The sequence below is a fragment of the Arachis stenosperma genome, chromosome 7 (genome assembly GCF_014773155.1).
Source record: "Arachis stenosperma cultivar V10309 chromosome 7, arast.V10309.gnm1.PFL2, whole genome shotgun sequence".
Classification (NCBI taxonomy): Eukaryota; Viridiplantae; Streptophyta; class Magnoliopsida; order Fabales; family Fabaceae; genus Arachis; species Arachis stenosperma.
Window position 1 is genome coordinate 83,648,768 of NC_080383.1, and position 144,179 is coordinate 83,792,946.

The window sequence follows — 144,179 nt, forward strand, 5'->3', positions numbered from 1 at the left end:
TGAGCAAAATTGCTCATACTGCTGCCTTGAGCTATCATCAAACAATCATATTAAAATTAATTTTTTCATATGCAACATTCACATCAATTGTTATTAAAAATTGATTTAGTAAAAAAAGGAAGGGATTAGGACTTTAGGTCTGATAAGAATAATAAATAATTTATTCAACATGTTTATGTGTGCCTTAGTATATAATAATTATCCTGTTATAGAAGTCTTTGAATGGTGTACTTTCACTCCTCATGATTAGAATAAAATCTCTGTTGCTTCTTTTGGATAAATGTTCACACCTCAGTTTAAACTATACTAATAAAATGTGTGCTAGATACTGATTCTGTTTGAGATTGGAAATACACATTAATTTATTGATTTAGTTTCATTATGAAAATGCATTTTTTCTTGATATGCATCAAATGTCTACACAAAATATTTGTAATCTCCTCCTTTGATGAAGGGTCATTCCCAGCATTATTTTTTAAATTAAAGCGGTTATTATAAAGAAATTCTAAGTCTATGTATAGTAAGTGTTTTAGAACAAAAAAATAGAGATACAACGAAGAGAAAGGCAAGATTAAAGAAGTATGTCTTTGTTTCTTTTCTTACAGCTTCCAACTTTTGGGTAGACACAAAGTTAGTCAAATTGTCTTGAAAAAAAAATATTTTACTTAAATATGCATCTGTTTTTTTTTCCAAACAAAATTGTATCTCTCAAATCTTAAAAAATTATGACACTAACCAAACTTATTTGCATATAAACATATTAGGCTACAGTTTGATCTTACACATTTAGGAACTAAATCTGTCATACATTGTTACTTAAAATATTTGAACACTGTGTGTACATGTATGAGAGGATTCATAATGTGCATGGAATGATATTCATTTATCAAAACTAACCTTCCATATTTTTTTCTGTCCTTTACTTCTTTTAGTGATCTTGGCCATTTATTTATGTTAATCATACATACTTTCTTCCCAATATCATATGAAGGGTCTCGTATATATTGGAGAAACGCAATTAATCTGTTGAAAGTATGCTTATCAACATTATTGAGTATAATTTATGACTTCATTTTTTTTCTGGAAGGCTATAAATGCAGCAAATTATAGGCAAGTGTTTATGTCATTGAGTGACGAGGTAATGTTAGAAATTGAAAAAAGAAGAAAGCACATCTCTCTAACTCATACTTTTAGTGATGGAAGTAGAAATAAGAGATGAGAAAAACTGAAAATAGAGAGAAAAATGACAGTTGGAAATTTGAAGTGAGGTGGAGTGTGGACATATCCTCAGTAATAGTGGTCTTCGGAGAAGACCCTAGTTTCTAATGTTAATTCTGCTATGATTAGAAGTATGAAGTATAAACCCTTCAAAACTCGTGAAGACCTTGTTAAGTTAGATCCTTACTTTCAATAGAGTTTAAATTTGATGCATTGTTAATGTGAAACTCATTTACATCAAAATCTAATGTTATATTGAAATTTTATTTAATGAATTAACATTTGCATGTGATGCATGTGCTGAATAGATGGGATTACTTGACATATAGGAGGACAAAATCATATCAATTTCGTTTTCCCTTTCTTTCTAAAGTCCATTATTACATGTTTTTTTTCTTTTTTATTTTTTCAAGATATAATTACATATGTACTTTGTCTGCTGATAAGTTGATTTGCTAGTATTTCCAGGTTTTCTGTCTATTAGTTCTCATTACTGATATGCTGGTTTATGCTATTTACTTGTCTCCAATGGATAAGATTTTGAATAAATAAGATGTTAGTTCTCATTACGTGAGCTAGCTACTTTTAAAGAGCTTCTTCGTTCGCAGGTAAGCCAATGAACATAATGTTACACCTTTTTTTAGAGGTTTCATGTAGCGATCAAAACTCCCTTATGCTAGGTGTATGTTATCATGAATGCAACGATTTTTGGTCTTTTATTTACTAGCTTAGATCTATTTAGGGGTGTGTGTGTGTGATTAAAACTCCCTTATACTAGGTGTATTTTATTATGAATGCAATTATTTTTGGTCTTTTATTTACTAGCTTAGATCTATTTAGGGGTGTGAGTGTCTCTCTCTTAGATATCACAGCAAAAACTTAAATAAAAATTCCTCTAAAAATTTAAAAAATAAATGAAACTTAAATGCTTACACAAAGACAAAATAAGAGTGTTTTGTTTGAAAAAATAAATTAAAGTAGAGATTTGAGAATTCATTCTTTGTTTCTCAAGATATAATCTCTGTATGTAGACTCATCGTTCATGTATTATCTCAGGAACAATGAATGTCCTGCTTGCCGAAAAAATTGTGCCAATCGTCGTTCTTTGAGAGATGATCCGAAATATAATGTCCTTTATTGTTGTTTTATATCCAGATAATGAGAAGTATGAGGTAAAAAATGAAGAATTTAGCAGTACTTTCTTTGGATTTTTGTTATGCATTGAGTTTTGAAATTATGTTTATATAGATGTTTTGTTGATGTGTTAAGTTAGCATGTTATCTTTCTTTTGCTGATTGTTGCTATGTAGATAAAATTCACAATCTTTTATTGTATGTAGGTATTTCACCTGTAAAACAGGGGGTTATTTCAAAGTGCTTTGATTGTCAGAATATATTTTTTTATAATTTTATAGAGCAGATTGTGGCAGTTTCAAACTATCATAATTTTTTTTTTAAACCAGCGGGCAGAATAGCGACGGTTAAAAACCGCCAAATTTTTTTTTAAAAAAACCTATTTACCAAATAGCGGCGGTTCTGCAACCGCCGCAAAATCAATTATTTGTTGCGGTTGTACCAGTGATTTTGGAAAACCGTCGCAAAATTAAATTTCTACCCCCTAATAGGCAACGTTTGTGAAACCGCCGCAAATCTCTAAAAGAATCATCGCTATTCGACGTGTCTCTTGTAGTGTAATTAGAGATTCATTTAGATGTTGCTTGTCTCAATTCGTTAATTCTCGTGACCTGAAAATAATATTCACTCACCATGATATTACTTAAATAATTTGGTGCACATGTCAATATTCAAGCACATTAATTTTTCTCTTATCATGGTCATTTTAAAATTTTAGACATATAAAATAATAAAAAACTTATAATAGATCGATTAATAATAAAATAAAAATAAAGTGATGTTAACTTTAATTCACCGATGACACAAAATTTAGCATATATTTTTCTAATAATTTAACCATCGATTTCTTTGAGTAATAATTATAGTTTATATACATGGGAGACATAAAAATATATAAAATTAACAATATATTATTTTTTTTATTATTTTATGTGAAAAAAATTTTATTTGATAAGGTATAATAAATGGAATTGAGATGAGATGGATTAAAAAAATATGAAAAATTTAATATTAAAAAAGAAGGTTATATTTGTCTAATTAAAGACTAATTTTATTCACATTTTAAAATTTTAAAAATAAAAATAATTTATATATATTTTTTATTATTAATTTTTTTTTATACATTTTTGACATGTCACTTGAGACATGAGAACTAATATATCATTATCTAACTAATAGAATAGCTAATTTAACTTACAATATATAATTGTTTCTTTTAAGAATTAAGTTGAGATATTTGATCTTTCAAAATACCATATTGATCTTAATGTAATATTTTAAAAATTATTTTGACTATTATCCTTAAAACTTTCTTAATTGATATTATCAGGTGCAATTAACTACATAGATTAAATGATGCTGTTGTGACTTATCATATATCATGTCTATAATAAAATTGTTAATACGTAGATCTCCTTTGACCACCTCATATATAATTTTTTGGATTTTTTTTATTGTTTGTCACCTAACCACTTTCTGTCTCATCTGATCCATCTTCCTAATTGGGTGCTCTGCTAATCTATTTCTACCCACGTGATCATACCACTTGAGACGAGACTCTACCATCTTTTTTACAAAAGTGTTATTTTAATTTTTTTCTCTTATATCTTCATTCTTTATTTTATCCACACGCAGGAAAGGAGCTAGAAGAAATATTAGATAGAACCAAATATTTTCACAATAAAATAAGACTAAAATAAAAAGTTTAGGTGTTATACTAAAATTTGTATATAATTTATATGAAAAAATTAAAATTTAGAGGGCATTACCTCCATCCTTATTACTAAGGGGCTTCGCCCTGTCTTTGACAACTTGGCGGTTGTTCGGTCTCCGCTTTTGGAGGCGGGCGCCCTCTAAGTTGACCACCCTACCCACTAATGGACTATGAGGGGGGGGGGGAAGGCAGGCAAACGGGAACCGACCGAGAATCCGAACCGCTTGACTGACTGACCCCTTCATACATACTCGGTTCATTTGGGTCGGGGATGGATGAAATAATCAAATAAGTGAAAAAAATCGCGCAAGCAAAGCCGGAAAATGGACCGCAGCGCAAAGACTAGGACTCGTGTCAACACATGTGTATAATCACTCATCTATATCAATATCTTTATTTTTACCACACTTAACTTATGTTCATACTTATTTTTTGTGGCTCAATATGTTGTTCTATATAACATCACCAGTCTAGTGACAGTACAATAATTTTTTTTTAAGTTTTAAAAATATATTTTATTGTATAGAAAATTAAATACATTCTGTCACTTTGACCAGCCTATTTAATATTGAATAGTTAAAACTTTACTCATAGGGACCATTTGAATATTGATCATTTGGATTTAAAAAATACAATTTTTTATTACTTAAATTAAAAATATTATTATTTTCAAACATATGAAAAAGTTAAAAAATTGCAAATATGCATAACTAATAGTATTTTGCAACTAAAAATGTTATGTGTACATTAAAATCAGTTATTAAATTTAACTATTATGTATTTGTGTATAAATATATAGATTATTTAACTCATTTTTAATATATATTTTATACTAAAACTAATTTTAAAAGTAAAATGCATTTCATAGAAAAAACTTAATTGCAACTATTCGCATTTCGCTTGAAGAACTTCGGAAAATTGAGTTAATTCATTTTGAATTTGTTTCAGTTATATTGCATAGGAAACTAATTATGGAAAATGTGTTGATTTTTTTTGGCACAAGTTCAACTTATTTGGTAACTTTTACTTTTGTGTATGTCGGAAAATAATTAATTTTTTATTTAATATGCGCATTTTTTCAATTATTATGTTTTTTATATAAGTGAATGATAAATTGCATAACAACAACATTTAAATAGTTTATAGGCATGTGATCGATCACCATATTTTGCCGGAACCAAAATCTTAAATCCAAATGATTTTTTTGGGTCCATTTCAAAATTCTAAATATAAAAAAATAGTCATTGAATAATTGATTTAAAATTTAAACTAATATATGAAAAAGTTTAATCATGATTTTTTTTTTCGCAATCACATCCATGATATATCTAAAATGCTTGAAAGCATTTAGGTTCTTATTTCATCAAAATTTATTTAAAAGATAAAGTACCAAAATATCAATGAATGAACCTACTCAACTCCAAACTTCTTTCTCATCTCCACAATTAAACCATACATCTTCTCTTGATCAGGAATTGACTTGGAAACACTCTCTTTTTGAAGGCACCTATTGGCCCAAGCAAAAAGCTTTGGGAACTCATCTTCAATCTTGAATTTCCCATAAATCTCCCTAATTTTAAATCCAGTTATGATTGGAAGAAGTGCTACATCCAAAAAACCAAGTTCTTCACCTCCAAAATAATGCTTGCATTGTCTCCTAGTTGTTCTTCCAACAATTTTAGGTTTTCTTTGAATTCGTTTGTGGCAACCTCCAGCTCTTCTCTTTTTGAGGTCAATAGGCTCATTGACTTGTTCAATATCTATTTGATACAATGAAAAAAGATACCAAGCTAGTCATATATTATTATTATTATAATTAACAAGCATTATATATGAATATGATAAAGGAAAAAGAAAGAAAGATGCTAATAACCTTAATCAAATATAATTTTCGGGTTAATATAATAACCACCATTTTGTTATGAAAACAAACTTGTTCATACTTAATCCCTTTACCAATATATCACTCTTAATGAATTTGTAAACTATTGATTAGGTGTATTATAATATTATATAGTAATTAGATGCTGGAATCAGTTATATAATAATTAAACATCGTCAGTATTGCGTAGTGATAATACCATGATCATGATATATTATTAAAAAAAATCAAGTAAGTTCGGCACTAATCAGCTCACAAAAGGCACGTACTTGTGTCTCCAAACTCGAGGAGCATTTAAATTTATAAATTACCTAAAAAAATTGATAACGCAAAATGACATGTCAAAAGAAAGACATATCAATAAAACCACCAATATATTTGTGTATAAATATATGTATAGTTTAATTTATTTTTAATGTGTATTTATATTTTAATATATATTTTATACTAATAGCTGATTTTGGTGGATAATTTTAGTATACATGTAACATTACTCGAAAAATAATTACTTTTAAAACGGATTGAAAAGATAAGTTCTGAAAATGAGGTTTGATATGAATAATTAAAATCATTTATATGTTTTTAGAATTATTATAAAAATTCCTTTCAAATAAACAATAATTAACTTTTTTTTTTGTTACCCACATTATTCCTCAAATCAACGGGTCTAGTTGACCAAGGACCACTGACTTTCAAATAAACAATAACTTTTAATTTTAAGCTGAATAACATAAAGGCATACCATTTTGTCAGAAAAATCAGCCCAAAACTTAGCATGAGCCTTTTGATAAGGGTCAGAAGGAAGCAAGGATGGTTTATCATTCCAAACTTGATCAATATACTCAACAATAATAAGAGACTCGCAAATAGGTTTTCCATTGTGGATGAGAACCGGAACCTTCTTATGAACCGGGTTCATTTGTAGCAATAGAGTGCTCTTATTACTCAAGTCTTCATCTTTGATCTCACATATCACACCCTTCAAAGCCAATGCAATCCTCACCCTCATGCAATAAGGGCTAGGCCAGCGATCTAGTAGAACCACCTCATCTGCCATAGCTATGTCAAATTGTCAAGAGAGAATTTCAAGGAACCAAATTATATATAAGAAGAGAATTGGAGTAATTGATTTTTGTATCAGGCTATGATGTGTTGATTTTATAGGGGAGTTTATTATTGTGGGTGTGACAACATAATCATTGATCCAATCTTTTCTTTTACTAGACTAACTGCCATATATGAAAAGTGTATTATTTTTAATTTTTTTTAAGGTACTATGTATATATAATAGCTATTGTTCTAATCTCATTATGACTGGAATTAAGAGATCTTATCACAATTGTCATATCCAAGATTTGAAAATTTTCTTCTTATCATAGTGCAACATGTTGGTGCTAAATACCGCTATTTGAAAGACATTAATTTTGTGAACTTAATAAAATCATGCCTATATGCTGGAAATGATCAAATGTTATCATATACACTATATATAGCTATTTAGAAATAAGTCATTAAATGATTCGGATTGTGACTTCATAAATATTGAAAACAGTAAAATAGAAATAAATCAACTTCTTTTATATTTATTTATAATATATTAAAAAAGAGATCAATCTCTTCTTCCGATAGACTTTAAGTCGATATATATCAAGCATTTTAATATTTTACCATGTCAGCATTTGTGATACTATCTCTTTTCTTTAATTAATTAATTTTTATACTGAAAATGGATTTTTCTAAAACCAATTAGGCAGAGATGTCATGTTTTCATGGTTCTTTTTTCTTTCAAAATATAGTATATTGTTATCATCTAATAATATTATATCATTGTTATATCATTTTATAACAGATTGTATTTTTACGACAAATGTAAGAATCTGATTTTTTCTAATATATATTTTTTTTTGAATTTTTTGCTATTAAAATTTACGAAATTCGAGAATTATAGTTTATCTCGATCTGTTTAACTTTAAAATAATATTTTAGATAAGAGTGCTACACATCCAAGTATTTTTTTCATCCAAATTCATCTAAATAGGTCCAACACCAACAAAAATCACTATCATTAAAAGAGCGTGATTACACGCGCTGCTGCTTCTTCTTCTTCTCCTTCTTCTCAGGCTCGTTTCTTCTTCTTTTTCTTCTTCTTCTTCTCATACTCGTTTACGCATAGAGCTTCTTCTTCTTCGCCTTTCTCATTCTCCTCCTTCTTTTTTGCATTCTTTTTTCTTCATATGTTTTCTCCTTATCGTCATTCTTTTGTTGTTGTTATTGCTGTGTTTTTTTTCTTTTTTTCCTTCTCTCTCTAGTGAAGAAGCAGTAGAAGGTGAGGAGGAAGAGTTTTGAATTGTGCAGAACAGAAATGAAACGAAATTATATTCAGAAATAAATTGAAATTATATTTAGAATGAACCAAAAATTAAATTCAGAATGTAAACTCATTTCAAAATAAGCATAGACTAAATGCACCTTATTTAAATTCATAATAAATCAAAATCACTTAATGATTACGACACACAAACTCAATTCGAAAACAAACACACAAATAAAATTGAATCATGAACAAAAACACATCCAAATCCATCAAGTGATTTTGTAGTATTATGTGTTTCTTCTTCTTTATTTGATTAGATGAACAAGACAAGAAAAGAAGAACATGATGAGAAGATTTGAAAAATTTTTTCTTCTTACATCTTCTTTTTTGTTTGATTTTTTTCTCTTTTTCATGGTTTTATTCTTCTCAAGATAGTGAAACAAGAAGAATCATAACAAAATAATTCACTAAGAAATGAACCGAAATTATATTCAGAAATAAGTTGAAATTATATTTAGAATGAACTGAAATTACTTAATGATTTCAATTCATTTTAAATATAATTTCAATTCATTTCTAAATATAATTTCGGTTCATTTCTGCAGAATTCAGAACTCTTCCTCCTCACTTTCTACTGCTTCTTCACCAAGGAGAGAAGGAAGAAAAGAAAAAAATACAGCAGCAACAACAACAAAAGAATGACGATAAAGAAAAAACACGTGAAAATAGAAGACAAAGAAGAAGAAAAAGACACTCCGTGTACATACGCAAATTTGAAATAAAAAGAAGCGCATGCCTCTAAATTATTTGAATAAACTCGGATGCTAAAATTTTTTGGATGTAGAGAATAATTCTATTTTAGAAATATTTTGGAGTTGAGATAATATAAGATACCCCATTATTCATACCAATATGATTATCTGCTTCATTTGATACAGTAAAAATAAGTGATAAAAAAATTATCGCTTTTAATAATTATTCTTTAAGAATTCATCGTAATAATATTTTTTTTTCACTCGTATATTCATCCTCTTTTTTTCATTAATTATCCACCACATGTTAATTCATTATATGGTGAATTAATTCGGAGGTAAGAATGATTAAGTCATCAAAGTGACATCAAACAACATTCAATTTCACCAAAATTTCACACAAATTCGGTCACATGTCTCTAATTTATCCATCACATGTTGAAATATTATTCTTGGCCAGCAAGTAAGAAAAAGGAATTTTTCTCTCCCTTTCTTCTTGTGATTCCTATTATTTTTATAGAGTTTCCTCGCTCTTATTGCTTTAAGTTTTATTTTATCCAAAGGGATAGGTATTGTATTTGAGTTTTATATTGAATTCATTTGTATAGCATTTATTATTATTAATAATTGTGTGCTTTTAATTACTAAAATAATTTTCTGGTATTTTCTTATAAACTGAAACGCGATATCGACCTAAAGGCTCAATATTAAATAGTAAATAAGGAGAACAAGTTAGTAACTCCTTACTTTTGGTACGATCATGACGTGCTAAAGGTTAGGGTGTTACGATAGACAACACCGTTGACTGAAGCACAACTGGGATGCAATCTATGCACATAAGCTGGACATAGAATTGATATATCCCAATATCAAGCTCGTGTACAATGTTAGTGTGCATGCAAGGTTATCTTCCTCTTCAATGAAGATATGGATGATACCATACTCAAGACAGTCAGGATAATAAACAAAGGAGTATATACATAAGCATAGTAAGCATAGTGATGCTTCATTGGGTCTTTTATCATTCTAGATTTTTTGCTAATAGGATTCCAAATTAGCAAATAACTAACCTGACCCATTGAAGAATAACGAATGCAAAAAGCTCCATTTTTCACACCAACTATGTGAAACTACCCCTCATATGTGAGAGTGAAAAGCAAGTGATGTCTAGAGATCTCACATGTAATAGCATTCATTTTAAGAGCCCAATCAACTGAGGTTGTAGTAAAAGTTGATCGTGAAAAGTGAGCATAAATTGAGCAACTATTATTTTTTCACCTCTGTAAAAGCTCGGTCAAAAAATTATATGAGTTCATCTTGTCCCTCCAGCGACGACATGTTTGGCGTGCACTTAAAAAAGTGAAAGGCTGAGAAACCTTGAAGATAGCTAGGATAATTTCATCAGGTAATTCTAGAAGCTTTAGTGTTGTTGGCAGAACATCACTCATGGTGCTAATTAGGGGAGCGAAGTTGATGCAAAATTTTAACACATAAATGAAAAGGAAAAAAGAAGAGAAAATTGACATCATACCTGTTATTACAATGCCATCTTTTAAATTTTTGCTATATAATGGAGGAAGGTCCGAAAAAAAAAATAATTTCAGAGAGTGAGATATGAAAAACTTATTTTTAATATAATAATAAATATCATCGATAACAAATCTTTTTTTTTATTTTTTGAATAATATTTAATTGTATATCTTCAATGAAAGAGAAAGCCATCAAATTCTAAATCTATCAGGAGGTGTTAATGCAACTTGTTGATTGAAGTGTAGTGTAAATAAATTATACTAAGTAAAGAGATTTGGATTAATGATTGTAGATCCTCTGTCTTAGCACTTTCTATAGCAAGTCAAGTACTTGATTTGTCTATTTATTAGTATGCATTCACTTGACTGATTGATTGATTCAGCAACAAAGTATATAAAAATATTCAATAGAGAATAGACTAAGATAAGTAAGTAATTAGATAGAGGAAAAAAAGAACTACAGTTAGTTTCAGAGGAAGAATCTAGTTGCATATTGCAAATTAATAGTGATGATGACCTATATAAAAAATCAAAATAGGATAGAGTAACATAAATAAGTAGTTGGACGGAGGAAAAAAAAGTTCATACAATTAGCTTGTTTAATAAAAGGTGAAACATCTATTATAAGCAAGAAAATAATTCAAAATGTTAGTTTCTCAATCATGACTGAGCTTATTGAGCATTTTTTTACATTAGCAATTCGACATAACTAAACTTTCAGTGAATACCACAAAAAAGCACTGAAATCTCTTTTATCTCACATTAACCACTGTTAACTTTTATTTTAATTATTTTATGTGGTAAATTTGTTAATTTTTATAGTGGAAGAATATCGGTGTATTACACATTTAAAATTAGGTAACAGTGAACATTTTTTTATACAAAATAAAAGAAGTCTAAGTTGAAAAACAATTCATATGCAATAAACTTGAATATTTTTTGTTTTAAGATTCTGATTAAACTGTTTGTAAGAAACAATATTTCATTTACAACATGGATATGTAGCCAGTGATAACTCTGATGTGATATTTTTATTATTATATATTATATTATATTATATTATATATATTATTATATATGGCAATCTTTATTAAAATATGAAATTTAAAAGTATGATTGTGCTGTGAAATTGTTTCTGCATTTGGAGAGATAATAAATAGCAGATGTGAAAAAGTTTAGTTAACATCTGTAGTTTCATATTTAGTTTCAAAATCAAATATCTAATTTTATTGAAACCAGTTGTGTTACACAATAGAAATCGGTTGTGTTACAATTTAATTAGTTAAATCAATAATAGAGAGTAGTTTTATTAAATATATGCTTCTTTATATAATAAGAACTGCGAAACTACATTTTATTTTTTTTAGGATAGGATTTGAATCTTTATTCATTGATTTTTTTTCTAAGACCTTACAATTTATATTATTTAATTTAAGAGATGTTAAGAGTACTTATCGTACAGTGTAGTTGGTAAAATCAATTCATTTGATTAATAAGAGTCTGAAATTTTTATATTGTTACTCATTATGATTGAATAAAAAATAAAAAAAAAAACTACATGAGATTACATGTATCTAAATTTAATTATGAAAGCAATTCTAATATTAATGTATAGGATTAAAGGATAACAGTGCATATAACTGTGCACCATTTGCCTTGGGAACTAACAAAATTAAAAACACAAAAATGAAAAAAGAAAAATAAAAAGCAAATCTACATTACATTGCTCACATAAGAAACAGGAGAAGGAAACTACAGCATTAGATAACGTTAACTGGAAGAACTGCATCATGATTTATATGAACAGATTTAATTACTACAGCAATTAGAAAATCTACAACATTAATGATCCTGCGTTCGTGAATTTTTGGATTTACAGCTCCCATTTCGATATATGTTGTCCTAACATGATTTGGCTCCATAAGTGGTGGAGTTATCTCTTTTAGCACGATAAGTTCTTTGCCAGCAAACAAATGAGGCCATACTGGGAATTCATGTCCATGGCCTGACATTACTTAGTTCTACGACTATGTTCCATGTGAATTTTTAATCATCCATATGCTCCACTTATATGAACCCATTTCAGTATGCATGCCTACGTAGCAAGGTGATCATTTATCAGTAACAACTTTTGACGGATAAATTTGACTCGTGCAGGTATGACAATATATTCGAATTCTTTTGTTAGAATGGAATAAGTTACAATACACAGGGACTTAGTTTCTCCATGATTATTCCAGCTCAATAAATAGATAGAGCCATCGGATGCAACATATCCGGGATCAATTTCCTGCACATATGGGGGCAACACAAATTGGTATCCCACCGGTTACTTGCTGAGGAATACGAAGTCAACCTACAACGTGCATCTAAGAGTTTGTTCTTGTATATATTGATCCAAACATAATTTACAGAATGTGGGACATAAACAAATGCATAGGTAAAACTACATAAATTACAACGATGCTGGATGACGTCAGGAATGCTACTTACATGTCCAGAGTTTGGATTCCAAACAAAAAAATTAGTTGGACTATCCTTCGTTGAGTAACGAATTGCCATATTCCTATTCTCACAGTAAGTTATTTCAAATTGGCCTTGGTTGTTTCTTACAAATGGAACATTAATAGCTTCTATGATTTCAGTTTGTACATTTATTTTGAAAAGTCAAGTTGCACCTAATTTTCGTCCTCTAGAAGAGACTAAAACATAAATAGAACCACACCTTCTTTTGGTATGTTCCAAATGTGCTAGGATAAAATTTGTGGTAAGCAAGTTGTTCTTCTAAAAGGTAGAAAGACTACTACCACGACCAATGCTTCTAGAATCGGCTCTAGCAAAAATTTTGAAAATAACATCATTTGACAAAAGTGATAAGCTTTGTGTTTGTAAAGAAGTAGTAGACATTTTTAACTCTTATACCAGATTTAAGAGGCTGAGAAGAGAAGAATTGGTTAAATAACTTTTTATAACGGCTGAAGACACTTCGTTTGATACATGTAATAAATAAATATAAGTACTTTTATTAAGCAAATTCACATTTTAATATAATTACCTGATATGACCAGTAAGATCGGTTACGAGTTATAGCTCGGTAACGTACCAGCCGAGCATTCGTAATAATCGGCATTTATTTCCGTAACGTTGGATATACAATTAATGCTCTTCCCAAGCGTTACATCTCGGAGAAACAACCCGAACAAGTATAAAAACAAGAGACCAGAATAAGGAAGGTACGCAATCTCTCTAAGAAATCTCTCCACACATATTCTCTTACTGACTTGAGCGTCGGAGTGCCTTTGCAGGTACCCACCCCTCCTGTTCTCCCTTCGTTGAAGAGGTTCGGATCGCATTTCAGGAGTTCACCGACCTCATCAGAAGGACGACCTATATCTCGGCTCAAGCCGGTAAGAACATTGGCGCTAGAAGGAGGGCCTAATTTGAAAAATCATTCGTGATAAGCCCTAAAGATCCTTACACATTCCATGGCTGACGTTCCCCCGCCCACCCCATCCGAGCTTTTGAGGATGGTGACCGAGCTTCAACAGGCGAACCAACGAATGGCGGAGGACAATCAGAGAATGCAAAACCAAATTGCACAATTAGTACAAGCCCGCTTGGAACATCATGATAATAATCACGAGAATAACAAACGAACTCATGTTTCCGAGACACCGCAAACTAACAATGAAGGAGATCATCGCGATGAAGAGGCTCAGCCTGATAATGAGGATGAACAACCTGATAATTCAGCGGGACCATTCACGGCAGATATAATGAACTTCCAACTTCCCAGACAATTCACCCTTCCGTCAACCCTAACCCCATATGATGGATTGGGCGATCCGAAGCAGCATGTCAAGAAATTCCGATCTATCATGATTGTTAACGGTGCATCTGATCCAATTCTTTGTCGATGTTTTCCATCTTTTTTAGACGGTCCTGCGCTTGACTGGTTTTGTTCTTTGCCTGCAGATTCGATATCTCGTTTTCAGGAGTTAGCTGCCCAATTCGAAGATCATTTTGCACCATCCGCAATATACCTCCATGACTCCGACTATTTGACGACTATTAAACAGGGACCACAAGAAAGCCTGAAGGATTACATCACCCGCTTTACGAAGATAGCCATGAGGATTCCGAATCTTCACCCAGAAGTTCATCTCCACGCCATTAAAAGCGGCCTTCGCCCCGGTAAATTTCAGGAAACTATCACTGTAACAAAGCCCAAAACTTTAGCCGAGTTTCGCGAAAAGGCCAAAGGTCAGATCGATGTTGAAGAACTCAGGCTGGCGAGGAGAACAGAAAAATCAGCCACAAACAAGGACGATGATAAAAACCGAGACAGCAAAAAACCATTCAAGCCGGTCCCTCGTTATGACTCATACACTCAGTTCAACACGAAAAGGGATGATATTATCAAGGAGATTCTCAATTCTAAACTAATAAAGCCTCCTCGCAAAGCCGGCAATTATCCAGAGACAAAAGGCCTCGACAAATCCAAGTACTGCACTTTTCATCAAAAGCACGGACACACAACTGACGAATGCATCATTGCTAAAGATCTCCTCGAACGACTAGCAAGGCAGGGGCACCTCGACAAATTTATTTCAGGGCATATCCAGAAGAGCACTATTCCCGCCCCTGACACGTCAACAGCGGGCACATCCTCCAAAGGGAAGGAAAAAGCACCGGCCCAACCTAGAGGGGTAATAAACTGCATTTCAGGGGGCTACGCAGGAGGCGGCCACACAAGCTCGGCCCGAAAACGCACGTACCGAACCATGTTGGCAGTAACAGATGGCCCAAACAACCCTCAGCCATTGACGAACGTCCCGGAAGTGACTTTTCGACCGGCCGACTTTAACGGTGTCAATAGCAACCTAGATGATCCAGTCGTTATCTCCATCCAGTTGGGAGACCTGATAGTAAGGAAGGTTTTACTCGACCCAGGAAGCAGTGCAGACGTCTTATTCTACACGACCTTCGAAAAAATGAAGCTGAGCAATAATATACTACAGCCATACCTGGGAGACCTGGTCGGATTTTCCGGAGAACGAGTTCCTGTACTGGGATCAGTGTGGTTACAAACCACACTTGGTGAGCAGCCATTACATAAGACACAGGATATTCAGTATCTTGTAGTCGATTGTTTTAGCCCTTATAATGTCATTCTGGGCAGACCTTTTTTAAATAAATTTGCTGCAATCGTATCTACTATTCACCTTTGTGTCAAGTTTCCTGTGCAGGACAATCTTATAGCTACGATTCACGGCGACCTCCAGGAAGCTCGCCAATGCTATAATATGAGCTTAAAGCCACTCAAAAAAATCGGACGATCACAAGTCAATTCCATTAAGTCAGAGCCGATAACATCAGCCGAGTTAGACCCCCGAGCTGACTTTGAAGATCGGCCTATGCCAAACGAAGAGTTGACAAAGATAACTCTAGGTAACGATCCGATGAAGTTCACTTTTGTCGGCACTTCCATGAGTTCAGAAGACAAGAAAAGCCTTGAAAATTTCCTACGAGAAAATGCCGACCTATTTGCATGGACGTCTGCCGACATGCTAGGAATAGATCCGTCTGTTATAACACACAAATTGGCATTAGATCCAGCAGCCCGGCCGATCTCCCAGAAAAAAAGAAACCTCGGCACCGAAAAGCGAGAAGCGTCAGTTGCCGAGGTAAAGAAACTAATAGATGCCAACTTCATCAGGGAAATCAGATTCACAACATGGCTGACCAATGTGGTTATGGTAAGAAAAAATAATGGTAAGTGGCGCATGTGCGTCGATTTTACTGATTTAAATAGAGCATGTCCCAAGGATGCTTACCCTTTACCTTGTATTGATACTCTGGTTGATAACTCTTGTGGTTACGGCACTTTAAGTTTTATGGATGCATATTCTGGTTATAACCAGATCCTTATGCACCCGAAAGATCAAGAAAAAACGGCTTTCATAACCGAGAATGGTAATTACTGCTATAACGTTATGCCTTTTGGTTTAAAGAATGCAGGGGCGACATATCAACGGTTAATGAATAAGATCTTCGAGCAGCAAATAGGTCGAAACATAGAGGTTTATGTTGACGACATGGTCGCCAAAACCAAACTCGGAGACTCTCACATCCAAGACCTGGCCGAAATATTCGGCCAAATACGGCGATACAATATGAGGTTAAATCCAGAGAAGTGCGCCTTCGGAGTTCGGGAAGGGAAATTCCTCGGATTCATCCTCACTAGCCGAGGAATTGAAGCAAATCCAGAAAAGTGTCGCGCAATACTTGACATGCACACTCCATCCACAATTAAGGAAGTTCAAAGGCTAACAGGACGATTAGCCGCTTTATCTAGATTTTTACCATGTTTGGCACCTAAATCTTCGAACTTTTTCCAGTGTTTAAAAAAGAACGCAAAACATTTTGAATGGAATCAAGATTGTGAAATAGCTTTCAAGGGCTTAAAAGAATTTCTTTCAAAACCCCCTATCCTACAAAAACCAAAGCATGGTGAGCCATTATATATATATTTGTCTATTACTGATGTTGCCATTAGCTCTGCTCTTGTAACAGAAACAGATAAGAAGCAACAGCCAGTCTACTTTGTGAGCAAGACCTTACAGAATGCCGAGCTTCGTTATCCAAAGTTGGAAAAGCTCGCCTTAGCTTTAGTATTCTCATCAAGACGCCTCCGATCATATTTCCAGAGCCACACGATCATCGTCAGAACTGAACAGCCTTTACGGCAGGTTCTTTCAAAGCCCGAGCTGGCAGGAAGGCTAATCAAATGGGCTATTGAGTTGTCAGAATTTGACATTCAGTACCAGCCGAGAGGGTCGATCAAGTCCCAATACTTAGTCGACTTTGTTGCTGAGCTCACCGAACCAAGCTCCGACGTGTCAAGTTCGAGGTGGACCTTGTTTGTAGACGGAGCTTCCAACCCTCAAGGTGCTGGCGCTGGAATACTACTCGAAAGCTCGGATGGCATAGTTCTCGAGCATTCCCTCAGATTCTCATTCAAGGCCAGCAATAACCAATCTGAATACGAGGCCCTCATAGCAGGACTCAGGTTAGCCACGGATTTACATATCGCTAATTTAAAAGTTTACTGCGATTCATTGTTAGTAGTTCAACAAGTAAACCACAGTTTTCAAACAAAGGACCCGATCTTATTGAAATACCTAGATATTGTCCAACAACTACTCAAAAATTTTTCAAAAATCGACATTACTCACATACCTAGAGAGCAGAACCACAGGGCAGATATTTTGTCAAAATTAGCAACCACACAAGCGCACACCGCCACTCTTTTACAGTCAACTCTAGATAGGCCAAGCATCGATGCATTCACTGTTTTAAGCATAACTCATAATGATAATTGGCAACACCCTTATATCCAATATCTTCGTTCTGGTCTCATTCCAGAGGAGGTCGAAAATAAAAACAAGTTCAGAAGGCAGGCCTCCTATTATACATTGTTAAATGATAATCTTTATAGGCGAGGATTCTCTCGACCTTTGTTAAAATGTTTGAACAGGGTAGACGCCGACCTTGTCTTATCCGAGGCCCACGAGGGCATCTGTGGAATACACTCTGGAGCTCGAAGCCTATCACAGAAAATTCTTCGAGCAGGTTTTTATTGGCCGACGATCCAGGAGGATAGCAAACGCAAAGTACGAACCTGCGATAATTGTCAGAAGCATGCGCCGATCATTCACCTACCAGCAGAGCATCTTCATCATTCGACGGTGAGCTGGCCATTTGATAAATGGGGAATTGATATTCTAGGTCCATTCCCCACTGCTCCAAGACAGGTAAAATATTTGGTAGTTGCGATTGATTATTTTTCCAAATGGATAGAAGCGCAACCTTTGGCAAAAATCACATCGGCACAAATGATAAACTTCGTTTGGAAAAGCATAATCTGCAAATTTGGTATACCTAGCCACATTACAACTGACAATGGTCGTCAGTTTATCGACCAAAGTTTTAAGAATTTTTTGCAGAATCTGAAAATAAAACAACACTTCTCCTCTGTCGAACATCCGCAATCCAACGGGTTAGCAGAAGCCGCCAATAAGGTCGTCCTCCAGGCTTTACGCAAAAAGCTTGACACTGCAAAAGGCCTATGGGCTGAGCTCGTCCCAGAAGTATTATGGGCGTATAATACTACAGCTCATTCGGCAACAAAGGAAACCCCATTCCGTTTGGTCTATGGGTCCGAAGCTATGATTCCTATGGAAGTATCACAAGGCTCGATGCGGACATTAGCAGAAGAACATAATCAAGCTAGGCAAGCCGAGCTTGACTTAATCGAAGAAGTCCGAGAAACAGCAGCAATTAGACACCAAGCATTACAGCAACAACTTAGCCGACGATATGGGCAGAAGGTGAATCAAAGATCCTTCAGTAAGGATGATTTAGTACTCAGGAAGACAGAGCAAGCTCGCCGACCTCCCTCCCATGGAAAACTCGCAGCAACATGGGACGGCCCATACAGAATATATGAAGTTCTCGGGAGAGGAGCATACAAGTTAGAAGAATTAGATGGCACCAAGCTCCCCAATACATGGAACGTCAGCTCCCTGAAGCGATATTACAGCTAAGCAGCGCGCCAGTACTCTTTTTCCTACCATAAGAATTTTTCCCAAAGGGTTTTTTTACTTGTGGAGGTTTTAATGAGGCTGGCTTACCTTGAAAACTTAATTTCACAGGTACTGCTGTTCATAAAATGTAACTTTCATTTTATTTCATATGAATTCCTTCAACAGATTAATTCATTACCCGAAAGGGAACTTACTACAGAAAAACGACTAAAACCCCCCCAAGGGAGAAACCGACCATATATAAAGTCGCATTACTAAAGTACGAATGCGCAAATAACATAATTACAACTGTCATTCATGCCAACTAAGGGCAACAGAATACATGATTAGGAAAACAGACAATCCTAATCAAATCGGTTCTCAAATAAAAAGTCCTTATGTTCAAAAACATCAAAATTAAACAAAAGCCAAATTATCACTTTGCGCAGATTCAAGCGTACAACAAAAAACAAAACTACTCAAAGAAAATTTTCAGCTACCCAAATTTTCATCTCCTTCCTCGTCAACCTCCTCATCATCAACAAGATCCCCATCCCGAATTACCTTACCGGGATCCATAGCAGAGAAATCTCCTTCAGGAAACAGAAATTTTGCCTGATTAACAGCTCATTGAAAACCCTCAGCGAAGGCATCCAAAATATCCCCTTCCTTACGAGTCTCAAGCTCTTTCATTTTTGCCGACACTTCGATAATCTGATCACTCAAATTCGTCAAGTCACTCTCCTTCTTTTTTAACAAACCGGAAATCTCTTCGTGACATTCTTTTTCCACTTTCAAGTCGGTTTCAACCTCGGACAACTTCTTTTTCAAATCACTCAAACTTGTTTCCTTCAGCAGAAGTTGCTCCTTTAACTCGGCAACTTGAGACGCCTCACCAACCAACTTCCTATGTTTTTTCTCCTGACTTCGTCCAATGCTAGCCAAACGAAATCCTAGCACCTAACAAACACAACATCAGTGTTCCAAAAAAAAAAACAAAAAAACAAAGCAAAGAGAACATGAAACCTGTAAAAACTGATCCACTCCTATATCTCCAGCCTCCTCTACTCGCTTAGTATCTGTCGTGGCCTGAACGACCTCATCGGCCACAACACTGAAAGGGAACTTTCTGCTCCACACTGAAGAACTCTCCCCTTCCCCCTCAAACGCATGAAGCTTTTCCTGTTTCACCAAAAAGTTTGATAAATCTTCAAGCGGGACACTCCCACCCTTCCCTTGTACATCTTCTAACAAAGCCGATTCAGACTTCCTCTTCTTAAAAACAATCGGTTTCTTCCTCGGAAAGGGCTGATTAACTTCGGCACCCCCATCAACCTTCTCTTGAGTGGACGAAGATCCTTCAAAATTTTTGGTCTTGAACCTGGACCTCAGGCTAGATGCCGTTACACCAGGAAAACTGCCAGCTGTAACATCAAAACATTAATCGGTCAATCCATTAGAAATAGTAAAGCCAACAAACAATCTTTTCAACTTCTTACCAAAATATTTTATAACAGCAGTCTTATCTTCCTCCCAGGGAAGCAGATCAGAAACCGAGATTAAACCACCTTTATCAACCATCTCCATCAGAAACGAAATTATACATTCATTCCGACTGTTTATGAGGTCAAGACCCAATATATGTTGCGGATGACAACACTAGTATAGGGGAAATTTTTCCCCCAAATGTTCATCAATATAAAACGGGAATTCCTCATCAGCGGACTTTACTTTCAGAAACATTTCTTTGAAATCTTTAAAAGATGATTTATAAAGCTTGAAAACAGAAAAGCCCGGTGTACTATTCAGATTAATCCACAAACCTTTCCATACCCCTTTAGCTTGGAACAAACAGAAAAACAGTTCTACGTCAGCTTCAATTTCAAGAAAATCCATTAGAGCTTGGAAACATCTGATAAAAGCCCACCCATTTGGGTGTATTTGAGATGGAGCACAATTCATTTGTCTCAACACATTACATTCAAAACTAGTAAACGGGAGCTTCACCCGCAATTCTTCCATAACACAGCTATACATATAAAAACTTTGAAAATCATTTTTCCTATGAAAAACACGATCAGAACGACTGCATGACAACAATTCAACCCGAAACCCAGCCCTGACAATCCTACCCAGATTTACCCTATTAACACTCTCAATGTCAGAAAATAATGAACCACGAATGTGAACATCTCTCTCAACCCAACTATAATCTTCATCACCTTCAACTTGCGATAACAATTTTTCTTTTTTATCACCCATTTTCAGTGAAAAATTCGAAACAGTAGAGGAAAGAGATGGCTTACTAACCTCTGGTACTCATGCTTCTACAAAAATGTGATGCCTCCCACTTAAACAGAGTAAGCAAAAATCCAATCTTCAACCTAAACCACTAATTAAATAAACCTTTCAGTTCCATGAATTGATCCACACCGTTTATTTAACCCACTTACAACGGTTACGAAACAGCTTTGGAAGTTGAACCCACTCATTATGATAACCGCGCACAAAACCCAAGGAAACAAACCGTTTCGAAATATCTTTCCACATCCTTTTACCAAAAATTGAATTGAGTGAGCCATGTTGACCTAGGGGCTCCATATACTGAGCTATAACTCGTCTAAAAGCTCAACCCGTCTCCTCAAGGCCAGGCTAAGCTTAGGGGCTGTGATATGACCAGTAAGATCGGTTACGAGTTATAGCTCGGTAACGTACCAGCCGAGCATTCGTAATAATCGGCATTTATTTCCGTAACGTCGGATATACAATTAATGCTCTTCCCAAGCGTTACATCTCGGAGAAACAGCCCGAACAAGTATAAAAACAAGAGACCAGAATAAGGAAGGTACGCAATCTCTCTAAGAAATCTCTCCACACATATTCTCTTACTGACTTGAGCGTCGGAGTGCCTTTGCAGGTACCCACCCCTCCTGTTCTCCCTTCGTTGAAGAGGTTCGGATCGCATTTCAGGAGTTCACCGACCTCATCAGAAGGACGACCTATATCTCGGCTCAAGCCGGTAAGAACATTACCAATTATTTATTTGGCTGTACAGAGTTTTAGTAGCCTATTGATTAGTTTCTGAACACCAGACCAAAAGTTCCTTCCTTTATGTATAGCTTCACCTTATTAGATGACAACGATGATAAAGATGAAAAATGGTGATGTAATACGGCAACTATTAAAAGCTAATTCAGTTAACAAATTTTAAACCAAATTAGAGAGCACAGTTGCCATGGAGAAAGCTCATTGGTTATATAATAAGTGAAAGGTCTTTTATTTAGTTTAGTTTAGTCACAAATTACTTTTTGATAGTAGGTTAATAGCCTAGTAAGGTGTGCTTAATTGACAACAACCATTATAAATTTCTTGATGTAGCTAATAACCCATGACAAAACTGGTCATCATAATTAAGGGAGTTAATAAATTATTGATTATAAAGCCAAGGCCAAATAGTGATTTTTCTAGGAAACTTATATCTGAAAGCATCAACTTAACTATTACAGTTTATTTTATAGACTATCTCATTATAACTTCAGTGTGATTGCCAATTAAATATAATTGAAGATAGGAAGATCATATTGGTAGTTGAATAATTCATGATGTTAGGAGTAAAAGAAGTTGAACAAAAAATTAGTAAGTTGATCTTTTATTTTATATACAATATAATTTATTGTAAAACCATCTATATCTATGCCTGATAATTCAAGTTATTTTGAAATTTGGTTCTTCGAAGAGCAAAATAAAACAAAAAAAAAACTATACACATACTGTAAGTTACACTTTTAATGATCTAACCATGCAAACCAATTTGTACAAAATATAATGCAAACTTTATTCACATAGCTTAATATTATATATTAATTATTTTTAAATTAGTAGAGCATTAGATAGAAATTGTACACTAAAATAGCATGGCTTCATCAAAAGAGTACACAAAGAGTACACAAACCAACCCAAAGAGCAAATATATTCATAAAGGTACATACAAATTTAACCAAATAAGTAACCAACATGATACAATAACATTAAAAGAATGAACAAAATAAATAATTAGTAACTTGATTTACCCAGCAAGTGGCTCTTGTTCACACCAACCATTGCCTCAATCTTCTCATATGAGATAAACTAAAAAGCATTAAACAGGAAACTGTCACTGAGAAGCAAACTGACAGAGGTCTTGGTATAAAAGCTCAGTTTATACTTGTGGCTAGTTGTTCGCACAGATTGTCATACCGCTTGAAAAATAAAATTCCTTATAATAATAAAGTTCATGCTCAAAAATCAAGATCCTAAAAATTTCAGATTTCAAATTGCACAATGAAATGGCACGACTTCATTATTAACCTAGGTTCTTGTTATTTATGAGTTGTTATCGCCCAATATCGGCTTAAATGAAACAAATCATCTTAAATAATCAAAATCTAAGGAATAAGTATTTATATGTTTCCAAAGGTAAGTTACAAAAAAATGTGATCAACCTAAGGACTAACCATTCTCTAATAAACTATCTATTTATAAACTTTGTTTACAGAAGATGCATCAAACTATAATTGACATACATATATAGAGTTCTACAATAAACTTTCAAATAGGTTCTCATGCAGAAAACAACTAAAGATGACATTAAAACAAAAAGAACATAAAAAAAGAACATTTTCAACTAAGCTGAAAATTCCTTCCTCGGATTTCCCATTAACCGAAGCCTGTGTTTACTAACTACTTAAGCTTCCTTTTCTCAGCACAACCTTTTGATGGCTTGGTTGTAGAGCCCTGAACATCTGGACTATACACCCCACCAATAGTGGCACCTGCATTTGAATCAGCCACAACACCCTTGTCAGGAGTCTCAAGACCGCACTCAAAAATGCTCTCCAAACCTGAATACTACGTGCGTCGCAACACATCTCAAAAAACACAAATCTTAAGAGAGAGGAATTGATAAAATTTGCTCACAGCAGGTACTCTATGCATGTTTCATATGATGTACAAACTTTGGATAAAGACACAACTGCAGTATAATGTACATCAGACTCAGCCTCCTTAGTAAAGAATGCAAGCAATAGATTGAAAACACTTTGGTCAACTCCCTAAGAGGTAGTTATTGAGAAAAATAGTGTGATCACTACAATAACAAAGAAAATACTGAACAACATAACAATTAAAAGAGAGAAAACGCACTACCATATCTATAGATCAAGATAGAGACTCATAAAGGGCTATGAGTGTGTCATCATCGCTGATTTCAACTACATTATACACTTGATCGATTGAGGCGAGATTTTTTTCGTAATGGACAATTTAAACAGAAATTTCTTGTTTACAATGTTATCCAAAACTTTGGGATAGCATGCCACATTTTCTCCTCAATAAATATTAGAAAAAAAGAATCAGTTCATTATTCATTGCTCTCTAATGATTCAGTACAGAAATCATTTTTCACACAAATATTAAACAACTTACACTGAGGTACTAAATCATTTTCTACACAAATATTAAAAAATTATACTGAGGTCTTTGACTTTGCTTGCAAACTTTCCAACAACCAGTTTGGCCTCTTGGTTCCAAATGATTAGGCCAATACAGACAGTACCATCATCAGCAATAACATGAAGACCATACCTGTTAAAAACGTATTATGGAATATATTAGAAAAGTGAGTAATACCCCAAAACAACTTAAATGTATTAAGCCCTTTTAAGTTGGAACGTCTCTACCTCAGAAGAGCATTGAAACCAACCTTACCACAATGCCCACACAAATAACGACCTTTATTCTCCTTCACCTTTCTGGGACAACTCTTGCACGAATTATAATACCAATCATTGCCACCAACTTCAATAAAAATCACAGTGGCTAGTATCCAACATGAAGTTTCTTGCACAAAAAAACACAATAACGCTAGTAGTAGACCCACATGAACAAAGTACGTCATGGTTGAAAAAACAACAATAGAAAAGCTTACATTAGTTTTGTCAAAAACCTCCTCAATAGTAGTTATTTGTAAGGAACCGCCATGCAACTCATCACTAACTAAATTTATGGGATGGCTTTGTATATAATTAATACACTGAGCCTTTAGATCACCTCTCTTTATTAACCTAAAGGACATTAGATAAAATAGGCAAACAATATTACAAAGACATTATAGTGAAATTAATGAAATAATGGAGCTAGTTAAGTGAGGACAGACTACGGATCTTCAACACACCTATACTTTGAATGTAAGAACATTGAAGATCTTAGGGTTAAAAAACAGGAAAGAGGCATAAAGGCTATTTTGATCATTGATTTCATTAAGATAGAAATTAGGCTTAAAGATTTGTGCCATCAAGATAATAGGCTTACCATTATCTTTATCAAATAAGCCAAGGGTTTTGTCAACCAAGTCACCAACGAGGGTGCACTTCATGATGTTTTCCCTAATTTTTTAAGTGGAATAAAATATATGAACAAACAATGTAAACAAAGCCCACCCAAATGATAAATCAATGGTAAATCACAAAACCAAAAAAAGAATTAAAAATAAACAGGAAATGGACTCCAGATCTTCCAAGTGTAGTTTAATGCATTTACTCTCCTCTTTTGATTTTGTAACCAATGGTGTAGCGTCCTCTCTTCCTACAACATGACCCATACAGTCTACAAAAGAGGACACAAAGCAACCCAAAAAACAAAAAGATTCATAAAGATATATACAAATTTAACCAAATAAGTAACCAACATGATACACTAACGTTAAAAGAATGAACAAAATAAATAATCAGTAACCTGATTTACCCAGCAAATGGTTCTTGTTCACACCAATCATTGCCTCAATCTTCTCATAGGAGATAAATTGAAAAGAATTAAACAGAAAACTGTCGCTGGAAAGTAAACTAACAGAGGTCTTGGTATAAAAGCTCAATTTATACTTGTGGCTAGTTATTCGCACAGATTGTCCTATTGCTTGAACAATAAAATTTTTCATTGCATAAAGTTCATGCTCACGAATCAAGGTCCTAAATACCACCATATTTGACTTCGGGATGGAACAGTGTATACGATCACCCTCTGCCAAAAAAAAAAGCAAATAGAATAAACCATAATGAATAAAAAATCCAAAGTGAATCTAATTAGAAAAGTTTAAGGTTTAGTAACTGACCATTTCATCTTGAAGCACCAACTCCATGCTGTAAATCTCTCTTGGGTTCCACTTGATAGGAAACTCGTACAGGCGCATAATCTCGACTTTCAGAGTCTAAGCCAGCTTCATTGGGTTGATATCTGCAATAGCATCCACTTTTTTATTCAGAGCACCAATAGGATTCATGAGAACCACAGCAAAACACAGCAAGGCACAGCTCTATCAAGTACACAAAAGATGTTTTTTTTATAAAATCTATAGAATTTGAATCGTACATATATTCACAAATCCAATTTGAATAGAATAAATAGGCGATACAAAGAACACTGTTCGGAATCCAAACCCTAAACACCACTCTCTCAAAAAGCAAGAAAAGAGTGACAAATTTGAAAGTTAAAACCAATTTCAAAGATTTAATCATACTATACCTCGGATTTTTATCTCTGGATCTGTGGCTCACCGTCATTTGCCAATCAGAAGGTAGCATTTCTTTTATCACTCAATCAAGAAGTCACATTATGCTAATGCACCTCGTCTCGGGATTGCCGTAGCCTAACACCGTAGAAAAAATTCGCATTATGCTAATGCACCTCAGTGACATCTCGTCTCCCCATTTTTCCCAATTCCAGCGCCTGGTGTAGTGTTTCAACCAAAGGTTAAAAAGAAATAACTGATAAATCTTTTTCTTTCCCAATTTAGTTTTAGAATTTTAGAAATAGATGTAATAGTGAAGTTAAAAATAGGTGTCGACGGGCTGGGTAGTAGTCCACTGTTGGTGACTTCCCAACTTTATAATAATAAAAGATAGATTTTGAGTTAAACTAACATACCGTGATACATGCTTATATATTTTAAATTTAGTCACTTTGATTTGTCATTCCAACCTCTCCACCCTATTTTTCTTCAAAGAATCTAACGAGAATCCAGCATGTGGTGTCTAAAAGAACTGTCCATGATAGATGAAAAAGAGGAATGAAAGGCAGCGTCTCTACCAATTTGATAGTGTTGCTTATATTGCTGGATGTATAAATGAATAGGTTAGTGTTTAAAATTCTTATTGATTTTCAATTAGAATAAAAGTTCATTCTTAATGTATTAGTTTTAGAATGATTGTGATAGTATTGATGTAGTTATAGGTAAGAATAGATAGAGTATGATTTTTGGTATATGTTAGACAAAACTATTGAGAATGCTAGATAAGGCTATGACTTGCTATTGGTCAGGATAGATTTCTTATAGATAAGGTTGAATTTGTCTTATATTAGTTTAGAGTTGCTATAGATGTTTTATACTTTGAATTAAAATTCGTAACTAAATTAGTATTTGTCAACAATTAAATTAGTTTTTAAATTTAATGGTTGAATTAAATTAGTTAAATTAGTTTTTATGATGTGAATGATTATTGTAATTGGAGTAGTTATGTATAGCATACTGATTGTGGAAATATTGTAGTGTGATGTAGTTTACTTATTGTATTAAGACCATCAGAAGGTAGTAGGATATGCTTCTTCACGAATGCATCATTCTCTATTTGAAGGCTGCTGGACTATACCACCTAGCTAGGGTCAACAACCATTGGTTTAAGTTCAATGTGTCCCTGATTAGTGTATTCATTAAACAGTAGCGTCCTAAGACGTATATCTTCCATATATCGTTTGGTAAGTGCAGTATTACACTGCAAGATGTGGCATACCAACTTGGCTTTTTGATTGATGGTGAATATGTTAGTTGGTGCCTCACAGATTTTCAACAGCACATTCGTGGTGGGAGACCAGCATGGGTTTAGTTCCAGGAGCTTTTTGGTGAGCTTCTTCTTGTAGAATACATCGACAAGTTTGCTATTGTTTACATATGATTTCAAGAGAGGTTTATGGTGCTCCTCCGGATGTGAGTGAAGATACTATTAAGGTGTATGCTCTGGTATACATCATGATGTTATTTTACTCTCAACTGTTCAAGGATAAGTATGGCGCACGAGTGCACATTAGGTGGTTGCCTTATATAGCAAGGCTCAAAGAGTTTAGGAGATACATCATGATGTTGTTCAGCTATTTTGGGACAAGTCTGGAGCACGAGTACACATTAGGTGGTTGCCTTATGACCCAAGTGAGAAATTTTCTGTCGTAGTCATCTCAACCACCGTGTTCTCATAATTAGACTTGTCATATAAAGTCACAGTGAAGCACCTATAAGCCTTTTTATTTGCCTCTATTGCTTTGATCAGATGTTGACAAAACTGGTGACCCATCCCAACTGTGACTCAACATTTCTTCCCTAGCGCACAAATATTTCAACATCTCTTGACCAACGAGGTGATTCGAAGCTTCTTTGTGCCTTTCAAAATCGAGTAAAGACACTTTGAGATGTTTGTGGTCATGTGTCCAAATCTCCTCCCACTATTCTAATGTTGGGTCCACTTCTCATATTCCATTCTGTTGGCTCAATTGCACATCACCGAGTTCTAAATTTGTAAAATATTAAACTGATAGTCACTCTATCTCAGTCTTTGAATATGCAGCATAAACTAGGAATTTCATAACATCTTTGCATTTGAAACTTAAAGAAAAGCTTACTACAAAAGATATGATATACACTAGGTAGGAGCCAACCATCATCAGGAGCCTTTAAAGAAACTTTGATCACATTGTGTCTATCAGATATCACAAGTATTTCCTGTTGTGGTGTCACGTACTACCACAGACTGGACATGAAAAAGGACTAAGATTCTACATTTTCTCCCTCAACATGTACAAAAGCGATTGAGATGATGTTAGAGTTCTCATCTTGTGCAATCGCCATCAGCAATGTCCCGTTGTACTTATACCTTCTAACCTAAGTACATTTCCTCTGCAAAGTACCCTTCTTCTGCTAGTGGATAATCTGAATCAACCAATTACAATTTTTCCAAACTCTTTATATTTTTCTTTGGTACTTAATGTAATATGACTCTAACACACGATACTCAACCATACGAAGAATGTTATAATTCTTGACACTTAGCACAGGTTCCTCTTTGCTAGAGAATAATTAATCAAGTTAAAACTCATTTGGATTTGACAACATCTTGCGAATCCACATATCATAAACGAGACTCCATGTCCAGATATTCTTGATATGTCATTGCCTCCAAGTTTAAAGTTGAAAAGTGAGGCGGGTATTACTGTGTTCTGAAACTTGACGATTTACTATAAATTCATACTAAATCAGTTTACGTTAAATTAATTTTTATAAGAAAAATTATAAAAGAAAAGTCAAAATAGGACAATTGGGTAATATTAAATGTGAAATAATTTAATATAGTGATTTACCCTATAATTTATCAATATGCTTACCAATATTTTTTAAAGAGAGAAAGATAGAGAATTAACTTTTATTTAGTCAATATTATTCAATTTTTTTAATTCTAAAATTCTCTTTGTTTTTATAATTTAAGGTATAAAATTAGTTTATAATATAGGATTTAAAATTTAAAATAAATAAAATAATTTTAAAAATATTAACTGATGTTGACGGAAAAAAGTTGGTTTCTTAACATTATTCTTTTTAAAAAAATTAGTCAAAAATACATGTTTGTTGTAGATTTTAAAAGATGAAGTTTGAATTTTTTGTGTAATTATTCATATGCAAATTTTAGAAAGCATTATATTGATGCAAAAACAAAGAAAAAAATTAACTAAAGCCAAATCTTTCAAAATTTTCGCATAAAAATATGGTCCAAAAACCATCACAAAAACTTCTAGGTCCAATTGTTGAATTTATTATGATAAATAAATAATAATATTTTAACTTCTGTTTGGTGACTTATCATTTGAACATAATTAATTCATACTTATTGTACTGTATATATTTACAAAATATTTGCTTAATATATCCGCACAACGTGTGAATTTCTTTCTAGTTTTTAATAATTTGAAACGCAAATATTGGGTAATGCTACCGTGATGAGAGCAAATTTTTTTGGCATGTAAAAAACTGATGTATTTTTGTTGCATGGGTGATGCGTATGAGTACTGTGGCCACACGCGCAGACAATTTCTGTCACATGTCAGAGGCTACATGTACGATTTAGGAGAGTGATTGGGTAAAATAGATTAATGTAACCATAATGTTTATGATTATGTTTATTAGACTTTTTGATGGGCTAGCCAAATTATTTTTATGTGTGGGCTAAATTTCAATGTTAATTTATGGACAAAAACTTATTCGACTTATATTGTCACGACAATACAAAAATTGGTTGCTTAAAAGATAACTATTTGTAACATATGAATAATGTGTAATGATACAAAAAGTTTTTATATTACAAACAAACAGCGTAGGATTAATTTGTTATTGAATAATTTATTATTTATAAAGCAACGATATATATTTTTTTTAAAGAAAGTTATGATAAAGAATTTAAATAGGTATTTAAAATAAGTTTTTAAATGTATTTTATTTTAGTCAGAATTTTGAGTTTGGATTTAGTCTAAATATTTTTTTGGTCCATGAAATAATTAAAAGTAGGTTTGGTCGAATAAAAAATAATAATAACAATAACAGATAAAATCGAAGGTTTACGAGATTTTCTATATATACAAGTCTTTTTGGTATACAAGTCTATACAAATTAATCTAAATCCAACAAAAACAACCCTCAATTTAGATAGCGTGTAACACGCGCTTCCTCAACTTTGAATACCATGAAATGAGAAACGGTTCTTCTTCAACGTTTGTATTCTACGTTCTTCCTCCTCCTCATTCTCCTTCTTCTTTGTATTTTTCCTCCTTTTTCTTCGCATTCCTTCTTCTTCTTCTTCGCATGTTTCATCTTCATCGTGGTTCTTTTTATTGTTGTTATTATTGCAGCATATTTTTCCTCCTCCTCTTTCTATTGATTTTGCAACATTATGTATTTTTTTCTTCTTTGTTTGATTTTTTCTCCCAAAAAGAATTATAAGAAAACGAAATAGGAATATGAGAAAGAAGAAGCAGTAGAAGATGAGGAGGAGGAAGAGAAAAAGTTTTGAATTATACAGAACTTATCAGAATAAAAATACACCCAAAATTCTTAAAATACACCCAAATATTTTCGTGTTACACCCAAATATCTTCGTGTTTCACCCAAATTTGCTGCAAATATAGAAAAATATTTCCTCTAATGTTGCATTTTTTTTCTTCTTCTTCTTTTTCTTATTTTTTTCTTCTTCTTCTTTTCCTTATTTTTTTCTTTCTTTTAGTTAAATGAACGTAAGTTCATACTCTTTCAAATAATTTTGCAGCATTATGTGTTTTTTCTTCTTCTTTGTTTGATTTTTTTGTTTTTATTCTTGTTAAAAGAGTAAAACAAAAAAAAAACTTGAGAAGGAAAAAAAAAGATGAATAAGAAAAAAAAGAAGAAGAAGATGGTGATGATGATGAAAAAAGAAGAAGCAGCAGAAGATAATGAGGAGGAAAATGAAGATTTTGAACTTATCAAAATAAAAATACACCCAAAATTCTTAAAATACACCCAAATATTTTCGTGTTACACCTAAATTTGCTACAAATACAGAAAAAATTTTCCTCTAATACTACATTTTTTCATCTGAATTGAACCACACCTCAGCCACTTGATTGGATTCAAAACAATAATCAATTTCATTCTAGTTCAATTGACAATCTGAATGTGAATTATTCATTATCTTCAACAACAAGATAACTGATGATGGAGGAAAAAGAGAAAAAAAAAGGAGAAAAAGAAATTCCAATGAAAAAAGAAGGAAGAAGATGAGGAGGAGGAAGAGGTGGTGTTGATAACAACGATAACGAAGAACGTGCAATAACAAGAAGAAGAAGAAGAATATGCAGTAACGGTACGAAGTGCGTGAATATAAATGACTTGTAAAGACTTGTATGAAAAAAACGCATGTATGTGGAGAATAATTGTTTTAATAATTGCCCAATTTTTTCTCTTTCCCAAATTTTCGTCTAATTTAAATCTCACTTTTTTTTTGTATATCTTTTTCTTTGGGTTTTGAATTTACGTGCAAATATATTGAACCTTTTGAAAATATGATTTTAATTTTGATACGTTGATAATGTAAATATTTTACACTATAGTATAATTATGTTTATTTTTTGGATGACTATTCACATAATCAATATAAAATATAGTTATTTTTACTGATATGATCTTACGTAATTAAATGAACGTATAAAATTATTTTACACTGACAGTGTATCAAATTATAAAAATATTCGTAAAAAATTTTTGATTAATTAAATATCATATTTTAAAACTTATTTCTCCATGATTTATGAATTAAACATTATAAAAATTCCTTTACCTAGTCAGTAAAATTAATTTTAAATACCTGTTTAAATTCCTTATAATGATGACTTACTTTAAAAATATATTTTTTGGTACTGTAAATAATAAATAAAAAATAATAAAATAAAATAAAATAGATTTAAAAATTTATTTTAAATATCTATTTAAATTCCTTATCATGACTTTCTTTGAAAAAAATTATATATCCTTGCTTTATAAATAATAAATTATTCGACAACAAATTAATCTTACGTTTCTTTGTTTATAATATTAAAACTTATATCATTGTATATTATTCATATATTATAAATACAAGGTTGTTTTTCAAGAAATCAATTTTTGTATTGTCATGAAATGTTAATTAAATAAGTTATTTTCCATAAACTCACATTGAAAATGTAGCCCATACTTACAAAATAATTTGGCTAGCTAATTAAAAAGCCCAATAAACATAATCACAAACATTAAAACGATATTGATATTTTCTACTTAATCACTTTTCTACACCCAACATATAGTTTTTAATTGTGTGACAGAATTACAGAAATTATCTACGCGTGTGGTCACATTCATCATCCATCTAACGACACCACATCAATTCTTCACATGCTGAAAAAAATTACTTTCATCACCGTAACATTACTCTTGATTGTTTGCACTATATTTGTTTCTTCCTAGACTTTGTTGGTTTGGCATATCTTATCAGTTATCTCTAATTTATGATGTTGGATTTGCTGGAAGAAATTGCACGCGACCATATTTCTTTTTGTAATTATTTTTCTCAAGTTGGGACAAAAAAGATTACATGAATACTTTCCAGTTCAGCCAAAGAAAATAAAGCTCCCTATCAATTAGACTCCACAAACACAAATTCTGCCTCATTTATTTCTAAAATGAAATCTATTAATCTAATAACCTAGTGGATTCGAAGAGACCTTAAGATGCTCGTAAGCATAATTCAGACCATGGTGTATCCATTACCAAGTTGCTATTCCTGGTGTTGAGGATCATATGGCCTCTTAAACAAACTGCAACAGTTCGATCCACAAAAATAGACACACACACTGATCCTTAATTCTTCATTAAAATTTGCAAACCAGGTAAAAATATGGAAATGGTATTAACTCAGCTATTTAGATTCAAGATGCACATTCAACGGGTAATAACAGAAATTTAGCAGCTAATTGGTTTGGCCGTTTCTATTTTCATTGATTGAAAATGAAAATAAAATATAAAAATATATTTAGTTAAGTATTTTAATATTATTTTAAGTGAAAATATAAAAAAAAATTCAAAATTAAAAATGATATTTCTTTTTTATCTTTCTCAGTTAAAAATTATAAAAATATTTTTAATAAAAACGCAGTGTTTTCAATTGAGGTTTCAGAATTTACCGTGTTCGATCCTTTACCTTTCCCTTTGTATCTCACCCGTGAGAACACAACTCTCAGTCACTTATCATGAAAAACATAAAGCCTCCAACTCTTTTTTTTTTTTTTTTTTCATTCTCTTCCCTTCATTTCTTCCGATAGTTCTTCTAACTTTGGTAGCTCTCTTGCATTTTCTTCTATTAACTTTTTCATTCTCTCTTTTCTATTTAAAAATGAAAGATCTCTTTTAAATTTTTTTTTTGTTTTTGGCTAAAAATTTCTGCTATTTTTTTAAATTAGATTTTAATATGGTATCAAATTTGAGTTCTAAAACAAGTGCATTCATCTCCTCTTTCAATTTCTACTCGCATTGCTAATTCTGTAAACTCCGCAAAAATCAGTAAATGTTTAGTTAATAAATTGAATTTTAATTAGAAAAATTAAAAATGCAAAACTAATATCAAAATATGATAGAACTCTTCGAAACGAGAATTTTGACACCAATTTCAAAAAATTTGGCCTAAAATTAAACTAAAAAAACCGAACCGATTGAATCAGGCCCAAATTGAGACCGTAGACCCAACCGTCCTAGTATATAAATGAGCTAGAGCTCATTTTCTTCCTTAGAACACAACAGAAGCAGCGTAGATGCAGGGAAAAGAAGAGAAGGGTACGAAACCCTTGTTTCAATTTTCGAACGCCGTAACTTTTCCGTTCGAGCTCCAATCGCCGTACCGTTCACGGCCACACGTCCAGCGCGTCGAGCTCTACATTTTTGTCGGATCAATTTCACCGGTAAACTTCATTTTTGTTTCAGAATCTCTACCCCCTTTCTTATGGTGAAATTGAACCCTTGTGATGAAATCTTGCCCAATTTAGTGTTCTAGGTTCGATTTAGCTTGCGGAGCTTATTGGGTTTGAGTTGCTACGCGTATAGGTGTGGTAAGGATTACCTAAACCCTAATCCAATTTTGATTTTATTAGGTAAAATCTGAATTTGGAATATATATGTGTATTAGGTGTGAATTAAGTTTATATACATGCATTGGAATTGAGAAGTGAGCATTTGGAGGCTTGGGGGTGATTGAAGCTAAGCTTGTGGCTGGTTACTCTAAGCTTGAGGGGATGTGTTGTAGCTTGTGAGGCTGCCTTGGATTAAATAAAGTGATCGGTCAAGGTATGGTTTAGGTTTCGCGCGTTTAACGTATAAGGTTTTTGTGAAAACTTAGGCTAGGAACCATATGATAAGTTGAAAAGGATTTTATGTATTAAATGGTTAGCTTTGTGATGTTGATGGTAAATTGATGATTAGGCTTGTGTAGAAATTAATGGTAATGAGATGAATGGAATTGATGAGAACGTGTTATTGGAATTAATAATGGTGAATTAATGATGTTGTTGGTATATGTCAATGAGATTTTGTGGTTATAACTTGTTGATTGGTTAACGATGATTTATGGGTTGTTATTAATGAATTTAAAGAAGTAAATTAATGAAATTTTAAAGTTGTAGCTTGTGGTTGGAATGGAGAATGTTAGAATTAATGTGTGGATTTTATGGAATGGTGTGTATTAATGTGCTAGTGGTTGGTGTTAGTGAAAAGGGACTTGATACGTGAAAAATTTGCAGGTTTTGTGGGTAAGGAATGTGAATTTGGTAAAAACTGGGATTTGGAATATTTTGATAAAAAGTGAATTTTGGTGAGTTTTGTTAGTCCATAATTTACTTTACAAATTTTTTATAAGGATGGGGTTTGTTTCAATTTAAAGAAGGTTTTAAAAGCTTGAGATTGATATAAAGTTTGCGGAAAATCGAATTTTGTAGAGGTAGTTATGGACGCCAAAAATTCAGTGCGTAAAACTGAATTTTAAAATGTTGCACTAGAACCAGATTTTCTGATGTGTGCCCACGCACACAGCTGTACGCACGCACCCAATAGAAGCAAAAAATTTATCTGTGCACACGCACACCTGGTGTTTTTCATAAAAGTGTGCGTACGCACGCACACACCAGGATAGGCCTTCTGTTGGTGGCACTAGCACAGGTGAGGCGCATGCACAACGAGTGATGTGTGCGTACGCACGTATTTGTGCGCACGCACACGTTTTGCTTTCCTTCTGAGTTGTGCGCACACACAGCTGTGTGCGTACGCACACACTCTGTTTTTCAGCACCTGTGTTTTTCTGTTCCAAACATGATTTATAACTTCCAAACCCCTATTTTTGCCCTGTTAATCCTAGATTTTACTAGTGAGCTTAGTAATTAACGGAAGGTAGGAATTTGGGATAACTTGGGAATGAAGTAAGAGGTAAAATAATGAGTTATACGAAGGAGACGAGAATGTTAAATGAAGTATGTCATGGCTTTGATGAATGATTAAATAATTATTATAAATATGAAATGGCTTATGAGTGATATCTGAGATACGAGTTTTCCCAGGTAACAGAATCGTAGCTCACCACAACGTGTTCCAGGTTGAATCTCGATAATCTGTTGACCCTACGTCGTAAGGGTGACCGGGCACGTATAAATTCTCGGGTATGGATAGCTCCCATTGAGTGATTTATGAATGAATGTTTGAATGATGAATGAATATGAAATCTATGCACAGACTCATGGGGATGCATGACAGGAGACAGTCTAAGGTTTTCAGACTTGTCGGGTTGGTTGGATAACCGACAGATGAGTCTCATCAGCCATAGGACAGGCATACATCATATGCATTTGTCTGTTTTGTTTGCTATTCATTATTTGGTATTACCTAACTGAATATATATATATATATATATATATATATATATATATATATATATATATATATATATATCCTGCTACCTGGTATACTTGCTACTTGTACTATCTGTTTCTTATTTGTGCGTGAACTTGTTTGACTGCTTGTCTCTGCTGAATAATTATGGATGATGGAGGAACGGAGGAAGGTTGAACTGGTCAGGCGTTAGATGTTAGGTTTTAAAGCAAATAAGTATAGGGTACTTAGATTACCTACCCCTTTTTATGGCTTCTGCTTAGAGTTTAAGTTTTATAACTGTATGTTGGAGTTCTATGATTGCCTCTGACATTCCCAGGACCTTATTTATTATATGCGTGGCACCTTTACCATGCTGAGAACCTCCAGTTCTCACCCCATACTGTGTTGTTGATTTCAGATGCAGGTCGAGAGGCTCCTCGCTAGGCGTCTGGATTCCTGAAGCGGAGTAGTCCCTGGGATATTTTGGTTTATCAGCTTATGTATAATTGTACTTAATTACTTAACTTTGTCTCCAAGAAACTTGATTATTTTGTTCCTCTTAGAGATTACAGGAGAGTTAGGATTTTATTTTTATATTTTGGGTATTCTGGGATACTTGTGTATGTATATATATATATATATATATTCTCCGGTCAGCCTTGGCTTCGCAGGCTGAGTCAAGAGCTAATTCCACTGTATTCTTGGCTCTCTTTTACTCTTTCGCTTATTCACAACTCTAGCCCTTAGGTTTCTTAGCACGCAAGTAATTTCGTTTTCTGAGTGTTGCGCTTTTTATTTTGCACTTTTTTTTACCCATTTTTCAAGACTGCTAGATACTATAATTTTTGTTATATATTATTATATCTATTTTATTTTAGAGGTCGTAGCGTCTCGCCACCTCTATTTTACATCTTAGGTGTAAAACTCTGAATGGTAGAATATTACAAATTCGTCCTCATCCATCTTCTCTTTCAATCTCTACTCAGCATTGCCAATTCGCCCTCTACTAATTGTCTATTCTACTATTGTCTATTCGCCGTTAGCTTTCTTCCATTCTCTTCCACTAGCTTTTCATTCATTCAAAAGTAAAAGAGCTTTTTAAAATTTTATTTTGCTGTGCTTAAAAATTTTTACTATTTTATTTTTGTAAATTAGATTTTAATATTAAATAGTCTGAAATTTGAGTTTAATTTTTTTTGTTATATTCAACTATTTTTTGTTATATTCAGCTTTTTTTTTTTTTAATATCAAGCTCCTTCGATGTATTTTTCAATTTGATGAAAATATGATCATTTTTCTATTTGTGTATTTTTTACTTTTTTTTTCTAGTGCATTTTTTTGTGCTTTTTCTTTAATTCAAAGTCTCTACCGATGATAAAAGAAACAAATATCTAAAAGAGTAAATTCAACAATAATCGACAAAAAGCATAAGATTCATTATTATGTGTATTTAATATAAAGACTCATTTATATTCTTATTCAACAAGTATAATTATCTGTGCCATGCACGTGATAAAATTGAAATTATAATTTTAAATTATTTTTTTAAAATTAATTTGAATTATAATTAATAAAAAAGTAACATGTTATGTATTGTTTGTTTTTTTTTTAATTTAGTGTTAATTGGATTAACTCTAAAATAGTTATTAATCGGTTTTAATAATCTACTTTCTTCAATAAATCTGGCATATATACTGAATATGATCATAAATAATATAGTAATAGTTAAATCCACCAATAAATATATTGGTTATTATCACACTATAAAATAAATTAAATATAAAGGCTATTAGCACTTATAAATCTATAAAATCGCACTGTCTTTGATTTGCGTGCAAGGGTTCACTTATCAAATAAACTTAAAATATGAACCAAAAATATTTATAAATTGGACCTAGCATCACTTGAAAGAATAATGGAAAATAATCAACTTACCTTATCATCCATGAGAACCATTTCTATGTAAGTCGTCTTGTTCTTGTCAAATTTATATGAAACTTTCCATAACCTTATATATTAATTTTGTTAAATAATTATATATATATATATATATATATATATATATATATATGTTACGATAGTTTTTCTTAATATATATACATATACATAAATAATTCTATACATATACATAAATAAAAAATATATGAATTATATTTTATTAAATAATATGTTATCAGTTATTAAAAACATTAAAATATAAACCAAAAATATTTATAAATAGAACTAACATCACTTGAAAGAATCATAAAAAATAATCAACTTACCTTCATGAGAACCATTTCTATGTAAGTTGTCCTGTTCTTGTCAAATTTGGATAAATTTTCCATAACCTTATATGTTAATTTTGTTAAATAAATAAATAAATATATATATATATATATATATATATATATATATATAACGGTAGTTTTTTCTAATATATACCTATACATAAATAATTCTATACATATACCTAAATAAAAAAATATGTGAATTATATTTTGTTAAACTTTATGTTACCAGTTATTAAAAACATCTAAATCATATATATTAATTATTTTTTTGTTATAATTATTTCGTTATATATATATGATTATTTTTTATTCTACAATCGTGCAATAATTTTTTATTTTTTATATCTATATATATTCCTCAATTTCGCCTCCATTCATACGCATATTAACAATTTTTTTCTAATAGTGATGTTTTAATTTTTTATTTTTTTTTCACGTATCTTTCTTATTTTTTTTTAAATAGTCATGTTTTAATATTTTTTCTTTTTTCTTTAAATATATTTTTTGTAATAATTATATTACTAATCTAAAATATAAAATGAGAAAAAAGGTGATATATATATATATATATATATATATATATCCAAGAAAGAAAATAAACTTAAAAAAAAAGAAATTTTATATTAAAAATATAAAAATAATACATTCAAAAAGAATAGTTGTAATTTATAAATTGAGTCAACAATTTAAATTTCTCTAAAACTAATTTAATCAAATTTCAATATAAGAAATAAATTACTTAAATAATATTTAATCTATTCTAGTCCTTAAACACGTATAGATTAGAGTCATTATCGTAACGATAACAAACTGAAACAATGTTGTAAGTTCGAACATTTAAAAATCATACAAATTCAGACCATTTCTTTGTTATTTGAAAACCTTCTCTATCCCTGATAGAGTTAAATCGAAATTTCTTTTATGAAAAAAGAGTTACAGAGATGGCTTTAATGTGTTGGAGACTAAAATCCGGAAGTCACTATTTATATTTGAGTGTGATACCTATTAAACCCGAAAGACCAAATAAAATTGTATCTCTGGTGTTATTCTCATTTAATTCTAAATCAAAAGTAATAATGACTTATTTAATTCAGTATTTATGATAATAAATGAGATGACCGTTATATAAGTCATTTAACGTAAAATAGCTTAATTTACAATTATAATTAATATATGTATTGCCTATAAATAGATTAGGAAATAATAATTTCGTAACAAAATAATCAATCAATTTAAATTATAATTAATTAATTGATAGAAATTATAATAAATTGTATGATATTTAAATAATTAACTAAATCAATTAGTTGATATAATTAATTTATTATAATAAAATAAATTTAATGAGTTAAAAGAAATAAATCGAAAAATATCGTTAGAAACATGTTACGACAGTTTTATCATTAAGTGCAGAAATTTATTTTTTACATAATAGAATATATATTTATAGATTATTATATTAAACACAGACTAAAAAAATACACTAAACAAAATAAAAGCGTCAATGGTTAAATATAACCTAAAAAATTACTTAAATTAAAAAAGAACTTGCGATGAATTATAATAAATCTATATATGAGAAGTAAAAGTAAAATAAATAATTAAAAATAAAGTAAAAAGAGCAATTAAAAAATAAAAGAAGATAGAAAAGATAATATGTGGAGTAGATAAAAAATGTATTGCAATAGAATATTAATATAATTAATTAATACAAAAGATGAAAGAGAAAAATTAAAATACGATCTTATTAAAAAAATTTCAAAAAAAATATTTTGAAAAAGAACCTATTAATCAACTTTTATAAAAATATTACAAAAAAATTAAATTATCTTTAAATAAAATAACAATACCCTTAAGAATTATTAATTAAAATAAATAAAAAAATTAATATAAAACAAAATCATAGAAAAATATTAGCAAAATTTAGATAAAGTAATAAAAATAAAAAATTACAAATATTTTTTCTGAAGTACAAAATAAAGAAGAAGAAAAGAGATATATAAAATAATAAGATAATAGTTTGAATTAATTGAGTTCATTTATTTTGTTGCTTTATATATTATTTATTAAATAATTTAATATTTATCTCGATGATATTAAATAATAAATTAGTTATAATTAATTTGGTTTAATGAATCAAATAAAATTTAAAATAATTTGATATTTACTCTAATTAAATTAAATATTTGAAGTTATGATTAATGTAATTTAATGAATCAAATAAAATATTAAATAATGAAATATTTATCCTAATCAAATAAAATTATATAATTGATTAGTTATAATTAATACAATTAAATGAATTAAATACATTAAATTGAAAAATAATTTAGTTAATTTGTGTCTTAAGGACACATTTTAAAAATAATTATTTTTCAACAATTTTTATAAAAGATTTTTTATAATATTTTTAACTTATGGTCTAAAGGCACAATTATAATAATTCATTAAAAAGTACTTAATTAGTTAATATAAATAATTAATATAATTGATTTAGTTCAATAAATTAAAAGAAATAAATGTAAAAGAAAGAGATAAAGAAAAAGTAAAATTAAAAAAATGTATATCCATTAAAAAGTAATAAAAAAAGTTTTTTTTAGTTTTTATTTATTAATTATTAATTTATTATAATTAATTTCATATAACATTCATTACATATTATTCATCTTATAAATTAATACAATCAATTTATTGATATCAATTATCGATAATTAATTATAATTGATATAAGTCATTTTGCTATACTTTCTAAATAAATAATTAAAAATGCACGTCTCAATTTTTTTGATAAAGTAAAATAAAATAAAATATATAAATTGAGTAGATATAAATCTAAAAATTATAAATTTTATTAACAATTCAAATAAATTAGTACTATAAAATTAAATTTAATGTCTATTTTAAAAATAATTACTGATCTTTTATTCTTTTAATTATTAATAATTTAAATAAAATAATACCCTATAATTTATTTTATTATTTATTTTAAGTAATTACTAACACCCAAGTGTATATTATCAACATAATTTTATCACGGATATTTCAATCTTATCATCGTTGCAATTTTGTACTATCTTACTTTTTTTAATTGTTATTATGTTATTAGAATTATTAAATAATATTAATTTTTTTTTAAAATAGAAATAGCGATAGCGCTTTGAATAATTAATTCAATAGAATTAAATTTAAAAAAATAAGATGATTCAATCAATTATATAAATAATAGCATATTTATAAATATTAATATTGAAAATAGTCTCACTAATGTCAATGATCAATACAATAATTATATAAAAAATAATTAATTACACAATTACATAATTTTCAAGATCCTGTATAGTTGAATCTAACGGACAAATAAAAAATATCTATATGATAATGTCTTAATATTTTAGCATACTTTAAATCATATTATAAACTTATATATCATATTATAATTAAGTCAACTTCTTAAACACATTATAACATAAACCATCTAAAAAGATACACCAAATTAACGAATATCACATGGGTCACAGTATACACTCTAAATTGTCACAATATTTCAAATAAAAAGAACATCAATACAAAAAAATCAATGAATATATATAACTAAAATAAAGAGTAACAAAGAGACACAAAAAAAAATAAAGAGAATCAATAAAAACATTAACATATAAACCACATATACGAACAATGTATGAAAATAGAATATTACAAAACAAAATTATAGTAAAATTATTTAAAAACAACATAAAAATGACACCTTTTTTGTTAATAAGAAGTTAAAGGAAAAGAAAAAATGTGTGCCTAATAATAAGCAATTAAAATAAACAAAAATTTTAAAAAAATATAAAAAAATAAAATGTATAAATAAAGATAAAAGAAACAAAAATTCAATAAATTACAAAAATTGTACCTAAACACGAGAGAGAGAGGGGAGAGAGCAATGGAGGGAGAGAAAGAGAAAAGAAAGCGAATGAGTAAAAAATATTTGATCTAGTATAAATAGATGGTATTGAGAAGAATAAACTAATTAAATTAATTCATATATTTCGTTATCATATTTATTATTTATTAAATAATTCGATATTTACTCCAATCAAATCAAATAATTAATATAATTAATTAAATTAATTAATTGATATAATTAATTATAATTAATAAATTCATATAAATTATAATAACTGGTAAGATTTGAATGTATAATCAAATTAATTAATTGATATAATTAATTAATTATAATTGATTTGCTTTAACAAATTAAATGAAATAAATAAGGAAACACCTTAAGAGCATGTCGTTATGTTATTAAGTACAAAAATTTGATTTTTATAAAATAGAATAAATAGATAGATAATAAAAATATTTTCTTAAATTAGTATAATTGTACATTATACATTAAATATTAATTATAATATTGTAATATAATTATAATAAAGATATTTTTCTAAAATAAGTTTATTTAGAGAAATATAAATTAGTTACTAATAACTGATGTCGTTATCATATAATTATCATATTATATTATTATTATTATTATTATTATTATTATTATTATTATTATTATTATTATTATTATTATCAATATAATTAAAATGATTAAAAATATTTTCGATTGATAATTGATAAGTAGTTTAATAATAATTTAAATATTAATTTTATATAACTATAATAAAGATATTTTTTAAATTAGTATAATTATGTATTATTACTTAAATGCTACTTATAGTATAATTATAATAAAGATATTTTTATAAAATAAACTTAGAATTGAAAATAGTGCATTCATTTTGGAAAAAAAATATATTCATGAGAAATCGACCTCACTTCCATTAGTTGGAGGAAAACCCAGTTTTAGTATATTAAGTAGATAGAATTTTAATAATAAAACACGGGTAATTGAAATAGTTTATATACGGATTTTTCAAGTTATTATTATTATTATTATTATTATTATTATTATTATTATTATTATTATTATTATTATTATTGGATAATGAATAAGAATTAGACATATATCAATATTTTAAATTTAATATAACTAAATGAATAAAAAAAATTAAAATTAATGTGCGTTATTAATATCATAAAATTTGATCATTTTATGATTAGATTCAAATATTCTTACCATGATTACTACGATCGGTGTAATTATCATATCATTATCATATTATTATTATTATTATTATTATTATTATTATTATTATTATTATTAAAATGATTAAAAGAGTAGTTTAATAATGCATTAAGTATTGATTTGGTATAATTATAATAAAGATATATTTCTAAATTAGTATAATTATGTATTATTCATTAAATATTGATTATAATATAATTATAATAAAGATATTTTTATAAAATGATTTAGAATAGAGAATAGAAAAGTTCATTTTGGAAGAAAAACGGAGTCACAAGGGATCAACACATCACCTTCGTTAATTGGAGGAAAACCCAATTTTAGTATATTAAGTAAATATAATTTCCTCTTATTTAAATTTCAACCGTATTCTCATCTTCAAAGCCAAATTTAACTACACTCTCAATTTATATGATTTATTTGTTTGTACTTGAATTTTGTATTTATCTTTTAATATTAATACAATTTTTTTATATTTAAAAATATTAATTTTAAATATTTTTCATTTTAAAATATCCCCTTTACATTATTTTTTTTAATCATCGTGATCGTCTCTTTAACAAAATAAGAAAAATATTTTTTTATGAAAATAATTTATTTAAAATAACTAAAATTATAATTGAATAAAAATATAATTTTAAATTCTAAAATATTAAAAATACATTTTAAAAATAGACTAACCAAGCATATTTTCATTATTTTCAACATTTGGAAATGAATTCTCTTCTCACAAACCAATCGCATTTTCTAAAACGTGAAAAGGATGAAAATGAAAATCATTTTCAGAAAATGAAAACCAAAAACAAAAATAAAAAATATTTTCATAAACCAATCATTCCCTTAGTTTCACTGTCTCAAAATCTAGTTCTACACACCAACATAGCCACAAACTAATCATCTAGAGTATGTACAACAAAATCATTAAAATCATCCTGCTTAACAATCATTTCACTTTTCAGATTTAATTTTGAAAAGTTATGGAACTTTCTTTTCTTCCTTTTTTAGATTATCAGGAACATTTTCTTGGTAAATAGTCAATTAATCATTAGTTGAGTCGTCACTTTCCTCTGGTTTGACGAAAAATTCAATATGAGCTACTCGACTAGGTTGCTGATAGCCTATAGAATCAACATAGGAATGTGAGGCTAATGGTTTGGCAATTGAAACCAAATGCTGAACTTTCAACATTCCAGCCCTCCCTATGCTTAACTTGCTTCCTCTATTTTCTTTAATCACACTGCTAGGCATATTAGAAGTTGTTGCTTTCAAGAACTTATATTTATACCTGGTAAATTTATGCAAAGAAAAGACAAATGAATTTACAGAAATGGTATTTGTCATGTAGAAATATCAGAAAAGGGAAAAAAAAAGTTATTACTTCACTGAAACTCGATGATCACACTGAAATGCCACTAATAGATCAGAATTTGCATAATACAGGAAGTCTATCTGGAGAAGGAAAAAAACAAAAAGATGAAATATGATGAATATGATAGTACTGGATCAAAATTAAGGAAAGTAAACAAAATCCAAGAATTGAGAAAATGTATGCAAGACTAGGATATTATCTTGTTCATTGTTTCCTCCCCTTTGATCCAAATAACCTAAAGGAAGCAGACAGAGTTTTCGTGATGGACAGTTGTTCATTCAAATCATCAAATGCTTATCACTAGACAAAAAAACTATAGCTAAGATGCAATTTTATTGCTTTTAAGTATATGAGAACCACGTCTTGTTAATTATAGGCATTATGGAGTAGAACATGAAGCCTCAGTTACTATTGGCTAACACTACAAAATGTATAACCTCTCTGTAGTATCAAATTGATCTATTAGAGTCTGTTTGGAACTGAAAATATAAAGAAATGAATTCATTTCTAATTCAAATCTCGTAACCCTAAATCCTAAACCTGTACAACTAAATTCATCTATTGAACTATCAATTTATCAAATGTGACTAATCAAACTCTTATTGCATAGTCACTCTTAATGATGTAAGGCATGTTACTATCAAAATATAATTAGTCTAAACTGCAACTAGCATGTAACCATTTATGAATTCAAACTTGAAGCAAAATGGACCTGCAAGTCTCCATGTCCTTCGGCTCTTAATGTAACTCATTGAATTCGAATTTGTTTGATTGATGGGATTAGTTAGATACCAAGTCATTGAAGGGATAGTTTACCTTAACGGTAAAGGTTAAGGGATTTGTCCCAGCTGGTTCAAAATTGTAGTCCCATGCAATTGTTTCGGGAATTCTTGTTCTGATCTCTGCACAAATGCTTGCATCCATCGAATCTACAGATCTAAAGCAAGACAGAAAAGACACTTTTACAAGGTTATTGGTGGAGACTAAACATCGTAACTCCTAAGAGAATTAATTGATTTAATTCATTATATATATTATGCATTTCAACCATCTTTGTGGCTACTCAGCAGAATAACAGATTAAAAAAGAAGTTCTTGACAAACAATTTGTTTAAAAAAAGGAAACAAAGTTTGACAGAAAGAAGTTCTACTGAATTGCCGTCCGTAATTAATTTTGGTTCTATCAATCACCTTTGTTTCCAGCAATACAAGATACTTAGCTTCAGAACTTGTGGGTTTCGAGTTAAAATTGTGGGGAGCTAGCTCGTGGAATATATTGCAACTTGCAAGCCGTGAGTGTATGTATGTCATATATTGTTTTTCCCCTGTAGAAGATGGTTTTCACCTGGAAGGGCATGATATTCTTTTCTTCTTTTTTTTTCTTTTTTTTATTATTTTCTACAATCCAATTACTTTGCAAGACAGACTGAATTTGTACTAACCACTAGCTATTAACAGTAAATGGATCTCGGAATGAGCATCGAGTTATCTATTAAGATCCATTCTAATCAAATGAGTGCCAACTGCCAACAAGTATCTATAGAGTATCAACAGGTTTTAAATTGTTGTCGCAATTGTGTTGTGATGCTAGAATATGGGGGGAAAATCAATTACAGTTGCGGCATTTATGAATCCTTAAATACAAACTCCAATCCTTTAATTTTTTTTCCGAATTTCTGTAGCATAGTAAAGTAGCTAAGGCATTCAAGATGAAAAATAAAAAAAGCAAATGCAAAGAGGAAGAGGTACACACTTGAGGAGAAGCTGCATATCAGGACCTGGATATTGAATCTGAATGGGGGTGGAGTGAGCAGGAACCGAGAAAGCATTCAAGCATTCCACAAAAATCCCCAAACTAAGTCCAAAACGAGGTCGTACTTGAGCGTTATAATCATAGCGAACGAACAGCTGAATAATGAAACAAGTAAATTAAAGCGGGAAAATTCAATTTAAGCCCTAAAGTAGAAGGCGTAAATTGGATGAAATAAAGGTACCTCGCGTTTGAGATAAAGCTTGGCTTGGAGGCAACCGCTTTCTTGAACGACGAGGACAATGCCGTGTTCGGATAACTCCAAGACGGCGTCCTGGTGGCGCTTCCATCGAACGGCGGAGAGGGCGTCAACAAGGCCTTGAACGTGTTCAAGCTGGCACACAAGCTCTGGCCTCTCCTCCTCTGTACCCGACGCGCTCATTCTCACCTCTCACTTGCTTTGATTTTCCAGTTCACATAGTAAAACGCTTCAGTGTTCACTGGGTTTTTCCGTTTTATCCAAATTGATCCAAATACTCCCAAAGAATCGGATAAAGGGTGAGATTTTGGGCTTGCTTGGGAGTCATTTTTTTATTTTTAAATGATATTTTTTTAAAAAAATTTTTATAAAAATAAAAGTAATTTTATGATTGAATATTATGTAAAAAAAAAATTTATTTATGAATTATATTTGAATAAAATAAAATAAAAATATTTTTTTATTCATTTATTATGTAAAAAATATTTTATTTTTAAAGAAAAAAGATTTTTTTAAATAGATGTAAATTATAGTTTTTTTAAAGAAATATTTTTTTATTTTTTTAGTACTTTTAATTTTACTATTAGAAATTTTTTAAATACATCAAAAATTAAAAAAAATTAATTAAAAAAGATTTTTTTTATCGATTTAATAGCGTCCAAACAAGCATTTTGGTATCAAAAAGGCTTTAATACTAATTTAAAGGCGGCAATATGTACCTGTATTCGGTTAGATAGAGTTGCCAACTCAATTCGCAACGGATAGGATAAAATGCAGGTAGAATTTTTGCGTGAGTTGGGTAGAGTGAGGGTTAAGGCTCAACTCTACTTGATCAACCCGCACCCTATATATGTATATGTTATATAATATATACTTATATAAAAATATGTTTCAAATAGATGTTGAATCAAAGATTTTTTAATAAATACAAAAGATCCTTAGCCATTAAAAAAAGATTATTAATCGATAATTTTTTTTTACATACAAATTAATTTTATTTTAAAATATTATCAAATTATATAATAATATTACATTTTTTGGTAACTATCGGATAGAATTAAGAATAGGTAGAATTAGGATTGGGGTATTCTCAACCCGCAAATAAAGTAGGATTAAGTTTATACAACTCTCAACCCGCGGATAGATTTATAGTTTGATCTAAACCCTACCTTACTCATTGCCTCTTCTAAATACTATTTTTAAAATTTGAATTAAGATAATAAAATTCATAGATAAATAAACTTTTATTTTTTCTATAAGCTAAATGTATAATTTGAAAAAAAAAAGTGATTTTCGGTATTTCTCAATATATAAGGTGATTTGGAAATTCAAAAAGCATTGGAGGCAATTTACATTTTTTTAATTTTAAAAAAAATTAAGAAATTATTAAAAATTATTGTTGTTTTGTTATTATTTAACTATTAATTTAATTTTTTTAATTTAGTTTTTTTAACATACTAATCCATTAATATATTTTATTTTATATTTTTAAATATTAATAATTAATTAATGACTAAAAATAATAAATTATGATAATCGTCTAATATTTTTCTTTTAAAATATCAACTTATTAAAAAAATTTAATTTTAAAATAAAAATTTTAAAAATGAAATACACTAGAAACGAATTGCTAATTTTAGGAAAAAATTCGGTCAGACAAATTCTTAATACACTAATTTATTCATCACTCTTTTAACAATTTATTCGTCAATAAGTTGTATTACATCATTCTCAATTTACTACATTAAATTGTATTACATCATTCTACGTATTTATATGTTAATACAAATGATTTTCGATCAATAACAAATAGGTGTCGAGATGGGATCTTGGACCACATAATTGTTAAGGGTATAAAAAGAATTGACCGGAGATCAAGTTTGCGAAAATTAGATCGATCAATAAATCGATAAAATTATTGGTTTATTAATTTATTAGTTTGATCAAAATTTAATCTAAAATTTAATCGGTTTAATTAAATATTAAATAAAATTATTAACAAATTTATATATAATTTTAAATATATAAATTTAATAATTTTAACTTAATAAAATTTAAAATTTCATAATTTTACATAATAAATTATTCATAACTTAATATTAGAAGTTTACAAACAATTTCAAATATTAAAGTTCATAACTAAAAACAATCAAAACGCACATAATGACAAATACATAATGTTCTAATATCAAAAGAAATATAAAAAAAATAAGTTTTCAACTAATCAAAGGTACAAGTCATCAAAAATCATAATCGTTATTAAGTGTTCTAATATCTCCATCATAAACAGGTAATTCAAAGTCACCATCTTCAGAAGTACTACCAAAAGAAGCTGTATTTGAGAAATCAATCATAACATCAGGTATATCCACATCAACTTTCATATCTCCTCCAGCTAATAAAATAATAAAAAACCAAGAAGAAACCAAAATTAACACTTAACAACATATATCATTAGTGAATGAAACAAATTTTACTATTTCACTCATCTTTAAGATACGAGGGCATAGCATTATCGGTATATAAAAAACTTTCAATGCCTTCATTGTCTCTATTAGTAAACTCAAGATTATCTTTATCCGTCATTATCCAAAAATCTACTGTGTCAATACTTTGAATGTCAATTGGATCATAATTCTTCTTCTTGCGATCCAACATAAATTGAATGCGTAGATTATAAATCACATAAACAATGTCACTTAGCTTTTAATGCTCTAATAGGTTCCTCCTCTTTGAATGGATTTATTTAAAAAGGCTCCAGTTCCTCTCACATCAAGCTGAAGAAGATGTTTGATAAAGAAGACGAATTGCCATTTTTTACAAATTAGGAGCACTCCCACCATATAACCTCCAGCATTAACCTACATCGATATAAAAGTCAAATATCGTTTATCACTCAATATTTAAAAAACCTTTAAAATAAATTGAACATAGAATTAAAATAACGTACCAAGTTCGAATCTCTTTGTCGCTCTCAAAGCACTTTTCCTCATAAAACTTTCTTTTTGATCTCGATATAATTGTATCTCTTGCATTGCGACAACTGAGTCATCGCAAAATGTGTTAATATCAAGTGAATCAAGTAAAGACCTCAAACTATTTGCCTTTTCAACAAAATCCTCACTATCGAAGAAAGATGGATTCAAAAAGTAAGCTGTTGCATGGAGATTATGCTTCAAATGCTTATTCCACTGCATTTTCAAGATACTTGTATAAGGCGTGTATGCAATTTTTCTATTTCTAAACATTGTCCTAATAGCATTTCATACAAGTATTTCAGGGAGGGTTTCTCATCAGCATTAACAATCCTCAACAACTTAATAAGAGGACCAACAATTTTCACAATAATAACCCGATCTTGCCAAAATTTACTATCCAAGATAATTGAGCTAACTATCTTCCAATTGGCACTCTTGGCTAATTTATGAAAAGTGAAATATTTGTCCACCATCAATACTTGCAAATCTTCCTTATGATCATATCTACTTTTTAAAGTAATCAAAACAGTGGCAAAATGTGTAACTCTTGGTCGAACAATTTCTTTCCAACTTTGTCTTTTTTTAAGCCAAGACAAGAAAATCATATAATTGTAAATAAACACAATCACTTTTGAAGCAGGAGAGACAAGATCATCTATGTGAGAAATACTTGCTATGTCTTTCAAAATAAGATTGATGCAATAAGTGGCACAAAAAGACCAAAAAATGTTTGGATACTTTTCATGAATAAGTTTTTCAGTAGATATATAATTCGCAGCATTATGAGTAACCACATGCATAATGTTACTAGACCTAACCCACTCAATAACCTCAACAAACAATTTAAACAATGTATCGACAGTTTTTATCATATCAGAAACATCAACAGACTTAACAAATGACATACGAGTAGGACAATAAACCAGAAAATTAATTAACGTACATTGCCTTTGATCAGTCCAACCATCTGCCATCAGTGTACAATCGGTACTTTTTCATGAGCTCCTATAGCTTTCAACAAGTAACTGACACTCTTTCTTAAGATGGCCAACAAATGAATTCTCATTTCATCATGTGACGGTCCATTGAAACCAGGTCCAATTGCAACAATACCGTCCAAGGTAGGTTGAAAGTAAAGTGATTGAATTACATTGAATGGATTACGTGCATCAACAATCCATTTTGCAAGCCCCAACTTAGCCTTGTGCATAATTTGTTTACTGGCCAAGACACTTTTTAAAGTCGGTTGAGACCCTAGCGTAGTCCTTTCCTTAAGAAGAACTAGTTTGGATTCTTGGACAACATTGTCTCTTGGCTGTTGATTACTTTGTGATTATTCCATCTTTAATATACAGCAAAATAGAAAACATGAACAAAAGTAACTCAACAAAAAATATTTAACAAAATCATTTAGTAACTCACAACTCAGACATTCAGTAAACCACTAAACCCGGTATTATTAACAAAACTACAAAAATATTATCAAAATCTGAAAATCAGAAACTCAATATTATTAATAACAGTACAAATTAGAAAACAAGAAAAAATAATTCCAAGCAACAGTGCTTACCCGCAGCAAGGAAAGAAGGGGAGTGACGGCAACGATAGAGGATTTAGAACTGCCAGCAAAGACAAAGAGAGAAATCTCGAATAGAGGAGACAATGACGGCGAGAAAGCTTCCACACGATGGCAAAGAGATTCCTATGTTAGCGACACAGCTTCTTAGGGCAGCGATAGAGCTTCCACACGCGAGAGGCGACACAGCTTCCTACGATGGTGACAGAGCTTCCACATATGACGGATGTCTCCAACGGAGGAGAGTTCGGCGATGACAATGAAAATGGACGGTCGTTGCGGGGCTAGGGTTCTTTCAATTTTCAATTTTGAATTTTTAGAGAGAAAGAGAGGAGTGGGACTAGGGCTGCATTTGAGGATAACCGCTTTTTTTTTTAAGGGTGAAACGGCGCCAGGTGACCAATTCTTTGATCGATTTTTTGCTAAGCGATTTATGAAGTCAACCAAACCAGCCAGGTGACCAATTTTTTATTAATCTGGTTGAACCAATTGATTCGGTTCGATTTTCAAAACTATTCCAAAGATAGAGCAGTTGCAATTTTGGTTTATTAGCTAGTGTGTATAACTGAATCTATTAAGCTAACTTTTCTGTTTTGCATAAATTTTAGTTAATTAGTTAGTTAATTTAACTTGGATATAAATAGCTTTCTAATATCTGATGTATATTCAGTTTTTGAATCAATGCAAGGTTCAAATTTCTTTTTAATTCTCTTTGTTCTCATTCTTATACATAATATGGTATTTAGAGCCTTTCATAGCTAAATAGCATTTTTCATCTGTTCTTCGATTTTCAACCTTCAATTCGTTTATTTTTCTTCCTTTTCTGCTTCTGTATTTTTTCAATCATTCTTGTTTTTCTTCATTAATCATGTCATTGCTCTTATCTGGGGCACCCTCAACCACTTGACCAGCGCATGTCTCTTTGGCCGAAAAGCTTGATAAAGACAATTTCAAAATGTGGAAGCACTTTACATGACTCACTCTTCAAAGTTTAGGCATGAAAAATCATTTAGATGGTTGCAATGCTCCAATTTAATTTAAACATACTCTCAACAACATAATTAACATATGACTTAGCCACAAAAACTGACACTACAGTGATCATAACACCTTAAGAACTCAAAGAAACTGAAGCATTCAAGGAATGGCCCTAAAATGATCTAACCTTAACTACATGGCTGGTTGCATCAATTTCAACTCTATTAAAAAATAAGGTGATACACTGCTCAAAATTCTGCGATGCATAAAATATCATTGACAATTACTTCTTAGTAACTTCAAAAACTAGAGTTTAAAGCTTGAAATCTCAATTGAAATCAGTCAAGAAAATTGGTTCAATTAAAGATTACCTTGCCAAAATTAGAAAATTGGTTGAAACCCTTCTTGTCATTAGTTGTCAAATGTAATACCCTATCATCATAAGCTTTATCTCTAGTTGTAAAGCAAAGGATGATAATGCGTCACAACAGTTCTAAAGTTTCATACAATAGTATATAATCAAGAAATATTAAGACTAGAAGTCCCATGAAGAAAAAGAAGATAAAAGATGTATAAAATAGAGATACAAAATGCGAAGTATTCACACACGATAATTAAAGCATGTTGGCACGAAAAGAACAAAACATAATATATAAAACCTTGTAAACAGCTCCAGGGTACATAAGGTAGTAGATAGAGTAAGCAAGTTATATATATACAATATCCAAGAAGGGAACTAGCCGCAACCCGTGGAGTTTAGGCTGACTAGTTTAATAAAAAATACAACAGAATTTTAAGTTAAAACAGCCACCTCCTATATCTCTCAAAGTTTTCCAAAGTAGGAGCCTTTAAGACAATGTGATTTATGGCACTAGAATTAACGATCCAAGTGTTTAAACATGAATTTCAATTTAAAAAATTATTAACAATAGAAAAAGTACAGATAACGAGTTGTTGGACTTGGCAAAAGTCTAAGTTAATTTGAAGGATAGATTTTTTTATTGAAAGAGTGGTTGTTTCTGACTTTGCAATCTAGAGAATGAACTTCAGCCACAGAAGTGCCATGAGAGAAGAGTGTTGGACTGACGAGAGGCCTAAAAGAGGCTCCTGATGAAATTGTTAGTGTACTCTTTTTCTTTTACCAAAGATAGAGTAGGAAGGCAAGGGGACAGCGGCGGCATTAATGGAAGAATGATTATTCATTGTGGGAGGGGGTTAAAGAGATTTTAGGATATGAATTGGTTAGTTTATCCATGGATGTCTGCAAAGGTCAAAACCGAGCTCTAATACCATAATAAACTCAAAGAGTATACAAAGAGTACATAAAGAGAAAGAAAGTTGTGTTATGTATTTTCTGATTGAAAAAATTACAAAAATAAAGCTAAATATATAGGCTGAAATTGTAACTGAATTAATTCGGTTGGGTTGAATTTATGGACCAATGTGAGACTTTTTTATTGTTATGGATTAAGATGAAAGAGTAGTTTAATAATAATAAATTTAAAAATATTATATGTACACCTAAAATTAATTATTAAATCAGTCGTCATATATTTATATCTAAATATATGTATTGTGTAACTCCTTTTTACCCTGTATTTGGAGTAAATTTTCGAACTAATAAATAAAATAGAGTATATTTTGTTCACCCCTACCGAAGACGGTTTCAACCTTCAAATTTTAGTGAGCTTCAATGATCATTGTTTCTTTGACATTTTTAATTTATTTATTTGGATTATTTCCTTGACTCAATGCATGGTTTATTTGTTTAACGATTTGAGGATCTTGTAATATTGACTTGCATTAGCAAGGTTCATGCCGGTGTGAGACTTGAGGCCCAAAATCTTTCTCACTTCTCATGTTAGTGTGAACATGTTTCATACACAGTATATGCTTCAACCTTCCCCGGTTCTTCATGCACATATAGCGTATGAAAAGAATCAAAGTCTAATTTCAGATGCAACCCATGATTTATTTCCATCAGTTAAATACTAATAGGACTTGCAAGTTCCACACGCTTGATGGCCCACAAAACAAAACATGACAATTATATTTGTAACATTTTTCACTGTACACTATACATATGCATATTTGATACCGTTAAGGTACTTAAAAAAATAATTAGCGCAAACTCTTGCCTAGCTATATCATGCAAGTGCAAGCATAAGACAAAATAAGTAATAAGATCATGGGCACATAATCTTAAAGGCATGAAGCACGACCTTTTAGTTGACCGAGAAGATTTTGGAATAATTTTAAAATTATTAATATAATTTTTTTTATAAAGTAAAATTTATTTTCGATCTCTAACAAAGAAGAACAAAATACTCTTTTATAATTTAAAATTTTTTAATCGATTTTTAATTATTCGAATAATTGATCTAAGCGACTCCAATTATTAATTTAAATTGTCTTGAGATATCAAGAGATCGTCATTTATAAAGATTGTTTAGATCAATTACTTAAGTGATTGACCGATTAAAAATTTTTGAATTGTGAATAGATACTTTGTTTTTGAAATAAATAATTAAAAATAAATATGTTTTTTACTAATAAAATAAAAATATTTATTTATTGATGTCAAACTCAATCTAACAGCTAATCATGAGTTTGGAATTAGAAAGCAAACCAAAATCTAAAAATAATAAAGTAAAAGTGTCTGTAACATTTTATAAAAAAATTATGTGTTCAAAAAATTATCGACCAATAATTAATATAAAAACTTTTTTGTATTTATCATATGAGTTTAATTTTAACTCACAGTGTATGTAAAACTTTTACATAATCATCTAATTATATTCATTTTTTTAAATGATCATTTATAAAATTAATATAAAAGATAATTATTTTAATTAATGTAGCATTAAATAATTAGATACATGTATAAAATTATTTTATATTATCAAGATATAAAAATTAAATTATTATTATATATTTATTATTTAATAAAAATATTTAATAACAAAAAACATTTAACTAAAGTTAGTCAAAATTTATTTTATTTAATATTCATTAATTATTACAGCAATTAATGAATATTAAATATAGCAAATTATAGTTATTTTTTTTATCTCTCTACTATTACTGATTATTTAATTACCCCTAAAGTAAAATGAGATTTTCATGACTAGTCACTACAAACATTTCTCAATCAATAATTGCATATTGCAATTCACCAATCCAAGCTCATGCAATCCAACTATAAATAGCTAAATACATGTGAGCTTTCTCCACAAAACAAGCACAAAAATCGTGTGCATTTTGCTCTAATTTTCCTTTTCTCTCAAACTTTCTTACACCCCAAAATAAAATCCTTTCATTTATAATAATCAAATGGCTTCATTCCAAAGCTTCAACTTTGATACCCAAATTCCATCAGAGGTCCTTATATCTCAAATCATGCAACTTCATGCAAGCATCTCCAAGCTAGAATCCCTTAGACCTTCAAAACAAGTCAATAGCCTCTTCACTAACCTAGTGAAACTATGCATCCTCCCTTCATCCATTGAAATTGAGTCTTTACCCCAAGATGTGAAGATAGCTCGCGAGAGCCTCATCGACCTTTGCGGCCGCGCCGAAGGGCTCATGGAGCTTGAGTTCTCAACTTTCATAAGCCACACACCAAACCCTATGAAAAACCTCATACTCTTCCCTTACTATGGCAACTATGTGAAGCTAGCAAACATGGAGAACAAGATCCTCAAGGATAACGGTGTGGCACATCCAAAGAAGGTAACCTTTTATATATGATGAATAAATATTTTAGTTAATTCATGTATGTATATATGTTTCAAATACTACCACTTTAGACTAACAGGATTATTTAAACATTTTTTGTAGACACCTTAAGTATTCACAAAACTTAACCATTTATTCTTACAAAAAAGCTTTAATAAAACAAAATAAATAAATTCTTAATGAAAAAGATGCATAAACACCTAAAAATAATCTTTAAAAGATTTGTACCAAGAAAAATTTGCATTAAAAATAAAAATTTAATTTTTATGTCTGTATAAATTAATTTTATATATAATCTAATACATAACATCACATCATAAAAAAATAAATTTTTATATATTAATTACGTGAATAATTATTAAAAAAATAAATGTATTTTATACGATTATGTATTTACATTATGAGCACATCAAAACTAAATTTTATAAAAAAAATATTATATCTAGCATAATTAGAAAAATTTAGTTTTGATTTATTGTTAATGTAAAATATTTTATACATGTATCTAACTACGTATCGTTATATCAGTATAAATAACTAGCTTTCATATTCATTGTGTTTTATACTATCAATGTATCAAAATTAAACTTTAATTATTGAAAGTTTTACTATAAAATTTTGATTAAAATTGTTATAAATATTTGAATATGACAAATATAAACCCATACTTTCCAATTTTTCAAAACTATTGTATATATATATTCATTTTGTATAGCATTATATTCAATATTTGTATTCGTTTTTCCGCAACATAGGTGGCCTTTGTTGGATCAGGACCAATGCCACTCACTTCCATTATAATGGCCACACACCACATGGAATCAACGCACTTCGACAACTTCGACATCGACCAGAAGGCTAACGAGGTGGCTAGGACGATTGTGGCCTCAGATTCAGGTCTTGAGAAGAGGATGAAGTTTGAAACTCATGACATCATGGATGTGAAAGAGAGGCTGAGCGAATATGATTGCTTATTCTTGGCAGCACTTGTTGGGATGTCAAGAGAAGCAAAACTGAAGATTTTGGGACATATTAGGAAGTACATGAAGGAAGGTGGTTTTTTGCTTGTGAGGAGTGCAAAGGGTGCTAGGGCTTTCTTGTACCCTATTGTTGAAGAACATGACATGGTGGATTTTGAGGTTCTTACCATATTTCACCCCACAAATGATGTTATCAACTCGGTTGTTCTTCTTCGCAAGCCTAAAGCTTAAGCATCGTAGCCTTTAGCCAATGTCTTAAATAATGCACTGAATTACCCTTAGTATAACATGCATTATGGGTAATCCAGTAATTTGATGTTATTTAGAACAATGTCATTTAAATAAACTGAAGTACCTTTACATATATAATACACTATTTTAATTCGGTACGTCTAACATTGTTTGAATTTAAGGTGAATGTTTTGTTGTTCCTATATATATTTCCCTTATGTACTTATATTTGTTTTGTAGTTCCTGTATGGTGGAGTCTACGTTAGTTACTATTAATTTATTATAGTATTATAGTGGCTACAATGATTATAGAAATTTGGCAACACTTAAAAAGTGTTACAAAAATTAAAGTCATTTTTTATATATTTTATTTTATTTTAATTTTTTAAAATAAAAAAGTGTTTTTAAATATTAAAAAAATATTAGAATAAAATAATATATTTTTTGTCTTTAATGTTTGTGTTTTTCTTTTAGAATATTCCAAATATTTAGTTTAATTCAATTTTGTCTTTAACGTTTTTGATTTTTTCAATTTTGTCCTTATCATTTTTTATTTGTATCAAAACTATTCTTAAAAGTTTTCGATTTTGTTCCTAACATTTTACATAGAGTTAACGTTTAATGATAATTTTGACATAAATCGAAAACATTAGAGACAAAATTAAATACAACAAATTAAACGTTAGAAACAAAATATATGCTTTATCCAAAATATTACTTTAAGGGTTTAGTTAATATGTACCCTAAGGACACATGATATGTTTACTATTAGTAGAAAATTTTAAATATTTTCATTTAATAAATACAAAACAAATGTATTGAAAACTTAAATTTTTTTATATTTTCAATAAAAAAAATTAGATTTATAAATTTATCATGTGCTTTTAAAGTACAAGATAGATAAACCCTTACTTTAGTTTTAACAAAAAAATTTGAAGTATTGCCAAAGTTATATAGCTATTATGGCCACCATAGCATGCGTCTATATATACTATATACATTAGCATGGTGTTGTTCGGGACCCCTAGTACTTAATTACTTAATTACTACGGTCTTCTTGTTTAACAGGATGATTTAAGAGGTTTGTATGAATAACAGTTGCAAACATCAATATATGTGTGATTTTTCTTGTTCCCAAATAAAGTGTATAGAACTAGACTAAAGGCCTTTGCTGGAAAACATTTTTCCTCCTCAATTTCTGTTTTTATCTTTTAACATTGGAAACTTGTTGGGAATAATAAATAACGGCTCATAGCTTGTTTGCTTTAATTTTGAGGGACACGGGTTAATAAAAACTTTCATCCAAGTATGATTCTCACTACTTGAAATTGAAAGTTCATTAAGAAGTGCGATTTCTCTTTTGTAAAATGTGAGCCGCGACTAAATATATACAGAGCTAGGAAAAAGACATTCTTGGTACATTATTTTTCTCTCTGTAAATTTTGCTACATCTTTAAAAATATTAATAGATAAGATAAGCAGAACAAAAACGTGAGTAACTATTGCTATGATGAGTGATGCTTCATGTGAGTAGCTTCTTGGAACATCTTCGGGTGCACATGCAATGGATGCTGCATTTTCACTCTGTTAAAAGGTTTCACATTAAACGACTGCACTAGTTAACAAAATCACAATAATGATCATTTTCTTCTTTTTAATGTAAAAATACTCTAGCATTATTTTAACCATGAGATAATCATATCTGATCTTCTCTTTTTTGTCTATTATTGTGTACTATGCTGTGAATACGGTCCAAAGCTTCAGAATGTGTAGTATCATCACTTACTCCGTTTAACGGCAGATTTGTGTTTTGAGGCTTGGCTATGATGCCCAATTGCAAAATCATCTAGGTGGGGTGACCGCCGGCCGCGTAGCTGACTAGCTTCTTTGTGATCATTTGATGCATCTGAGATTGCAGAAACAGGCAAATATGTGATGGTAAAAGAACTCTATGCAAGGCCTGTGAAACATTGTGTGGTAAGAGATTTGGCACCAACAATTTTCTCGATATACCAAAGGGAAAATTACTGGCGTCAGTGTTTTGATTAGTAATTACCCTTATTTAAAACGTTAATGGGACAGCCACATGCCACACTAAATTTTATAAAACAACCTCGCTTTAGTTAACATCCAAATAGTCCAAAATCAACATTATAAATAGTGTTTCTTGAAAAATTCTCTCAACATGATACAATATTTTTGGACTATTTAAAAACCAAAATCAAAACATGTGATACAATATTTTTGGATTATTTAAAAACCAAAATCAAAACAGCATGGTTTTACATATTCCAATGTGAATCTATCTCAGCTCTGCTCTCCATTATTATGTGTGCTATAAATTATTATAAATTATTTCAAATACTAATGTGAGTCACATTTACAAAATTTAGAAAATTTAGAGACTACAAGCGATTAAAACTTTATGGATTAAATTTTGAGACTAAATTGAATATTATCTCATCTAACCTGGGACATACATTAACCCCAAAATCAAATGGGTGAACACTAAACAAATGTCAAGCCCTTACAACCTTGTTACTCGGGACAAATTATGATAGATATGAACAAAGATGACCTTAAACCCTAAACGAAAGAAACAGCCCGTGGCAACCATACCAAATTTAAGAGAAAAATAAATGCCTACCACAATATCAATCGATCGGTATTTATCAATTATTGTAGGAATAAGAAAACATCGTCTTGCTGGAAATCAAACTGCTGCATCAACAAAATAAATATTCAGTGTGTTTCAAGTTTTAGGAGTACCAAACCATATATTATCGTCTAACAAAATTTGTAACTTCTGCCTACACTTTAGAATTTCTCATCTTATAACGTAGTGTACAGTCACAATGATCATAACTTTTCAACAAGCCATACCCTGCCTCATCTTGGATTCAAAATTTGTTGAGCAATTCTATAGAAAAATATGATTTTTGCTCCAAAAACAAGATTAAACCAAATATTGTACAAATGAATAGAATTCCCGAAAGCCTCTACACCCGATTCACAGAGCTGCATATCCTCCACTGAGAAAGAAAACTCATGGCTGAGACGTGAAACAGTAGGGAAGCATTGAATGAAACAATCTCCACGTACTCTTGCCTGTCTCCAGAACCAGCTCAAAAGTCAATATGTAACAGCACCAAACATAGCATCCAGTGTGGTACGACAACCATCACCACCTTAATTAGTAATACAGTCTATACACACCAAGCCTCGCTGGCATTATCAACATGCTGTAACATTTTGCAGATTAAAATAAATTAGAAGACTTCTTGTACTCAAATGAGTCAAATCACTTAAGACTAAAGGGCTGAGGCTGCATTTAGTTCATCTCTGCTGTCTCAATAGTCTGAATTGTATCTTGAGACAGTTACCAAATGGAGCTTTATAGAACTGAAAATATGAAGAATGGAACTATATAGCAATCCATACCATTTCTGATCAGGACCCTTCAAATTGTACTATTTATCTTGGCTAAACGACCGGAGACGTTCAATCAGATCCTTCCTCAGTGACTCAGGAATCTTAGATAAGAAAGCTCCCTTCGCATCTCTTATTAATGACCTCCTGTATCGCACATGCAGTGCATATCACGTCAGCATTGAAATTTATAACAATTAAAATTCCAATCACAATCACCGTATTCAAGTGCATACTTGTCAATTATAACAGTAAAAAGAAACAATTACTAATATCAAAATCATGATGACAATGATGATGATAAGAATAATCCTAACAATAGAACTCAGATTTCAACAAACAGGTTATTTCTTCTCTCCAACTTTGAGAATTGAAACTGTATCCAATTGCTTCGTTGGCTTGTGGCCTATTTGTAAAAGCTGGGTTGTCAAGGCATATCATGAACAAGCAAACCTACATATCAACAAATGGCATGCCTCCCCACTAGCCAACAGCTAAACTATCATGTAGGAATAATTTTTTTTTCATTTTGTTTTCATAAAAGAAACATGACATGCATACTAGAACTGTGCGTGCAAAGTGCAAACAGTCTGCAGTCCTCCTCACTTACTATGCATTTTAAGGCTACTTCTCTAGCATCTATAGTCGTAGTTTGAAATCAATCTCTCATAATAGTTATCATGGAAATGGAATATAAAATTATTCAATGAATAGTGCTAAAGCCATGTCTACACAACTGTGCATAACAACCGCAGTCAGGGAATAAGTAATGCAGAATATGGTCAAACATACCTTATCTCGTCTGCACCTGTTATATGACCAGCTTCTTGTGCTCGTAACCTCTTTCTAGATCGCATGAAGTTAAAAACGTTTTCTGTCCAGCCACATGACCTCAAAACAGACTTGGCTTCTTTTGCAAGACTGGATGATGTTTCGACAGTAATAGTATCAGAATAAAATAGACAATGAATGGTTTAGAAAAGGAAACAGCCTCTTAACAAGACAAATGAAATATTTGATTATAATATAAAGGTCTCCAACTGGTCAAAGGATAGACATTAATGAATGTTAACAAATTTGCAAATAATTGCAAAAGATAACAAAAATGGTAAGCTTGAACATTGAGTACAAAATTAATCAACAAGAGAAGGATATTGTAAAAAAAATTAATGATAAAGACATCGTCAACACCATTTTAACACATGAAAATGGGGAAGGTAGAGGTAGGGGAAGGGAGAAAAGGGAGACATAAACTTATGGAAGGAAGATAGCTATATGGACCATTCTAACAATGTTAATTCACCATGTTTCCATCAACTGGTAATGGCTTCACAAAAGACAGATCAGATTTAGTACTCCCCCTCCATATTGCCTAAACATTAAAAGAACTACAAATATTAAAGCCTCACTCGAAAGATTTTTACTGGAACAATGTCAAACCCTGACTAACCTCAATAGTCTAAGCCTAGCTACCAAACTTTAAATCTTTACCATGAAAATCAATTTCAAAGAGTATAAGACAGATATTTCATGTACATCAGCATGTGAGCAAACACAGCATGACTAGGCCTCATTCAAAAGACAAATCATTAATTTTAATATTATTGTAGAATTATTAAAAATAAATAAATAAGATCAAGTTATGCTATATCATACATGTCTTTCAGCTCTTCAACTTCTGTTCGAGACTGACCATCATGTGCAAGCAAAATGCTTGAAGTATCCTGTACTTTCCTCTTCCCCAATATTTTAGGTTCACCGTGGCCATTGCTTTCTTGCTTAAAGTTTTCTGGCCCCTTACCTGTTGTTACCGTGCTTCTATTATTGTCTACCGTTGGATCTGATTTGGCAAAATGCATATCAACTGAATGAATATCAGTGGAACCATTTGTTAATGCTGAATCCTTTCTTTTAAATCTATCACCTACGTCAACTTTATTTTTCACAGAGCCATTCCTGGCTGGCAGTGACGGAGGATCTTTCTTACCATTCTCCAAAGAAACTGTGTCCTTCACATGCCCATTAATTACCACAAGCTGATTCTTAGAAATGTCCACTTTCCCATTGACAGTTGCAGGAGCAGGACTTCTCTTGGAAGCAGAATTTCCATTAATGTCAAACTTCACTCTTGAGCTAGAAGGCCCTTTACTAATTTTAGATACCCTTGGCATATCCTTCCAAGTAGATTGCTCAGAATTTGATTTTGAATGCACTGCTTTCAATGGTGCCTCAACCTTCGCACTTTCAGATGCCTGACTCCCATTGGAGTGATGAGGCTTTACGCCGTTGGAAACAAGAGAATCATTAACTACCGCTGGCCTTTGAGTAGTTCGAGAGAAAAAAAGAATATAAACCTTCTCTGACAAAACTTCTTGCAAACTTGCAACTGTTACACAAGAATCATCACAACAATACCATCGACCCATTGCATCCTGTGAGCATATTAAAAAAATCAGAGGCTGGCCACAATTGAATGTTATCTGAGAATTACTGAAGTGGCTGCATAATTTGCACACAGATTATCAGCAATCTACAAACCTTTATGTAGGCATAATAGTGACCAGACTCCGGGGAGTAGCCTGAATGCACAATAGTACCAAAAAGCTTATATTCTGGTAGTGGATCCTGCATCAATATAACTATTAGGAAGGGAAGAACCTATATATAAAGCTAGAACAAAAAAGAACAGAGTTTAAAAAAATAAAAGAGTACAATATTGGCGATATAGCAACAGTCATCACCCTATGTTAGGAAAAGTACGGAAGCTTTCTTTTTACTGCAAATGGTTCTCAGATATGTAATATTACAGCATAGTTTATGTTAAATTAGTTTAGAACTCAGCCTAGCCACATTTTACAATCAAGCCTCAGCACAATCTGCACAAGTAATGTATGAGTTTGGAATAAGATTTTCACGTTTCAAACCTCTATTCTTAAAACCTTCCATGAATTACAAACTGCTGAATATTTTGAACTAAGGTATTGTTGGAGATTTTATTGATGATGGAAGGGACTAGCTAACAATGAAATAGAAATGAAAGGCAAAGCATCAACCTCATGTTTGAAGGGGTTAATGAGAGGAAGTGAATAAATTATACCCCACAATTTTGAGGGACAAAAAATGGGGAGTTAGATTGGCAAGTAGCAAGGGAGAGAAGCAGCAAACTTCCCTCCATTACTCTTCAATCAAACACATTCTAAAGCTTTTTCTTTCTTGGTGAATGGACACGAAAGGAAAAGTAGTAACATGCTCTATAGAGGAGTATGTGTATCACGCTGTAAAGCATGTCTAAGATCACTCCACGGTTCAATCCATTCCATGTACTCACAAATTTCCCACAGCATGTTTAGCCATTAGGTTGGCTAGAGTGTTTGCTGTTCATCGTACCAACTTGATTTCAATGTCCCAATTCCTTTGCAGCACTTTATGAATATTGTTTATAAAATCCCTGTTATTTGCGTTGATAAATGCCCCACCTATGCCAAGTGAAATGTGTCTGGGCTACTAGTTTCACATATCACAATTTTGAAGCCACATTCCCAGGCAAGAATAAGGCCTCTCCATAAAGCGAAGAATTCATAGCGCAATATGTTTGAAAAGTGAAGAGATCCAGAACATCCCTTCAACCAAGTTTCACATTCATATCTCAGAAGTTGGAGAGCTTTTCCTTATCATAAACACTTGCATCACAATTTATTTTAACTGAATTAAGAGGTGGAGGCTCCTAGTTGGAGATCAAGCTAGAGGTCAATATCCTTTTTTCTTCTAAAAACATTTTCATTCCATTGCAGATTTTCGAGCTAGATAGAACATCTTCTTTAGAGACCAAGTCTCCAACGGTTTGAAAATATCATTATTTTTATCATGCCATACCCAGCATAATCCATAGAAAAAAGGGAGAATCCTTTACTAAGTCGATGAGACCCACACAGGTAAATACTTTCAAGTTCCAAATGATTGTCTATTATCACCAAACAAATAGAAAACAGGTAAATAAGCAACACATGTATCAAGCCACAAGAAAGCATAATAGCAGATTAATGGTATGAGAACTCTGCTGACAATAATAAACTAACAAACTAAGATACACTAATTCCAAAACTCTGGCCCATCTTATGTATACACTCTTCTTTCAAATCAACACACCTTCACAACAATCCAAATCATAGTCCCCTCAAGAGGAGTATGCTTCCATATATCTAAAACTAATTACATTAATGGAATTATAAAGCATACGATACAAGACCAATAGCATCAAGAGTAGATACAAAATGTCCAAGAAATCTTTGCAGTTCATATATTCTATGAGTTTTTTCAAATTGGCATTGCACTGCAATTACTGCTATTGCATAAAACTGAAGATGCAATGCAACAGATACACATTCAAAATAGCAATGCTGTGGCCAGATTCCAGTTGCAAGAGCTCAGTAAAACAATCCAACCAATCAAGAAATTCAGACTAATCTCTTTCAATTATAAATTTTGAAAGTTGAAACCACATTTCACCCAAAGTATTTCCATTTCACACAAACGTACATCAACCAGTATCCTTACCCTGTATGTGAATTTTGAAAAAATAACAGTAAATCAATCATGTGTTCTTAGCGTATGGTTAATGTCATGAGACATGAGACAGAGACATCTTTGACAAAAACACATTTGGATAACGGGATTGAGAGAAATGGTTAAAATTTTCAGCATCTCAAGATATTTGTTTATGATAATTTTCGTACTTCCAAAATAAAGGGCCATAAAAGACATGTCTTGGATGATTTTTTAAGCCAATTTCTATACCTCCAAAAAGAAGGAAAGCGAGGGACGCGTCTTTGCCATTTCATTGTCTCCATCTTTTATGTCTCAAGATAGGAACCAAACGCTACTTTAGTGAAACCACATCTAGCATAAACAAACAAAGGGAACAATTAGAAGGCTTAGACCAAACTTTTCCACCCTCAAATCTTTCAGCCATTTTGGGAAGGTATGACAACAAAGTTTGGGAGATTACAGGATCATAAACACAGACTTAGAGGAAACTAGTCACAGATATCGTTGTAGTATGGCCTTAACTTAAATACAAAGTATCATGTAAATGCACCCAGCTACATCAATGTGCGAAATCTCATATCAATCTATTATGTGCTTACATGTATGATATAACATTGATTACACCTCATAATATCTATCATAGCTCGTCCCTATCTTTTATTTCAGTTCTCCAGCAATATCTAGAGAAAGCGTTTAGAAATTTGAGTAACGGTTAAAAGAATCAACATTCAGAATACACGATTTTGAATATTTGAATAAAGAAAGTCAAATTATGATCAAAATATGAACAATTAACTTATTCACAACTAAAAAATAATCTACAGTATCAATGTCAACTTTCAGTAAGAATACATCTAAACCGCCTAGCAAGAACTACTTCAATTCAAAACAAATATCATACACACCTGACTCGCTTTGCACATGAAGCTAGAAAGTAACAAAACCTCTTCAAATGCAACAGCCTTATCAATCTTGCCCCCCAATATGCCCTCAAATCTCTGCATCAATCCAAAATCCAGCAACACACCATTCAGAAAAGGGGAAAAAGTCGCTCCCAAGTCCAAAGTAATCCAAGGACAAAAAAGGTAACAAAATTTATAATTTAAAAATAAATAATAAATAAAAAGCAACCTAATTGACCAACCTTGAGCTGTATAACAAGAATATTAGGCGCTTGGAGTATACTCATCTGCTTCTTTGCCGGCACTAATTTCTTACAACTAAACAACAAAAGAGAATGCATGCCATGAACGAAACCACAATAGAAACTCAAAGTACACACCAATAAAAAACAGTCCACTTAAACTCTCATACCTATCACATTTGTACTTATTGTTCCCATCTAAAACCTCAGGCCGGAAGAACTTTTGCATTGAATCTCTAAGCGAGTTACTATGGAAAACATCAAGGCTAATATCCATTATCTCATCGACCTTATTCGACTCATAACCACAGCACAGGCACTTAACCTGGCTCTGCAGCGCACCGCCGAAAATCTCCTTCACCACCGTTGAGCTCCCACCGCCGGCTCCGTTCTCAGCACCACCATCTCCGCCGCGGCGGAGCTTCTTGAGGCGGAGGCAGGTGTTGTGGCAGGCGTCGATTACGTATCGCAGGAACTCGTGCGCGTCCTCCTGTCGGCCGCACCGGAAGTGCTCGGCGAAGATCCGGAGGCAGCTCTGAATCTTCAACGGCGCGTCGTGCGTGAGATCCACGCGCAGGGACTTCGCAATCTGCTTCTCGAGAATACAGAACGGACAATTCGATGAATTCGAATTAGAGGAGGAAGAAGAAGAAGAATCACCTGAAATTGCAGAGAAAGAGAGAAAAATCGTCAGAATTAGGGTTTCAGAGATATAAAGAGAGGGGTAACAATAGAAATTAGGGTTTAGAGTGAGGGTACAGAGGGAAGAGTGTTGGAAGCGTAGGCAGAAATTAGCGAGAGGGGGAGTGTAGGTGAGGCACTGGAGAACGCTGTTGAGGTAGCAAGAATTGCCGAGGTTGCGAAGACCTAATGGAGGACCGCTCTTGCGCTTTTGGCTCAGGAGGTTCGGCTGCCACGTCATCTGCAGGGCCATCAACAACTGCTTCTGCGGCGGCGACCGGCACTTCTCGCCGCCGGTGCATTGGACGGCGCCGCCACCGATGAGGAACCAGAGGAAGAAGAAGAAGAAGAGGAATAGTAATTGAGCCTTGAGCACCGCAATCGCATCGCGCGCGCTCGCTCTCTATCGTGAGGGTTCTTTTCAGACTCTTTTTTTTCCCTCTCTCTCTCTCTCGTGATTTTTTTTTTTTCGTCCTTCTAGCGCCTTCTTCTAACGATGAAGAAAAATACTTGTGTAAAGGAAAATGAAACAAATAACTATGGATAAACAACCTTAAACGTAGGATTTTTTAATAAATAAATAAATTTATTTTATTTGCCAGTATATAAGGGGGTGCCTTTTTTAAAAATAAATTAAAAAATGAAAAATATTTATGTGTTGTTCAATATCATTCCTTATAGTCACCCAAAAAATATCATTCCTTGTGCAGCATGTCAACATTAAGAGTATGTTTTCTATAGTTGGATCTTTTTCTTTTATCTACGCGATGTAAATTAGCCCAATTGGACTCAAATCCAATAAAATTCTACTGCCTTAGAAAAAAACAATATAAATTGTTTAGATTATAAATAGGTTTAATTATTTTAAAAGGAAACTTAAAACAAAAGCAATAACTATTTAATTATATTATAGAAGAATATTTCTAGCGAAAAATAAAAATTTAATTAGTGTTGATTTAAATATAAAATAAATATAAATTATTAGTCATTTGATATTTATAAATAATAAGTTACATAAAACAAATGAAAAATATTTCATTGATCTTTTTTAGCATTAATGTAAAATAAAAATGAAAAAAAATATGTGGTATATACGTAAAAATAAGGATTAATTACTTTTTTCGTCTCTAAAATTTGGGGTCAAAATCAAAATTGTCTCCAACTTTTTTTATATTAAAATCCTTCTCAACATCACAAAACATTATAAAATCATCATTTTCACCTTAAAAAGATAAATTTATCCTTACAAAAAATAAATTTTAAAATTAAAAAATAATAATTACTATTTTTTCTTGAAAAAAAAAAGAAAACAGTTCCCGATTCTCAACATCATCGTCCTTCCCCTCCAGCCACTTCATCTTCATTCCTTCATTGCATCATCATCTACCACTGTTCAATCTCATCCATTCACCAGTGACCTACTGAACCTCACCCACCCACCACTATATGCATCCAGTCACCCACACCTCTACTTTCATCCTACTATCACTGTCTCACCACCAGACGCAATCTACATCCTTCTCACAATCCACCAACACTACCAACAACAACAATAGAAGAAAAGACAGAAAAAAATAATAAGAATTTTCTTCTCTGTCCACTACCATATCTCTTCTGCTAACAACAACAGCATTAACAATAATTAATTTATTCATGTAGTTCCTTTCAATTAATGGTTTTAAAAAAAGGGATGATGGAGGGTGTGGTTGGGCGTGAGGAAGAGACGGGCTACTTTCGCGTGGTTGTTGATGTCGTCTTCTGCGGTAAGGAGACGCCATCAATTGCTTCGTTGGGAGGAACGGACAGCATGGGGTCGGAGTCGAGAGCTTTAGTTGCGCGGGGTAACGACGACACTGAAAACTCTGTTCGGGGGGCCGTGGTCATCGTCGCCAGCGAAGAGGTCTGGAGAACGTGCGGCATTTGGTCAACGGCGCTCAACACTCCTTTTGTGGTGGTTGTAGTTGTCATCGCCAGCGAGTTGACAGGCGGCGATTTACTGCAGATGGAAGCTCGTCGACACCGATTGGGAAGCTAGCGGCGCAGCTGTGTCGGTGTCTTTTTAGGGATAGATGAGAGAGATAAGAGGATGTTGATGAGGGAGGGTTAGGGCTGAAGATGATAGTGGGATCTGGAATGGAGAATGGAGTTTAATTTTTTTTTATTTTATAATTTTTAATTTTATAATTTATTTTTTTGTATTTTTAATTTTAAAATTTATTTTTTGTAAGGGTAAATTTATCTTTTTAGAGTGAAAGGGATACTTTTATAATATTTTGTGACATTGAGGATGATTTTAATATAAAAAAAAGTCGGAGACGATTTTGATTTTTACCCCAAACTTTAGGGACGAAAAAGTACTTAAACCTAAAAATAATTTACGGAAACTTCTAATTATGAACCGTGCCTAACACGGAAAAGTTTATAAAAGTAAAAAATGTTTTTATATGTTTGGATATTTTAAGAAAAAACACACAAAATAATTATTATTTCAAAAATTTATAAAAAATTATTATTAAAATCAAAATTTAACTTGAAAATAGTGAGTAATCATTATTTTAAACTTTTTTAAAGTAAAATAATTATACATTAATTTTAATACATAATTTAAAAGAAAATTAAAATATTTACGTTAGAATCCTATTTTTTCAAGACTTCCATATGCACAACATTGATGTTTGATTTACAGACATTTCTACGTGATTCATAAGTAAAACTTTTAAACATCTCTTACTCTTAACTCTTGAAAGTGCCACATATAGTTGGCCATATATAAAAATTAGTTTGGGCAAGTACAATCCAACATGAGTTAAATTTTTGTCCCTGAGACTTATTAATTGTCATGGCAAACAATACTATTATAGAGAACTGTCTTCGTTGAAATCTAATAGGACAGTTTCATTTGTTGGTACTATATTCATTCTTGGAATCAAAGCAATATGACCAACGTTGTTACCCGTTAAGACTTCACATTCTATGACATGATTTCCAAACTTTCTAACTTGTAGCCTTGTACCATTACAAAGACCGTTGGATTGGTCAATATTACTCAGTAGCATCACCATAACAACCAACCTTAAGTATTAATTTATGTGGAAGCAAACCAGAGCAATTTATACTATTCAGTAATTCAGAACCATAGAAATCTAGTTGACTCTCCATATTCCCTTCATCCATACAAATTGAATCCGAACTAAGATATAATTTTTCTCCTCCAGGAATGATAGCCATTATAATTTTTGTTTTGAAAAAATCCTTTAAATACATGTTTTCCAATATATTTGGATAAGAACAATGAACCAATTCATCAAATGTCTGGTCCGAATAAGAAATAACAATATCTTTTGGAAGATATATCTCAAATTCATCATCTATATTGTCACCTATTAGACCATCACTAACTTTCAATAACCACTCATTAAATTGCTCTGTCTCATCTTGATTTGAAGTTGTCCCTACAGAGAGTCTCATACTTTTTGTTAGTTTGAGCACTTGACAAAATTTCTAAAAGTAAGATATAACGACCTGACTTTTTGAAAATTAAATAATGAATGATTTATAATTTATTATATTTATTAAAAATTTTATTTAAAAAAATTATTTTCTCAAAAATAATTAAATTAAATTTTATGATACTTTTGAATTTAAAATCTATAAGACTTTTTAAATAAATTTTTATTATAAAAAGATATTAAAAAAAAGATAAAAAATTTATTATTATTATTATTATTATTATTATTATTATTATTCAAAAAAAAGAAAGAAAGTGGCCGAGGAGTTAAAGAAATCAAAGTAAAGGAATGAAACAAAATGTGGCATATATATATATATAAAACTTACATATTAATATAAAGGCTTCATTCATTCATTCTCATCGAATAGAATTTGGAAAAAGAAAGAAAGAAGGAACCGAAGCCAAAGAAAAGAAAGATTTGTAATTAATACACTAATGACACTTAATCCTTGCCTTAACAAATCACTTTTCCAAGAAACAAATATTTTCTCTAACCATCGTCCTCAATACATTTCATTTGGGTTCATTGTTCACGTTCGGTGAGAGAGAGACCGAAGTTTGCATGGAAAGATTGAAATCCTGGCTTCAATTTCATGCAATTCGTAACTTCAATAAAAACTCTAATTCGGTAAAAGTGTTTGTATTCTCTTTCTCTGTACGTTAGCGTCACTTTTGATCGGTAAAAATTGATAGTAATGTAGTTCCTCTACTCTTTGAATTCGGCCAATTGGAGTTCTAGGAGATACAGACGATTTTTGACATTTTTTTCTTCAGTAGTTCGGTCAAAAACCTTCTCTGTAGCCTCGAGTATTTTGATTTCGTACGGAGGTAGGGTTTCGATAAATTCTCATCGATTAAATTTGTATTGGATAAATGAATGGTTGTTGTGATTGATTATTGATGGAGTTTGATTGACTTTATATTGAATTTTATTAATATATTGTTATATGTGATTAAGCTTGTGATTTGGTCATGTTTATGCTGCCCAAACTGTGATAATGAGAATGATTTAGGGCTGTCATTGTGTTAGTTTTTGAATAAAATGGGTGAGGTTTAATGACCGAGGAATTAAATTAAAAGCTGTGAAAAATTTGTAACCGTAAAACTCAAGAACGGATTAAGATTTAAATGTATATTTTAAAAAGAAAATGAGGAGAGTTTTGATTTTTGATGAAGAGAAGAATCAGCCAAGAAGAATTATTTTTGAGAAAATATACTTGTATTTTTATGAAAAGATTGAGTTTAATATTATAATTATATAAGTTTTTCGGGTATTTTGGATAATAAATAAACTTCAGGGATTAAACGAGTATTTTATAAAAGTTTAGGGTTATTTATATAAATATGAAACAAAGTGAAGATTTATTATAATTTTCGGTTTAAAATACTGAAGTCAAAAATAAAATATTGAAGCTAAAAATAAAATATTAAAGAATTTGTGGTTTAGAAAGTAATTAATAAAAGTTAAAAAATAAAGTTTTATAAAATAAGTTTTAAGAGTATTATAAATATTATTTTAAATATTTGTTTAAAATTACTCATTTATATTAGAGTAAATTATTATTATAAATTATTATTTATCAAGATATTATTTTATAAAAATATTATTGTATGTATTATGAAAAATAACACAGAGAGTGGTAAACAGACAAATTTTTCTAAAAGTTTTAGAAAGACAAATCTAAATTAAGGATCTCATGATCCCCTCTTCATAAAACATTTAAGGAAAGATGAGGAAAGAGTGTGAAGCAGGGGCGGAGCTAGGCTAACTATTTAGGGGGGGCGGTGTTATAATTTATATTACTATTTCTATTGATAAAATTAAAAAAAAATATATATATATATAATCTCAATCAAAATAAGACAATAATATATAAAAATTACTACTTACAGTTTTGTATCATGAAAAGGCTATTCGACGTTTTTTTCTATTTTCAAAATCATCTATAATTGAATTTGTGTCAAAAATAGCTGCTAATTCTTTTTCTATATAGATGACCAAATTGTCTGCAAGAAATTCATCAGCCATCTTACTTCGGAGTCTTGTCTTAACAATTTTCATTGCTGAAAAAGCTCTTTCTGTTGTTGCTGTAGACACTGGTAGAGTCAAAACAAGACGTATTAATCTATCAACCATGTGATAAGTTCTTGATTTTCCCGTTTCTTGCAACTTGTTGCACAATTCAGAAAGTGTACCAATGCCTTTCAAATGATTTGGTATATCATGCTGATAATGTTGCAACTGAGATTTCAAAATATTTAGCTCATTAGAAGGAAAGTCAAGGGGATAAAACTTCTCTCCTAACTTGCTGATTTCTTCAATATTGAATGATTTGAAATTGTCCTTAGGATCCAAGCACAACTCAAAGTCAAAAGCTCTATTGTTTGCTCATTAAATCTACTATTCAACTCTTGTATTTGAGAGTCAATTGTTGCCAAGAATACATCTATTCGATAATGATGCTCAACTGTCACACTTGGTTGACGAGATCGACCTCTTCCAAAAACATATTGTGCACTCATATTAGGGACTTCAATTTCATGTTTTTCACAAAAATCTTTAACATTTGCAAAAAAATTGCACCATCCACCATCTTAATTGTTGAAGAAGTAACTTTGATGTAGAAACAATATGCATTGCATTAAGAATATCTTGAGATTGTTGTTGCAGTGCTTGGCAAAGGACATTAGTGATTCCCATAATCTCTTTCATCAAGTGCAAAGTGAAAACAAATTCAAATGACAATAATATTTACTAACACCATAAGTTCACCTCTTTGTGCATAAGTTGTCCCGTCTTCAATGATATTATTGAGAACAATATTGGTAGCAGTAAACATTTTTACCAAACTGCAAATAGAATTAAAGTGAGAGCTCCATCGAGTATCCCCAGCTCTTTGTAAAGTGCTTATTTGATTCGCACCTTTGCCTGTTTCTAATTCATTTTGAGCAACCAAGTTTGCATTTTCAATTGCTTGAGCTTCTTGTAATTGATCATGTCTTTTGAAGAAGCACTAACAATAGTGACAATAGAGTTTAATTGAGTAAAAAATTCATGAATTTGAAAGTACCTCTCTTGAAGCTGCCACCAATGCTAATTGTAACCTATGAGCAAAACAATGCAATAGTATGCTTGTGGAGAATCTTTAAGAAACAAAGCTTGCAAACCATTCCACTCACCCGCATGTTGCTAGCACCATCATACCCTTGACCCTAATATTTTCAACTTGGAGATATAATGAGAAAGGACAGAAATCAATTCTTTCTTTAAAGTTGTTGCACAAGTATCAGTGACATGCACAAGATCAAAAAATCTCTCTTAACAAAACCATCTAGAGTAACAAATCTCAAAACAATGGCCATTGCTCCTTTTTAGATTCATCTCTAGCTTCATCAACAATAATACAAAATTTGGCATCTCCAATCTCTTCTCTAATTGAATTTCTCACCTTAGTAGCAAGAATATGTAGAATTTCTTTTTGGACATCATTTGAAGTATACTTAGCATTTTTTGGAGCATTTTCCAAAACATTCTGTTTCACTCTTTCATTGTAAGATCCCAAAAATTTTAACATTTCCAAAAAGTTACCTCTGTTGCTTGAACTTTGGCTTTCATCATGTCCTCTGTATGCACAACCTTGAAATGTCAACCATCTAATGCAATCTATAGATGCTCCTAGTCGAATTCGATTCTTTTCAATCTCTTCTGATGTTTGCTTATGAAGAAGTCTGTCAATATGTTGTGATTGTTTCATCAAATCATCACTGATTTCAGCGCCTTATGATGGAATGAGTTAGGACCTTTGCCAATGTGATTCAAAAGTGATTCACATTCTCCTTCATCACATGATTTCAGCGCCTTATGATGGAATGAGTTAGGACCTTTGCCAATGTGATTCAAAGAGCACATTCTTTCCACTATTTACTTTCTTCCAATTCCTGAAACCATTCTCAATAAAAGCATTTGAACCCGTATTGATTGAAGGTTCCTTAGCAAAAGAAAGCACGGAAAACAATATATAGATCATCTTCTATAGAATATTCTAACCAAGATGGGAACAATTTAAAACCATGAAGCTGAAAAGCGACGATGACTTTTATCACCAGAAAATGGAATAATCAAGAATTGCTGATTTGGCCCAAATATAAGCCCGACGGATTTCATCTCTTTTATTTGGAGGAAACTTCCAAATCATTGGTCGCATTCCAGGATCTCTTTCCAAACGAAAAAATCCAGTGATTTGGAAGAAGTCATGGACGCTTTGAGCTATTCAATGAAGAACTTGAAGTAAAATTTGATGACCCCTCAAGTATTGGAGTAGTAATAGTAGAAGCATCTTCATTCTCTTGATCTTTCTTTTAAAAAATGTATCAATGGTTTTGAACTTACTCATAATTCAAATGGCCAAATAAGTTCCTATAATTTAAATATTTAGCAAAAAGTATAATTACAGTCTAAATCTTTATAAAATATAAAATTATATTTCAATTTAAAATAAAATATTAAAATCAGAACAATAATACTAACATCTTAGTATAAATAATATAAAATTGTAATTAAATAGTTAACTAATAAAAAAAACTAAATATACAAACTAACATATACATAAACTTAATTAACAAATAATAATTAACTAATTAAGTAAATAACTAAATATATAAAAAAGAATAAAACCTTTTTTGAGAAAGAGGAGTGAAAAATCACTTGTTAACTACTCTTTTTTTAATCTGCAAAAACAAAAAAAAAAAGAGTTAAAAAGGTAAATTGTAAAAAACAAGAAGATTAAAGAGATAAAGAAGAAGAAGAATAGAAAAATTGTTACTTAAATTTTTGAAAGCCAAGGTGGAAGAGAGGGAGAGGAAGAGACCGGTTGTATGTTGAAAATAGAAAAAGGGATTGGGGAACTGATTAGTGATTATACGTTGGGAAATAAAAAAGATAAGGATTGGAAAATAGAAAAGGGATAGGGAATGGGCAGATGGGCTATTGGGCTGGGTTTTGTAGAAATTAAAAGTGAGAGGGGGAGGGGGATTGGAAAAGATAAAACAAAAAGAGAGGGGGGGGCTGAGAAATAAAAAAAGGGGGATCAGACTTTTTTTTTTTTTTGAATAAAAGCTAAATTTTGGGGGGGGGGGGCCATTGCCCCCCTTTGTTTATACCTACCTGCGCCCCTGGTGTGAAGATAGTTTTTTATGTTAAAAGTAAGGAATTAAAAGAATGGTGAGAAAAGAAACGAAAAGAAAAGAATATATTAGTTAAAGGGATCTCTGCCACAAGAGAGTAGAGAGCAAAGACTAAAGAAAAGTATCTAAAGAACTTCTGCCACAGGAGAGCAAAGAATGTAAACTCCATTAAATTAGTAAATAATTAGTCAATAAATTAATTTTTAATAAAGAAATTAGAAATGTTAATATTATATTAAATTAAGATAGAGCTCATCAAAACGAGAATTTTGACACTAATTTCAAAGAAATCGGCCCAAGATCAGACTGAACGGACCGAACCGGACCCAAATCGAGCCCGTGAACCCAACCGGCCCAGCACACTTAAATACAGCTTCTTCCTCCCTACATTTCAGCAAGAACACGCTGAAGCCATATAAGGGAGAGAAGAAAGAAATTTCCCTAACCTTACACTACTTTCAAATCACCATATCTCTTCCGTCTGAGTTTCGATCGCCGCATTGTTTGCGGCCATGCGACCACCACGTCGAGCTCTATGTTTCTACCAGAACAATTTTATAGGTAACTCACTTTATTGATCTCAGCTTCTTCATCCCCCAATTTTCGAAAATCATATAGAAGTGTTGAATTTCTTTGCTTTTTGATATTTTAGGATCCAATTAGCTTAAGAAAAACATTCACTCTTACTTATACGAAGCTTGGATAAGGTGAGGATACTATAATTCTATCTAAATATTTTGAATTTGTGCTTTGGGTATTAAATTGGGTGTATATGTGTTATGAATGTGTATTAGGTTATGAATAAATAATTGGAGCTTGAAATTGTAGATATTTGAACTTGGAGAAAGCTGTTTTATTGAACTTTGGGGGGGGGCTGTGTTTATTTTGGTGAGTTTCCTTGGACAATACGTGGAAACCGGCCAAGGTATGGTTTAGGTTTCTTGTATTTAATATATAATGTTCTGTGAAAACTTATGCTAGATGAACATAGGATAGGTTGGAATGTGTGTGCATGTATTTATTGCTCAGTGTCTTGTTAAGAAGTATGTTTTGGCTTGATGCTTTGTTGCTGATTGGTGATGCTTGATGGATTGTTATTTAGTGATTTGAGGATATAAATATATGAATTTAGGACTTGTAAGCTATGGTTTTGGTTGATGGATTTTGGAAAGTGTATGTATATTATAGTTGATTTGAGGTATGAATTATTATGGTGGTTATTTTGATAATAAGGAAGGATATACCATGTTGACAATTGTAAGTTTGGTAATGAATGAAATGAGATTTTTGAATGAAATGAGGTTTAGGAAGTTTGTGAAATTTTAGTTTTGGGCCGAACTTCGGCGAGTTATAACTTGGCCTCCGGACTCCCAAATTGTTTCAAACTTGTTTTGATAAAAAAAATTTGGGTTCGTGAAGTTTATGCCGTTCGAAGAACGGATGAAAAACGATTTAAAATGGTTAAGTTATGCTTGACGGAAGTTTTGGTTTGGAATAGGCAATTCTGCAGTTTTCTACTGAATCAGATTTTTGAAAAACGTACACCCACGTGTGCGCGTAATGAACCAGCAAGCATGTCCACGCGTACGCCTGGCCCACGCGTACGCGTGACATGAAGTATTCACTTATGTGTACGCATGACAAGCGGATGCACGCGCGAGCTGCCTTTTTACACTCCCATGCGTATGCGTGAGCCACGCTTACGCATGGCCCCTATTCCAGCAAACATGGTTTTCTGAATTTTAAACCCTATTTCAAACTTCTAAACCTCTATTTTCATTCCTTTAGTCATACATAATAGTATAAAACCTGATGATCTGATATAGTTAGGTACTAGGGATAACTTGGAGGTGAAGTAAAGCTGAGAAAGTGATGAATTGAATATGAAATGTTATGAATGATTATGTATAATACTTGACTTGATTAATTAAATGATCTGAGATACGAGATTCCTTGGGTAAAGTACCGTGACTTGCCACCATGTGTACCAAGTCAAAAACTTGATACTCTATTGACCTGACGACGTAAGGGTGACCAGGCACTTATAAATTCCCGGGAATGTTACCCCCATTGAGCAATATTGATTATTTGAGAAAAAACTATGCATAGACTCTTGGGGATGCACGTCGAGGGACAGTCCAAAGGTTTAGCAAACCGGACTTGTCGGGTTGACTTGATAACCGACAGATGAGACTCATCAGCCATAGGATAGGCATGCATCATGTGCATATTACTTGAATTACTTGTTTGTGCATTAACTGGGTGTGCCTAAGTGTATTTGCTTTGTTAAATGTATATTTGCTACCTGCAATACTTGTAACCTTCTTATGTTTGCCTTTATCTATTTATTTGTCTGTGATATATTGTCGGAGAAGGAGGTATGGAGGAAAGGCGGTAAGACTATATTCAAGACTAGGTTAAGTTAGGTTTAGATACTCTTAGAAAACCACCTTTTATGGTTTCTGTTTAATACTTTAAGTTTTATAATATGAGTGTCGGCCTTCTTGAATTGCCTCTAGCATTCCCAAGACCTTATATCTTATATGTGTGGCACCTTTATCATGCTGAGAACCTCTGGTTCTCACCCCATACTATGTTATTGCTTTTCAGATACAGGTCAAGAGGTACCTCCTTAGGCGCCTGGGCTTCTGAAGCGAAGTGGTTATCGGGTTACTTTTTGATTGTATAGTCATGTATATATATGTACTTAGTTTTCTCTCCGCATGACTTGTTCCTTTTGACTCTCTTAGAGGCTTATGGAGAGACATGATTTTGTTTTTGTAAATTTGGATTTTGGATATGTATATATGAGTGTAAATATTCTCCGGCCAGCCTTGACTTCGCGGGCTGAGTTAGGAGCTTGTTATTTTGTATCTTTGGCCCTCTGTTCTTACTTTCGTTATCTTATACTTGATAGCTATAGTTTCTTTAGTATGCAAGTTAACTTGTTTTCTGAGCATTGTGTTTTTATTTCGAGATTTTTATTTCACCTGTTCTTTAAGGCTCCTAGTTTATTATATTATTTCTACTATTATATGTACACTTTTTATTTTAGAGGCCGTAATACCACATCACCTCTGTTTTATGACTTAAGCGTAAAGCTAAGTATGGTAGGGTGTTACATTATGGTATCAGAGCAGTTCGTTCCTATAGAGTCTGAAAGATGGACTGATTATGCTTTTGTGCATTCTCTGTGTATGTATCTATGTGCTATTAGGATATCTGGTTGATATTGCCTTAAATGATTAAGATGTTGGTTCACCGAATCCGATTTAACCATCACATCGTCAAAATAAACTTCCCTAAATTTTTCAATAAACTCTTGGAAAATAGTATTTATGGTACGTTGGTATGTCGTACCAGGATTTTTCAAACCAAATGGCATCATTACCCACTCATATGTTCCCAATGACAGGACATCGAAACGTGAAGTCACATCTACCAAAGATTGTGCAACTACAGGCACACTGTCACTTGCAGATGAACCACCATTTACGTTTGACACTTCGTCTTCCATGCGTATATTACGTCCATTTCTCAATTTCATACACTATGGCAACATATATTCATTTAACACACTTAAATTTTCAAAATATTCCACCGGGCGTGCCAATTTGTTTTGTTGATTTTTAGCAAATCGAAAGTGGTTCGATATCTAGTGGTCTATGAGCGAAGCTTACTCTTCTATGAGTACTAGTTTTTTAAAGTGCATCAAAGAACCTTTTCGATAAAACAAAATAAAAGAAAATCTGAAAGATAAACAAAATAAACTTTGAAAATAAATTGACTGGAATCGAAAGAAATTGCATTGAATCTAAATAAAGCAGTAAATTGCCTTTGAGTTAGATGAACTTCCACCATCCTCCCTTCCTTTATCATCTACAACCTCCTTTTCATAAAACTTATATAAAGTCTCCAATGTTAGTTTAACAAAACCAGTCATACTAGTAGACACTTCCTTGTCATAAACATCCTCCAAACACCAACAGAGATAATCTAATTTATAACGAGGATCTAATACAACAGCAACAAGTAACAACGGGTTAAATTTGTCAACAGGTCCCCAATATTTATGATATTTATTCTTCATAGAACATGCCATAGACCCTAATAATTCAGAATGACTTTGGCTCCAAGATGTTAATTGAGAAGAAATAGATGCAATTTCATGAAAACATTTGTTTGATGTAACATGCAAGGAAGAAGAGAAACTCAAAGCTATTTCATAAACGATTATCAAAAACTCAATGAATAATCTAACATGTTGCTAATCAAGTGGTGTAGGTGGACCAACTTTCCTTTTTTCCCCCACTATCCTCTCCAAACCATCTAAGAAAATCATGTTCTTGATCATAAAGTCTATCAAAAGCTTTTTCAAATTTCTCGGCATGTTCCAACATTAGATAGGTAGAATTCCACCTAGTTGGAACATCCAAGCACACAAGACTTTTAGATTTAATCAACTCAGCCTCAATGCGGACTTTAAATTTTTTAGTCCGTTGAGGAGAGGACCTAACATACCTGACAGCATTTCTAATGCTTTCAATTGAAGTTTGTTGCTCTTTAATTCCTTCATTCACTATCAAATTCAGAGCATGAGCGCAACATCTCACATGCATATACTTTGCGTCCACACACCAACCCACCTCTTGCACCTAATTTCCTTTGAAGGTAAGTAATAGCTCCATCATTCGAAGTTGCATTATCTACTGTGATTGTGAAGACTTTTTCAATTCCACACTCTCTCAAGCATTTCTCAATTTCTCTTCCTACTGTATCACCCTTGTGGTTCTCAATCTGGCATAAATTTATAATTCTCTTTTGTAACTTCCATTCTTCATCAACGAAATGTGCAGTCAAGCTCATATAACTATAATTCTGATTTGATGTCCAACAATCTATTGTCAAGCAAACCCGAGCACATGACTTTGCCAATCATTCTTTTAGCTTTTTCTTCTCATCTAAATAAAGTTGAAAGCAATCTCTTCAGACCGTCACCCTAGATGGGATTGTAAATCTTGGCTCAAATCGATTTAACATTTTGCGAAACTCAATCCCTTCAACAACTTTAAACGGTATTTCATCAAATACAACGAACTCAGCTATAGACTTCTTACAATCTTCCAAGCTATAACCCTTAAAAGCTTTGCATAGTCCCCTTCTTCATCAATTTTAGGCATATAACCATGAAGTGTCCCCTGCTTTCCCACTTTAGTAAATATCCACTTATGAGCACTCTTCAAGTGCTTATTTAGAGAATTCGTTCCATGTTTAGTAGAGTGACAACTGTATTTTTTCTGGCAATGATTACATTTAGCCTGATGCCGTGACTTTGTCTCAGTCAACGGAAGTGCAGTAAAATGCTGCCAAACATATGATTTTTTCCCTTTCAAACAACTTCTGGATCTTCATTGTTTGCATCTTTGTTTTCTTCATCTACTTGTGGTGCATTAATAGTAGGAGTAGGAGCAGCAACATTTTCAGCTTCAATTTCTATTGTTTTGTCCTCTTCGATGGTTGGTGGAGGAACACAATTATCTCCTCCTCCCATTGTTCGTATCCTAAACAAACAAAATCAAGACTTAATTAGAAATTTCTTCTAATTTTAAGGTACAAAATCAGATGCATCTTCATTAGAGGTTAATAGTAATTTGACATATTCAATTAAATTGATATATAAAAGTTTCTGAAAACAAAACAAATACACACAATGAACACATAATTTTTCAGTCAACACCAATGTTCCTGTGTTTTCTATTCTATCAAAATCATAAATTTTAATAATCGAAATTTTTAATCAGAAATTCCAATAACAAGAAGAATAATAACGACTTAATCAAAACACTAACAGGAAGAATAAAATCAGAATAAAACACTAATAGGAAGAACAAAACACTAACAGGAATCATATTAACCAAATTCCTAATCCAAATCAATACATAAAATCAGAACAAAACACTAATAGGAAGAACAAAACACTAACAGGAAGTCAGAAATTGTATTAACCAAATTCCTAATCCAAATCAATACACAAAATCAGAACAAAAAACTAATAGGAAGAACAAAACACTAACAGAAAGTCAGGAATTATATTAACCAAATTCCTAATCTAAATCAATACACTAAATCAGAACAAAACACTAATAGAAAGAACAAAACACTAACAGGAATCATATTAACTAATCCCTAATCCAAATCAATACCCTAAATCAGAACAAAACACTAACAAAAATTATATTAACCAAAACACTAATCAGAAATTCCAATAATCAATATCCTAAATTTCTAATCATAATTTTCAATAGTCAAATCCTTAATCAGAAATTACATTAACCAATCCCCTAATTAGAAATTCAAAACGAAAAGAATTTACTTGAACTGAACTTGAGTAAGGGCTAGAGAAGAGAAGAAGAAGACCGGCAGCAGAAGCAGTGCACTGGGTCAGAGATGCTTCGTTGCCGTTTGCAGTGGTCGCTGACTCGCTGACATCGTTCAGGCCTTGAGGGTCAAAGATGCTCCGTCGCCATTTGCAGTTGTCGCCGTCGTCACCGGGAGCCGAGGATGGAGATCGGTTACTGGCGCCGTGATTGTGGCTATTAAGAGACAAAGAGAGGGCTGAGAAGGAAAGACCGAAAGAGTGTGACAATGGACTGCGACGGAAAGGCTAGAAACGAAAGGGAAGGGCCTGAGGGGAAGGGCTGAGGGGACTGAGCTCTGAGGGTGGCACTGTGGCAGGGTCAGGGTGCGTGGAAGAGGGGGAGTGAGGCATGGATGCAGTGAAGCTTGCGTGACGTGAAGACTGAAGAGTGAAGACGCGAGTGCCCTAGACCCCTTAGGAAATTAGAAACTAATCCTCCCTTCCCACCGGGCCGGGCCGGGTGATCCGAGTTATGGCCCGGTCCCGGTTTCATACCTTCTCTTGACTTCATATTTTTTTCTGGGTCAGTCCTGGGCCACTTCTGGTCCGGGCCAACAAATTCCAAATTCCTTCGGGCTCGGGCTGGGTTTTCGAGTCGGACTGGATCTTGTACACCCCTAGTTCCACGCATTGCCCTCTCACGTTTGACACGCAGGAACGTCATCCCATGCCTCTTTTTTTTTTTTTTTTTTCGCACCGAAGAATTTTCTTTCTAAAATATGTGAAATTAGTTTTATTATGCTATGATCGATCCTTTTGTGATATCTATATGACATCCTTATTAATTCTCACCATATAGAATTTGTACAACATTATCAATAAATATCTTTACTAATAGTGTAAAAAAAAATTAAAATTCTCGCTCGTTTGGCAGGTCCATGCTATAGTGTGCTTAATATAGCTCGGAAGTCTTTATGAACATAATTAACAAATTAACAAGGTTATCGTTATGAGGTCGTTATATACAAGTGTTTCTAAAACATTCGTTAAAAATGTGACAATTATTTAAAAAAAAATCTATAAATATTTTAATGGATCAAAAACTTAAAAAATAAATGATTATTTTCTTAACAAACATTGTTAAGATATATTTCAGCTAAATCCATGGCTAATCTTTTTGGATATTATAAACGAAGGAGCGTAATATATTGATATTATACTAATTTGATGTAACATACTGATATGAAGGTTGTTAATATCACAAAAAAACGTGATTAACAATTTTAAAAAAAGACAAAAAAATAAATAAAAATGAGACTAACGATCTGAAGTAGAAAAAAAAATAAAAATAAAAATAAAACTAGCAATTTGAAATAGAACAAGTTTTTAAAATTAGTAAAATCGGTAGTCTCAACTTAAACTGATCTCAGCCGTTGATCAATGATTCAACTTCAACAGTTGATTTCCGTAGACACTGTTATAAAACTCATATATGTAGATTACACATCTAAAATGTCATTTCAGCGTATTATACAAATCTAATTGCAATATCAAAAATAATTAGCGAAATCGATAACGTAAATTGTTTTTTATTTCATATTTCAAATATCTCTCGATAAAGGGACAGATACCATGATTCTCTATCTCCATCTAAAGATAAAACACTGAATATGCTGAGCCTGACATCATAACTAGCTTACAAGTGCAAGTGTGTTTGAAAGTTTAGGTTTTGGAATAAAAGGAATGAGATGAAAAAGGTTTGAAGAGTAAATTGTCTCAAATTTATTCTTTGGAGTTTGAACGCTTCCCGTTCTTCTTTTCCCTTCGGAACACATGCTATAAATTATTATACATATAGTGGTGGATAACGATCAGAAATTGATACCAAATAGCAGATATTCTTGAATGACATGACATAAGATGAAACATTCGGCCCTGAGTAACACCTAATCATTTATGTCTAGCCCTAAGAACCAACGACATACAACATTAAAATTTGAAAGCATCAAGATTAAAAAGGATTACAGTGGTGCAAGGATCTCCAACATTGAATCAATCTATTCTATAATTCTGTATCTGGTCTCCTTATGTTGAATAATGTTAAGGTACATTACAAACAAACAAAACAATTCTACAAGGTTTAATCTCTGTAACATAAAAAATTAGCATAAAACCATGGCAATTGGCAACTACCAGCACATGTGCAAATATAATAAATGGTGGATGCCTCGGCTTTTAATCTTGGAATTTTCATTTCAACTTGAAATAATGAGCTGCGAAGATTGAAACTGGTAATTGCTTCAAAGAAATAATCTTTTTGAATGGCTTCAAAATTCCTCAAAATCCGAATGCTATGGCCTAGCTCCTCTATTTGAAAGGATAAAAGTGATTTGAAAGGATAAAAGTGAGTATATATATTACATCTGCACATCGATTCCTTTGCTCTATGATCAGCTGTGTAATGATGCTTGCTTACACTTTTCAATACTACATTAACGTTTGGTGGCTTCTTTGCGACATTTTGTGAGAATTGTATCATTATCTACTATATGTTCTTATCAACTTCAGGAAAGGGCATGAACAACTGGACCAGAGACGAAAAGAAATAAGAAATGAAAATTGTGGGAAGAAAGCTAATATGAACGTAGTCATTATATACATACCTCTGGCATTGGTACAAGACGCTATTTATCTTCTTGTTAAAGGCTGTGACTCTAGCCTATGGGAAGATTCACCATGCTCAGAAGCATTCGGAGAATCATTTGGGGACACATGTGTAGCTTCTTTCTTTAACTTGTAATTATTGTATGCAGCTACCCCAGCGATGGCTGCATGAAATTTACAATTTATGAAATCAGCTCCTTTTCTCTTAACATATATCAACATTCATAATTTCTTAATGAGCGATTGGATTATAACAATTTTATGTTGCACAATTCAAATTTTAATTTTGGTGGTCTTTGAATTTTTTTCAAGCAACCTGTCAAATATCAATCATAAAAATCAAACATTTGAATCAACTAGGACAACTACTTGTGTTGATACTCCAAACATCAGTGAGTATAAATTCATAAAAAATGAATAGAAACAATATTATGATATAGAATATAGGAAATCACCCTTATGCTCACCTTCTCCCAGTCAAAAGAGATAACAAGAAGAAATTTTTGCACTAGAATTTGATATTACAATCAGTCTTCAACTATCTTGTAAGGGTTATGTATGGAGCTTAGGAAATCATTTGGAGTAGATGTGGACCCAGTTTAAATGTACGAATAACATTTTTTGTTTTGAACTTGAATATTAATTGATCTTATATTATACTTGCACCCAACAATGTCAAAAATGAAGGTCTACACTTGTTGACAGGTTATTAATAGGTACTGGACTCAGGAAAATTTAAATATGCACACAGGCTTCCAGGGTTATTAATTGGCCCTGAACTAGGAAAATTGTAACCACAGGATGGTGTATGTGCAAGAAATGTCACAGGAAATACTTGAACTATATTCAAAATGACAGGAAGATTTAGAAGCTCAAAGATGATCCGTTACTTACCAATTCCGTAACCAAACAAATTTATCATTGTCAGCTTTGTATCAGCAAACAACAGAGCAGACACTAAGACAACCACCCAATCCTTGACAACTCCGGCAACACGAATGGTTAAAGCACTTGTGTGTGTAATAACAAGGAAAACTGATAAGTTTAGAGCAAAAGTACAAAGGCAGTTGAGGATAAGCAAAACAGGAGGGAAGTTCCAAGGTCCATGTTCATCCATCTTTGGTTTCTCTAGAAAAATCCATGGAAGGAATAAACAAATTGCACTGCAAAACAATCCAAAATTGTTGTCACGTGCATTAGTTTACAATATACAAAGTTTAGTAAAGAAAATTGTGCAAGAGAATATAAAATTCTGAAAACCACTTGCCTGCACGGACTAACATAATACATCACTGATATAGGATTCAACTTCAGACCCTTTCTCTTAACAAAAATCTCCATGAAAATAAGTCTTAGAGCTTCACCAACAACACCTCCCATTTGGTAAACTACTCCAACCCAATTTATATTTATCTCTCCATAAGAAGCTACTAGGACACCAAAACTAATCAATGACATGATCAAAAGCATTTTGCAGCTCATTGTCTCAAGTCCTACAGCTACTCCAAGCACAAAAACAGCTACAGGCACTGTACATTACATTTAATCAATTCAAAGGAATATATAGTTAGTTTTCTTGTAGGAAAAGAATAATCTTGATGTCTTGAGAACCCATATACAATCACTATATACTGTCTATGGCGAGTTAATTAGCCACACAGATCTGATTACCAATTAAACTTTCATATGGTACAACATTTGGTTTAAGATATACCTAGCTATTGTGAATATCAAACAGGCAAGTACCAACTTACTAATTGCCTTCAGCATTTGTGCAAATGCAACAGAAATATACAGGTAGGCAGTATTCCCCAGCCAAAGAGTCATTGCAAACATAGCCCCAATTGGCATTACTGAACTAACATATCTGAAATAATGAAAGACATGATTATACTGGATTCTGGCAATATCGTAAGTATCTGAAATCAACTACAAACTCATAACACATTTCTGTTAACTAGCACCACATCGTGCCTGTTAGGCCGCATTTTTACTTTTTGGATATTAATTTAATTTATTAAACTAAAATGTTAAAATTTTAACATATATATCACACAATAACACAAAAACCATCATAATTTTGGGTTTAAAGAATGTATATAAGGGTTACAACTTGAAGGTGCTAGGTTCGATTCCTTAATACAGACATTTTGAAATATCCACATTATATATGTATTGTAAGATATAGATAATCTTCACGATAATCTTAATTGAAGGAGTTTAAATAAAAACAAAACAAAACAAAACAAGAAAGGCGCATAAGCCCTTTCTGATGTCCCATTCACTGTTAATGCAACCGACACACTGTTCATTGTGATTAAGAAAGTTTAACTAATTCTCAGAGGAAACTAGTACTATTTAACTAATTTATGATCATCCACTGTCAATGCAACCAACACACTATGAAATGCTGGTACAGGTTTGACACTGACCAAATAGGACTCATCTTAAACACATTATGGCAGAAAGAGAATGAAGACAATTGAAACTAAGATCAAATCCTTAGATTGTTCTATACTCAAATATTCATTAATCATTTTCCAAATATCATCGGATTAGACCACTTAAAAGGATATATTTTATGATTTTGCCTTTTTATCAACTCCTGTTCTTGAGTACATAACTCATCCAAGCTAGAGGGCACAGAGGCATACACAGAAACTTTTTGCTAATATTCTTTCTTAATCAGTAAACCTCTTATGATCTCACTTTTATGAATTATCCTTTTGGTTAAAGTCTTATAAATCTTCAGCTGCTAAATAGTCAGGGTCAGAGGTACAATGACAAAACCAAAAACGTCCATGTATGCAATTTTGAAAATTGGATGCAATCTACAGAGAGCTTATTTATTTACTCACATTTCATGAGTCATTCCCTCCTCAACCTTCATAATCTGCAAAAGACATATTCATCGGGTGCATACTCATTGCTAATCAAATAAATATTATGCAAAACACAAACACATACGTACCTTTAGAACTTTGGTTAATACAAAACACAAAACAGAGGAGAAGATCATATGAAGTAGAGTCAACCCAAGGGGATAAGGGAAGTTTATTTCCTTAGATGACAAAACCCACTGCAATTTAAAAGAAAATATATATATATATAAAGAACATCAGCTACATATTCCTTTCTCAAGTCAATCAACAAACCATGCCAAACATCAAGAACTTAAGTTTCAAGAATAAATCTAGGAGGCAAAAGTAGACAATAATGCATTCAACTTTACTTTCAGCAATAACTCCAAAAGGTGACCGAACCAAACAAGACAACAAAGTCCAAAAAACAAGAATCTGACACAAGATACTTAGCTATTCCAGTTCCGCAGTTCACACAACAAACGAAAGAAACCATGAAAAAATTCCAAGAAAAAGTTCTATAGAACTTACTTACATGCAACAACTCTATCTCAAATCACATATCACAAATACCTTATCAGCATATCCAATTTCAATCAATTTCACACGTCTCAAAAATTCAACCTAATTAAAAATTAAAATGAATCCAGATATAAATCCTACTCAAGAACAAAATCAACAATAAGGTCAAATTTCCCTGAATTTTCTCGGGAAACAAAAAGTGCATTGGTAATTATAGATAGGAGTTTCTAAATTGGGGATTTCGGTGAGGAAACCTTGTTGAAGAAGATCTGGCCGCTGGAAAGAGCAATGTAGAGCAGAATATAAGCGTAGGTGAGGAAGCCTTCCTTCTTCGGATCCGCCATTGTTGCAAGCAGAGCACACGCAAAGCTTCGTATTTGTTGTTTGAGCTTCCTTCTTCTTCAATCTTCAGTGTTGACTTTTCTTTTTCTCAAATCTGAATCTGAAACCCAAGCAGTGAAATGGGTCGGGTTCGGACTATCCAATTTTGAAGGTATGGGTCTGGGAAAGGGAAGACGACGACGGTGAGAGAAGGACGAAATATGAGAACTTTGGGCTTTGAACGCTTTACAGGTTTTTCTTTATTTTTTAATATAAATATAAAATTTAATTTTAATATACTTGAGAATCTAAAATAATAACACGTACCTGTAATTATACAATGTTATACGAATATAAATAATTCTCTTTTATATTAATTATATAAATAATCATAAAAATATATAATTAAACAATTTTACCAAAAAATTTATATATCAAAATTAAACTCAATAAATATAAGAACTACATTTTCATTATTTTATATATCTCTCTTTTTTTAGGGTGACAACATGCATCCTACCCACAGTTATCAAGTAGGATTGTGAGCAGATAGGGAAAGATGCAGATAAGGTTCTTGTGCGCATTAGATATGGTATGGGGTGAGTCTTAATTCTTATATACTTATGTAAAACGAACGCGCTACACATCCATGTAACCATGTAACCAAGTTAACCCAAGTCTAAATAAAGTCACGCACATTAATGACGAGTGAAAACACGCGCTCGAAAACCCTTCGCGCTCATTATAAAAAAAAAGGGTACTTCTTCCTCAACACAAAACCGCTCATTCTCTTCGAATCTCTTTCAAAATCACTCAAATTTCAGTCACGTTCTCTGCGAAAACCACTACTGGAGAAGAATCGCTAGAAGATTTGGCAAGGAACAACCAGAAACAAACAAAACAGCAATAGAGATTCGCCTTCCTCCTCCTCCTCATTCTTCTCCTTCTTTTTTGTGTTCCTTCTTCTTCACGTGTTTTCTTTTTATCTTCATTCTTTTGTTGTTATTGCTGTTGTTCTTTTTTTTTTGTCTTTTCCTCTTTCTCTCCCTGGTGAAGAAGCAGTAGAAGGTAAGTAGAAAGAGTTTTAAATTGTGCAGAATAGAAATGAACCAAAATGGCCAACTCTATTGAATCAAACATCATTCATGTGCTAAATAAAACGTCATAAACATTTAATCATCAAAGAAAAATATTTCTACATGCACAAAGACTCAATTGAACACACTAACAATCAAGTAAATCAAAATGAGCAACACCACTGAACCGAGCAACATTCATGTGCTGAATAAAACGTCATAAACATTCAATTATCAAGAATAGCATTTTTCCATGCAAAAGAAGTTAACTGAACACATAACAATCAGGTGAACCGAAATGACCAACACCACTGAACCGAACACCAATCATGTGCTGAATAAAACGTGATAAACAATCAATCAGTAAAAAATATTTCTGCATGCACAAGGACTCAACTAAATACATTAACAATCAAGTGAATCAAAATGAGCAATTCTACTTAACCGGGCAAAATGTTGGTGTTGTTGGTGATGATTATAACGAAAGAAGAAGAACCTACGTGCGCGAATTTGAAAGAAGAAAGAGGAGGAGGAAGAGGAGGAGAAATACTATTCTTGTTGATTGAAAGTTGGTCACCATTTATTCACCACATGAACATTGTTCGGTTCGGTGGCCTTTGTGATTTTGATTCACCAAATGAATATTGTTCGGTTCGGCGGCCTCCTTTTACTTTATTCAGTGTTTTGCAGCAATTATTTCCTAGTTGTCTCAACGTAATAACCTCATTCAACTGATTTGAAGTTGAATCATTCATTGTTTCTATTCAGAAATGTAGATCGCAGAAGAAAATGAAGAAGAAGAAGAATGACGGAGCTTATTACGTTGAATTCAATGCAGATCAATAATGAAGAATGCAAGCAGAGAAGAAAAACGCGAATAGAGGAGAACGGCGAATTTTATTAGGTTGAAGAAGAAGAATAAGAAGAAGAGAACAAGGTTTACGTTATATGAGGCACGTGTATAACAAACGCGTAAGGGGGTTGGAGAGGCGCGTCTGATAGAAGTTACTTGGATAACTTGGATGAAAAAATTACATGGATGTAGAACTTTTCTGTATGTAAAAATATGTTTTAAGTGGATGTTGAGACAAAAACCTCTCACTAAATGCAAAAATCATTAACTATAAGATCCCAAATTTTTAAAAATTAACTAATAAGTTATTTATGATTTATTATATTTACAAAAGATGATACTTTCACATATTTTTTTATATTAGTTTGACAATCTTATTTATGATTTAAAATTTTAATAATTAAAAAATAATAAAAATTTTATATGCTTTGATTAAATATTTAGATTTTGTTGACAAAAAAAAATATTTAATTTTGTACCTTATTTTATGAATAAAAAGAAATTAATTTGATTATCTATAATTCTTGAATTAGAGTATTTATTTGAGAAAAAATTCTAATTTGATGAATAACTAGTATTTTTTATATATAATTATTGTTTGATTAAAATTGGTTTTCAATTACTACATTATCCCTATTTTTATTAGAAATTACCAACCTATTCTCACCCTTTTTCCCCAAATCAAAACCTTAACCTAACCCTAAATTCATTACACATTCACACTCATACCCTCTAACCCTAACTCACCACCGCCAGCCCCCACACCGAAGAGAAAAAAAGAGGAGAGAATAGGGGTGATCGAGAAAGAAGGGAAGAAAGGGAGGAGGAAGAAGACGACGCCGGCTGGGCTGGGAGCGTCGTTGTCGTCGAGCAAGAGGGAGAGAGGAGGCACGGTCCTGGAACCCCGACCAACTAGAGGAGCTTTGTGCACCACCATCGCCGAGGAGAGGAAAGAGGTTCTGCATCTCGTCATCTTCGCCGTCGTGGTGGCTTGGGACATCGCTAGAAGGAGTCGCTGAACCCTCCATCACCACAGCCGTGAGGAGCGTCGCCGTCGAGCTGCCGCAAGAGAAGAGCCAGACAAGATTGAGAGAGGAGTTGCATTCTGCCTCCCATCCTTGCCCAATCACCGTCGTTCATGCACCGTCGCCGCCAAGCTCGCTGACGAGCGGATTCTTGCGTGGTCTAGAATTCACAAATAAGTTCTCGTTGCAAGTATAGCTTCTAAATCAACAAAGAATCCTTTCGTACAAAAACTTGGTTATCACTTAAGCAAACCCAATAAAAATAATAACCGAAGTATTTAAACCTCGGGTCGTCTCTCAAGGAATTGCAGGGAAGTGTGCTTATAATTGGTTATGAGTTTTCTGAGAAATTTTGGGGTAAGGAATGGAGAAATAAATGATTATAAATTAAAGCAATGAAAATTAACAAGAGGTTTTATGTAATTAAAATAAAAAGCCTTGGCTAGGAGAAGATAAAATTGAAGTTCTATCCTTGTTGGAATTCCCAAGATTAATAGTAATAGGTTGTTGTTTCTACTCAGTTAACCCTCAATGAATGAAGGAAAGTTAAGTAGGAAGCCAACTTCTATTCACAAGTCCTAATCCTCTTCCTTGGGAAGGATTAGTGTAGTAACTAGAAAGCCAGCCGACAACTTCCAATTACCAATTAACTCTTGAGTATTTCAACTCAAGGGTCTCAAATATTAATCAACTCCAAAGCCAAGTTGGGAGTCTACTCTACTAACATGAATGCCATTACACCATATAAAGGGAGTAAAAAGAGAACATGGTAATAAAAATTCAATTGGAAACAATTAAACAAATAATAGATTTAAATGAAAAAGTACTCTTTGCATTAACAATCCATGAAAATAATCCAATTGTAACTCTGAACAAAGTACATAGGGATTAAAAGAGTAAGAAAATAGAAAATAAACTAGAATGATAAAGTCTTCAATGGAGGTAGTAACTCTGTAATATCCAACTCAAAAGCATAAAACTAGGAATCCTAGATCCTAGAGAGAAGAGATAGCCTCTCTCTCTAGAAACTACATCTAAACCTAAAATTATGTTAATGAAAAGTGATCTCTTGATTCCTCCACTCTGTAGCCTCTAATCTGTGTTTTCTGGGCCAAAAACTGGGTCAAAAATAGCCTAGAAATCGCTGGTTGTGAATCTTAATACGCTGGTTTTCCGTCAATACGACGCATGCGCGTGATATGACACGTGCGCATCGCCTAGATGTACGGCCACTATGGCAAATTATATATCATTCCGAAGCCCCAGAGATTAGCTTTTCATCACAACTAGAACCGTCTCATTTGGACCTTTGTAGCTCAACTTATGACCGTTTGAGTGCAAAGAGGTCAGGGCTGACAGCTTTGCAGTTCCTTCAATTTCTTGTATTCCTTTCACTTTTGCATGCTTCTTTTCCATCCTCCAAGCCATTCCTATCCTGTAATACCTGAAATCACTTAACGCACATATCACGGCATCGAATGGTAATAAGAGAGGATTAATATTAGCAAATATAAGGCCAAAGAAGCATGTTTTCAATCATAGCACAAAATCAGGAAGAAAAACGTAAAACATGCAAATTGTATGAATAAGTGTGAGAATAATGGATGAAATCTACTAGATTAAGCACAAGATAAACCCTAAAAATGGGGTTTATCACTCGCATCAGAAGCCGCTGCTATTGCTAGAATAAGCTGCCAGAACCTTTGCCTTTGACTTTCGCGAGGTTGCAAGAGTTCTCTGTCGCTGGAAATGGCGTTGGGGTTGCCAGAAGTCGTCACTGGAGCTACAGTTGCGTCATTCTCTCATTTATTCGTAATTACGGTAAGCTGTTTGAAAGAGCATTTTCGTATGGTTAGGAATTTCTTCTCGATTAGAGGAAATAACTTCATTGCAAGTATAGTTCCCAACCAACAAATAATGCTCAATCAAAGTTTTAATAATTGGTTGTCACAAGTACAAACCCCAATGAAAATTAACCGAAGTATTCAAACCTCGGGTCGTCTCATAAGGAATTGCAATGAAGTGATCAATTATTGGCTTTGAAGGAACAATGGGGGTTTGATTTGGTAAAAGGGCAATAAAATAAATGGCAAGAAAATAAAGTAAGCAATTAAAGAAAGCAATTAATAAAAAGAGACATTCATGGCAAGGATTGAGAATCTAAGCTTTCTATCCTAGTCACTAATCATAACAATGATTAACAAGAATTTATCTTATTTCGTCATCTCCATCAATGGAAGAAGGTACAATATTATCTTCACATAGGGAGAAAGTCAAATAAGACTAGTTAATCTCAATCCAAAAGTCCTAGTCAACTTGCTAATTGAATTAGCAAAAGACTAGGGTCAATGGAAATAATATTAATTAACAACTCTAGATCACCAACATAAGTTGGGTATTCATGACTCAAGATTGCCTAATTCCTCTTTCCAAGCCAAGAATGCTCAAAAAGCTACTCTAACATCCAACCAAGCATTTTGTCAAAGACTTGGAATGCATAAAAGGAAAGTATGATAAAATTGCAAGAATAATAAATCTACAACTACATAATGCAAGGAATCAACAATAAACAACTCAAATCAACAATAAAAGAACATCAAACATAAATTGTATTAAAGGAAACCCAAATTCAACAAGAGTATTCATAAACATAAAAGAGGCATGAAAAGAGAAATTAACACTACAAACTAAGAGAATGAAAGTGTAGGAACAAGAAATTGTAAAGAAAACAAGATGAGAACAAGTAATTAAACCATAGATCTAAGATGCAATTAACCCTACGAACCCTAATTCTAGAGAGAAGAGGGAGCTTCTCTCTCTAGAAAACTAACCTACATGATGCTAACCTAAAACTAATTGCTCCCCCTTTGTTCAATCTTGAATTCTGCATGAAATAGCCTCTGGAATGTGTTGGATTTAGGCCTAAGAAACTCAGAAATTGCCCGCCAGCATTTTCACTTTGATGAGGTCACGTGCTTGCTGTGACGCGTATGCATGGGCCAGGCGTACGTATCGCTTGGCGACCTCATCTTCACGCGTGCGCGTCGATGTATGCTCTCCAAATCCTTGTTTTTTCCTGAATTCTCCACTTTGCATGCTTTTCTCTTCACTTCTTCCATCCAATACTTGTCTTATGAATCTATCACTCAACAAACATATCAAGGCATTGAATGGTATTATAGGTAAATTAAAATTACCAATTTAAGGGCCTAAAAATATGTTTTCACACTTAAGCACAAATTTAGGAAGAATTACAAAACCATGCTATTTCATTGAATAAATGTGGAATAAGTTGATAAAATCTCCCAAATTAAGCACAAGATAAATCACAAAATTGGGGTTTATTACTGTTCCTTGTTTCAAACCCCTATAGTCGTTGTTCTGTTACATATTACTAAGGATTTCACGATGTTAATGTCTTAGGATTGAGCTATGGTTCTTGCATGCTATGTTTAACGACGTTGTGGCTGTCAGAACCATCGGCGGAGCTACTGCTGTTCGATTTAGCCGTTCTTCCTTAGTTTCAGTAAGTGTTTTCTTTCTAGAACCCTTGAAATCAGTATTCTGTTATGGTTTGTTAACGATTATGAGGTTTTGGTAACGTATGGTCAAGTTTCAGTCATTGTCTATTGTGATTAAAGTTGCTACTGTTGTTCCGAAAGTAGTATGGAGCTGTGGTTGCAGCTGTCACTATTATGGGCCGGAAAAATAAGGGTCTTAACGTGTTTTATGGCTTACGGGTTTCAACTTTTTGAGGTAGGATCTTTTTCTCAAACCATTTTATATTCCAAAATTTTTATAAATCGATATTGTTATGAAAAATATATTTTTGTGATTATGTGAATCTTATGGATTACTTTGAGCTGTTTGGATGAATGGAACTGATTATCTAAGTTTGGACTAAGAATTAATGAAAAGTTGGGTTGCTTGTGATTGACTTGATTTTATTGATATCTAGGATTCTGATTTGTTTGATTGGTTTGTATTGAGAATTGTTGAGTGTTATGGATGATCTGATTTATATGTATATATTTTGAAAATGGTTGATATTGAAGTTGTTAATGAGAGATATCGGTTTGGTTGGGACCCTTAAAGGGTGACAAAATCTGAGTTTTAGAAGAGATACTGTCAAATTTTTTTATAAGTATATAAGTGAATTTAAATCGTTTGAATTTGATTGAATAAAAATGGATTTTTTTTGTTTGATTAACTTTGGTTTAAAGAAAATATTTTAAAGAGTTTTAGAGGAAATGAAACTAATAGAAGTGAACTAGATATTCAATTTATTTCAGTTCTGCTAATTATGAACAGAAATATGTTTTGGGTACTTGCTTGAATGGAAACGAGTTTTATTGAATTGATTCAAACTAAAGAGTGATGTTGTGAGGATTTTAATGAAAAATAAAGTAATGAAAATGAGCATTTAAGAATAAAATGACTTTTGAGTCTTTTAGAAAAAGTTGTAAGCTTAAAAATGAAGTGAAGTTAGTTTAAAAAAACTTAGTTAATTTGAAAATGAATTTCGTTTGATTAATTCTAATTCAAGGGGTTATCTTTTGAAAAGATTTAGTGAATTTGAAGTATAGATTCAATTGGCGAAATGGAATGCTTTCTGAAACTTTGGGAAGGCTCGAAATTTGAAGAAAGAAATTGAAATTGTCCTGAGAAGCTTGAAAGTTGGGTTTAGTTAGCCCCTAAAGTGATTAATTAAAGAATGACATGTGAAAGTGAATGAAAAGAATATTAAGATTGATTAGTGATGATTATGATTATGTTAATGATGAGGTTTGATTGAAATATAATTATTATATAATTGTAGTTTTGATGTTGAGTTTGGTTATGTTTGAGTTTGATTATGATGGAAATAAAATAAAGACTTGACTTTTGAAACACTTGGGTAAGATGCAAGGGTTGTGACTTTGTCCTACTTGCTTTGAATTGAGACTTAAAATACCTGGGTAAGATGCAAGGGTTGTGACTTTGTTCCACTTGCTCCAGATTAGACTTGAAACACCTGGGTAAGATGCAAATGTTGATGCGTGTCCCACTTGTTTCGGGTTGAGATTGTAAACACTCACCTGGGTAAGATGTAAGAGTTGAGGTTTGTCCCACTTGCTCCAGGTTAAGCGGGTAAGATGCAAGGATTGCGGTTTAGTCCACTTGCTCCGTTTTGTGGTGTTTCATATCCGGATTAGCTACCGAATATGTTGAATTCTAGTAGTTTAACCGACGCGTGAGCTCATGGCCAGTAGGAAAGGCATGGATTATACTACATTTGGTTGCTAGTGTTTAAGTGTGCTTAAGTGTTTTGGTTTGCCTATCTAATGAATTCTGTCTAATTGTTAATTGTGGTACTTGTTGTAACTGCTCTCTATTGTGTTTGCCTTGCATTGTTTGTGTATGTGATTGATTCTATTTTGAAACTGAGTGTTGTGTGGATATGGTGAGGCGGAGGCCGAGATTTGATTATATGTTGGATCAGAGGACGAGATTTGACTATATATTGGGGTGGAGGCCGTGATTGGTTGTGTTTGGATCGGAAGCCGTTATTGGTAAGTTTGGATTGATTGATCCTTTGGTATGTATTGAAATATTATGTGATTTATTAAAATTGGAACTCTTTATAAATAAAGATACGCTTTTTGATTTTCATATTATTTATATGTTGATGTTTGAATAGATTCATAAGACGAACGATAATTATTGTGGTTGAAACCCATACTCTTCTTTATATGTATCCTCTTAAAACAACTCTGAACTTCTCTAGTGAGACCGTGTGGTTAGGTTCTTACCCCCTATAGACTTCACTTTTCAGGACGGATGAGGATTTTATGGAGTTTCTTCTGCACCTCTGGTTGTGTTGTATATTTATATATTAGTTATAGTTTTTCCCTCGCCTTTGTTATTATAATTCTGTAAAGAGGAATAGGAATTGTAATGATATATATGTTTAAAATATTTGTAAGTTACTTGTATGAAAAGTCTCGTATGTTTATATATATATATATATATATATATATATATATATATATATGAATATTGTGATTGAATTTGTTTATATATATACATGTTTGTAAAAAAAGAAAGAAAATTTCGATTTTTCAAAGAAAACAACATTACGGTTCTGAGTTAAATGCTCCTATTTTATTATTAAGTATATGGAAGTTGTCATAATATCTTAGCTATTAGAGTGACGTAGCTGGAAGCGTGACATTCTGGTAGTAAGAGTGTTATATTAGTCACTAAGAAAAGTTCATTAATTAATATTTTAATACATTTTTTTACATAAAAGTCAACTCTATTTTAAATTATCATCAAGTTATATATAATAATATTGCATCTTTTTTATAATCCCATGGGTTAAGAATGGATAGGGTTAATATTGAAATATTCTCAACCCGCAAATAGAGTAGAATTTAGTTTATATAAAAATCTCAACGCGCAGATAGGATTAGGGTTGGATCCAAACCCTATTCTATTCCATCGATTGTTACTCCTACTTCTCCTTATTAGTTGTTTCTTAACTAAGTTGTTATGGAATATTTAATAAGAAAAAACAAAAAAATATAGCGCTTCTTAAAAATATCTACTATCAAAACTAATAAATAAAATAGTAGGTTGCGACTTTTAAGGAAGGGTGTGAAATGACCATTTTTTCCCTTCTCTCTTATAAAATATTTTGCGCTCTTTTTCTTTTCCTTTTTTGTGTTTCTGAAAACGCTTTATTTGCCTTCTTTCCTCACAAAAGCTCTTTCAATTTCTCCTTCTGTTTTTCGCTTCCTAACCGGTTTTAGTTCCAAGGTTTCTCCATCTGGACCCTTTGAAGATCTTGCTTTTCCGTACGGAGAGGAACGTTCATGCTTACTGCTGTTTGGCGTGCCCTTTCTATTCTTCGAATCTCATCAAGATTGGTACTCTTGACTTCTTTTGGCGTAACTATTCTGTGTTTTCCGAATCTATTTTTGTATTTAGGTGATATTTTGAGTAGTAGCGGAGATTCTTACAGTTGTTGGTTTTGTTTCCATCTTGAGTCTTCCTTGGAAAAGTTGTTGACTGCTGCCATTTTGTTTATTGAGAATCCTTTTTGAAACTGTTTTTGTTGCCGGATATTACTTGTTATGAACGTTTGACTGTGTTTCTGGCATTTGGAGAAACTTGTTATCGTTTGTGACTTGTTGAATGTATTTGTGATGCCCCCAATGGTATCGATGTCGATATGTAGGAGGGACACCATTTTTATTATTTCTGTTCTAAAAAGATCTTTTTGAAATTGTGTTTTGTGTTTTGTTGCATTTGTCCAACTTCTTTTTACTGTGGCCGAGCTCTTTAGTGATGACTTGTTTATTTTGTATTTGTAGGTGTAGCTTTTATGTTTCAGTCTATAATTGTCAACATGTCATCAAATATCCCACCTTCTTTGTTATCTTGTGTAGATAATATTGTCTTTCTTCTTATTTTTGCAGTTGACAAAGAGTACATTGATGTATTCCGTATACACCGTAGGTGATGAGCGGATAATTTATACGCTTTTTGGCATTGTTTTTAGTATGTTTTTAGTATGTTTTAGTTAGTTTTTATTATATTTTTATTAGTTTTTAGTTAAAATTTACTTTTCTGGACTTTACTATGAGTTTTTGTATTTTTCTGTGATTTCAGGTATTTTCTGGCTAAAATTGAGGGACCTGAGCAAAAATCTGATTCAGAGGCTGAAAAGGACTGCAGATGCTGTTGGATTCTGACCTCCCTGCACTCGAAGTGGATTTTCTAGAGTTACAGAAGCCCAATTAGCGCGCTCTCAACTGCGTTGAAAAGTAGACATCCTGTGCTTTCCAGCAATGTATAATAGTCCATACTTTGCCCAAGATTTGATGGCCTAAATCGGCATTCCAAATCAGCTCAAAACTGGCCGGCGTTAAACGCCGAAACTGGCACAAGAATAGGAGTTAAACGCCCAAACTGGCACAAAAGCTGGCGTTTAACTCCAAGAAAAGTCTCTACACATGAAAGCTTCAATGCTCAGCCCAAGCACACACCAAGTGGGCCCGGAAGTGGATTTTTATGTCATTTACTCATCTCTGTAAATCCTAGGCTACTAGTTCTCTACATATAGGACCTTTTACTATTGTATTCTAATCTTTTGATCATTTTAGATCTTAGGATCATCTTTGGACGTCTAGTTCTTAGATTATTGGGGGGCTAGCCTCACGGCCATGCCTGAACCTTGTTCTTATGTATTTTCAACGGTGGAGTTTCTACACACCATAGATTAAGGTGTGGAGCTCTACTGTACCTCGAGTATTAATGCAATTACTATTGTTCTTCTATTCAATTCAGCTTATTCTTGTTCTAAGATATTCATTCGTACCCAAGAACATGATGAATGTGATGATTATGTGATGCTCATCATCATTCTCACTTATGAACGCGTGCCTGACAACCACCTCCGTTCTACAAGCAAACAAGGCTTGAATGTTTATCTCTTGGATTCCTTAATCAGAATCTTCGTGGTATAAGCTAGAATTGATAGCGGCATTCAAGAGAATCCGGAAGGTCTAAACCTTGTCTGTGGTATTCTGAGTAGGATTCAAGGATTGAATGACTGTGACGAGTTTCAAACTCCTAAAGGCTGGGCGTTAGTGACACACGCAAAAGAATCAATAGATTCTATTCCAACCTGATTGAGAACTGACAGATGATTAGCCGTGCTATGACAGAGCGCGTTGAACATTTTCACTGAGAGGACGGGACTGTAGCCACTGACAACGGTGATGCCCAACATACAGCTTGCCGTGGAAAGGAGTAAGAAGGATTGGATGAAAACAGTAGGAAAGCAGAGAGACGGAAGGGACAAAGCATCTCCATACGCTTATCTGAAATTTTCACCAATGAATTACATAAGTATCTCTATCTTTATTTTATGCTTTATTCATAAATCATCTATAACCATTTGAATCTGCCTGACTGAGATTTACAAGATGACTATAGCTTGCTTCATACCAACAATCTTCGTGGGATCGACCCTTACTCGCGTAAGGTTTATTACTTGGACGACCCAGTGCACTTGCTGGTTAGTTGTGCGAAGTTGTGATAAATAGTTGAGATTGCAATTGAGCGTACCATGTTGATGGCGCCATTGATGATCACAATTTCGTGCACCAAGTTTTTGGCGCCGTTGCCGGGGATTGTTTGAGTTTGGACAACTGACGGTTCATCTTGTTGCTTAGATTAGGTATTTTTCAGAGTTCTTAAGAATGAATTCTAGTGTTTCAAGGTGATGTTCTTATCATCACCAAAGCTGATTGATTTTCATCAATTTAGCTCTTGAATGCAATGTCCTGCTGAAACTTGGCTAGCCATGTCTAATTCCTTTAGACTAAAGCTTTAGACTAACATTGCATGATTCCTGGAATTCTCATTAAGAATTTTGTTATCTTTATTTTCTTTTCCACTTAATTTTTGAAAAATCCAAAAAAATTTACAAAATCATAAAAACCAAAAATATTTTTTGTTTCTTGTTGAGTCTAGTGTCTCATTTTAAGTTTGGTGTCAATTGCATGTTTCTATTCTTCTTGCATTTTTCGAATTCATTCATGTGTCTTCATTGATCTTCAAGTTGTTCTTGATGATTTCCTTACTCTGATCTTTAAATTCTCTTGTCTTGAGTGTTTTGTTGTTTCTCATATGCATTCTCATTTTGTTAGTGTCAATAGTATACAAACTTCTAAGTTTGGTGTCTTGCATGCATTGTTTATTTGATCTTAGTTGCATTTTGATTATTCCTCATTATTAAAAATCTAAAAATTTTTTAATTTGTGTCTTTTCAAGTCAATAATACAGAGAATTGAAGATTCAGAACATTCAGCAGAGGAATTACACAGAAAAAGCTGGGCGTTCAAAACGCCCAGTGAGGAAGGAAAACTGGCGTTTAAACGCTAGCTAGGGTGCCTGGCTGGGCGTTTAACGCCCAAAATGGTAGCATTTTGGGCGTTAAATGCCAGAATGTATACCATTCTGGGCGTTTAACGCCAGGATGGCACAAGAGGGAAGATTTTGTTTTTAATTCAAATTTTTTTTCAAGTTTTCAAAATTTTTCAAAATCAAATCTTTTTCAAATCAAATCTTTTCAATCATATATTTTCAAAATCAATTTCTTTCTTTTTCAAAGATACTTACTAACAATTAATGATTTGATTCAATATTTCAAGTATGTTGCCTTTTCTGTTGAGAAAGGTTTAATGTCTGAATCATATCTTTCTTGTTAGGCAAGTTATTAATTTTCAAAATCAAAATCTTTTTAAATTGTTTTTCAAATCATATCTTCTCAATCATATCTTTTTAAAACCATAACTTTTCAATCATATCTTTTTAATCACATCTTTTTCAAAATAGTTTTCAATCATATCTTTTTTATTCCTAATTTCAAAATCTTTTTCAAAAATCACTTGATTTCTTTTCCACTCCTAGTTTTCGAAAATCAATTAGTATTTTTTTTAAAATGTTTTTAAAACCTTTTAATTTTCGAAAATTTCTTCCCCTCTTCTCACATCCTTCTATTTATGGACTAACACTCCTCCTCAATGCATAATTCGAACTCCATCTTTCTTGATAAGTTCGAATTCTTCTACCTCTTCCTTCTATTTTTTTTTCCTCTGACACCTCAAGGAATCTCTATACTGTGACATAGAGGATTCTATATTTTCTTGTTCTCTTCTCTTTCATATGAGCAGGAGCAAAGACAAAAGCATTCTTGTTGAGGCTGACCCTGAACCTGAAAGGACCTTGAAGCGAAAGCTTAGAGAAGCTAAGGCATAACTCTTTGTAGAGGACCTAACAGAAATCTTCAAACAAGAAGAAGACATGGCAGCCAAAAATAACAACAATGCCAACAATGTAAGGAAGGTGCTGGGTGACTTTACTGTACCTACTCCCGACTTCTATGGGAGAAGCATCTCTATCCCTGCCATTGGAGCAAACAACTTTGAGCTTAAGCCTCAATTAGTTTCTCTAATGCAACAGAATTGCAAGTTCCATGGACTTCCATTGGAAGATCCTCATCAGTTTTTAGCTGAGTTCTTGCAAATCTGTGACACTATCAAGACTAATGGGGTTGACCCTGAGGTCTACAGACTTATGCTATTCCCTTTTGCTGTAAGAGACAGAGCTAGGATATGGTTTGACTCACAACCTAAAAAAAGCCTGAACTCTTGGGAAAATCTAGTCAATGCCTTCTTGGCAAAGTTCTTTCCACCTCAAAAATTGAGTAAGCTTAGAGTGGAAGTCCAAACCTTCAAACAGAAGGAAGGTGAATCCCTCTATGAAGCTTGGGAAAGATACAAACAATTGATCAGAAAGTGTCCTTCTGACATGCTTTCTGAATGGAGCATCATAGGTATCTTCTATAATGGTCTGTCTGAACTGTCCAAGATGTCATTGGACAGCTCTGCTGGAGGATCTCTTCATCTAAAGAAGACGCCTGCAGAAGCTCAAGAACTCATTGAAATGGTTGCAAATAACCAATTCATGTACACTTCTGAAAGGAATCCTGTGAACAATGGGACGAATCAGAAGAAAGGAGTTCTTGAGATTGATACTCTGAATGCCATACTGGCTCAGAACAAAATATTGACTCAGCAAGTCAATATGATCTCTCAAAGTCTGTCTGGAATGCAAGCTGCACCAGGCAGTACTAAGGACGCTTCATCTGAAGAAGAAGCTTATGATCCTGAGAGCCCTTCAATGGAAGAGGTGAATTACATGGGAGAACCCTATGGAAACACCTATAATCCTTCATGGAGAAATCATCCAAATCTCTCATGGAAGGATCAACAGAGACCTCAACAAGGTTTCAACAACAATAATGGTGGAAGAAACAAGTTTAGCAATGGCAAGCCTTTTCCATCATCTTCTCAGCAACAGACAGAGAATTCTAAGCAGAGCCTACCAACCATGGTCTCTGATCTAATCAAAACCACTAAAAGTTTCATGACTAAAACAAGGTCATCCATTAGGAATTTGGAGGCACAAGTGGGACAGCTGAGCAAGAAAATTACTGAACTCCCTCCTAGTACTCTTCCAAGCAATACAGAAGAGAATCCAAAAGGAGAGTGTAAGGCCATCAACATGGCCGAATTTGGAGAGGAGGAAGAGGCAGTGATCACCACTGAGGAAGACCTCAATGGACGTCCACTAGCCTCCAATGAGTTCCCTAATGAGGAACTATGGGAATCTGAGGCTCACACTGAGACCATAGAGATTCCATTGGATTTACTTCTGCCATTCATGAGCTCTGATGAGTATTCTTCCTTTGAAGAGGACGAATATGTCACTGAAGAGCAAGTTGCCAAGTACCTTGGAGCAATCATGAAGCTAAATGACAAGTTATTTGGTAATGAGACTTGGGAGGATGAACCCCCTTTGCTCACCAAAGAACTGGATGACTTGTCTAGGCATAAATTACCTCAAAAGAGACAGGATCCTGGGAAGTTTTAAATACCTTGTACCATAGGCACCATGACCTTTAAGAAGGCTCTGTGTGACCTAGGGTCAAGTATAAACCTCATGCCTCTCTCCGTAATGGAGAAGCTAGGGATCTTTGAGGTACAAGCTGCAAGAATCTTACTAGAGATGGCAGATAATTCAAGAAAATAAGCTTATGGACTTGTAGAGGATCTTTTGGTGAAGGTTGAAGACCATTACATCCCTACTGATTTTATAGTCCTAGAGACTGGAAAGTGCATGGATGAATCTATCATCCTTGGCAGACCCTTCCTAGCCACAGCAAAGGCTGTTATTGATGTGGACAGAGGAGAATTGATCATTCAAGTGAATGAAGAATCCTTTATGTTTAAGGCTCAAGGATATCCCTCTGTTACCATGGAGAGGAAGCATGAAGAGCTTCTCTCAAAACAGAGCCAAACAGAGCCCCCACAGTCAAACTCTAAGTTTGGTGTTGGGAGGCCACAACCAACTTCTATGTTTGGTGTTGAACCCCCACATTCAAACTCTAAGTTTGGTGTTGGGAGGTTCCAACATTGCTCTGAGTATCTGTGAGGCTCCATGAGAGCCCACTGTCAAGCTATTGACATTAAAGAAGCGCTTGTTGGGAGGCAACCCAATGTTATATTTATCTATCTTCTTTTGTTATTTTATGTTTTCTGTAGGTTGATGATCATGGGAAGTCACAAAATCAATTGAAAAAGCAAAAACTGAATGAAAAACAGAAAGAAAAATAGTACACCCTGGAGGAAAACCTTGCTGGCGTTTAAACGTCAGTAAGGGCAGCAAATGGGCGTTTAACGCCCAGTCTGGCACCATTCTGGGCGTTTAAGGCCAGAAAGGGGCACCAGACTGGCGTTAAACGCCAGGAAAGGGCAAGAAGCTGGCGTTAAACGCCAGAAATGGGTACCAGCCTGGCGTTTAACGCCAGAATTGGCATAAAGAGCATTTTTGCTCGCCACTTGGTGCAGGGATAAATTTTTCTTGACACTTCAGGATCTGTGGACCCCACAGGATCCCCACCTACCCCACCACTCTCTCTCTTCTTCACCCATTCACCAATCACCTCAACACCTCTTCCCCAAAAACCCCTCACCTATCAAATCCCACTATTCTCTTCACCACTCACATCCATCCTTCATAAAACCCCACCTACCTCACCATTCAAATTCAAACCACTTTTCCTCCCAAACCCACCCATAATGGCCGAACTATACACCCCCTCTCCACTCCTATATAAACCCATCTTCACCCTCTCATTTTCACACATCATACACACTACTTCTTTCCCTTGGCCCATACACAAAGCCCCCTCCATATCCTCCATTTCTTCTTCTTCTACTATCTTCTTTCTTCTTTTGCTCTAGGACGAGCAAACCTTCTAAGTTTGGTGTGGTAAAAGCATTGCTTTTTGTTTTTCCATAACCATTTATGGCACCTAAGGCCGGAGAAACCTCTAGAAAGAGGAAAGGGAAGGCAAAAGCTTCCACCTTCGAGTCATGGGAGATGGAGAGATTCATCTCAAGGGTGCATCAAGACCACTTCTATGAAGTTGTGGCCATGAAGAAGGTGATCCCCGAGGTCCCTTTCAAACTCAAAAAGAGTGAATATCCGGAGATCCGACATGAGATCCGAAGAAGAGGTTGGGAAGTTCTTACCAACCCCATTCAACAAGTCAGAATCTTAATGGTTCAAGAGTTCTATGCCAATGCATGGATCACCAAGAACCATGATCAAAGTGTGAACCCGGACCCAAAGAATTGGCTTACAATGGTTCGGGAGAAATGCTTAGATTTTAGTCCGGAAAATGTAAGGTTGGCATTCAACTTGCCCATGATGCAAGAAGATGAACACCCTTACACTAGAAGGGTCAACTTTGATCAAAGGTTGGACCAAGTCCTCATAGATATTTGTGAAGAGGGCGCTCAATGGAAGAGAGATTCAAGAGGGAAGCCGGTTCAACTGAGAAGGCATGACCTCAAGCCCGTGGCTAGGGGATGGTTGGAGTTTATCCAACGCTCAATCATTCCCACTAGCAACCGGTCCGAGGTTACTATAGACCGGGCCATCATGATTCATAGCATCATGATTAGAGAGGAAGTAGAAGTTCATGAGGTTATAGCCCAAGAACTTTATAAGGTGGCGGACAAGTCCTCTACCTTGGCAAGGTTAGCCTTCCCTCATCTCATTTGTCACCTCTGTTATTCAGTTGGAATTGACATAGAGGGAGACATCCTCATTGATGAGGACAAGCCCATCACTAAGAAAAGGATGGAGCAAACAAGAGATCCCACTCATCATGAAATCCCTGAGATGTCTCAAGGGATGCACTTTCCTCCACAAAACTATTGGGTGCAAATCAACACCTCCCTAGGAGAATTGAGTTCCAACATGGGACAACTAAGGGTGGAGCACCAAGAACATTCCATCCTCCTCCATGAAATTAGAGAAGATCAAAGAATCATGAGAGAGGAGCAACAAAGGCAAGGAAGAGACATTGAGGAGCTCAAGCACTCCATAAGATCTTCAAGAGGAAGAACAAGCCGCCATCACTAAGGTGGACCCGTTCTTTAATCTCCTTGTTCTTTATTTTCCTGTTTTTTCGAAAATTATGCTTTATGTTTTATTTATGTTTGTGTCTCATGATCATTAGTGTCTTAGTGTCTATGCCTTAAAGTTATGAATGTCCTATGAATCCATCACCTTTCTTAAATGAAAAATGTTTTTAAATGAAAAAGAGAAGAATTGCATGAATTTTGAATTTTATAACAGATTAATTATTTTGATGTGGTGGCAATACTTTTGGTTTCTGAATGTATGCTTGAACAGTGCATATGTCTTTTGAATTTGTTGTTCATGAATGATTGGCTCTTGAAAGAATGATGAAAAAGGAGACATGTTACTGAGGATCTGAAAAATCATAAAAATGATTCTTGAAGTAAGAAAAAGCAGTGAATATTCAAAAAAAAGGGAAAAAGAAAAAGAAAAAGAAAAAAAATAAAGTTGTGATCCAAGGCAAAAGGAGTGTGCTTAAGAACCCTGGACACCTCTAATTGGGGACTCTAGCAAAGCTGAGTCACAATCTGAAAAGGGTCACCCAGTTATGTGTCTGTGGCATGTATGTATCCGGTGGTAATGCTGGAAGACAGAGTGCTTTGGGCCACGGCCAAGACTCATAAAGTAGCTGTGTTCAAGAATCATCATACTTAACTAGGAGAATCAATAACACTATCTGGATTTTGAGTTCCTATAGAAGCCAATCATTCTGAATTTCAAAGGATAGAGTGAGATGCCAAAACTGTTCAGAGGCAAAAAGCTAAAAGCCCCGCTCATCTAATTAATACTGATCTTCATAGATGCTTTTGGAATTCATTGCATATTCCCTTATTTTTATCTTATTTGATTTTCAGTTGCTTGGGGACAAGCAACAATTTAAGTTTGGTGTTGTGATGAGCGGATAATTTATACGCTTTTTGGCATTGTTTTTAGTATGTTTTAGTTAGTTTTTATTATATTTTTATTAGTTTTTAGTTAAAATTCACTTTTCTAGACTTTACTATGAGTTTGTGTATTTTTCTGTGATTTCAGGTATTTTCTGGCTGAAATTGAGGGACCTGAGCAAAAATTTGATTCAGAGGCTGAAAAGGACTGCAGATGCTGTTGGATTCTGACCTCCCTGCACTCGAAGTGAATTTTCTGGAGCTACAGAAGCCTAATTGGCGCGCTCTCAATTGCGTTGGAAAGTAGACATCCTGGGCTTTCTAGCAATGTATAATAGTCCATACTTTTCCCAAGATTTGATGGCCCAAACCGGCGTTCCAAATCAGCTCAAAACTGCCCGGCGTTAAACGTCGGAACTGGCACAAGAATGGGAGTTAAACGCCCAAACTGGCACAAAAGCTGGCGTTTAACTCCAAGAAAAGTCTCTACACATGAAAGCTTCAATGCTCAGCCCAAGCACACACCAAGTGGTCCCGGAAGTGGATTTTTATGTCATTTACTCATCTCTGTAAACCCTAGGCTACTAGTTCTCTACATATAGGACCTTTTACTATTGTATTCTAATCTTTTGATCATTTTAGATCTTAGGATCATCTTTGGACGTCTAGTTCTTAGATTATTGGGGGGCTGGCCTCACAGCCATGCTTGAACCTTGTTCTTATGTATTTTCAACGGTGGAGTTTCTACACACCATAGATTAAGGTGTGGAGCTCTGCTGTACCTCGAGTATTAATGTAATTTCTATTGTTCTTCTATTCAATTCAGCTTATTCTTGTTCTAAGATATTCATTCGTACCCAAGAACATGATGAATGTGATGATTATGTGATGCTCATCATCATTCTCACTTATGAATGCGTGCCTGACAACCACCTCCGTTCTACAAGCAAACAAGGCTTGAATGTTTATCTCTTGGATTCCTTAATCAGAATCTTTGTGGTATAAGCTAGAATTGATGGCGGCATTCAAGAGAATCCGGAAGGTCTAAACCTTGTCTGTGGTATTCTGAGTAGGATTCAAGGATTAAATGACTGTGACGAGCTTCAAACTCCTGAAGGCTGGGTGTTAGTGACACACGCAAAAGAATCAATGGATTCTATTCCAACCTGATTGAGAATCGACAGATGATTAGCCGTGCTGTGACAGAGCACGTTGAACATTTTCACTGAGAGGACGGGACTGTAGCCATTGACAACGGTGATGCCCAACATACAGCTTGCCATGAAAAGGAGTAAGAAGGATTGGATGAAGACAGTAGAAAAGCAGAGAGACGGAAGGGACAAAGCATTTCCATACGCTTATCTGAAATTCTCACCAATGAATTACATAAGTATCTCTATCTTTATTTTATGCTTTATTCATAAATCATCTATAACCATTTGAATATGCCTGACTGAGATTTACAAGATGACCATAGCTTGCTTCATACCAACAATCTCCGTGGGATCGACCCTTACTCGCGTAAGGTTTATTACTTGGACGACCCAGTGCACTTGCTGGTTAGTTGTGCAAAGTTGTGATAAAGAGTTGAGATTGCAATTGAGCGTACCATGTTGATGGCGCCATTGATGATCACAATTTCGTGCACCAGTAGGCTATGTAAAAGTCGGGAGGATGAGCGGAATTCTGAGTTACTAGTGCCAGATCCTGAGGAGAGAGTGTGTTTCCCTCCTTTAGACAAATTAGAATGCCCCTTTTTCCATGCATATGATTGCTTCTTTACAAAATTAGGCATTAAACTTCCTTTTTCTGACTTTGAGAACATCCTCTGGACTTGTAATGTTGCTCCTACCCAGTTTCACCCGAATTCTTGGGCTTTCCTCTAGATGTACCAACTTTTGTGCTGGGAGCTCGATGTCCGATCTTCTCTCAAGGTCTTTTTTTTACCTTTTTGTCTTGACCAAACCCGGGTCTTCAAAAGGAAAGTCATATTGGCTTTCCTTTCGTTTTGTTCAGGGTACAAAGATTTTTTTTTCCATTTTTGATGAATCCTTCCATGACTTTAAAAACTATTTCTTCAGAGTATGAGCTGTAGAGGGTGTCCGACCTTTCTATTTGGATGATAATGATGAACCTTTCTTTCCACTGTATTGGTAAGAAAAATCCATGCTAGCCAAATATGGTGTAGATACCCTAGACAAACTTGAGAAGTGTATGGTAGATGTGCTCGGGCCGGGCTCCTCACTTGGATACTAAAAAATTCTTAGGGGACCCTAGTTTGCTTCGGTCTGAGCTAGGTAGCTTTCAGACCTTTAGCTTTATGACTTTGATTTGTAATTTGGCTAACTAAGGTGCCTTTTATTTTTGTTTTGCAGAGAATATGGCTCCGAAGTCTGCAACAATGAAACAGCGCCAGACCAAAAAAAATGTCGTAGCTCGAAGCATTCAAGTCCAAGAGAAGGAAGCTGGGGGTACCTCTGTCCGATCTACTCCAAGGAAATTGGACTCGGGTACTTCGTCCCAGAAGAAGATCATCCTTACTCCCTCAAGTCGGTTAGTACATCCTGACTCCCCTCCAGTGACCGTGACAATCCCCCTTCTCCTTCATCCTCAGAGCCCCCTCTCAAAGGCAAAGAAACCATTAAAGAGGGGAGTAGTATATATGATAATGGTTTTGAAGAGCTGGCTTGGAGTGAAAAGAACATTCTCCCTCACAGCCGCATTAGTATGAATGGCATGGCTATTCAGAATCATCTCCAGCTCATGGCTCAAACAAAATTTGGATTGCCGGAGTGTGTGCTTCTTTATCCAAGGAGTTGAAGAAGACACCTCTTAGCACTACTCAGAGTGCCTTAGTGGCCACCAAAGCTGAGGTGGAGAAGTTAAGTGGAATCAAAAGGGAGTTGGAAGAGGAGAAGGACGGGCTATCATCCGACTTGGAGAAGGCTCAGGCCAGAATAAAAAAGGCGGGGGCAGCTATAGCTTTGATAGAGGGGTTACAAAAGAAGGCCGAGGAGAGCTATGCTCGATTTTTGGGGAAAAACTCAACCTTAAGGAGAAATTGGAAGGCCAAGGAATGATATGCCACCCTGGAGTCTGTGGCTGAAGGGATGGACGGAATGTTCGCCCAATCTGAAGGCCCAGGTTCAAGTTCTGGCTTCTGATGTCGGTCTTTCTCTATTCAGTCAAGATAACATTGTGGTGGACGAAAAGATTGTTCTAGCCCATGATGATGATGAGGATAAGGCTTTGCCTGAGCCGAAATCTTCGGGTGCTCAGGTCGAAGAGACTTCTCAAACTCCCGAGGTCCCTTCTGATGCTGTTAATGCCGAGCTCCCTCCTTCACCACCTGGTGCCATCCCGACCGTGCCAGTCTCTGTTCATCCTCCGACCCCTCCTGTCCGAGGTTAGGATGTAGTAATTGGGAGGAACTTAATCCTTTACTTGGCCTTTCATCGTAGGTTTTAGTGGTTTTGGTTCCATTGTTTTTTGGGTGGCCCAACTTGTGGGTCTTTGATGAAGAATTTATTTTTTGTAATAGCTAGTAGTTTTTTTAAACAAACTTTTTTAAGTTATCTTCCAACAACATTTAAATTTTAAAGAACCTTTCTACAACTTAGCAATGATGTTAGGTATTTTTTGAATTACTTAGTCGGGGATTGTACTTTGACAATTTCTAATGTTGTTTTTTCGTTGAGCTTCAAAATGTTAAACTTGTTTATTCTAGTTTCCCTTTTATAAGTTTCAACTTCATGTAATCGGACTTTGTTAAGTTACTTTTACACTTCTCGTTTGTTCTACCTTGATTCTAAGGTCCATTTTCACTGAGTTGTTTATATAACTTTTTACAATAACTTGTACCTCGTCGCTTCATCTTGCCTACCATTTTAGGTCGGGCAATGATTTTCATGGTTTACCAAACTTAAATTAAACTGCGTTTTATAGGAAACTTTTGGGGAGAAAATGGAATTTTATTAATAAATGAGAAATTTGCTTATGTAAATTTGCTACTATGGGTTTTTGACTACCCTTAGCCCTTGCTGTGGCGCCTTGTTAAAACCCCCTTTAGAAAAAACCCTTTTTAGGGAAAAAAAATCTTAAGGTTGGGAAAAAGAGTATGCCAGAGAACAAGGTACGCTTCCTAACTGTAGTACTTCTTCAGATTACATGCATGCCACGACCTTGGAAGCTCCCGTCCTTGCAGGTCAGACACCTTGTAGTAGCCTTTTTCTAAGACTTCGATAATCTTGTAGGGTCCTTTTCAATTTGCAGCTAGCTTCCTTTTACCCGACTTCTAAACTCCGATATCATTTTGCTTCAGTATGAGGTCGTTTGCGGCAAAGTTTCTTTTTATCACCTTCTGATTGTATCTTAGGGTCATTCTTTGCTTTAGGGCTTCTTCTCTGATCTGAGCTTTCTCTCAAATTTCTGGAAGGAGGTAAAGCTCTTCCTTTTATGCTTGGGTATTGGCCCCTTCATTGTAGAATACAACCCTGGGTGACTCTTCAGCGATTTCTATGGGGACCATAGCCTCCATTCCGTAAGAAAATTAGAAAGGTGATTCCCTGGTTGTAGAATGAAGGGTTGTCTGATATGCCCATAAGACTTGAGGGAGCTCGTCGGCCCATGCTCCATTTGCATCTTGTAGTCGACACTTCAACCCGGTCAATATAATATTATTTGCAACTTCAACTTGTCCATTGGCATGAGAATATTCCACCAATGTGAATTGGTGTTTTATTTTGAGGTTGGCCACCAGGTTTCTAAAGGTCGAGTCGATAAACTGGGTTCCATTGTCTGTGGTAATGGAGTGAGAAACTCCAAACCTTGTGACAATGTTCTTATAGAGGAATTTCCGACTTCTCTAGAAAGTGATGGTTGCTAGTGGTTCTGCCTCAATTTACTTAGTGAAGTAGTCAATCCCATTATGAGGTATTTGATTTGTCCTGGAGCTTGGAGAAATGGTCTGAAAAGATCGAGTCCCTATTTTGTAAACGGCCAGGGTGAGGTGACGCTGATAAGCTCTTCAGAAGGTGCCACATGAAAATTGGCATGCTTCTGGCAAGGCGAACACTTTTTAATGAACTCAGCCGCTTTTCTTTGTAAGGTCAGCCAGAAGAACCCGGCTCGGATCACCTTCTTGAAATCAAGTGGGAAAGAAATCAAGTGATTTTTGAAAAAGATTTTGAAATTAGAAATAAAAAAGATATGATTGAAAACTATTTTGAAAAAGATGTGATTAAAAAGATATGATTGAAAAGTTATGGTTTTAAAAAGATATGATTGAAAAGATATGATTTGAAAACAATTTTAAAAAGATTTGATTTTAAAAATTAATGACTTGCCTAACAAGAAAAGATATGATTCAAACATTAAACCTTTCTCAACAGAAAAGGCAACATACTTGAAATGTTGAATCAAATCATTAATTGATAGCAAGTATCTTTGAAAATGGAAAGAAATTGATTTTGAAAAAGATTTGATTGAAAAGATTTGATTTGAAAAAGATTTGATTTTGAAAAACTTTGAAAACTTGAAAAAATTTGCATTAAAACAGAATCTTCCCTCTTGTGCCATCCTGGCGTTAAACGCCCAGAATGGTGCACATTCTGGCGTTTAACGCCCAAACCACTACCCTTTTGGGCGTTAAACGCCCAGCCAGGCACCCTGGCTGGCGTTTAAACGCCAGTTTGCCCTTCTTCACTGGGCGTTTTGAACGCCCAGCTTTTTCTGTGTAATTCCTCTGCTGTATGTTCTGAATCTTCAATTCCCTGTATTACTGACTTGAAAAGACACAAATTAAAAATATTTTTGGATTTTTAATAATGAGGAATAATCAAAATGCAACTAAAATCAAATAACAATGCATGCAAGACACCAAACTTAGCAGTTTGTATACTACTGACACTAAAATGAGAATGCATATAACAAAACACTCAAGTCAAGAGAATTCAAAGATCAGAGCAAGGAAATCATCAAGAACATCTTGAAGATCACTTAAGACACATGAATGAATGTAAGAAGAACAGAAAACATGCAATTGACACTAAACTCAAAATGAGACACTAGACTCAACATGAAACATGCAATATTTTTTTGGTTTTTTATGATTTTGTAATTTTTTTGGTTTTTCGAAAATTAAGTGGAGAAGAAAATAAAGGTATCAAAATTCTTAATGAGAATTCCAGGAATCATGCAATGTTAGTCTAAAGCTTCAGTCTAAAGGAATTAGACATGGATAGCCAAGCTTCAGCAGGACATTGCATTCAATAGCTAAATTGATGATAATCAATCAGCTTTGGTGATGATAAGAACATCACCTTGAAACACTAGAATTCATTCTTAAGAACTCTGAAAAATACCTAATCTAAGCAACAAGATGAACCGTCAGTTGTCCATACTCGAAACAATCTCTGGCAACGGCGCCAAAAACTTGGTGCACGAAATTGTGATCATCAATGGCGCCATCAACATGGTACGCTCAATTGCAATCTCAACTCTTTATCACAACTTCGCACTACTAACCAGCAAGTGTACTGGGTCGTCCAAGTAATAAACCTTACGCGAGTAAGGGTCGATCCCACAGAGATTGTTGGTATGAAGCAAGCTATGGTCACCTTGTAAATCTTAGTCAGGTAAACTCAAATGGTTGTGGAGAATATGTGAATAAAACATAAAGATAAAGATAGAGATACTTATGTAATTCATTGGTGAGAACTTCAGATAAGCGAATGGAGATGCTTTGTCCCTTCCGTCTCTCTGCTTTCCTACTGTCTTCATCCAATCCTTCTTACTCCTTTCCATGGCAAGCTGTATGTTGGGCATCACCGTTGTCAATGGCTACAGTCCCGTCCTCTCAGTGGAAATGTTCAACGCACCCTGTCACGACACGGCTATCCAGCTGTCGGTTCTCGATCATGTCGGAATAGAATCCAGTGATTCTTTTGCGTCTGTCACTAACGCCCCACAATCGCGAGTTTGAAGCTCGTCACAGTCATTCAATCATTGAATCCTACTCAGAATACCACAGACAAGGTTTAGACCTTCCGGATTCTCTTGAATGCCGCCATCAATTCTAGCTTATACCACGAAGATTCCGGTTAAAGAACCCAAGAGATAAACATTAGAGCCTTGTTTGCTTGTAGAACGGACGTGGTTGTCAGTCACGCATTCATAAGTGAGAATGATGATGAGCGTCACATAATCATCACATTCATCAAGTTCTTGAGAGCGAATGAATATCTTGGAATAAGAACAAACTGAATTGAATAGAAGAACAATAGTAATTGCATTAATACTCGAGGTACAGCAGAGCTCCACACCTTAATCTATGGTGTGTAGAAACTCCACCATTGAAAATACATAAGAACAAGGTCTAGGCATGGCCGAATGGCCAGCCTCCCAATGATCAAAAGATTCAAAGATCTAAAGATGAAAATACAATAGTAAAATGTCCTATTTATAGGGAACTTGTAGCCTTGGGTTTACAAAGATGAGTAAATGACATAAAAATCCACTTCTGGGCCCACTTGGTGTGTGCTTGGGCTGAGCATTGAAGCATTTTCGTGTAGAGACTTCTCTTGGAGTTAAACGCCAGCTTTTGTGCCAGTTTGGGCGTTTAACTCCCATTCTTGTGCCAGTTCCGGCGTTTAACGCCGGGCATTCTTGAGCTGATTTGAAACGCCGGTTTGGGCCATCAAATCTCGGGCAAAGTATAGATTATTATATATTGCTGGAAAGCCCAGGATGTCTACTTTCCAACGCCGTTGAGAGCGCGCCAATTGGGCTTCTGTAGCTCCAGAAAATCCACTTCGAGTGCAGGGAGGTCAGAATCCAACAGCATCTGCAGTCCTTTTCAGTCTCTGAATCAGATTTTTGCTCAAGTCCCTCAATTTCAGCCAGAAAATACCTGAAATCACAGAAAAACACACAAACTCATAGTAAAGTCCAGAAAAGTGAATTTTAACTAAAAACTAATAAAAATACAATAAAAACTAACTAAATTCTACTAAAAACATACTAAAAACAATGCCAAAAAGCGTATAAATTATCCGCTCATCAACTACCTTTTAAATTAAGACTTTCATTGTAGCATTTGCGTGCTAGTTTTCAATCTCCCATTATGGTGGCAATCCCTTCTGTTGTGGAAAACTTCATGCATAAGTGGGGTGTAGAGACAACAACTACAAATCGGTTCAAGGTTGTCCGACCTATTAAGGTGTTGTATGCCGAAGTGATGTCAACTACAATGTAGTCAATGCTAAATGTCTTTGACTTTGTGCCTTTTCCAAAAGTGGTGTATAGAGATATATATCCGAGAGGTCGGATCGGTGTATCCCCTAGTCCAAAGAGGTTATCTGGGTATGCCTTTAGATCATTTTCTTCCAATCTGAGCTTGTCAAAAGCGAGTTTAAATAGTATATCCGCCGAGCTACCTTGATCTATTAGTGTTTTATGGAGGTTTGCATTAGCGAGGATCATAGTTATCACCACGGAGTCATCATGGCCAGGCGTTACCCTTGAGTATCTTCTTTAGTGAACGAGATTGTTGGCAAGTCGGGAGATCTACTATCTTTTCCGACTTGGTATACTTCTTTGAGATGACTTGTTCTTGATGACATTGATATTCCTTCTCCAGCAAAACCCCTATTTATCATGTGTATGTGTTGCTCGGGAGTTTGAGGTGGATGTTCTTGTCGTCTTCCTTCTTTATATCTGATATGTGAGCATCTTTCCTACCTTTTTCTAGTGAATTTGCATTTAATTTGTTGAGTTTAATCAAGAATTAATTATCTTTTAGCCACTATGGATGCTACTTTGAGTCATGTGCAATTCTGTTTATTTTAGGTAGCATTTGGATTTGATGGAGTTTCCGCATAAAAAGAGAAGAAAGCGAATGATGCTGTCAACCCTGACCTCTCTGCACTCAAACCTGAATAACTCAAGCTACAAAGGTCTAATTGACGTGATTATAGTGGTGTTGGAAAGCTAACTTCCAGAGCTTTCCAACGATGTATAATAGTTCATACTTTTCCTCGATCAATTCGGCCAAGGCTGCGCCTAACTTGAGATTTCTCAAGTTAGGCACGGATTATTAAGGAATCAAGTGGTCCCCAACTCTCCAAGAAGCAAGCACGCAATCTCCTATTAATTCTAATTTAAACTTTATTTTATTTAAAAATAAGAAAAGATATTATTTAGTTTTAGGAAATATATTTTTACATTAATTAGGATTAAATATATAAGGGAAAAGAATTAGCCCTTCGGCTCTGTTCTTCTCTTCTACCTCATTCCAAATTTATAGTTTAAGAGAATCCTAGTTTCCACTCTGAACCATGAGCAACTAAACCTCCACTGTTAAGGTTAGGAGCTCTGTCTATTGTATGGATTGATTCTATTATTTTTCTATTTTAATTCATGTATTGATTCATATAATTCAAGAATTATTTTTGTTCTTTATCTCATGAAATTGGGTGGAACGGAAGTATGACCCTCTTTCTAATTGAGTTGTTGTATAACTTGGAAAAGCTCTTTAGTTGAACAACAGCTTGAAAACATATTTTCCTAAATTTCTAATTATCTGGATTTAACGGGATACGTGACATATAATCCTCTTATGTTTGGGTAATTAGAATTTCTGTGGCATATAACTAGAATTGAACTTCACTCTCTAATTGGAATTAATTGACCAAGGCATTGGCGGTTGATGAGAGTTAGATGAGACTAAAAAGGTCAAAGGAATTAGGGTTTAGTCACATATAGTTTGTCATGAATTAAATCTTGCATGATTAAAATAGCTAGTAAGAAAAGTCAATCCGGAAAATAGATAACTCTAAAGCCTTAACTGTTTCTCCATACATATTTCACAACCTATTTACTGCTTGCTTTATTAATTTTTTGAATTTACTGTTTAATGCAAGTGAGACCCAAACGCTCTTTTCTGTTTGTCTAAATAACTAAATTAATCAACCATTGTTGCTTAGTCCATTAATCCTCGTGGGATCGACCCTCACTCACCTGAGGTATTACTTGGTATGATCCGGTGCACTTGCCGGTTAGTTTGTGGGTTATAAATTCCGCACCAATATTTCTTTCTCTTCCTTTGATCATCCGACCTATCTGCTAAGTATTTGTCTAGTCGACCTTGGTGCACTTGCCGGTTAGTTTGTGGGTTATAAATTCCGCACCAATATTTCTTTCTCTTCCTTTGATCATCCGACCTATCTGCTAAGTATTTGTCTAGTCGACCTTCTCTAACCAATTTTTCTATGACATTATTTAAGTCATAACAATCCTTAGTAGAATGCCCATAGAGTTTGTTGTACTCATAGTATTCTGTCAGACTTTCTGCTTTTTTGTGCTTAATTGGACGAGGAGGTGGAAGCTTCTCTATATGGCATATCTCTCTGTAAAGATCTACAAGAGAGATCCGAAGGAGAGTATAGTTGTGATACCTTCGAGGTTTCTTCGGGTTATATTCTTCCTTCTTCTTAGCTCCTTTCTCTTTTTCCCGAGGTGGATGGGGTAGGCTGGGTCTCGGGAGTGGCTCTCTTAGTCGAAAATTCTCCTCCATGTTGATGTATTTTTCTATTCGCTCTTGTACTTCGTACAAGGAGGCCGGGTGTTGCTTGGATATGAATTGAGAGAATGACCCTTCTTTAAGGCCATTAGCTAATCCCATTATTACTGCTTCAGTGGGTGGGTTTGGTATTGCCAAGCATGCTTTATTGAATCTTTCCATATAATCTCGAAGCGTCTTACCGACTTCTTGTTTAACTCCTAACAGGCTCGAGCATGCTTTACCTTATCCTTCTGATCGGAGAATCTAGTAAGAAACTTTCTTTCCAGATCGTCAAAACAAGTTACCGATCTGGGCGGTAAGTTATCGAACCACTTCATTACATCTTTGGTCAAAGTTGTCGGGAATGCTTTATAACGAGTAGCGTCAGAGGCATCAGTTAGGTACATTCGACTCTTGAAGTTGCTGAGATAGTGTCTCAGGTTGGTCGTTACATCGTAAGATCCATGTCGAGGATTTTGAAATTCCTTGAAACTTTGACCCGCACGATTTCTTTTACAAACGGATCTTCTCCTCCTATTGGGCTTTCTTCCCGATCTGTTCGGTTACTTCATCTTCGGAGATTATCTTCCAATCTTAAGAGTTTTTTTTAGCTCCCTTTGTCGTCATACTTTCCTTCACAGTTTTCGTTCTGCTTTCCGTTGACGCCCAGCTTTTTGCTCAAGCTGTTTTAGTCGTCCATGGTGACCATGGACTAGACCTAGTATCTTTGTTGAATGGGGAGGTTCTTCATCTGCTGTGGTTGCACCTCTGCTTGAATCCGTCTTGGCTAAGGATTTTCCGATGTCCCTTCTCCATGGAAAATGTGCGTTCTTTCCCGTGGTGGAAGTATTGCAAGTGTGAGATCGTCACGGTGAGGCTCTGGTTCTGATTCAGATGCTGTGTGACTGTCTTCGTAGTGATCGTCCGCCATTGTCAAGGGTTGAATTTCAGGTTCCTGGCAACAATGCCAATATTTTGAGGGTTATCTGAAACGTTGATTTGGGCCTAGATGTGAGGTCCAGACTCCTTGTGGGGCAGCGTTCGACTTGTTCTCGTGCCAAGGTGCCGTCGTCCGAGTTTCTTGTGAGGAGGCGGGGGGTGGTACCTGTAAGTGACTCTAATACTTAAGTTAGCAAGGGTTTTATGTAGGTTTTTAGTAGATTAGAACGTAAATATACTTAAGGAGTGTCAGTGTATTTATAGTAGAGTTAATAACCACCTTTATTGAAGTAGTTCCATCTTTATTGATGAATAATCATTCTCCTTATCTGGGGAGTTTGTTAGGATCTATCTTTAAGGGAAGATAGAGATAGTTGGAGAGATTTGCAGAGGCAGTTACTTGCTTGGGCAAGTAAAGCTAGGCTCCTTTGCGGTTCCGACCTCTTTAAAGAGGTCGAGCATATGGTAGAGCCGTAGATGCTCCCCCTTGAGTTAGGCCTTTTATTCTTATTGGGCCTAACTTTTATGTTTTGGGTCAGAATATGAACAATATCTTTGTGGTTGGAGGCTTGATTGAGTGGCAAAACATATGCCTCCTTAACAATCACACCCAGGTTCAAGTCATATGGAAGGAAAAATAAACCCTTAAATGAACTCATGTAGTGTGTGTGAGTGTGTTTTGTGAGTGGGTAATGCCTAGGATTAGAGGCTATCTATCTGACCAAATATAAATATAAATATAAATATATATATATATATATATATATATATATATATATATATATATATATTAAAAGGGACCCTCTATAATTTTGCACGTGGGGTAATGGATTTCTTTTGTATAATACTAATCGATAGGGCCTTATTGGTAAGTGCTACAAGATCTCGTACATTGGAACCCATAGTTATGGTTATGCACCCGAGTTCATTAGTATAGAACATTCTCTTTTCCAAGTGAAATCCCCTAGTATATGAAAGAGTGAAAAAGTGCTTTCGCATAGGAGTTTGTCGCTAGGTATTTGACCAAATAAGATCATCCAGTTCCTATAGAACCTATCACCTCCTCTTGCTGATCAACGATTATGATAATATTGGGTAAGCCAGTCATATATTTAATGCCATCCAGATAGGTTTTCAAGTGCGATAACTGTCTCTTCAAAATAGCAGTATCTTTTTTTTGGCAAACTATAAATTCTGCCCTTTTTTTGTTCTGTTCTCAAGGACCTGAACTTATGAAATCTCGTTTCTATAGTATGTATATAGTCAATGTCTAATTACTAATTAGACATATCAAGTGTCTTGTATGGTGTTAATCAATGTTTTCACGTTATCAATCGTTTTAACGATTAATAGAGTAACAAAAAGACAAATATGATTAATTTATAATTTTTAAAAAATTAATTTAATTGATAAATTTTTTTTAAAATAAATTTAAAAACGATTTATTTTTCGAAAATTAATTTGACCATTAACTTTTTTTTTAATCTATACCAGACCAATTAAACGATCATTTCTATTCAACTCCGTTACAGCTGCCAATTCGATCCGATTATTAGATCCATAATAAATATCATTGACTTCTGAATCGGCGTAACTCACACTCCTATTCACCTATTGCATTACTCACCATATGAGCAGGGTCCTAAACACCTACTGCATTACTCACCAGTCACCATACCAGTAGTGTAGTCATCATGTGATGAGAATTTTTATTTAGCAATGTCTAGTACTCTTTCAATCATGCAAAGATAGTAGTTTAGAATGACCAAAAGGTTAATAATATAAAAGAGAACGACTTAAAATAAAAAACATTTGAAGGGTTTAAGATTTAGGATTTAAAAGAACTTTTAAATGTATAACTTGTTTACTTTGTTTAGTATAAGTATTGTCCCTGTACTTTCTCTAAAATTATATATTTAAGGTATGAAGATTAATCTTTACTATCTAACTTGCCTAACACCACAGTCAATCCTAAGGGAATGTTGGTTATGGATGAAAATGGGGTAGAAATTTTTATGAATCAACTCGATATATAAATTTATACATCATTATCCTCCATGAAAATATTTGACCCATTTTTTTCACCCACCGAGCTAACCAAACATACCGTTATAGCCTTATGCCCTTATGGGTAGAATTTTCTATCAATTTAACACTCATTCTCGGTTCCATTGTGAATAAGTTTCTCTTCAATCTACAATCCATGTGATTCCAAGGGTAGTAGCTAACTGAATTCCATGCTAACTCAGAAGTTAGTGTAAAAAGCTACAACATTTTGGGGGTAAAAGCAATGAAGAAATTACACGCATTCATATCTCTCCATTCGCTATGGAGCCAAAATGGTTCTTCAGATCCTTCACAAATGAGCCTTAGCAGAATGGATTTGGATCCTCTAAAGTTTGAATTTCACTTTAGAGAGTAAAGTATGATCTATCACTATTTATTTTATAGGTGGGACCAAGAATAAATATGAAAGAGAAACCATTCAAGGGTAGAAGATCACACTTTACCCTCTAAAGTAAAAATTTAAAATTTAGAGGATCCAAATCCTAGCAGAATAGACTTTGCCACATCTCCATTTCTATGAAAATCAATTGATTTTTGTTTGAATCAAGTATTTGCTTTCCGCCGAAGCATCAACCCAAAATTGCACAGAATATATCAATAAATCGATGAAAACTGGGTCATCTTTTTCTGCATATTGTCATCCCATCTCCAATAGGTACCTTAAATCTCAAAAAGAGTTAATGGACTATAAATCAAATTCAAATAAGGTGGCTACTTCCATGAATACGTCTTCATATAAAGATGGTATTGTGAACCGTTAGATAATTTGACATGTTGATTGAATAATTTTATTGAACCATCTAACGGTTCGTAATACCATCTTCACACAAAGATGTCTTTATGGAAGTAACCGCTTTTAAAGAATCACTATGAAAGTGCATCAGTGATGGAAGAAAAAAATTGGTATGAACCTACCATACTGATGCTTACACGCTTGTCTTCCATTAACCTTCGATTGAAATTTCTAATGCTGATAGTTTTTGGGTCATTTACCTGCGGATATAACATCCGAAGTGTAGTTTATTCAATTCGGAAGAATAAATAAATGAATAAATAAACTGAAGAATCAATTGTTTACCAGTGGATCAGCAACTTTCCCATGCCAAAGAACATTATCAATTACTATAAGACCTCCAACCCTCACCTGCAAAAGCAAAATTAAACAGTGCAGTTTAAGAATAATCTTGTAAAAATCATTGCACATAATATGCTCAGAACGTTATCTGTTCTTACCAGTTGCAGTAGCAGTTCAAAATATTTCTCAGTCATCCTTTTCTCAGCATCAATAAATGCAAAATCATAACTGCAAGAAAAGGAAAATAGCTCTTAAATTCAACTTAGCTGGTTTTCTCACAATGCACACATCATATAGCAGAATCCTTAGACAACAATAGAATTTTAAAGAGAATAAAAATCCACATGATATCAAATTCACTTACCTGCCTGATTCACCGTTCAATATTAAAGATTCTAGGGAATCCACTGCAAGTCCAAGTCTTACATCCACCTAGAATCCATTATGATAAAACTCAACAAACAGAGGCAGTTACAATGTAAAAAGATACCTCGAATAAAAGATAAATGGCATAAACTAGAAACTTTCAAGTGTTGCATAGACCTTATGTGAAACACCAGCTAGGTGATAGTACTTCTTGGCAATATCAAGAGATTTGGCATCTCTTTCACATGCAACCAAACGACCTGATTCTGGCAGGATTAATGCTATGGCCAGTGATGAGTAACCCTGTGTCAAATTGACAATATAATGCCATGGTTCATGGAAGAGAACCAGCTTAAAAGCATCATTGCATTGCAATGAAACACACGTATCCAATTTACACAAAATAAAGTAGGTTAACGATTTAATACTTCAACCAAATTCTTAATTTCATATTATCCCATCTCTTCCTTGATATATCTAAAAATCTTGTTATGCAAGGAGAAAAAAATTGGGGACAGCTCTTGTTCACTAAGCAATCTAACTAGGAATGTGTGACCTAAAGGAGGATACTTAGCCCTACATATCAAAAGTTTAAATACTTCTCAGGACTTTATGACTGAACTATATGTAATGTTGATTCAACATTTTTAGCCATTTGAATCATATGCTGCGCCTGTGCCATAGAGGTTACATCATGAGTCATGAATGCTAAAATTATATATATAATTTTTCCATTATGTTGGAGTTAATGACCAGTCACCACTCGTGATAACCACAGAAGGTTGCTAAACATAATGACTGCTCATCTAAATGTGTAAAAGTGTCCTCAGTTTAATATCTATTATCTGTTTTTTGTTATAAATGAAAACGGTCACAAAGGATCTCCTTTGTACGAAAATTCACGCAAGTATATGCAATTCATTTAATTGTTTTTTATAACAAAAATTCTCAATCTTAATATGTCATCAACTACTGCATCTGTTTAATTCATCTGCATGAAGATAACCCAAAACCCAAAACAAGTGCAACATTTAAAAAGACACACCATTAGAAAACCAGTTCAACCAAGTGTAGTATGAAATACAATGGAATCATGCAATATGTACATGAATAAACCTAGTTTAGACTGTCTAGGACATACAGTATAAACACCGACTTCAATGCACCGTTCGGCTCCAAGAGTCTGCACAAGCATTGCAAGTAGTTGTGCCTGGTCAGGAGATACCTATTAAGAAGAAGAAACAAATTGTCAAATTTTATTTCATGGCAGATAAGTGAAACTACTATGCATTCCACCCACCACAGTTTCTTTGTTTCCTCAATAAAATTTCATAAATCCAAACTTGACCCTTGAGAAGAGCATACTGGTACTAATAAGTTAACTAACAACCAAAGATCAGCATCTGCCCACACAGAAGAAGCTCCATGATTTTTTATATTACCAATATGAAAATCTATCATGTTCATTGAAAAGGATATGAAAATAGTTAACCATTAAAAAAACGTAATTTCATCTCATCAATTACAAATTGATAACCTTGCAGTAGTCAAGTAAAAATAATGCTTTGTTTGCACCCTCATTATTACAAGCACATCAACATGTTAAGGACTAAGCCCAATAATTCAATTCAAAATAACTAGTTCCCTAATGGAGGAACTTTGCAGGGCAATCAGTTAGAAGAAATTTCGATTACTAGTTATCTATCGTAGAGAAAATCAATAATAATTAGTATTGTTATGCTACCCCACTAAATACTACTGACATAAAACCAAAAGTACAATCCTCGCTTGCATGGTGCATACACAATGTATAAGCAAGACATTGATATTAGCAATTCTATTAATTAACTGTGCAAGTCTATTTCCATAAAAATGAATTGATTGGAATGACCTGCATCTGACTTCCACGCATAGAGGCTGTCTCCTCGCGCAGTTGCCTTAAAATCTGAAACACAACCTCTTTACAATAAGCACAAAGGGGAACTCAACAACTGATATCACACATGCGCGCGTCAAGTGTATATCTTTCTCAGTGTTAAACAATCAATGCGGGCAAATGGTTGTGTTCCTCACCTCAGGTTCTCTAACATTTTTTAGCACATAGTCATACAAGCGCGGAGTGAGACTAACAACCTGCTTGTTGCCATAACTTTCGTCACCGGCAATTACAAAGTCACTGGTGGTGGAGCAGCTTCTAACAAGCCTTTTCCCTTGGTAGTTGCATCTACTACTACTACTAATGCTAACTCCAATACAACTGCCACTGCAGCTCCACCTTTCCGGGGTGCAATGGATTGCTCTATTGGTGACAGAACAAGATGCAGAAAAGGAATGAGATCTTGCTAATGCCCCAGCAAGCCTCAGTTTACAAGATACAGCCTCATGTGGCAACACTGATACGTGATGAAGCATCAAACTCATGCTCCTATTTGCTATAAGATACAACCTAGTGGAATGGTATAGTAGCAACCTATTTTCCTAAAGCTCTCTTTTTCCCTGTGGGGCAATTCTACAAACAGGTGGTTGGCACTAAAATTAGACCAGCAGAAGTTACTAATTTATCCTGTAACTATAGCTGAAGGTTAAGCTTGAACTGGATCTTATATGGAAGCGTTTCATACTTTAGCGGAACATCAGTGTTCTCATATTCTCAACCAATCAGATTTATAATAAACAATAAATGTGGTTTGGAGTTAAGAAATTATATTGTACATATCAAGGTTGGGAGGAACACAGATGACTTGCAAGTTGCAACTTGGTTCAGCCTCTATTCAACTTTGGTATCTGTGGAGTGTCTTGTTTGTGCAGCTAACAAGCTTTGAGGTAGGGTGTTCCTGGATCCGATATACATACTGCGGTATTTCAGGTAGTAATCTATATATCCGATTTGCATATCCGCAGATCCGTAAAAATAAATGAGTCAGTCTTTAAGGTAGCGTTTGTTTTGAAGTAGTAAGATAGAGATTGAGAGACTGAGATTCAATATTATGTTCAATATTATGTTTGTTAGTTCTGATACTAAAATTTGTCTCTTTCTCCCAAATTTCAATATTTCAATACCTCCAAAATATAGAGACACATGTGACTAAAATTTTTAGAGATGGAGATTAAAACTTTAATAATATTTTATACCTAAAATATCCTCATATCAATTAATTAATTCCAATTTTATTTTTTGTGCAAATTAAATTAGAGTTTCATTCTTGTTTTAATTTCTGTCTCCCACTCTGCACCAAACAGAATACTGAAATTTATTTTCAATCTCTGTCGCTTAGTCTCTGTCTCTCAGTTTTAGTCTTTCTGTTTCTGTCTCTCCACCAAAACGCTACCTAAAAAGTAAAAACTTTAAAAGTGGACATTTTAAATCCTAAGGTTTTACTTTGGCAGACAAATTAGTCCACAGTTCATTTTTCGGCAAAGTAATTACCTAGATCAGTCCCTAAAAATTTTAAAAATTGACATTTTAGTCCCCAAAAAAATTAATGTATAAATCAATCCCCAACATTTCTCTCCGTTAGACATAACAGTCCTCCATCCAAAAATAAAATAAAATAAAATAAAATAATAATTATTATTAATTACATAATAATATTGTTCTATAATTTTTTTATATTTTTTGGACAAAAATAATAATAAATTTATTTATTAAATTCTTATATATGTATGTATTTATATATATATATAGTCACTCAATAATAATAATAATAATAATAATAATAATAATAATAATAATAATAATAATAAAACTATTAGAGATTATTCTACAAAAAATTTAAGATTAAAATTATTTGATATTTTTATATTTAATATAATCAAAAGATGTCCTATTTTAAAAAATATATTTGTATTAAAAGAAACATGTATTTAATATAAATCTAAATTAAAATATTTTTAATACATATTTTTTAATACAAACATATTTTTTTAAATAGGACATCTTTTAATTATATTAAATACAAAAATATCAAATAATTTTAACCTTAAATTTTTTATAGAATAATCTCTAATAATTTTATTGATTATTATTATTATTATTATTATTATTATTATTATTATTATTAGGTGACTATATATATATCTAATGAATAAATTTATTATTATTTTTGTCCAGAAAATACAAAAAAATATAGTATAATATTATTGTGCAATTAATAATAATAGTTATTTTATTTTATTTTATTTTTGGACGGAGGACTGTTATGTCTAATGAAGAGAAATATCGGGGATTGATTTGTACATTAATTTTTTTTGGAGACTAAAATGTTCGTTTTTAAAATTGTTGGGGATTGATCTGGGTAATTACTTTATTGGAAAATGAACTGGGGACTGATTTGTCTGACAGAGTAAAACCTTGGAGATTGATCTGTGTATTAATTTTTCTTGAAAACTAAAATGTCCATTTTTTAAATCTTTGAAGACTAATTTGGGTAATTACTCAAAATAAATAAATAAATAAATATTCTTTTTATATTTTATTTTAACTAATAATTATCATATATTTTGTTTTATTTTATTTTTATTATTTAAAAAATATATTAAATAATATTTTAAGAATAAACATGTTTAAAAGAGTAGAACGGCTGATTGGTTTGCGAAAATATTTTCTGTTGTCGTTTTCTATTTTCATTTTCAATTTTTCGCATTTTAGAAAATGTGATTAGTTTGTAAAAAAAAGATTTATTTCTATGTATCGAAAACAGTAAAAATATATTTGATTTATTTATTTTTAAAATATATTTTTAATAATTTAAAATTACAAAACTATATTTTTATTAAATGTACAATTTTAGTTTTTTGATTTTTTTATTAAATTAACAATTAATTTTTATAGGGTATTAATATGAAATAAATTACTATTTTATTATACTACTCTAGAAAAATTTAATATTTCTTACATACAGTTGGTTTTATATTTCCTATGGTACTATATAACATAAAAAAATATCAATTGAAACAAAAAACTGAAATTAAAATTAGTTTTACACCAAACAAATTAATTAATATCAAATTTATTGATGTAAATAATTTTTTAACAAATAATTTATTAATAAAATAATGAATAAATAAATATTCAAGTTAAAAAACTTTAAAACAAAAAGCCAATTTTCTTGTCAATATTTTTAAGTTTCTATGTATTCTTTTTAATTTTCGATACTTTCATAATTGATGGTCACCCACTGAAAAAAAAAAGCAGAGAATAGCATAGAGGGTAAGTTCCTTGAACCACCAATTTAAGAGGTTCTTGATGATGAGTACACTCCACCCATCACACAACAGCCAAGTCCTGAATTTGTGGTGGTGAAGATAATCAAGGAAAGCACTGAAAATGGGATAGTGACCGAGGAACAAAAGATGATATCCACAAAAAAGAAACGGCTATCCAGAAGCAATCCAACCCCTACCCTAATAAGCAAGGAGGATCACTTTGATAACAATACCAGAAAGCTTGTTAGGAGGAATTAACATCCGAGGACACTAATCTTTCCCTATTCTCCCTTAGAGTCATTTCTTTTAACCAACTGGAAGAAGAGAAAGAAAGTTCAACAATCAATTGTCAAGCTAATGACATTAAAGAAGCACTTGTTGGGAGGCAACCCAACCATAAGTATCATATAGTATTTTCTTCTTTTCTATTTTCTTTCTGTTACTTTAGTTTGATTTCATATTATTTTATATTCTATTGATTCTCGTAGTTTTTCTCTTTTTCTAACGTTTGTGATCATGTATAGCACTTAGACAGAAATAGAAACGCATAGGAGAGAAACAGAATACCCTGGAGGGTGCCCCTTACTGGCGTTCAACGCCAGAAGGGGAAAGAGAGCTTGGGAGTTCAACGCCCATAAGGGAACAGAAAGGACCAAGTTTTCTTTGCTTGGGGACAAGCAAACTTTTTAAGTTTGGTGTTTAAACAATAGCATGTCCTCATGCTAAGCTCAAGAGAAACTATAAAGATGAAGAGGAATGGTAGGATGTATGAAATGCAACCTATCTATATGAATGCAACTACATGCAAAAATGTTTCTACCTACTTGGTTAAAAATAAATAAGTTCTCCAAGACAAACATGAATAAGATTTCACTAATTCAAATCATATAAAATAAAGACAAGTAAACTTGTAAGAAGATAGCTCATGAAAGCAGGGAACATAGAATTAAGCACTGAACCCTCACTGGTAGTGTATATCACTCTAATCTCTCTAGTGTATAGGGTAATCACTCTACTCTTCCCTAGTCATGCTTTCTAAACATTGTTCTTCATCTAACCATTCAACAAATATTTAATGTACCAATGCACACATCATGAGGTCTTTTCAAGGTTGTAATGGGGCCAAGGCAAGGGTGAGGATATATGTATGGCTAAGTGATCTATAAATTGAATCTTTGAGTAACCTGAGCTATCACCTAACATACATACATTCTATATAACTTCTAAAATCATGGCTAGCTACCCATAATTCCCACAAGGGTGAGGATATATGTATGGCTAAGTGATCTATAAATTGAATCTTTGAGTAACCTGAGCTATCACCTAACATACATACATTCTATATAACTTCTAAAATCATGGCTAGCTACCCATAATTCCCACTTTTGTATAATTCCCATACTCATATACCAATTTTTTTTATATTTCTTTACTTTTATCACATGTGCATTGATCTTTATTAAAGCTTAATATTGGGGTAATTTTATCCCCTTATTCACTTACTTATTAATTGATTTGATTTTTTTTGTCTGAAACATAACTTATCAATGCACATGGATTTTCTATTATATATATATATATATATATATATATATATATATATATATATTTTTTCTATTTTGGTTTTTCATGAGTAGATTCCCAATATTCAAATAAATTAGAAACATGATACATTCCTTTATTAACCCATGTTCCCACAGTTTCCCCACACTTAGTTGATACATAATCTCTATCTTAAACTAACCAAAGATTCAATTTGGAATTTTTACTTTTGTTTTTCTGCTTAAGGCTAGTGATGTGGTTATAGAACAGAAGGGGGTTAAAAGGCTCAAGGTGGCTAACAAGGATGATGTAAAGGGTAGGCTTATTTGGGATAAGTGAGCTAAAATCAAATAATGGCCTCAATCATATGCAAACATGTAAATACACTAAATATTGGACATATAGAATGGAACAAAGCAGAGATTTCAATTATAGAGAAGGAAACACACAAGAATAAAAATTTATGGTTAGATAATATAACCCTATAAATTAGCTCAAAATCTCACAGGTTGTGTGTTCTTTGGCTCAAAAACCATGTTCCAAATACAACTTCAAACAAGTATAACAAAAAATTTTATTCAAATTAGTGAAATGCTATAAAAAGTTTCTTGCAAAAGAAATTATTACTTTAACCAAGTGGTAAAATATGCAAAAATCAAACAAATATGCAAATGCAACAATGAACTATCAAATAAAATAAAACATTGGTGTTGAAATAGGAAATAACTAACCCATGGAGATCGGTATCGACCTCCCCACACTTAAAGATTGCACCGTCCTCGGTGCATGCTAAGATGTGCAGGTGGACAGGTTGTTCCAACTGATGCTTTTCTCTAAAGATTGTGCAGATGGACTTGTCTTTTCTCCCCATGTAAACGTCTTTCGCTTCCCTTCCGGGTGGCCATCCTGAAAGAAAAAAGGGAAGAAAAGTAACCCAGAAATAAAGATAAGAAAATAAATGAAGTATGGATGGGTTAATGCCAAATCATAAGGGTCTCATTTACATGGAAGCTTCAACATGTACGTGAGAAAACAATAGAAGCCATGGCATGCCAGTGGTACAAAATGTACAACAATGGGGAAGAGAGTGGGTAATGAAAGACAATGTAAGTTCATGTCAATGCAAAAGGAATACAGGTATCATAAAATATTGACAATGACAGAAAAATAGCATCACCCAATATTGTGAAACAAGTCACTAAAAATTATACCAGAAAAGATGCAACAGTTAAATAAGAAAATCAACACCAAAGAAAAAATAATAAATTTAGAAAAGAAAAGAAAAATATGCACTAAATTAAAATACAATGAATGAAATATGCAAATAAATAAAATGAAAGATAAGAAGAATAAGAAGGGAAAGAAGTGAGTAAGAAAGGAGGGAGGGAAAAATTCGGATTGGGGAAGAAAAGATAAGGTATTTGGCAAACTAGGATAAGCTGTGCGGCGCAAGCGACGCGGACGCGTGGGGCACGCGGTCGCGTGACTTGCGTTTGAAGTTAATCGACGCGATCGCGTCGGTCACGCAGTCGCGTGACACATTTTATGCTACTGGCGCGAGGGCAGCCTCGCACTCGCACAACTCTCTGTTCGAATTATTTTATTTGCCAAATTTGGGGTGACGCGATCGCGTGGGGCATGCGATCGCGTGAGTGGGCTTTAGAAGGGAATGACGCGGACGTGTGAGCCATGCGTCCGCGTGGGTAGAGTTGTGCGTTCAGCACCAATCCAGCACCACTCTCGTACAATAATTCGTTGTGCACCCTCTTTACGTCGAAAATCAGGGCACGCGGCCGCGTGGGTCACGCGGTCACGTTGGAGGCCATTATTCCCATGTGACGCGGACGCGTCGGCGACGCGGTCGCGTGGGTCGATTTGTGCCACTGGCACGCCTCCAGCCACGCTCTCGCGTGACTCTCTATTCAATTCTTTTCTACCCAACGCACTAGTGACGCGGACGCGTCAGCGACACTGCCGCGTCGCGTGCGTGTTTTTCCTTTTTTTTTTTGCAGTTATGCAATTATGCAGTATGCAATGCGAATGAATAATATTCAGGTTCAATTAAAAAGGAAATAAAAATAAATAACACGAAATAAAACTGAAAAAGAAACGACCATACCATGGTGGGTTGTCTCCCACCTAGCACTTTTGGTTAAAGTCCTTAAGTTGGACATTGGATGAGCTTCCTGTTATGGCGGCTTATGTTTAAATTCATCCAAAAATCTCCACCAATGCTTGGAATGCCAATAGCCTCCGGGGTCCCAAACTAGGCATGTAAAGCTTCTGAGCAGCTTCAAACAGATTCTCAGGCTCCCGGGGTGACGAATGTTAGCATAGAATCCATGATCCCAAGCCTTGCTTTTAAATCCGCCTCCGTCTTGATCTACATGTTTCCATCCGGGCGGTTTAAAAAGTAGATTCTCACCACGGTGACCAAACGTTCTCCGTGATCCATTCAATTGAGCATGATACCAACTATTGTACTTCGAGTTTAAGCATGGAACCTTATTGAACCTTGTGCACTAGCTCTAAGTACGAGCCATTTCCCTCTTACTCTTAAAGCCGCAGAGAGCTCTAAGCTGGCCATTTATTTCAAGCAAACCATATTCAAGTGGGAAAGTAAAGATAAAAGCAAATGATTTTACCCACTTGAAGTTTGTAATTGGTGGTAATGGCCTTGGGATAGGTGTTTCCAGTGGTTCTGCAAGCTCTACTCCCTTGTGGTCTTCTGTGAATTCCTCCACTTCTTTGCAAACCTTTTTCATTCCAGCCATGTCCTGGTCAAAGTCTTCCATGTCTTCCTCATCACTTGAGTCATAATTAGGAGGTTGAGAAAAGTCGACCTCTGCATCATCTTCGTATTCACTTGGGGAAGATGTTTCTATCTCAAAGAATTCACTTGCGGATGCAAGTTCATCACTAGGAGGACTTGACTGGTGATCATCATCATCAAGGAAACATGTGTCTTGGGTAATTCTGTCTAGTTCTTCATAAGATATCTGCATTGGGGGCTGCGCGACATCCTCTTTAGCATCAATTGTAACATCCTTGACGGAGTTGTCTACAACTCTGGATTCAGGTGGCGATTCGGCATCTCCTAAATCTTCAACCAACTCTTCTTCTTCTGCAATGACAGCGCCCTCTACTTGTTCCAGTATGAAGTTATGCTCTATGCTGTCCACTGGAGTCTCTAGTGTCTTCTTCATGCTGCGTTCTTCATTAAATTCTCCACATGAAGTCATGGGAGTCTGTCGAGTGTCTGAACGTCTGGAAGATAACTGATTTATTGCTTGCTCCAGTTGATGAAGGGTTGCATTGAACTGGTTTACTGATTCCTTGAAGCGAACCTATGATTCTTGGCTTGATGGATATGGACATGGTGCATAAGGGAGTGGTGGTTCTTGGGAGTAATTGGATTGGCGTTTGGGTGGATAAGGATCCTGTGGTAGTGAATGGTGAAAAGAAGCTTGTGAGTGTGGTGGTTCGAAGTTATGTCGAGAGGATGGTCTCTGAGCACAGGGTGGGGCTTGTTGGTAGCTACTAGGCGGTCCACCAACTCTTTTAACTGGGTATGCATTGTAGAATGGTTGTTGTCCATGATATCTTGGAGGGTGTTGTTGCCTAAAGGGTTGATTAGATCCTCTTGGCTCCATCCATCCTTGATTGGTCTGACCTTGATGCATATTCCTGCTGTGGTTTCTATTTCCTTCAACAAAGTTAGAACCAAACTCAAAGCGAGAGGGGTGAGAATTTATAGTAGTTATCAGAAATAAGGGGAAAAAAGGAGAAACAAATAAACAAGTAAAAGAAAAATATTTTTATATATTTTTTTGAAAAATATTTACAATAACTAATAATAAGGCACACGTTTGCAATTCCCCGGCAACGGCGCCATTTTGACATTAGGATTTTTGCTAGTAAAGAATTTTATAAGAATAGTCGCGTTGTAGATATAGATTCTAAACCAACAGAAATCCCTTCGTGCAAACGTTTTGGTTGTCACAAGTAACAAACCCCTTTAAAATTGATAACCGAGTATTTAAACCTCGGGTCGTCTTCTCAAGGAATTGCAGGGAGGTATGTTCTTATTATTGGTTATGGAGATTGTAAATTGGGGTTGAGAATGAAGAATTAATATGGCAAATAATTTAAATGGCAATTAAAATAAATAAATACTGTAAAGCAAACCCTTTGGCAAGGTATGAGAAATTGGAAGTCCAGACTTAGTTATTCTTATCAATAATAATGAAAGTTGAATCTTAATTCCACTTAGTTAACCTTTGCTAAAGCAAAGGAAAGTCAAGGGACTAATTAGTTTGACCTTCGAATCCTATTTATTTCCTAAGAAAAGGTTGGGATTATTGAAGTTCAATTCAATTAGCAAAGATAACAGTTATCAATTATGTTGAGCTAAGATAACTCCTGAGTTACTGATTTCTTAACCAAGATCAAAAGGAAGGAAATTAAATCTACTGGAATAAGAATGTCTTCAGATTGGGAATAATCAATGACATTAATAAAGAAAGCAATATTAAACTGAAATACCTCAAATAACATTAATTCAAAAGAGTACTCTGTAACACAAAAGAATTCATAAACTAAATTGAGAAAGCAAGTAATGAAAAAGGAATATTGAACCTGATAAAAAGATAATCCTCAAAGCAAATAAAATCCTAAATCTAAATCCTAATCCTAAAGAGAGAGGAGAGAACCTCTCTCCAACTAAACCTAAATCATGGAAAGTGACTAAAATTCGGAGACTCCTTGAATGGATGCATTCCCCCACTTTATAACCTCTGGTCTATGCCTTCTGGACTTGGATTTGGGCCAAAAAGGGCTTCAGAACTCGCTATGAGCGTTTTCTGCAATTTCTGGTGCGTGGCCTCCGTCACGTGTCCGCGTGGGTCACGCGGTTGCGTCAATTGGAGTTTTCCTTGTCGCGCGGTCGCATCAGTCATGCGGCCGCGTCATAGGTGTTCTTTTTTAGGTGCGCAGTCGCGTCATTCATGCGGCCGCGTCGCTGCTTCTTCGCGCTTGGCATGCGGCCGCGTCGTCCATGCGGTCGCGTCGCTGCCAGTTTCTTCAGAAACTCCGTTTTGTGCTTTCCTTCCATTTTTGTATGTTTCCTTTCCATCCTTTGAGTCATTCCTGCCTTAGAAGATCTGAAACTACTCAACACTCTAATCATGGCATCGAATGATAATAAAGGGTAATTAAAATAATTAATTTTAAAGCATAGGAAACATGCTTTTCACATACATCACATAATAAGGAAGAAAAAGTAAAACCATGCAATTAGTATGAATAAGTGGGTAAAGAGTTGATAAAATCCACTTAATTAAGCACAAGATAAACCATAAAATAGTGGTTTATCAATGTTGCAGAGCGAGCTCTAGGTGTATATTATCATCAATGGCACCAAAGGGAGGTGAACTATCTTCACAGAAGAGCACAGCCTGAGCAACCATCAGCACTGAGGTGATTGAGTTTCAGTCCTCCTTTCTTTCTATTTTTCAGTATTTTATTCTATTTTCTGTTTTCTATTCTAGCTTCTGCATAATTAGTAGTTTTTTTTCAAAATTTTTATGGCTAAGGATATCTCATGAATTGCCCACTAAGCTTTAAAAAGAAAATTTTTGAAAAAGAAGTAATAAAATGCATGAGATTTTAAGTTATATATTATGAGTTATTCTAGTTACTTTGATGTGGTGGTCTTATCTTTATCTTCTAAATGTATAAATCAACTGCGCATATTTGACATTGGAGTTGAGCATATTAGCTCTTGAGGTACAAGAATTTAGAGAAGTATTATTGATTCTTTGAAATATCAAAAAGATTGATTTTTGAAGCAAAAGAAACAACAAAAAAATACAAAACAAAAAATCAAAACAACAAGGGTCCAAGGCGTTGAGTATCAATGGTTAGTAGGGTTAAAATTGGCCTAAAAAGCTCAAATGAGTTGCTATCCCTAACTATATGCTTGTGGTGAGAAGGTATCAAGTAAAAAACTTGAGATTGAGCATTTAAAGTCGTGATCCAAAGCTAAAGTGTACGCTTAAGAACTTTGAGCACCACCGTCTGAGAATTTAAGCAAAGCTAAATTCGAATCCAAAGGGTTCCCCCAGTTAAGTGCTAGTGGCGTTTATGTATCCGGTGGTAATACTCGAAAACAAAATGCTTAGAGTCATGGCTAGGCTAAAAAAGGTGCAAAGTACCAAAAGAAAAAGTTGTGGTCAAGAATCAAGAAAAACAAAAAGAGAAGCATTGAGGGGTAGGATTTGTGCCGGGTTAGAATTTCTCAATTGAAATTAAGTGTTTTGTTGATAGCATAGTCCAAACCGGCAATTAAATCCCATCAATAAAAGTTTAAATTTTCAAATAAAAATAACCTAGAGTAATTCAATCTCGGGTCGTTTTCCCTCGGAATGCAATTGAAATGTCACACTCTTGGTTGTGAGGGAAAAAGAGTTTTCAAGTATAAAACGAAAAATTAAAAGACTTAAGAAATAAAAGAACTAAGAAATGATAGAAAAGGATATTAATGCAACTAAAAGGGAAATAAGGTCAAAACTAGTGAAAATTCTATAAATGCATAAAAGAGGCAGGGACTTGGGAATGGAATTAAAGAATCCTATCATTGTCATAACCACAACTATGGAAACTATGATGAGTTAATCTCGCTTCGTCAACCCCTAACATCGATGAGTAAGCCAAGCAAGCATAATTGACCTTAATCCATAAGTCCTAGCTAACTTACTAATTTCTTAGTAAAAAGTTAGCGTCATTGGAAATAAGAGTCAACTAACTATCCAAGAATTACCACTAAATGTTGGACATTATGACTCTAGTATCCTAGGAACTCATTTCCCAAGCCAAGGTATGAAAATCTACTCAAAACTCATAATTGGAATTTTCACAAACACCTTGTGGGCATAAAAATAAAACATGATAAATTGCAAAAGATAATAAAAACTATAACCAAAATATTCACAATATCAACAATAAACATGCAATCAAACAAATATAAAGCATAAAAGACTAGATCCATCAACCAAAACTTCAAGAAACCAAAATTGCATATATTAACAAGTAGCTTGAACTATGAGCAAAATGTAACAATAGTAGTAAAATTAAAGAGAGGATTAAAGAGTGCTTACAATAAAGATGAAAAAAATCCAAGCTCAAAACTTAAACTATAAAATGCTACAATGAAAATTTAAGTAAACCCTAAGAGAGCATTTCCTATGCTAAACTACTCCTACTCCTAATAATGCTTTCTACCATAAAAGACTAATCTAAAACCTAATGAAAACCTAATGCCTTGATAAGGAATAAAGTCCCCTTCATATAGCATCCAACATTAGCTTCATCACACTTAAAAGTGGGCCAAGAGGCCTCCAAAATCACGAGTCACATGCCTCATTAATGAAGTCACGTGCTGGTACCTGTGCGTACGTATACTTGCTGAATTTTCTACTTGTGCATACGCACAGAGGGTTGTGTGCACACACACTTGCTGATTGCTGCACTTGTGCGTAAACACAGACGATTGTGCGTACGCACACTTGACTGTGTGCTTCTCCTTGTTTTTCTTTATGTGTTCTCCCTTCTTGCATACTTCCTTCCACTTCTACAACCCATTCTTGGCTAATTGACCTGAAATCACTCACAAAACATATCACGGTATCGAAAGGAATAAAAGTGGAATTAAATTGCTCAATTTAAGCATAAAAATGCATGTTTTTACATTTATGTCCAAATTGGGGAGAAATCACAAAAGTTTGCTATTTTGGTGATTAAGTGTGAGTTTATATGATGAAATCTATCCAATTTAAGCAAAAAATTATCATCAAATATGGACTCATCAATTCCCCCACACTTAAACAATAGCATGTCCTCATGCTAAACACAAACAAGGAGAATGATCAAAGGGTGAAGAACTTATTAAATGCAACTATCTATATGCATGCAAGTATACTATATACTATCTATACTATAGTATCCTATGGAATTAGTGAAAACAAACAATCAAATTTTCAAGCAAGTATTTGAACATATAGGGCTAAGCAAAGAATTAGCTCAATGCAATAAAAATATAAAGAATTGATTCAACTCATCAAAATGAAGCAACTTGCAAGAATACATGATAAGAGAGGTGGAGACATAGAATTGAGTAATCGAACCCTCACTAGGTGTATATAACTCTCAACGCTCGGTGTCTAGGGTTTAATCACTCAAGTCTCCTCCAATCATGCTTTCAAGGATTTACTTTTCATCTAACAATCAACAAACATGTGATACATAAATGCAAGTATCATGAAGACTTATTAGGGTTGTAATGGGGTTAGGGTAAAGGTAGGACTAATATGGTTAAGTGGGCTAATAGATTGAATCTTTGATTAGCTCAAAGTATCCCACCCAACCTATATCAACCTAATCACTAAATTACAACCTAACTTCCCATTCCTCTATTTTTATACACATTCATGCATCTTTTTTTCATCCAAATCCACATAATGCATTTCTTATTCATTTTTTTCTTTCTCTTTGGGATAACTTTTGTCCTCATTTTATTATTATTTTTTTATTTCATTTTTTTCTATTTCATTTTTTTTCCTTTGACCAATGCATATGGTTAAAGTAAATTGACATATGAATGTGCACCCATTTTCCAAATTTTTCAATAAAATACCCCAAAATAAAACTTTTTCATTCACTACCAATATTCTTCCACAAATTCTCCCACACTTAAATGACACACACAATTCAACCTAAGTTAATCAAAGATGAAATTCAAGGTTATTACATGGTTTTCTACTTAAGATTTTGATGTGGTTAAAATTAGAACAAAAGGGATTAAAAAGCTCAAAAGTGGCTCACAATTTTAGATATGAGGGTATGGCCATATGGGTTAGTAAGCTTAATTCAAAAATAGCCTCAATCATGCTAAATACATTCAAAATATCAAACATGAGAAATAAAGAATCAAGCAAATCTAAGATCATAATCATAGAAGGAGCATAGCACACAAGAACAAAATAGTGGTTAAAATATGCAACCACACAATATGGATCAACAACTCACAAGGTGTTTGTTCTATCTCTCTTTTATGTTCTACAAGAATAATTCAAGCAAGTTTTGAAAGGATTTTCTAAATCAATTCAATAGAACGCCCTAAAAACAAAATTCTTGGAAATCTTTGTTGTTTTTCACCAAAATTATTCCCTATATATGTATGTATGATGTGATGGATGCAAGTTCAAAAATTTTCTAGTTCTTTCCTAATTTTCAATATGCAAAACTATTATGAACAATTAGGATAAAATTAAACTAAGTGCTATGCTATTCACATTATCCAATCACAACTTCTATCTATAAACTATATACCAAGCAAAAGATGCAAAATGCAATAGTTAGACATAAGCTAAGATATATGTACTAGAAAAAATGCAATGCAATAGTTAAAAGTATTCCAAATATCTACAAGAAACATAATAAAAGAAAACAAAAATAAAGTGCAAAGTGTTCAGAAAAAAAAATTTACTCCCCAAAAGTGGTGAAATCTCTCCCACACTTAAGCGTTGCACGATCATCCGTGCACGAACACAATCCGGGGAGAATGGCTCTAAGTTCCTCCACCTTCAGCTGGTGGATGTGGGGGCTTGGGTTGCATTGAAATTGCCAAGTCCAAAGCATTCTCGACATCTCCATCCTCGGTGTCCTCTTCCTCTACCGGCTCTGTGCCTTTAAAAAAGAATGAATAAATTATAATTAAGAATCATAGGGCAAGTAGCACAAAAAGGCAAAGGATGAAGCAAATATAATATATACTTGGAGCCAATATAAAACAAACAAGCATTTAATTGAGGAAGTTGCATAGTGGTGTGGTATGATAAGAATAAGCCATGTGTGTATTCCAATTATGTGCGTGGTTAAAATACACACAACGGCCGATTAAAATGGCATCCACACAATCAAAAAGTAAGCTTGGGTTCCTCAATTAAATGGCCTAAGTTACAAGTAATAGATGAGCATCAATTAAGCACATGCAAACTTAGGCAACTACAACAAAAGTGAATTGAATTTAGAGAATATTGGATATTGAAATTGTGCAAGTGGAAGTGCCAGATTAATATGAAAGTTAGCACAACACACAATAAACAATTCAATGATGAAAAGAAAACCACTTATTCATCCTCAAGAATAAGGAAATAATCACATGGGAAGGTGCTTATTATAAAAAGTGACAAGCTTGATGAGAATCAAGTCAAGTCAACTCAAACAAATGCAACGCATTGACAAGAAACATGACCTTGTGATGTAATTATATTGATTTAAAACCATGATGAACAAGCAATTCAATTCAATTCACTAAATTCAATATGCACTTGTTCACATTTTCACCAAATATGAAATCAAATGTCAATTTTCATATCAAATTGGTGCTAGCAACTCAAAGTAATAACAAGTTCATTATTGAAATTTCAATCCCAAAGTAACATTATAATCATTCAAAAAGTGCACAAGTCTTGATTAGAATGCCACACAAGGATATAGTCTAACACATATGGTAGCTACAACACATGAATTAAACTCAAAGTTCATTCAGGTATTTCATCAAACACATAGTATGTGGTGCAGAAATTCAACAATTTCAAGCCAAAATTTAAGCATCAACAACCCATAAATAAAAACTTAAACACTTGCAATTCAACAATGAAATAATTAAACAAAACTTAACCTACATTGCCAAAGTTAATTAACGAAAATGAAAAATAAGTAAGCAATAAACAAAACAAGGAAGAGTAAAAAGAGAAGAAGAAGAAAAAGAAAGAAGAAAGAAGGAAAAAAGATGAAGAAGAAATAGGGAGAGAGAGGGGCGGGGCGGCGGCGGTGGCTTCGGCGGTAGTGGCAGTCGCCGAAAGAATGGATGGGTGGGCTTGAGGGACGCAGTAGCAAAGAAGAAGAGGAATGGAGCTGCTAGCGCGAGAGGGCATCCTCCCTAATTAATGCCCAGAACGCGACTTGTGCATACGCACACAAGGGGAAAACATAAGGGATGCGAACGCACAGGGTGTGCGAGCGCTCCTGGCAGGAAGGGTGTCAAGATGTGTGCGTACGCACAGGGCTATGTGTACGCATAGAAGACTCTTTTTTTTTACGAGAAAGGGTGATATGTGTGTGCGCACAAGGGGGGAAAAGGGTAGGGTGCACACGCACAAAGAGGTGCGAGTGCTCTCAACAGAAGGGCTGTTTAAAGGTGTGCGTGCACACAAAGCTGTGCGTACACACAGATGTCAAAATTTAGGGGAAGTGTGCGTGTGCACTGGTGTGTGCGTATGCACAGAGCTCTGTTTCTGCAAATATTTTAATACCTCTAAGGCACCAAACATGACCTCCAAAACAGTTTTTCAAGCCCCAAAACATATTAGAACCCCAAAAATATATTATTCCACTAAGATTACCTAATAAACACCAAAATGCAACTAAACTATGCCTAGAATTCAATCAAACTAAGCTAACAAAAGAGACAAAATTCAATAAGCAAAAGCTAAAAGAAGAGAAAGGTTGGAAGGATATTACCATAGTGGGGTGTCTCCCACCTAGCACTTTGGTTTTAAGTCCTTAAGTTGGACTTTTTGAGTGAAGTCTGTGTCATGGTGGCTTATGCTTCCACTCATCCTTGAGTCGCCACCCATGTTTGCTCTTCAAAAATCCTCCGGGGTCCCAAACTAAGTACATCATCAAGTTCTCAAGCAACCTTAAGCAAGCAATCGGAACCTAAAATAGTTGGTTGTAAAATTGTATACCCGGATCCCACACTTTAGTTTCCCGGTCATCCTCTTGTAGAACTTCACTCTTGTACTTGGATGAACAATTTTCCAAATTTCTCTTGAAGCACCCACTTGAATGTTGGAATCCTCTTAATTAGATCTTACACCACTTATGCCTTGAACTCCATTGGCAACCAACATCTAATCCTTCACCATTTAACACTCCAAGAAGCACCTTAAGTTGATGATCCTTTTCCAAGAGAGCAAATTGATGTGGGCCTAAGAAGCTCATTGAAGAAATTGTTACCCACTCAAATTGCCCTTGGAATGGAGTTGATCTCTTGGGCTCTTGCATGAATACTGGTACATAAAATCGTGAGTTCACACTTTTCTCACAACTTCGTGCAGCTGACCAGCAAGTGCACTGGGTCATCCAAGTAATACCTTACGTGAGTAAGGGTCGATCCCACGGAGATTGTCGGCTTGAAGCAATCTATGGTCATCTTGTAAATCTCAGTCAGGCAGATTCAAATGGTTATGGGTTTTTGATGATTAAAAGATAAATAAGACATAAAATAAGATAGAAATACTAATGTGATTCATTGGTGGGAATTTCAGATAAGCGTCTGGAGATGCTTTGTTCCTCCTGAATCTCTGCTTTCCTATTGCATTCATCCAGTCATGCGTACTCCCTTCCATGGCAAGCTTTATGTTGGGGGATCACCGTTGTCAATGGCTACCGTCCGTCTTCTCAGTGAAAATGGTCCTCTACGGTTTCCCGCATGGCTAATCAGCTGTCGGTTCTCGATCATGTCGGAATAAGATCCATTGATCCTTTTACGCACTGTCACTGCGCCCAGCACTCGCGAGTTTGAAGATCGTCACAATCATCCCATCCCAGATCTTACTCGGAATACCACAGACAAGGTTTAGGCTTTCCGGATCTCAAGAATGCTGCCAATTGATTCTAGCTTATACCACGAAGACTCTGATCTCAAGGAATGGAAGGCTCTGTTGTCAGGAGAGGCAACCATGCATCGTGGACCAGGAGGCCAAGAGATATGCATTCAAGCTTGTTTTCAGGTAGAACGGAAGTGGTTGTCAGGCACCCGTTCATAAGTGAGAATGGTGATGAGTGTCACTTGATCATCACATTCATCATGTTGAGGTGCGAATGGATATCTTAGAACAAAAATAAGCTTGAATTGAATAGAAAATAGTAGTAATTGCATTAATTCATGGGGAACATCAGAGCTCCACACCTTAATATATGAGGTGTAGAAACTCTACCGTTGAAAATACATAAGAATAAGGTCTAGGCAAGGCCGAATAACATGAAACAATCAAAAAAGGGTTCAAAGACCTGATCTCAAGATCAAAGATGATCAAAAGATGAAAATACAATAGTAAAAAGTCCTATTTATAATGAACTAGTAACCTAGGGTTTACAGAAATAAGTAAATGAGGTAAATAGTGCAGAAATCCACTTCCGGGCCCACTTGATGTGTGCTTGGGCTGAGCATTGAAGCTTTCACGTACATAGGCTTTTCTTGGAGTTAAACGCCAACTCTGGTGCCAGTTTGGGCGTTTAACTCCAGCTTTTATGCCAGTTATGGCGTTAAACGCCAGAAAAAGGTCTCTAACCGGCGTTTTGATGCCAATTTGGGCCATCAAATCTCGGGCAAAGTATGAACTATTATATATTGCTGGAAAGCCCAAGATGTCTACTTTCCAACGCAATTGAGAGCCCGCCAATTTGACTTCTGTAGCTCTAGAAAATGTATTTTGAGTGCAGGGAGGTCAGAATCCAACAACATCTGCAGTCATTTTTCAGCCTCTGAATAAGATTTTTGCTCAGATCCCTCAATTTTAGAAAGAAAATACCTGAAATCACAGAAAAACATAAAAACTCATAGTAAAGTCTAGAAATGCGATTTTTGCATAAAAACTAATAATTATATAATAAAAACTAATTAAATCATACTAAAAACTACCTAAAAACAATGCCAAAAAGCGTATAAATTATCTGCTCATCACAACACCAAACTTAAATTGTTGCTTGTCCCCAATCAACTGAAAACAAAATGGAATAAAAAGAATAAAATATACAATGAATCTCACAATATCAATAAAACTTAGTCCCAATTAGATGAGTGGGGATAGTAGCTTTATGCTTCTGAACAGTTTTGGCATCTCACTTTATCCTTTGATGTTCAGAATGATTGGCATATATAGGAATTCAAAATTAAGATAGTGTTATTGATTCTCCTAGTTCAATATGTTGATTCCTGACCACAGCTACTTTATGAGTCTTGGCCGTGACCCTAAGCACTTTGTTTTCCAGTATTACCACTGGATACATAAATACCACAGACACATAACTGGGTGAACCTTTTCAGATTGTGACTCAGGTTTGCTAGAGTCTCCAGTTAGAGGTGTCCAAAGTTCTTAAGCACACTCTTTCTGCTTTGGATCACGACTTTAACCACTCAGTCTCAAGCTTTTCACTTGGACCTTCATGACACAAGCACATAGTTAGGGACAACTTGATTTAGCTGCCTAGGCTAGGATTTTATTCCTTTGGGCCCTCCTATCCATTAATGCTCAAAGCCTTGAATCCCTTTT

General features: G+C 33.6%; 6 protein-coding genes, 2 long non-coding RNA genes, 1 other non-coding gene and 1 pseudogene across 20 annotated transcripts; 3 read left to right on the forward strand and 7 right to left on the reverse strand.

Annotated features, from left to right (window-relative positions):
* Positions 1 to 5,475: 5,475 nt before the first annotated feature.
* On the reverse strand, positions 5,476 to 7,004 carry LOC130942029 (probable glutathione S-transferase; annotated as a pseudogene).
* A 7,023-nt stretch (positions 7,005 to 14,027) lies between these two features.
* LOC130940023 (uncharacterized) lies at positions 14,028 to 19,151 on the forward strand. Its single transcript, XM_057868078.1, has one exon. It carries the CDS (start codon positions 14,028 to 14,030, stop codon positions 19,149 to 19,151), a length of 5,124 nt encoding a protein of 1,707 aa, XP_057724061.1.
* A 4,461-nt stretch (positions 19,152 to 23,612) lies between these two features.
* LOC130941250 (uncharacterized) lies at positions 23,613 to 27,373 on the reverse strand. Of its 11 annotated transcripts, none has more exons than XR_009070604.1 (6): positions 27,087 to 27,373; positions 26,685 to 26,888; positions 26,275 to 26,396; positions 24,848 to 26,183; positions 24,594 to 24,752; positions 23,613 to 23,941 (listed from the first exon to the last, which is right to left on the reverse strand). It is a non-coding gene; the product is annotated as an uncharacterized LOC130941250 (long non-coding RNA). The 11 variants fall into 11 exon arrangements; XR_009070600.1 differs by having other exon boundaries at positions 23,615 to 23,941; positions 24,871 to 26,183; XR_009070596.1 differs by having other exon boundaries at positions 23,616 to 23,941; positions 24,594 to 26,183.
* A 7,181-nt stretch (positions 27,374 to 34,554) lies between these two features.
* LOC130940380 (uncharacterized) lies at positions 34,555 to 37,241 on the forward strand. Its single transcript, XR_009070294.1, has 5 exons — positions 34,555 to 34,712; positions 34,797 to 34,859; positions 34,937 to 35,094; positions 36,357 to 36,455; positions 37,085 to 37,241. It is a non-coding gene; the product is annotated as an uncharacterized LOC130940380 (long non-coding RNA).
* A 7,659-nt stretch (positions 37,242 to 44,900) lies between these two features.
* Positions 44,901 to 47,689, reverse strand: LOC130941857 (uncharacterized). The gene is given in 6 exon segments (XM_057870481.1): positions 44,901 to 45,343; positions 45,437 to 45,507; positions 46,140 to 46,204; positions 46,207 to 46,364; positions 47,180 to 47,334; positions 47,421 to 47,689. Coding segments are annotated over 6 exon segments (894 nt in total). The 5' UTR covers positions 47,619 to 47,689; the 3' UTR covers positions 44,901 to 45,096.
* Positions 47,690 to 56,217: 8,528 nt separating this feature from the next.
* Positions 56,218 to 58,074, forward strand: LOC130941595 (nicotianamine synthase-like). Its single transcript, XM_057870155.1, has 2 exons — positions 56,218 to 56,699; positions 57,461 to 58,074. Exons 1-2 carry the CDS (start codon positions 56,301 to 56,303, stop codon positions 57,914 to 57,916), a joined length of 855 nt encoding a protein of 284 aa, XP_057726138.1. The 5' UTR covers positions 56,218 to 56,300; the 3' UTR covers positions 57,917 to 58,074.
* A 2,545-nt stretch (positions 58,075 to 60,619) lies between these two features.
* Positions 60,620 to 68,222, reverse strand: LOC130940943 (ubiquitin carboxyl-terminal hydrolase 25). 2 transcript variants are annotated; one of them, XM_057869239.1, is made up of 10 exons: positions 67,794 to 68,222; positions 67,205 to 67,694; positions 67,035 to 67,110; positions 66,796 to 66,888; positions 63,884 to 63,970; positions 63,333 to 63,777; positions 63,002 to 63,185; positions 62,138 to 62,266; positions 61,358 to 61,492; positions 60,620 to 61,158 (listed from the first exon to the last, which is right to left on the reverse strand). In XM_057869239.1, the coding sequence occupies exons 1-9, from the start codon at positions 67,966 to 67,968 to the stop codon at positions 61,387 to 61,389; spliced, it is 1,785 nt and encodes a 594-aa protein (XP_057725222.1). In that variant the 5' UTR covers positions 67,969 to 68,222; the 3' UTR covers positions 60,620 to 61,158; positions 61,358 to 61,386. The 2 variants fall into 2 exon arrangements, with proteins under 2 accessions (XP_057725222.1, XP_057725221.1); XM_057869238.1 differs by having other exon boundaries at positions 63,002 to 63,777.
* A 16,535-nt stretch (positions 68,223 to 84,757) lies between these two features.
* LOC130942137 (probable sugar phosphate/phosphate translocator At3g14410) lies at positions 84,758 to 89,366 on the reverse strand. Its single transcript, XM_057870833.1, has 8 exons — positions 89,070 to 89,366; positions 88,404 to 88,511; positions 88,291 to 88,325; positions 87,187 to 87,299; positions 86,700 to 86,961; positions 86,327 to 86,595; positions 85,432 to 85,596; positions 84,758 to 85,352 (listed from the first exon to the last, which is right to left on the reverse strand). Exons 1-7 carry the CDS (start codon positions 89,157 to 89,159, stop codon positions 85,457 to 85,459), a joined length of 1,017 nt encoding a protein of 338 aa, XP_057726816.1. The 5' UTR covers positions 89,160 to 89,366; the 3' UTR covers positions 84,758 to 85,352; positions 85,432 to 85,456.
* Positions 89,367 to 103,352: 13,986 nt separating this feature from the next.
* Positions 103,353 to 103,460, reverse strand: LOC130943070 (small nucleolar RNA R71). The gene has a single exon (XR_009071606.1). It is a non-coding gene; the product is annotated as a small nucleolar RNA R71 (small nucleolar RNA).
* Positions 103,461 to 121,689: 18,229 nt separating this feature from the next.
* On the reverse strand, positions 121,690 to 125,893 carry LOC130940775 (uncharacterized). The gene is made up of 9 exons (XM_057869013.1): positions 125,107 to 125,893; positions 124,925 to 124,978; positions 124,175 to 124,258; positions 123,211 to 123,336; positions 123,032 to 123,099; positions 122,826 to 122,895; positions 122,671 to 122,736; positions 122,508 to 122,585; positions 121,690 to 122,251 (listed from the first exon to the last, which is right to left on the reverse strand). Exons 1-9 carry the CDS (start codon positions 125,452 to 125,454, stop codon positions 122,210 to 122,212), a joined length of 936 nt encoding a protein of 311 aa, XP_057724996.1. The 5' UTR covers positions 125,455 to 125,893; the 3' UTR covers positions 121,690 to 122,209.
* Positions 125,894 to 144,179: the final 18,286 nt, after the last annotated feature.

What these genes read in the sequence shown, in the direction of transcription:
- LOC130940775 (XM_057869013.1), bottom strand. Translation starts at nt 125,454, where the DNA reads ATGAGTTTGATGCTTCATCACGTATCAGTGTTGCCACATGAGGCTGTA. An exon ending in TGCGTGGAAGTCAGATGCAG is followed by an intron (nt 124,259 to 124,924) that starts GTCATTCCAATC and finishes TCTTCTTAATAG; the next exon opens with GTATCTCCTGACCAGGCACA. An exon ending in TTGAACTGCTACTGCAACTG is followed by an intron (nt 122,737 to 122,825) that starts GTAAGAACAGAT and finishes TTGCTTTTGCAG; the next exon opens with GTGAGGGTTGGAGGTCTTAT.
- LOC130941595 (XM_057870155.1), top strand. Translation starts at nt 56,301, where the DNA reads ATGGCTTCATTCCAAAGCTTCAACTTTGATACCCAAATTCCATCAGAG. An exon ending in GTGTGGCACATCCAAAGAAG is followed by an intron (nt 56,700 to 57,460) that starts GTAACCTTTTAT and finishes TCCGCAACATAG; the next exon opens with GTGGCCTTTGTTGGATCAGG.
- LOC130940943 (XM_057869238.1), bottom strand. Translation starts at nt 67,968, where the DNA reads ATGGCCCTGCAGATGACGTGGCAGCCGAACCTCCTGAGCCAAAAGCGC. An exon ending in AATAAGTACAAATGTGATAG is followed by an intron (nt 67,111 to 67,204) that starts GTATGAGAGTTT and finishes TTTGTTGTTTAG; the next exon opens with TTGTAAGAAATTAGTGCCGG. An exon ending in TTCTTGTTATACAGCTCAAG is followed by an intron (nt 66,889 to 67,034) that starts GTTGGTCAATTA and finishes GGATTGATGCAG; the next exon opens with AGATTTGAGGGCATATTGGG.
- LOC130942137 (XM_057870833.1), bottom strand. Translation starts at nt 89,159, where the DNA reads ATGGCGGATCCGAAGAAGGAAGGCTTCCTCACCTACGCTTATATTCTG. An exon ending in GCCAGATCTTCTTCAACAAG is followed by an intron (nt 88,512 to 89,069) that starts GTTTCCTCACCG and finishes TTTAAATTGCAG; the next exon opens with TGGGTTTTGTCATCTAAGGA. An exon ending in ACAAATGCTGAAGGCAATTA is followed by an intron (nt 86,962 to 87,186) that starts GTAAGTTGGTAC and finishes TGTAATGTACAG; the next exon opens with TGCCTGTAGCTGTTTTTGTG.
- LOC130940023 (XM_057868078.1), top strand. Translation starts at nt 14,028, where the DNA reads ATGGCTGACGTTCCCCCGCCCACCCCATCCGAGCTTTTGAGGATGGTG.